General features: G+C 38.0%; 1 protein-coding gene across 2 annotated transcripts; it reads left to right on the top strand.

Moving 5' to 3' along the window:
• The first annotated feature begins 26,152 nt into the window (after nt 1–26,152).
• Nucleotides 26,153–120,330, top strand: Flrt2 (fibronectin leucine rich transmembrane protein 2). Of its 2 annotated transcripts, none has more exons than XM_076921471.1 (2): nt 26,153–26,589; nt 113,540–120,330. In XM_076921471.1, the coding sequence occupies exon 2, from the start codon at nt 113,988–113,990 to the stop codon at nt 115,968–115,970; it is 1,983 nt and encodes a 660-aa protein (XP_076777586.1). In that variant the 5' UTR covers nt 26,153–26,589; nt 113,540–113,987; the 3' UTR covers nt 115,971–120,330. The 2 variants fall into 2 exon arrangements, with proteins under 2 accessions (XP_076777586.1, XP_076777585.1); XM_076921470.1 differs by lacking the exon at nt 26,153–26,589 and adding an exon at nt 29,698–30,367.
• Nucleotides 120,331–144,179: the final 23,849 nt, after the last annotated feature.

The following is a 144,179-nucleotide window of genomic DNA, read 5'->3' as shown; positions in this document are numbered from 1 at the left end:
ATAAATTTGAAAAGGAAAAATCTTATTCCATAGCTAGTTGGCATTAGTGTTGGCTAGTTTTCCTTCTGTAACTAGCTCCAACACTACTTGATATTTAATGGCATGGTTATGATGAAGAGAAAAAAAACTTACATCCTAGAATACTTTTTACTCCCCATGCTTAAGTCTTAAGGCTTCCCCAACTGCAAAACATATTAGTGAAATATTACCTATAATTTACAGTATTTCATCAGTATTTGTTCATAATGTAATACCCAATAAGTATATTCAAATAGCTTTTCATAGTATGTGCCTGTGCTAACTTTACTTGTCAGAACAGGACAATTTTATCTTTATGGTGTTTTATGTTAATATCAAATTTGGGTATATAAGCATTGCTTGCTTTATAAAATGTATAAATGCAGCAACAGTCATATCATGTTAGTTAATTTCTTGTGAATATTATGAAACATATTTTGGATCCTAGTAGATTCTTTAAGATACCACACACTATCACCTTTTCAAGATCCATGCATTTCCCCATCCATGCGTTTGTTTCCACACAGCCTTAAAAGCCGAGTTCTTTGCTGAGAGCAGATCTAAATTGACTCTGCCATACCACTAAGTTGCTTTCTGAACTTCAACAAACCACATACAATTTGAGGATTTCCTTTTATTGTTGTAATCATAGAAAAATAGCATGAATTAAACATAGAAATAGGATAATTCCTAAGAAAATAAGCTAGGATATACTGTATGTATGGAAATAAAAAATCTAAGCTGGGCAGTGGTGGCACACGCCTTTAATCCCAACACTTGGGAGGCAGAGGCAGGCGGATTTCTGAGATGGAGGCCAGCCTGGTCTACAGAGTGAGTTCCAGGACGGCCAGGACTACACAGAGAAACTCTGTCAAACAAAACAAAACAAAAACAAAACAAGAAAACCAAAGCAAAACAAACAAACAAACAAACAAACAAACAAATCTAAAAGATGTAATGCATTGGAAGAAATGAGAAATGCAAAAAACCTGGGTATTACCATCCTACTTATGGAAATTTAACACCTGAATGCACACTTGCAAGCACACATGCAAGCATGCATACACACTACTGAAATACCACATTCACTTTTTCTCCACCTGAAAACATGTGTAAAGGCATTCATGTGTATGGTGGTAAATGACCATAGAAAGAAAATAATGATCATGAAGTTCTGAGAAAACAAAAAGAAAAATTCAGAGAGGTGACTTGAAGATGATTCACAATGCTCATTTTACACAAATAGAAAACAATGTTTTATAAGCACTCTGCACCTAAAATTCAAACAGAAAGGGAAAATGTAGTTAAATTTAGGTAGAGATATTTGGCCATCGGCTCTAACAATTATATCTGTAAAAAGGGGGCCTTGGAAATGCAATGGTCTTGTCAGAAGGGAGGAGAAAAATGCCAGAGGCCCTGGTCTACTCATTATGACTGTGGTGTGTGGTTCTGTCATTTTCATGAAATCCTGATTTGAGCAGAAAGCAGTTTCTTTCTCACCGCTGTAGAAACTGAATGAAGAAAATCTGAAAATGTGTCATGAACAATCCCCTTTGCTCAAAGGACAGCTCTGCTTGGCTCTTTATGGGCTGCAGGGCTTTCAGGAAACTATTTATTCCTGTTGTATAAGCCTTGGTTTCCTTATCTGTTAGTGGAGATAACAAAGCTTTGCAGGGTTGTTACAATGAGATACTTTATCCATTTAATTCAATAAATATTTATTGAGTATCATATCTTACCATTCCTTAGGGCTGGAATACAGTAGTAAAGAAATTGAATTAAAACTTAAGAAGTGTCCAGTTCTTACGGCGTTACAGCTGGAAGAAGAAACAACATAAAATAAGGAAAGGGTGCAGAATGATAGGTGGGAAGAGTGTAATATAGACAAAGAAAATTTGGATGTCCCCAGTAGTAAGACAATTTCATTTTAAGGACATTAAGTTGTTTAGAAAAATTCCTACTAGGGTTTTAACAAAGTTTTTTTTCCAAGTTTAAAGGTCCTGCTAAGGGTTTTAAACAAAAACTTATAAAAGTAAATAGGTAGTCTGGACAAATAAAGGTAGACAGACATCTGGGGAGTGGGGGGGGGGGGGGACTCAGAATCTTGACAGCCAGAGATAGGAGCTAGCCTGCCATGTAGATGAAGAAAACTGACCAATGAGAAAATAGGGAACACTGGGTGTGTAGTGGTAGAAGCCCATGGTTCTCAATGCAAGGGTCGCATGGGACCTTGCAATGATGTTGTCCTCTACTCTGAGCAAGAAGCTGCTGAAGGAAATGTGCAGATTGCATTTTAATTCTAGGACATAGAAAATGGACATCAAATACTATGATGTCTAAAGGTAGCAAGTGTGGAGGTGCCTGGGAAGTAGTAAAGGCAGGTCTTCTTCCAGTGAAAGTAAAATCTGGCGTGACTGAGTATGTCTGTAAAGCTACATTTGATAAATTTATGCATAGAATTAGTTTGAAATATAACAGTAATAGAAACATAAGTTGAATTCTGGGGGAAAAACCAAATCCATGCCAACTCTTCTGTGAGTATTTTTTGCTTAGGCTAGTATTGTGTTTGTACATCAGGGAAGACTAAAACAAATATCTCAAAAATAAAGTGAAAAGTGTCTGCCATTGATTGCCTCTCAGCTTGTTTTAAAAACTAATAATCTGAACTTGAGGAGTTAATGAAGAAGGGAAGAAATGACTTGGGCGTTTTTCTATCATGTTGACTTTTTCCTTTCAAACAGCAAATGTATTAACATACTTGACTAGAGTTTCTAATGTTGTTAAATTAATGGATCCTAGATTGCAGCCAATATTGTATATTTTTACCAAATAATGACAATTAAGAATGTTCCTGTTGTACTTTTAATTCCTTACCAATCATCGATATATACATATTTTCCATGACATAAAGAAATTCCTCCAAAATTAGCTGCTTTTCACAAAATCCAGGAGCTAAGGAGAAAGGTGCTTCTTAAGTTTTAAGCTCAGTGTTGGGGATGTGAAATTTAAAAACCTGGCTATTCAGATAAGGTCTGACCCTGAGAGTAAAGCACAGTGGTCACCAATGCAGATGGAATTACTCGGTGAATTTGAAGAACAATGGAAATTGTTATCTTTAGTAGTTTTTAAGAACAGACATATAAAATAATGATCATTTGTCTTGGGGTCAGGTAAATCATTATGAACAACCCTGTTATTTATCCAGAAAAATTAAAGGGTGCCAAATGTATTTGCAGTCTGTAAAAAGTAATTTGATTAGTTAGTAAGAAATAGGTAAACACAATAAAGTTGTCTAACAGCTGAATGTGCACAAACAAAATGAAGTTTATGACTTGGAAGAGACTTCATCCATGGGACATCACTTTTTAAGAAAGAAAATGTGAGATTCTCTTCTTTCTAAAGGGATAACAAATGTTTTTGGTGACAAATTGCTATACGTCATTAATGAAAGAGAAACAAAACTATGTGTGAGCAGGAACCGATCAATACAGTTAACAAGTTTTAACATCTCAGTTGTGTGTTCAGATCAAAAATCTTGAACATTTGAGAAAGTCAAAACCAAAAAAAAAAATGACTTTTGAATAAAAACGCATAGAGAAATACCATGAACTGCTGACAGATACTTAAACCCAACTAATGAACTGAAGTTGGAGACCACTATGGTAGAATTACAGAAAGGCTGGAAGAAGTTGGGGAGTAGGGCAAACTCATAGGAAGACCAGCAGTCTTCTCAACAAACCTGGACTCCAAGATCTCTCAGTCACTGAGTCACCAACCAGACAGCATACACTAGCTGTTTCAAGGCCCACACACATACAGCAGAGGACTGCCTGGTCTGACTTCAGTGAAAAGAGTGCCCTTGAGACCCCAGGGAGTGGGAGGCCTGGAGAAACGTGGAGGATGAGGACATCCTCTTGGAGACTGGGGTGGAAGTGGGAGGAGGAATGGGATGGGGAAATGTAGGAGGGCAGACCTGGAGGCTGTTAATGATTGGATTGTAAAAAATAAAATAGTAAACACACAGGAGAATAAGGGGAAAAAAAAAGAAAACAAAAGCCTTGTAAGGTCTGGCTAGGGTATGGATGGGGAAGATTTATCTTGAATCATCTCAGGCTTGCTTTTAATAAATCTGAATACAGAAAATGAGGCTTCCAAAATTTACCAAAAGAAAGCATTTTAAAATACGTAATTTATTTTCTTTCTTTTTCTTTGTTTTTTTTTTTTTTTTGGATTTTTTTTGGTTTTTTTTTGTGGTTTTGTTTTGTTTGTTTGTTTGTTTGTTTTGAGACAGGGTTTCTCTGTGTAGCCCAGTCTGTCCTGGAACTCACTCTGTAGACCAGGCTGGCCTGGAACCCAGAAATCCTCCTGCCTCTGCCTCCCAAGTGTTGGGATTAAAGGCGTGCTCCACCACTGACCTGCCTTTCTTTCTTTTTCTTTACTTACCTTGTCATCTACACTTAAACCTTTAAGAAGGCAACTGAGAACAATTCACAGATGCTCAATTCAGGTAATATTTGCTAGCCATGAGATATAAAAAAGAAGCAAGCATTTGACTGAAAAAACTGGTTCTTGACTTCCATATAGCTTCTTTCTAACCCCATAAAAATCCCACAAAGCCAAAAATTCCTTAATGATATCTAAAAATAAGGAGTAATCTTTTCAAAATGATTGAAACAACTGATAGAAGTGTTACTGCTATCTTATAAGAAGAGACTAGGGCTGGTTCTAAAGAGGCTACAGTGTTAAGGGGAAAGTTCATTATTGCCATCATCTCACCAAAACTTTCAGTGGAAATGAGTCTGTCAAAGTTCAAAAGAAATTATCAAGCTATAATCATGTAGTGGCTAAGTGGAAGGGCTACTAAGAAGTTAATGGGAATATATCTGAGAATTAGTTTTTTTTAAGAGTTTGAAGGTGTTATGAGAAGTAATTTAGAACTATAGAAATTTATGGGGTTCACCTAGATTAAATATATTGGGTCACAGAAGTAGAAATAGCAATTCAAAATAGTAAGACACAGAAGTGAATGAGAAACTCAAGAAATAGCTCAGTGATTAAGAACACACACTTACTGCTCTAGTAGGGTTTGGTTCTCAGAATCAATGTGGCAGTTCATGACTAACTGTAACCCTGTTTTCAGATGATACATTGCTATCTTCTGGCTTCTTTCTTCACTTGCACATATATGATGCAGATAAACACACATGGGCATAATTGAATAAAGCCTGCTAGAGTATTCTAAGTTTGATCTTCTACTTTTGAAAGCATTTATTTTTATGCAATGCATTCTATTCACGTTTTCCTTCCCCAATTCCTCTCAGATCCTCTCAACTTTCCTACCACCCACTTTATACCCTTTCTTCCCCTCCTTATTAAAAATAATAAGCAAACAAGACAATATAACAAACAGAAAACAACAACAAAACAAAAACAAAACAAGAAATGCACACACAAGAAGCTCTCACAAACAAAACAAAACAAAACAAAACAAAACAAAAAAACCAGAAAACAAAATCCAGAAGGAAATGACCAATAATAGAAACAAACCAAAGCAAACAAACAAAACCTCAAATAGAGCTACACTAGACAAACTGTGTCTACAAAAATACTATTGAGTTTGTTTTGTGTTGACCATCTACTATGGAACATAAGACCAACCCTGAAGTATAGTTAATATACCCAGTGAAACTCCCTTGGAGAAGACTATTTATTTTTTGCTTTGCAAACAAGTACCTACTGCTGATAACTTCTTGGTTAGGGGTGGGAAGCCATGTTCATCCCCTCTCTTCAGGACTAGAACCCCTTCTGTCTTGAGTCTGTGAAGGGGCTCTACTTGCTCTGTCAGTTCATATGTGTATCCTTCCTGTTGTATCTGGAGGACATTAACTGGAGGTATCCATCACCTCTGACTCTTACAATCTGGTTCTTTGCATATGACTTCAGACACTGCATTTTAAAAATGTATTCACATAAGGAAAGTATTTACAACTTATGCTACAGAATCTCTTAAGATATATTTTTAAAAAACATTACAACAGTTGATTAATCTAAGATCGTTTCAGAGAATTAACACTTAGACTTGGACCTGACATTAATGAGCCTAACCCCATGCCTAGGGAAACCGATGGGAAGAGAGAATGTTTCTGTGCCAATCTCAGGATGTTGTCTACAGGTTTTCAGGAAGAAGAAAGTGAGAAACTTTAAGAAACTTCCAGAAGTAGGATAATACAACCAGACTGCAGTTGTCTAAAGTCATGTGCTTTGATGGGAATCTATTGAGAAACAGCAAACAGTTACTTGAGTCTAGGAAATGCTTTCATGCAAGCAAACAAATATTTTTTGCTAAGTGCCCATGTCATATACTCGTGCACATATACTAGAAGAATATAGATGAAGAGAGCATATTTAGTAGTTTCAAATTTTTCATCAAAAGAAATATCACTTGTTAATATAAGCATACACCAAAAATAAAAGAGACCTATCATGACTACTCTCCAAAAGACCCAACAAGCAGCTGAAAGGCTCAGATGCAGATATTTGCACCCATCCAAATGGAGAGAAGCTGCTGATCCCTGCAGTTGAATTAGGGAAACGCTGGAAGAAGCTAAGGAGGAGAGTGACCCTGTAGGAGGACCAGGAGTCTCAATTAAGCTTGACTCCTGAGATCTCTCAGACACTGGATCACCAACCAGGCAGCATACACCAGCTGATACAAGGCCCCCAACACATATACAGCCGAGGACTGCTGGGTCTGGATTCAGTCAGAGAAGATACACCTAACACTCAAGAGACTGGAGGCTTCAGGGAGTTTTGGGGTCTGGTGGAGTGGGGGTTAGGGGATAGGGACATCCTCCTGGAAACAGGGGTCAGGGAGGAGATATGGGATTTGGAATAGTCAGAGGTCAGAGTGAGGACCAGGAGGAGAATAAAATTCGGAGTGTAAAAAAGACAAAAGAATAATAAAAAATACATAAGAAATGAGTAACCAAGAAATCAAACCATTTTATTCTTCTGACATATCTTCTTTCCCATGGCTACTTATAATAAGGTCTGGAGTCAATTAGCCAGTTGAATAAGATAAAACTCAAAGATGCAATGGGAATCTAGGTTTGATGAATACCAACATTTCTACTTTATCATAGAAAATGCATTTCTGTTTTGTTATCTACATTTGGTTCTCATTTGTTCTTTATTAATATTCAGTAAATATTTAAGGAATTTCAAGAGAAAGTGAGTTTTATCATTAGGCCATCAAGTTGAGGGATATTTGGTTCATACAAATGGGTTGCTACAGAATATTGCTGAGGTCTGCAATGATTGCTCAGTGGTTAAGAGTGCTGGCTGCTCTATCAGAAGCCCCTGGTTCAATTCTCAGTACCCATATGATTGCTCACAACTATATATATAAAACTCCTGTTCTAAGCGATCTAAGGCCCTTTGCTACCCTCTGTATGCATAAGGAGTACACGTAGTACACAGATATGTAAGTTAAATAGCTATATTCATAAAAACATAAATCGCAAAAGAAAACAAAATATTGTTTACCCTTGTAGAGACTCATTGGCAGCTTGTTGTTGGACTGGCAGAAATCACTGAATGTGGTGAAAACCCCAGGAGCAATATGTATTGGTGACAACATCAGTAAACATTTCCCTGCTTGGTAATTGCTCTTGTTCCATCTTACATTTATAATTTACTTAATTAGCAAGGACTGAATCCTTTGCATCCTCAGAATTTAACAAAGTAAAGGAACAATATACTTAAGATTTTGACTTGGTATCAACTGGAAAGTTCTGCAAGAATTATTTATCACTCTGCCAAACTTCAGATTGCTAATAAAATTGCCAAGTTCTCTTTGTAAATGCTGGCAATTTTTTTAGTTGACAATAATTGATGGGCTTATCTGTCATATGTGTGCGTCATGAGAATTAACTAAAACAACATTCTAGCTGCTCATTACAAAGGAACAAATGCCAAAGAAACATGGCTATGAGTGCATCTTAGACAGCTTTCTGCTTTTACGACCTGGAGGTGTGTAGGGAGTTCTCCATATCTGAAGAAGTCATGATTTCCCAAGTGTCTTAACCATATGCAATAGTAACCTTTATATTTCTACTGAGAAACCTGAAATGTGAGGAGGTTCAAAGACTGTACTCCCCATTTGGGTTACCTGGTACAGAGCTTTGGAAATATAAAGCTGAAGCGCAGATAGAACATAAACAAAATGTGTGTTCTGAGAGGAGTTTTCATTTGGTTTTGCTTTTGGTTTGGGATTTTTTTCATTTCCTTTAAGTTTTTTTGTGTTTTTAATTTTTAAAAATATATTCTTTGGTCGAAATGGATATATAGACTAAAATTATCTTCTCTTTCCCTCCTTACTTTGTTATAATTGTGGGTGTGTGTGTTTCTCTCTCTCTCTCTCTCTCTCTCTCTCTCTCTCTCTCTCTCTCTGTGTATGTGTGTGTGTGTGTGTGTGTGTGTGTGTGTGTGTATGTGTGTGTGTGTGTGTGTGTGTGTGTGTGTGTGTGTGTGTGTGTGTGTGTGTGTGTGTTTACAAGGGCTTTTGCCAGGTAGGCTAGCCTAAAACTCAAGGTATAAAACAAGCTGTCCTTGAATTTTTTATTCTCCTTTTTTTCCCTCCCACTAATTGGGATTACTTGTGTCCTAACTTACCAACCCAACAACTTTTCTAAGAGGTTTTAAATATTGAAGATAGAGTCACTAGCAATGCACATCTCTCCGCTGATTGATGAAATTTATACAATTGATGGGCATGAGTAGCTTTTGGGCTGTCTCTCAACTACCAGCCTGGCATAACACAGACTAAGTAGTGAATATCTGAATGTTCTCCAAATGAGTTAAGTAGTTATTGAGCAAGATAAAACTTCCTTTGTAAAGTGAGGCTTAATTTTGTGTTTTAAATTGTTTGAAGTGCATTTGATGATCTGCAGCTATAAAATTTTAAGTTACAATCTTGTTTACTCTGGATTTGTTTCAAACAAAGCAAGAGTGTTTTTACAACTAATGGTAAATACCGCGTTTCACTACATTTAATGAAGCCCATAAGAGATATGGAAATGTACTTGGAGAAATAAAATTAGAATTAAGGCATATTAAGACAATAAAAGCATGTTAAATATGAATGTTTAGAACATTAGAAATACACACATACAGTCTTGTTTGCTATCTTTGAGTAATGGCATTATCTCTCACATTAAAACAGGCATATGTAAGTATGAGAAATATATATATATGTATATATACATATATATATATGTATACATCATACATACATATATATATATATATATATATATATATATATATATATTATATGAGCATGTGTGTATGGAAACTAAAGAAAAGCCTCATGTACCCTCATCTACTACTCTTTATTTTACCAAGAGCTTTATGATATATGGGTAGGTTGGCAGGCAGCAACCTACCTGCCTCTTTTCTGCTGGGTGCTGAGGATACAGGCATGTGTGAGACTTTGCACCCCTTGTGACACGGGTTTGGAAATTTCAATGCAATTTGCTAAGCAAGTGTTCTTAACCAATGGGCAATCTCTCCGGTCTCTAGTTTACATTTTTAACATAGTGACCCACCTACAAATATATTTAGCAACATACTCTGCAGAAAGCTGGTACTTATCCTGGATACTTTTTCATTGTTGCCCAAATGTGTTAAAGTGAACCATGACATTAAGAGTACTTAAGCATATGCTGTTATGCCTATGTACTCTTTACCATATAAAAGGCAGTGTAACTAGAAAGCGCTTTTGAGGTCCATAGAAATAAAAATAATAATGACAACAAGAAATTGACCTAGGAAGTACAGTTTGAAACACAAACTGATAAACTGAATTTACTTTTTGGATTTTATACCTTTTCTGAAAATATAAATCACACACACACATACACACAAACACGCACACGTACAGATACATAGTCTCTGAGTACATAATCTTCATCTGTTTGTCTGAATATTCATTTTGGCAAGCTACATGAAACCTTGCCCGCGTACATCTGGACATACTCAGGGCTCATCATGGCAGAGCTGAGAGATGGGGATAGAATCTGTTCTGCTGTTATTGGCTTTTGACATTTGTATCTGTGCCATTGCTTTAAACGGAGAGCATTTGCAAACAGTTTGCAGAGTGGCACTTGAGATCTAAAGCACACTGACACAGCTCGGTGTACATGAGAAGGAAACGATTCGTTGTTTGCTGGTGGTTTCCATGCCAAAAGTTTTAGACATTAAAGATAATGATGCCAAGTGTTCAGAGAACAGAGATTGGTGGAGTTATAGTAAGCGTTGGTATAGTCGGGGCATTTGGACTTTAGATGCTTAAAAACAAAGAAAGCTTGACATTCCAAATTATGTTCTCTGAGAATTACAAAGTAATCTCTCTCTCTCTCTCTCTCTCTCTCTCTCTCTCTCTCTCTCTCTCTCTCTCTCTCTTTCTCTCTCTCTCTCTCTGTCTCTCTCTGATGGTTCATCAAGGCTCAAGAAAAAAGTTTGCCAGGAGATGGGGAGGCATTTTCTTTACAGTGTAGGAAAAAATCGGCCAGTTTCTTGCAGAAACACTAGTTGGGATTTGTCACACAATCTTACATTAATTCTGACACCATCGTCCTTTTCCCACCTTCATCTATAAAGCTCGAATGATGGGAGCAAGTGGTGGGAAGAGAGAAGAAGCTGGGGAAGCGGGAGAGAACGGCTTGAGAAATCTCTGTCTTTGAGGTGATAGCAGTATGGGTTTTTTTGTTTTTTGTTTTTTTTTTTTTTTTTTAAATGATGAAATCCAAATCTTGAATAAAGACAAATTACAGGCAGAACCATTCTTCAGAGAAAAGAAATGGAACAGAAAGCACGTAACATTTTCAGGATAAAATGCTGATCCCTCTCTCATCTTATCTCTTCAAATGAGATAGTACACCATCTGCTCTCCAAGCCGTTATTTCCTATCAAGCTGGATTTCTGCATGGTCTCCTCCCTTAGTTTCTCTGAGTTTTCAGATTGGCTCTCTTCCGGTGAGTCACATCCTTTCTTTAAATGTTTCCATATTTCCCCTCGTTCTCTTCAGCTGATGTGTAACTCTTGGTTAAGCATTTCAAAATACTACATGTACCATAACAGTTTCCTGGTACCTAACACTTCTATTTATTTTTAGGAATTAGTGGTGTTCAAACAAATACCATCTTCCTCAGTATGTACAGCATTGAAAGTGGTTATTTGCTAATCGACATGTCAAGCTGCTAGACTGGGTGCCTCAGTCTCTGATTCTGCAATGCTTATTCTAACTCAGAGTCTTGTCAGTATCGTTTCAAGGCCTCCCTCCATGGATAATCACATATTATCTCATTGTCTTTCCCAGACCGTTCTGTGTATTATCATGTGAGCTTTAGGATAACTCATTGGTAATTATCATTACATGCAGACTACATCACAATCTGGACCTCTTTCTCTTTCTTAATGTTTACTCACCCCTTCCCTTGTAGTTTTATCTCATCAGTAGTTTGGTAATTCTTGCAAAGTTTGACCTGTGAGTCAAAACCCAACAGCCCCTTTTTGTAAATTTCATTGGCCTACACCCAGCTCATTTACTTTCACACTGGGTATGTCGGAAGGTTTTTTTTTTTTTTTTTTTTTTTTTTTTTTTAATCACTGTATTTGTTTACATTTCAAATGTTATCCTCCTCCCAGGTCTGCCTTCCATGATATGGCAGAATTTTTTTAACAAATGCACAAGTTGGAATTTATTGCTATCCTATTTCAAACAGCCAGGGACTTCCTCCTTCTGCCAGTAAAATGCTCACATTCCTAACCTTAGTTTGAATGCATTTTTTACAACTTACGGTGTCTTTCCCCCCTAATTCCTACACAACAGAGATTCTAGGCATGAACAACTTCAAATATGTTTCTGTACTATCACACACCATATAAGAAAAGGCTCCTAATTCTAATAATGTGTGTTAGATGCCCAGCCACTGGTATGTCATAAAATATTAAATTTCTGGAACTTACTAGAGTTTCTCTATTGCTTTGTTCATTGTCCCATTTACAAGTGCCACATACAGTTCCACATACAGGAAGGATTGAGAAACATACATGGATGCAAATAATAAATTGTACCTACTGCTCACATGCTCAGAAAAAAAAAGGACTGATAGAAAATCCAATAACTACAGAGATGGTTTGGTAGTTGCTAAACTTACTGAAGATTTCAGTTTGACTCAATATTCATATGAAGAAGAAACAATGGCATAGCTATATTTCTTATGCTAATTATTAACATAGTACATAACTGCACATATATTGGCATTTCCATATTCAGGTCATGTTTCTGGTAATGATCATGAAATATCCACTCGTTTTATTTAGATATGTATTTTGAATGGCATTACTTTTATGAATGCTTACCTAGATCTATTTTTTTGTAATATATGAAATGTATTAATTAGTGTAAATTTTACATGACTGAAAGCTTTGTGTTATTAAACCAGACTCTAAACTACTGTAGCTATAACTGAAACTAGGTAACATGTTCAAAGAGAAGGACTGCTACCAGGACTTTGTGTTTGATTTCATTCAGTAGTGCCTAACGTTTGAAACTCCCCAAACCACTTAGAGATTGGGAATAGGATTGTAATATGTATTTATATGTTCTACTCAAATTCTGTTCAAAAAATCATTGTAAATGCTCTTGCTGGCATTAATTTGTTGAGATACTTCCTGTTGCAGCTCTAAAAATGTACTCTTTATTACAACTGCTATATGTATTTTCTGACAATTCCAACAAGGAAAAGATCAGTATTTGTACATTAGTAAAGATGAAACATTTTCAAAAGAGAAGATTTTGGACTGTTGGCAGAAGAGTCCTAGTGAATTTCAAATGCAGTCTAACCACCAAGCGTAACCTGAACTCTTCAGTTGTGTTACTATCTCATTCTTTGAGAAGAAGCTTTACCATGCAGCAATTGGATAAAAATAATGCTTTACATTTAATCTTACCCAGCATATGCACGGGAATGACTGGCAGCACCTTCTTCATACCATAACTTTATAGCATTAGCTCTCCAAAAGCAAATAAATGTGGGATATTATGTTATTCACATAAACAACTTGACTGATCCTGGGAAAGGAAAGGCCCCCTACAGTTCTCAATGGTTATGTGATAGGACAGGCCTTGTTTGAACTGTTTGAATGCATATCTCCTTACTTCTGCCTGGTGGGATTCAGAGTCACCCACTAGGCAGGGTTAACTAATGACTGAAATGAAATCCAATCATTTAAGGAAATCTCAAAGGCTTCCTGTGGTTCGGTTGGAAAGATGTTATACTAAGTGTAGGGTTGTACTTGCTGCTGCTGCAGTGTTTACAGAACCTGTAACACGATGGAGCATGATGAATGAGGCTCTTCCAACTCTAACCCCAGCCTAAGACCATAGTTGTCTACATGATCTACAGATCTCCATGTCTACAGATCAACCTTTATCACCCCAATAATGACAGAAATGTAAACCAGAACCTCGTCATTTCCAGAGTGCGATGCCTGGCTTTCATCCTCTACTGAATTACAGGGTTAAAGAGGAAGCGTTCTCATTTTCTAAGTGAGATCAACGCTTTTTCATTGTGAAATGTTCTCTCCTCAAACATGTTTACATCAGTCACGTTATTCTGTACTTACAGAGTGGTGTAAAGTGAACTTGCAAAAATCATTGTCATCCCATGATGGCTGAGATATCTGTGGCACAAGGTCATCCAGTAACTACAGAAAATATAACAGTTGGGAACTTGTTTATTACTAGAATTCAGTCAGGTTCTATTACTTTTATTGTTATCGTTATCATCATCAGCATCATCAGCATCATATTTGATTTTGCTTTTTGAGACAAGGTTACTCGTGTAGCCCTCCTGAAACTTGCACCGTAGATCAGGCTGGCCTTGAATGCAGAGATCCACCTGCCTCTGCCTCCGAAGTGCTAAGAATAAAGACGTGAGCCATCACCACCCGAACTTATTATTACCATTGTTAGTTAGGCTTCAAAATAATAGTTTCAGTATGACAATTGTACCTCTATATCCTTGCATTTGTTGAGATTCATTTCTCTTTTCCTTATGTTTTACCTCTCCCATTCACTTTTGCTAGTTCCCTGTTTAATGCACAGTATACATAAACATATATACTTTAGACTTAAAATATACTGACAAACTTTTATACCTAAACTCATTCTATAAAGCATTAGCCAAAGAACCTGGATAATGAGCAGTATTTCCTAGCATCTCCAAATCTATTTTCTTTCATTTTCCCTAAAATACTATGCAAAACAAAGGCAATATGATTTATATCTATAGGGAAACATTTTTCATTGTTTTGGTCAAAAAAGCATTTTCAGAACAGTCCTGATTGCGTTTTCTTCGTTCAGCTCAAGATCTCACTTACTAAATATGCTTCCCACTTCTCTGTCACTGGGGCTGCTTCCAGAAGCACAGCTGATAGATGACTCCCAGGGCCAGTAGGTCTAGTCTTAACCCCCTTCATCCTAGAAAGTTTTTTGAGGTCTGAAAATCAAAGTCGTCTTGGCTGTAAAAAGCCATTAAAGAGCATGCCACATTGATTTTACTGCATTTGGTTGGAGATATACAAAAACCAAAGAGGGCCTATCCTCACTGATAGGCTCTGTGTCTAGTATCTTGATGCTCCTGGTGTGCAGACCACGATCTGTGTTTTGCATCATTTTGTAACATTCAAGTTAGATGAGAATTACTCTTCCAGCAGATTTTTCCGGAACAGCTCCCAAAAAGAGCATGGTGACAGCTACACAAATGTAACAGGCACGACCTGCACTTGTCAGATTTTCTTCTTTTGTTGTACTTAATTTCTTCAGGTCATTTTCCCAGTAAAATGACAGATTTATCTTTCCCAGACACTGCAGTGGAAAACATAAAGAAGCAGTACCTTTGGTGGCTTTGGTTTGTTTATTTTATGGTTACTCAGAGTTCTGGACCTGTCACTGCTTAAGTAAAGAGAGGTTCTTCATCCAAGTTCCTTGATGGACAAGATGTTGTCCTTATTTCCCCGCTTGTCAATTGATACTATGTCTGATTTTCTTTTTCAGCCATCTGTCTTATGTTTCTTATTTTGCTAGAAGTAAAAAAAGAAAACTTTGACATTATCCAAAATTAATATTTACATTGCTGTAGCTGGACAGAGGCAAAAACCAAAGGATGCTCAATGCTTGAATATCTAGAAGAATTAAATTTTTTCATGTGTAAGCAATTCATAATTCTGTGATCAAAAATAGAGTTTTATGAAAAAGAAACCATTCGTTTTACCGAGTACTTAGTAAACAGATATCCCTAAAGCTGTGCTGACAGAAAAATTTTTGGCATTGGAGCCTGGGTGCAAATAGCCACACAAAAAGGAAATGTCCCTTTGCATGTGGATTTACAGAACTTTTAAAATGTTAATGTCTTTTTAAAGAAAATATAGTGAGAAGAATAATTTATTTGAATTTTTTTATTTTTTCTCTAAATTTAACCAATCACATGGATGAATTTACTTACAATTCTGGTCACCTCTTGATGTAAAGTACTCTAGAGCCACAGACAATACTACTTAGACTTGCACATTTGTTTGCTATTTCTCTTATACCTCCAATACCTCATCTCCCACCCTTAAGATTCATGTCTTATACATCAGTGGTAAAAGACAATGTTCTAAGATTAAATAATCATAGCTATTGACATTGTTCTTGTTTTTGAGAAAATACTTCCACTTAGGCAAATATTGTATTACACAACTCATTGATATTGAAAGTACATCTCAACATTTTTAACAAGCTTAACAAGTGATGTATCTTTCATGATTATTACCACAATATTGTGACACCCATATATTTTATATTACTTTTATTTATTTTTTGAGGACTTCACACACATTAATCATTTGGTCCTATAACCCCTCTTCCTAGCTTCCCTCTCCTAGAATCCCCTCCAACACATTCACCCTTCCACATTTAGGCCGTCTTTTTTATTGTTTGATTTAATTTGGTCTGGTTTTCCATTGAGTGTGATAAGTGCTGCCCATGTGTGCGTGGGCATGGAGTCACCCAGTGGAGCACAACCCCCAAAGAAAAATGTTTCTCCATCATCCTCAGTCAGTCATGACCTGTCAATAGCTTCTCAGCTAAGAATATGGCCTCACAAACCCTCCTCTATCCATTTAGTAATTTCTACTCTTTTCCTTTTGTTCAGATCTTGTGCACTGCAGAGTTCATGAGAACAGCAGCCAGCTCATGCAGCGAGATAGCTTTTAATAGCATGCCTTTCCTTCTTAATCTCTTATTCTCCTCATCTTCTTTTCAATGCTGTTTCCTACGCCATGTTGGTTCAGGGAGGCCCAGGAAGGGAATTGATATAGATGCACCATTTAGATCTGAGGACTCAACAGGCATTTATTCTGAGCTTTATTATAAGTCTCTGTATTGACTGCTGCCTACTGCAAGAAGAAGAGGAAGAAGAAGAAGAAGAAGAAGAAGAAGAAGAAGAAGAAGAAGAAGAAGAAGAAGAAGAAGAAGAAGAAGAAGAAGAAGAAGAAGAAGGGAGAATGAGGAGAAGAAGAAGAAGAAGGAAGGAGGTGGAGGAGGAGGAGGAGGAGGAAGAGGAGGAGGAGGAGGAGGAGGAGGAGGAGGAGGAGGAGGAGGAGGAGGAGGAAGAGGAGGTGGTTCTCAGATCAAAGGTGAGAAAAGTTATGGGTATGAGTATAAATACTGGAAGACAATATGAAAATCTGACTATTTCACAAAGGAGAAAAGAAGGTTCTTTATTAGGTTTTATGACTTGCCCAACTATAGGTTTTGGAGAAATTTAGTTTCAGTTATGAATTGCATCCTATAGATTAGACCTCAAATATAATAATAATACTAATAATACTAATACTACTAATAATAATAATAACAAATGAATATCTTCATAAGAGAAGGGCTACCACTGTATCAGTTAGTACAACTTGCTTTGTACTGTAGCACACAGAGTCTAGGAAAGGAGAAAGGAAACACTAGGGTGAGGGATGTGTGGACAGAGGAGGAGGAGTAGAATAAAGATCAAAGAAAAGTAGATATAGGTTCTATTGGGGGTAGAAAAGTTTAAGCAAGGAAGGAGTTAAGGAGATGGGAGAAATGAGAGTACAAAAGGAGAATTTAAACAAATTAAAGGGTGTATGAAAAGTCACTTGAAAACTTTCTAGCTTGCAACTCAATTTAAAAATATAATTGGCCAGATGATAGTAAAACTAATAAAATATAAAAGAAAGGCATTTAATGGGGTTCATTGTTTTTTTTTTTTTTTTAATCTGGGATGGAGGATGTGAGGGGGAGGGTAGGAGTGGGTTAAATAAACTAATGATGTATGAGAAGCCTTATGGAAGCCTACTAGTTTGTGAGCTAATTACAATTGTTTAAGAGAAGTTTGAATGGAGATGCCCTGAATGTGTGGACAATGCTGCTCCCAGAAAATGGGGAATTAAATGATGAAAATCTCAGTGTTAGTCATAAAATGCCTTCTGATGAGTTACTGTTTAGGAAGCCATGAAGCTCTCCAAAACAACCTAGGCTAGTACCATTGTTCATAGATGCCCACCATAAATAGTTGCTAAGACTTTATTATAGACAACAGCACATGTTTTGGATTGTAGGACAGAGAGAAATTCTTCCCTGCAGGCTCGCTTTCATAGTGCTCCTGCTCCTGGAGTTACTACTTTGGTTGATGGGGAAAAAAAGACATCATCGTAGTCTTCCTCAGAACTATCTCTATATGCTACAACCTCATATTCTTTTACTGTTGATCTACATCACTTCTTCTTTGCCCAGCTCACCTTTCCATAGAAGCCACGAATTAATATGCTCTCAGTCTTCATAGCTTTAACTTTTACAAATTTCCATAAATTAGATCACATAATTTTCCTCTTCTGTTCTCTTTCACTGAATCTAACATTCATAAATTTCAAACATGTTGTAGAATGTATCCATAGTCTTACTCTTCATAGTCTAATAACATATCACTATGTAGATATGCCACAGTTCATCTGTCTATGCCCTCACTACAATGGGTACTTAATTAGTGTATCATTTGGTCTGGGTTGGCAGTTTCTTCATGACGTTGAGGTCTCCTTAGCTTTCATAGATTCAGTCCTGTAGTATAAAAAGCTATCTGTTAGATACTGACACACAAGACAACTATGACATCTTTTGGGGTATACATCTTTTAATTCAGGGATAATTAGAAACAACTGTGTCTACAGTGAGTTTCATCAATAATCAGAAAACTAATATTCATGACTCTATAAAAGTGAAAGTAATATTCTTTAGGAAGGAGGCCAAACTCTTTACAGTCTTCTGAGTCTTCCTGCTACATGTTATTTATTTATATCTATTTCACTTACAAAAAAATCTAACACTACATCATTTATAAATAACTAAAAGAAAAGTAAGGAGGCATGAAATGAATGAGAGACACAACACAACTAAAATTAATTAATTAATTAATTAATTAATAAGTGGCTCTTCCTTCAGCAGTCAAAATTAACTGCGAAGAAAGTTTGGTACTCTCTTGACCCAGCACACCCAACAAAATCATGCATATTACGAGACTCAAATCTTTGTGTTCCCTTTAAGAACACCCAGGAAAATACCCAGGCAGTCAAAGGTTTGCATATCAGCAAAACCACCAAGTCTCTGAAGGATGTCTCTTTAAAGAAGCAATGTGTGCCTTTCCAGCTGTATAATGGTGGAGTTGGTAGATGCATGCAGGTTAAACAGTGGGGCTGGGGAGAGGGATGGTGACCAAGAAAGAGTGCTGAATTTTTGCTACATATGCTTAAAAATGCAGAGAGTAATGCTGAACTAGCCACCTAAGGTGTGCTGATGATGTCACAGAGCTTATGGCTGGGTTAACACATACATGAGCTCCCCCTGCCACATTGAGATGATCCTCACTGAGAAGGAACAGATTGTTTCAAAGCCAGAAAAGGGAGGTTGCACAGAAGGAAAAGGTATCCCAGAAGAAACTGAAGAAACAAAACCTCATGGCATGGGAATTAATTCAGCATGAAACAACTGCAGATAAAAATTTTTTAAAAAATGTATAGTTCAGAAGCAGAATAATCTCAGACTTTCTATAGTGTGTGTTGCCAGTAGATGAACAAAACATTCCTTATTTTCTGTCATGTAAGTTAAATTAATAAACCCATTTTTATAACACATTGGTCCTGTTCCTTAGATACCTGACTTCTCTTCTTTTTCCTTTTATTGAAAATAGATTTCCCCACTCACACAAAGTATCTTGATAATAGTTTCCCCTCCATCTACTCCCAGTCCTTCCCCCATGTCACCTCCTATTTATATTCACTTATTTCCTTTCTCCCATTAGAAACAGGTTTCTATGGGATAATAACAAAATAAAATATAATAAGATAAAACTGCCACAGGCTGTCTGATTGACAGTAGAGTCCTGCCTGCAAGATATGCTAGTGCAATGGAAGCCCACAGTTAGTGGGAAAACTGAAGCTATTGCTGTCATGAACTTGGTGATGTGCTTCATTGGCCTAGTTATTGGGGTTTTAGGGTATACCATGGACTCTATTGGCAACTGGGTAAGAGGTCTCTCATGTGATATCCTGACAAATAACCTGGCTTCATCTCTCGTGTTCTGAGAATGTGTACGAACTCAACAGAATGCAGGTCATATACTGAGTGGACAGTGCAACTTGATAGTGCTGTCTAATTAACTCTGGTTTGGCAAGCCTGAGAGATGCAAGAACAAGTGGATGGTGGTGACCTGCACCACGGTTTCCAGAAAGCTACAAAGGCCAGCCAATGTGTAGCAGTGTCAGATTCCCCTTAGGGAAGTTTTAAGGGAAGAGCATAAAGCTGTCAAAATAAGGTTTAAATGACAATGAATACCCTAGGATAATAGACATTACAACTATGAGAGATTTACCTTGTAAAATTCTAGGATGTAATGGAGCCTGCTCAGGACATAGTGTATGTGTACTGAAGGCACCGGAGCTGGAGTAGCAGAACTGCTCAGAGATGCAACCAGAGCTCCATTTGCAGTATATGAAGGGGCAGGTTTGCTGTTTGCTTTTATCTATTTCAGTCTTTGATTGAGTCTTTATTTCCTATTCTGGGAATGTTTATTATATCATATATAGGATGCATATAGCTTAATTATGTTTTAGCTACTTCCAGTCTTAAAAGACTTTGGGCGTAAGAACAATGTTGGGAATATTAATGGATAAGAAAATTTCCAGAGATAATCTTTGAATCATAGTGTGAAAATGAAGAATTAAGGATCAGAGGCAGAAGTCTATATTATAAAATTGATGTGTTTGGGTGTCAAGTTGACAAGGTGCGGAGGTGTGATGATTGCTCCTTGTCAACCTGGGAAGGTTTAGAATCACCATGGAAATACACGTCAACCTCTTAGACTGTGTTTCCAGAAAGGTTTAACTAAGGATGGAAGACCTACCCAGAGTGTAGCTTCTAATGAATCTGTGGGATGGGGTCGCAGACTGAATGAAAAAATAGTGAGTTCATTATTTCAAGATTCAGTCTTTCTCTGCTTTCTTAGTTTAGATTCCTGTGAGTTGCCTCCTGCTCCTGCCTCCACGACTTCTCTACCATGATAACTATACTTTCAGATAATGGAGCCAAATAATTTGTGTTTCTCTGGTACTTTGTTTCAACGGAAAATCAACTAACACAACTTTTCAAAGCAAATGTCTTTGTGAGTCTAAAATAATGAGGCTAGTATTCTAGTGTCTCCTTAGTGAATAGTGGCAAGTTTCAAATTGAAGTTATACAGGTAGAGAAACACTGAAAGAAAGTGTTTAACTTTTAAAGCACCAAGTTCTAGTGTTTCTAACAGAAAATAGAGGAAACATGAGACCCAGGAAGTTCCAACTAAGTAAATAAGATAGCTAAGTGGTGGAAATTCAAGTCCTAAAATAATGCAAGAATATAATAAAGATGACAAGTGACAAACCTACGTGAAACACTTTACTTCTGCTAGTCAGAAGAGGAAGTGTAATAACGACTCCTCAGAAAATAATATGACAGTTTTAAATGACACACTGACAGATTAAAGTCTCTGAGGTCAGGTGCTTTTCCTTCCATGAGTAAAATTTGGTACCAAAGCGTGACTGCTGAAAGTATTGTACAAAGTAACTTTGCAAGAGCTCTATGGTTCTATGCATTGGAAGTTAAGAGAGGCTGGGTAAAACCTAGTGATGAGCAACTGGAGAACTAAGACATATGTAAAATCCCATGAGGCAGCACTGAACAGTCTAGAGTGGAATATGCCAACTGGTGAAGTATGCTTTGCAGAACACCTTAACAATGCAACAACAATTCCTTCCTGTGTTGAGATTTGAGCTAGCTCAGTGGAGTTGATTTTTACACATGCATCTGGATGGTAGTCTTGGTTTAACATTTATTTGATAGCAAGGAGACTGGGGCTGGGAGCCATTTAATGATTTCCTGATAAACTGATGGAGACTTGAAATAAGATCTTCTAAGTCCAAGTTTGGAATATCTGTAATCGAACAAGCCAGAGTGAAGATGTGTTTGTTTCCCTAATAAAAGTCAGTCTTGCAAACGGTCCCTGCCTTCCTAAGAAATTATGTTTATTTTTTTAATATGTCAATACACAGAAACTGAGAGAACGTATATCAGTTTTAATTCAGAATCTAACATAGACACATTCAATTAAATGTGCTTTCTCAGATTATAAGATGCAGCCTCTGCTCATCAGAATCACAGCTAGATATAAGAAGCTCTATTACTTTTACTATAATGGAAACATCTAAGATTAAATAAGTCCCTGGGTAGATCTTGCATTTCTTTTTATACCCCCCTTTTAAAAAGGTGTGTCTCCAAGTTATTCCCCCTAGTGCAGTTGAAGAATATACATCAAGTTTTTGCTTGCCTTTCTTTGGAACAGAGCAACTGCAGAACAAACAGCAGGTTTATGTAAGAGGAAATCTCCATGGTTTAATGTGCTTTTGTTTCCTGTCAGTGTGTACCTTCTGTTTTTGTTCACGCATAATCATCTTGTAACCTACACAGAAATGGGAAAAAAAATAACAGGGCTAAGAAAATGGATGTTCCAGCAATTACTTATAGGCTGGCTTTCCAATCTTGGTTTAAAGGGCTTTTCCTGAGACCAGAGACTACAGTAGCTGGGGCTGTAACATGCAGAAGGCTGGATATAAAATAATGCCATAGAGGTCCCTGTAAAATCAGTATACTGTCAAGAGATCTTCACCATCACTTAAATGAGGCCTTCTCTCTAGAGAAACGTCTTTCAAAGCACTAAAGCACTTTACACATACTAAAATTGTTTTATTTCTGTAATGAGCATGTAATTATGTGTCTCTGGGACTTCACTAGACTGAGTATTTGACAGGGTAGACACAAAATCTATTCATCAAAGGCCTGCTACAAGTTATACGTTTTCTACAGATGTTTGTGAGGTGTACCCTACACTTTGCAGTGTAATGTTTTCAAATCAGAAGGGAATGTATCCCAGAGCTGCAGATGGCAGGACAACAGCCCCGCTGACAAAATAATTTCAAAAATTAGTAGTATTTTCTACTTCTGAAAGAGAAGAAAAGCAATCTGTGCACTGCATGCTAGCCATGGATTTCTTTACAATTGTCCCCACCTTAGAAGAAAGATGCATTCCTATGTCTGGCAAAGAAGGCTTATTTGTGAAATCAAACCATCTTTGATCATCTGCTGGAGGGAACAATGGTAGACTGTGCACAACTGAAATAGAAACATAAAACCAAAGTAATTCTTTGAGATACTAAGGTCTAGTTGAGAGACCAAAAAAAAAAATGCAGATAGTTAAACATCACTTTATGGAAAACTGAAACTCTCATAGAAAATTTGAAAGGGAGAGACAGACAGCCGTGGGTATAATGACTATTGTCTTTGCATAGGTAAATTGAGGTTTTGAACCAATGAAGAATGTGATGTGGGGATAGAAGGAAAGCACAAAGAAGATCAAAGAAAGACTACTTTTGATACAGATTTTTATGAAAACTGTTTCAAAGTGAGTAGACAAGAGAGATTGTGCAACAGTCTTTCCAAGAAATACTGGAGGCTCTCAGTATCAGTACCAGAAGATGCTCTGCACACTGCTGAGGGGAGAGAAGCAATAGGTAAGTCCTATCAGCTATAATTTCATGTCAGCCACAAAAAAGTCTGCATTGAGAAGATTATCACCAGTGGGGAAATTGGCCTAAAGGCCTACTTAATAGGAAGAACGTAATGCCTGGTCCTGTAAACCTGGAGATGCTGGAAAGGTTATAAACCAGAAGGAAGAACCTAGTACTGCCATTTTCCAAAGCTTGTATAGTCCTAAGCATATTATAAGTACTGTTCTTTAAACATACAGGTAACTGTAGCTCTTACCATCATCAAAGAAGCTTCTTTTGCAACAGATGAAGACTATTATAGAGATCTGCAACGTGTCAAAATGCAGAGAATAAAGGAATGCAGGTGTCCAGTCACACCCAAAACATCTGCACTGCAACCTCTACACCCAGACAGCTCAAAGAACACCATGGAAAAGGAGTCAGAAAAGTTGTAGGTTTGAAAATCTCAGGATGCCTGATGTTAGATAGTACTGGCTAAGCATAACAGGAGAAATGTACCCATGGCCTCTCATGATGTGTTTGTTTGGGCAAGATCTGTGTAATGACAATGCCTGTTCACATGCCAGTGTCTACAGCAGAAATTTCACATAATCCCACACTTTTAGGTAGAGTTACAAGTGGTCACTCAATGGCTGATGAGAAGAGAATCAGTCTTTCCCAAGGTCCAGGTTCCTCACAGGATGTTCTCTCTGTCTCTCTCTCTGTGTCTCTCTGTCTCTCTGTCTCTCTGTCTCTCTCTCTCTCTCACTCTCTCTCGTGTGTGTGTGTGTGTGTGTGTGTGTGTGTGTGTGTGTGTGTGCATGTGTACCCATGTGCACAGGCTACCTGTTGATGGAGAATTATTTGAGAATTGGAGATATTAGAAGAGAAGTAAACTGAGAAGGCAATCAAATCTTAGTTGCAATAAAACATCCATTGAGGACTGAAGCCTTAAAGGTGATTAGTAATCCAGCAGCTTTCTGCTTTGTTCCTTTCTCCTCTTCCCTCTTTAGACTCCCACTAACATTCTAACGTATTCCTGGTTGTTTCTCAGTACAAAGTAAATCATTGTATCCATCGCAGATTGCCAGTGTGTAAAACCATCAGGCTTTGGAGCCCCTGGAACACCGTTTACTCTTGTTCTGTCTGACCTCACCTCCATGCATTTCTAAAGTTGATGAGCTCTCATCAAGCTTATGACTTATCACATTGCTTCTCTTGGTACATTTGCTGTAGTATTTTCTTTATTTACATTTGTAAAAATCATGATCATAATAATCGCACTCATAGCTTGTAGAAGGAAGAGCTTGCTCAGTGCACTACTTTATTATACCGTTGAATCACCATTACTGTAAAATAAAATTCTACTTATTAATAACTGCCCCCCCTTTCTTTTCTGGATTAATTCTGTTTCCAGCTGCTTAAATCACAAAGTAAAGCCCGTTTAGGGTTCCTTCCTGTCAGTTAACTGATACATGTTCGTAAGGATGTACTTAATAAACTGTCCTCTCAGAAGAAAGATGCAGAGGACAGTCAGTTCTGTGGACACATATGCATACTTGCTCAGAAGACTGGATATTTAAAGGACGGTGGAAATGCATTTGTCCTAAAGTGCGATCTTTGCTGATTCAAGAACCAAAGCGGCTATTCCTATGCTCTGCTGCCACCTTGGCAAATCAGAAGGATTTACAACGGAATTCTTCAAGCTGAAGTCTGAAGCAGCTCCAGAGGCCTCTCAGGATTGCTGGGCTCAGGCGGGCATTTGAAGTGGAGGCAATTCACATCAGGTTGGGTTTGTTGGGTCAGGAGGAGGACATTGATTCAGAGGAAAAGTGCGCCTTCCTCACCCTTTAAAAATAATCCCTTTCAGCAATGCCTCCCTGTAACTCTTAGAGCTTTCTAACATTTAGAGCCTGAGAAAAGCAGGCTCAGATCACAATCCTGGCTCATTTGACAGAGAAAGCTACAGCAGAGGCACCAGGAGAACAGTTTTCTCAGGCCTAAGTTTCCTTTCTGAAACCATCGAGATGGTTCTTTGTTTATTCAGTTAACTTTCTGAACGTTCTGAATGTATAGACAAAGTTGTTCACTAAACCCAAGTAGGAGTTTATTATACAATTAACCTGTTTCAAGGGAGGTGAGGAAACAATGTAGGTCAAATCACCCTTAAAACTGACCTGCTAAATCAAGCCCCGCTCCCTTTATTATTTTTCTTCCTTGTTTTTAATTTTTGCATTTTTATTCTTCCCTCCCCCTCTCTTTCCCTGTTTATTCCACTCAAGCCTTTCCCTTTAAGCTCCTTTCCCCAACCATGCATGTATCAATTTCGTTCTTTTTTTCTTTTTCCATCGGGTCTTCAGGTGTCTTACTCTTTCTTACTTGACTGATGTCATTTAGTTGACACCGAGGCTTCTGATGGGTAGGTGGGAGGAAGCTGTCTTTGCGGTTTCATTTAAATTTGCCAGGAGTGGGTGGGTACCCTTCTCCATTCCTCTCCCGTTGCACTCGAAATTCTGTTAAGAGTTAGAGCTAGATCAGAGATTTTTAAGTCTTCAAAGCGCAGCTGGCAAAGGAAATTATATGAGAGGCGGGGGACACAAAAGTAAAGGAATAAAAACCAACTTTGCTGGCAACTTCAATAAATCCGGTAACTGGAGGTAAAAAAATATATATATATAGATTGTGAGGGTTGGGTCTGGTCCGGATGAAACGCTAGGTTCTTTCCCATCCCTGAGTCTGGCTCGGAAAGCGCGCCACTGGCATCTTGCCACGCAAGTGCCCCTAGACAGCCACACGCCCACTGGAACTGCACGTGAACAAAGCTTTTGCCTGGAAAGCCACCGCCTGCGGTTTCTCAGCGCAATCTACCTTCTATCCAGAGTGTAGGGTGAACACAGGGTTAAGTTAGTTCCCTCCTCGAAGGGAGGGAAAGGAGTGGGAGGTGAACGAAGCTTTCTGTCTTGCCGGGTACCTTGCAGATAGTTGTACATTTGAAAGCAGTCGCCATCACTTGTGAGTTTGGCGTCATCCATTGTCACCACCGAGGAATGTGCGCTGGGAGATAGCCGCAAGTGCAGGGCTTTCTCAAACACTCAGAGCTCTCTCTGCTTCCAGGTGCGCTCCTATCTGGTCCTCGGTCCGGAGTTTCCAGCACCTGGAGGCAGCACCGCAGAACCGATCGCCGCGTCCACTGAGCCTCAGGACCAGGCTGGCAGTTCTCAACGATGGGCAGGAGGGACCTCGGCGGCGACCCCTAAAACAATACCATGCCCGGGGAGTCCCTCTACTGCCGTTCCAGCTTCTTCCCTTTCCACCTCCCCGACCCCGTCGGATTCGGATGAGCTAAGGAGACAAGGCTGTCAGGTAAAGGGATTTCTATGCCAGTTGAAGTTTGTAGTGACTACCTTAGCTTTCTTTAAGTGGCCACCACATTATTTGGAGCCCCCCCCCCCTTTGAGCAAGTGGTGGGTGGTCACCGGGTGAGTGTTCTAGGTTTTGTCTTTTTATCTGCAAGGAAAATGGGCTTTTTTTTCCTCTACCCCAATACTTGGGGGGCAGGGCCAACGGCTTCTATATTCAAGTCGATTCCAAATCCTCTAGGGAGTTTTGTAACTGAGTTGTGGATAAAATCGCTCATTTGCTACCTGCCAAAATCATCGATCCTAAATGGAGTTTCCCAAATCCCCTATGCTTAGAACAGCCTTTCATTTCCCTAGAATGCTTCTCTTAAGTCCGGTAAGTAGCAACCTCCCATACCCATCTGGGTTGAATGCAAGAAGTGGTATTATCAAGCCTCAGCATCTCAAGCTGCTACCTTCCCTGTGCCCGAAATGAAATCCGGGTTCAATTAGCCACTAAACTTCCCAATCGCGTATGATTTTTTTTTTTTTTTTTCAAGCCAAGGACCTTTCCTGACCCGCTGTTGCACCTGGGACTGGCAGTTCCAGAGCTGGTGTAATTGTGCTTTCCTAACTCTTGGTCCGGGGATGGAGAAGTCCCCAGGAGCTCCCAATGCTGGGGAGCCCACTTTTCATTCGTCCGGTGCCTGGGATGGGGAGATAGTTCCTTTTCTGCCCTAGGGCACTGAATGCAGGTACTCAGATTAGGAAGGGGGAAGGACCTATCCAGCTGCCCTAGAATTTCCACCAGACTCTGGGCCTCCTGGAAAAAGAGTCCTCAATAGTCCAGGGCTCTTCCTGGATCCCTGTAGTTTTCAACGATGGTGAGGTCACCGGTCCCCCCCCACCCCCTCCTCCTCCTCCTCCTCCTCCTCCTCCTCCTTCTCCTCCTCCTCCTTCTGCTCCTCCTCCTCCACCTTCTTCTTCTTCTTCTTCTTCTTCTTCTTCTTCTTCTTCTTCTTCTTCTTCTTCTCCTTCTCCTTCTCCTTCTCCTTCTCCTTCTCCTTCTCCTTCTCCTTCTCCTTCTCCTTCTCCTTCTCCTTCTCCTTCTCCTTCTCCTTCTCCTCCTCCTCCTCCTCCTCCTCCTCCTCCTCCTCCTCCTCCTCCTCCTCCTCCTCCTCCCTTCTTCTTCTTCTCCTTCTCCTTCTCCTTCTCCTTCTCCTTCTCCTTCTCCTTCTCCTCCTCCTCCTCCTCCTCCTCCTCCTCCTCCTCCTCCTCCTCCTCCTCCTCCTCCTCCTCCTCCTCCTCCTTCTTCTCTCCTCCATGATCAGGAAGCCCAGCTAGCTAATTGTGTCTTGGAAGGGCTGGTCCCATACTTGCCATTTGCCATTTGGATAAATCATGTGGCCTAAAAGGCGCCTTGAGTGAGCAGGGGCAGTAGCTCCTGAAGGCTACCGCCATCAGCACTATTATCTTAGCACTTTACTTCAGAAGCTCACAAGATGACTCTCACTATCTGTTCTCAGATTAGAGTGTCTGCATTCAAGTCCCATTCTCTCCAGGTTATTTGTCAGTTCCACTTTAAGTTCGGAGAGAAGACCGACAAGGATATGCCTATGTTTTTTCTAGTCTCCTTTGTATATATTAAAGCACAGGGAAGGGTGACAAGCTCTCTTGAACCCCAGTGGTGTGTGCCAATGTGAGTGAATGCCTGAGTCGCGGCCGGTTTGGGTGGATCCCTGTGTGGCTTGGAAAGACAAATCGGGCGTTTCTCCAAGTTGCCTTACCAGGGTTTAAGAGCTCAAATCCGTGAAGGTAGCAGACACAACAGCATTGCAAGGAAATAAAAACAATTGGGGAAGTGCTGCCAAGTGACTCAGACTTTGAACTGGGGACAAGGAGTGCGGTCGCGCCGGGGGTTCGTCCGGAAATCATCTCCAAGGCGTTAGAGGCAACGCCCCTGCCAAAGTCCTCAGCTCCGGGAGCTGAGAAGGTCCCTAGGGAGTTGGTCCAGGCCAGCTTTCAAGTTGCAAATCGCTTTGGGGGGCGGGGGTGCTACCCACGGTGCGCCTCCTTTCAGCCTAACGCTCGTAGGCGACTTGTTCTCCCTCTTCTGTTAGTATTCCGCCCGGTCTCCAGACTAGTTAAAACAGGACCGCAACTTGCTGGAGACAGACAGACAGCAATGAATGGAGGAGCGAACCAGGCCACTATCCCTTTGCCAAAAAAGGGGGGTGGGGTGGGGAGGATCAAATAAAGAGTCGTGTCTCCGATTTCTTAGATTACTCTTTAACCTCTGTAAAGAGAATTCCAAGTGAGAAAGGTTTATCGATTGGACATCTTAACTATACAACCGATTCTCGTAGTCTTTGAGGCTGGACGTTGTCAGTTGTCTATTGTAATTTATGGAGCCAACTCATCTACTGAACATCATTCTTTCCAGGAGCAGCCAGGGTGACAGGGGAAAGTGAATGTGTCTAAATATGATGCCAAACTAATTTCTCCAATTAAAGTTCATGGAAGAGAGCTTGGTGAGCGGACCTTTGATGGGCTGGGGGTGCAGTACATCCCTAGTGTTACCGGCGAGTGAAATCACGCCATTTTGGTTTGAGAGATATGTGCTATATTTTTACCCTCTAATGTTACGTTTCGATCATTTCTGAGTCTAAGTACTAGCTCCTCTGGTGTAGACATACATCCGGAGGACTACAGAGAAAGGGTCTTTCACCTTTCAGAGAAGCTCCGTGTGGGTACAGAAGACGCCTGAGGAAGCTAAGAGAGAGGGAGAGGAGCAGCTCAGGGTCAAGTTGGCATCCCTGGGAAAGCGGGGTGCAGTTAACTTTCTCCAGGGAGGACAGGGTTAAAAGCCCCATCTGACTTCTCTTGGAAAGCTAAGAGTTGCTGCGGCTCCTCCCAAGCATTCTTTAAACCAGAGAAGTGGGAGGGACTCCGCAAGAGTGGGAGGAGAGGAGGGAAGCAGAGAAAGAGGGCTCCAAGAGGGGAGCGCGCCAGAGCACGAGGGACCGAGGGAGAGGAGGGGCGCGCGAGCAGCAAAGCCGACCCAGCGAATTCATTACAGTAAACATCTCCCGAAAGGGAGGGGGGGTACCAAGAGGGGTGGGGGTGGGGACCTCGTTCCGAGCCTACATTAGCTGACCCGGTCCAATCAAGGCTGCAGTGTGGCTGGAGCTTCCTCTAGCCCCGCGCCCCGCAGACGCTGCACTTGGAGCCAGCCCCGCGCCCGCCCCCGCGCAGCCCGAACTGCACGCCCCGCTGCGCGTGGTCCGCGCACACTCTGCGACCGAGCTCCCGCCTGCTTCCCCAGCCGACCCGCGTAGCCCTCGGTCTCTCAGCAATCCCGGACTCACTCGGACGCTCTCCGCCTCCCTCCTAGATCGCCCTACTTTATTTTTCGGGGTTCTAGGGGGAGAGGGTGAGATTGAGGAGGGAAGAGAGGAGCTGCGGCGGCAGACCGAGCCTAGAGAAAGTGGCATGCCCGACCCCTGGAGGCGGAGGTGTCGGAGGACGGGGGAAGACGATGCCGCGGCTCCGTAGGGGACGTAGGCGACAGCAAGTGAGGCGAGCAGGGTGCTGGGGCGCCGGCAGGCTGCCGCGGGGCGCGCACCGCTCTGAAGCTCCAGCCTTTGCCTCCCGGAGCTCCGACGCAGAGGGAGACCGAGCTCGGTTCCAGCAGCCGCCGCCGCCACCTGGAGGACCTAGCAAAAGTTTGGATCTTGGGGAGGGCGCTGTGCTGAGAGGAATTTACCAGCGGGGCTGGAAGGAGACCTGAAAATCCTTAGCAGGTAAACGCGCACCCTTAACGGTGCCCCCACCCCCCACCCCGACTCTGGGCTTCGTTTCCTTTGGGAGCAGAGTTAGCTAGGTTTGACTCAAAGTAAGACGGAGGCCAAGTTCAAGGTCCCTGGGATGGGTATCCAGCGCAGGCAGTTCGACAGTCGTGTTAGCTGGGTGTGGGAGTTGTGAGTGTGTGGCGGCGGCTGGGGGAGGGGGTGTCTTGGTGTTTCTTCTTGCCAGATAGGCAGCTGTGCGAGAGTCGACCCCCTCTCCCCCAGGAGTTCAGGAGAACCCTGGGCCCCAGCTGGTGTCTGATATTTGTATAGTTTGGAAATTTGGAACGCGTAGCCAAGGACTTTTAAGTGTGCTTGAATCCAGAGAAGAGATTGATGGATTTCACTTTTCTCTCTCTCTCTCTCTCTCTCTCTCTCTCTCTCTCTCTCTCCCCCCCCCACCCCCACCGATTTCATATCAACAGAAAGGAAGCCTCTACCTTGCCCGCCTCTCTGAGCTCTCCTGGATCTTAGATTTGAATATTGAAAGCAAAGTGGAAAATTGTATCTTTTTCCCTGCTTTGACATCCTCGGAGGTCTTTCCTACTTTCATTAACCTTCTGGTGTCATAAAAGCATGAACTATAAAATTCACATTTTCACTGAAGGGCAAAATGAAACGTGCTAGCCATTGGTGGTTTAAATTTGCTGTGTGTGTGTATGGTAGGGAAAGCGGGGGGTGGGGGGGATGTGGATGTGGGTCTGGATATGGATGTGTGTACTGTTGCCTGAGGTTACTGATGTTGTAGACAACCCCCCCCTTCTCTTTTTGGCCTGATGCTCAGTGACGTGGGGGAAGTGAGAATGGCTTCATGTGTACAAGGAGACTAGGATACCAGAGGGAAGAGGCTCACAAATTCTGAACATCATCCTGATGCATTTCAGCTAATAAAATAGCTACTGGTCACTCCCAGGGCAAAGAAGATTCAGCCCCACCATCACCCCTTAAGGCCCTATAGAGTCTTGAAGCATCTCTTGGGGCCCTGCTCTCATCTTTCTTATGATGGTCACTATTAATTCTCCTGGAAACTCTTAGTACTTTCCCCGAATGGAAATCATCTCTCCGTGAGCTTCTGATTAGTTCTAATGGAGGGAGTCTCCTATAAAGCTAACAGTAAACTAATCAAGCGAGCGCAAGGCGCAAATCCCTGTAAATGCTCCTACAGGAGTGCAAAGTGCTGATCAGATTTCTTTGCATGCTGTGTCTGCTGTGCAAACCCTCTTCTAAATGGGAGCCATTGCTCCCCATTCAACTGGGAGTCTACTTAATCACACAGGGTTCCAGGAGCTTCAGAGCATGTCCATGAGCTTACAGGATTACTGCTAAATTTATTATGTCTAACTTCCCCCAGCCCAAAGCTAATATGAAGCATGGCTTCCATACCAGAGTGGGATTCTGTCTAGTTCTACCTGGCATGACCTTATTAAATCTGCCAAGAAGTATCCCCCAAACATTCTGAGGTAAATAGAATGCAGGGTTGGCATTTATACAGCACTGCGTGATTGTTGCTGAATGAATATAGAATTCTAGGTCGGGATCTGAAATGTTAGAACTGGATTGTATCTTTGAAATCAGCCAGGATATTTATCAGATGCATGTAGCAGGCTGGCCACCATATTAGAGGAGAATTAATCTTTGGGGAGTGTGCACATCAAGAAAAGTTGCTCATTTTCATGCAGTGCTGTCGCTCTGAATATGGACAACTTTTCTCTCCTCATCTGGTTTCTGGGAAGCCTGAGAAGTAATCAAAGCAGGATAGGATAAAACCCTTTAAGGGTCTTTACTAATGACTGTTGACAGCTCAGCCCCACACGCTCATGTCAAGTTGTAAATATTTGTGACAGAAGAAGGTTGAAAGATGTGATTCCAATCATTATTGATAGTCTGATAGTGGAGCCATGGAATTGTACAAAGTATTGGACCGGCTGCGCTATAGCAGAACCTATTATACTATTACAGAATACTATTAAAGACCTTGCACAGAAGGAATGCTAGCTTTCTGTTTGTTTTTAATTTTTGTTGTTGTTTTGTTTTGTAAAGGGGCCCATATCTTAACAAGGTTTCACTGTAGTTTTGCAAATTCTCTGGGGTGCTCTCAGGAAAATAAATTAGGTTTCAAAAGCTGTCACGCTGGCCTTCTCTGGAGTCCTTAGAGCACTCAGTCATGTTTCTTCCTGTGGGCAGGGTTTGAGTTGATGTGATATCTGAGTTTGAACAGATGAATCTCATTTGAACCTCCTCTGACGTCTTTTACATTTATTCTCGACTGCTGGAGAGCTTCAGTTAGGTTCTAACCCAACCTTCCTGAAGAAGCAGTGATTCAGCTTCGCAGTTTGAGGTTGGGGTTTTAAGAATGTGCACAGCCTTATTCTATAGAGGCTCAGATGGAGCATCTAATCTAGTTTGACCCTTCAGCTTTATACTTTTCTAATGAAGAATGTCTGCTCCTAGGATCAGCAATGCCTAGGGTTCTAAATAAATACATACAAGGAAAGAATGTCAGAACTCAGAGACTGTTGCTCTCTCTTAAAACATTTCAGTAAGTGAAGGTGAAGAACATCGTTTCTGTTTGGGTCTTTTTTTTTTTTTTTTTTTTTTTTTTTTTTTTTTTTTTCTTGCTAATCATCTTTTGATATCTTTAACTTTAATTCAAGTTCATTTTTTCCCCCCACTGGATTGCTTTAATAACTTTGTGGTTTTTGCCACACTGATTCAAATTCAGTCCATTAGTGACCTCTATCTGTGAGAAGTGAACACTCATTGTTTTTCTCTCTTCTCATCAGGATCTGCAGACAGATGATGTGTCTAGGGACCTACCAGCTCCGTAGATCTTTCTGAATATTTCATATTTTTTTTCTAATTCCATTTTTTTTCTAATACAGAGTTCAGGATGGTTAATGATATTTAATAACAGTAATAAAATGTTATCAGTTGAATGGAGTCAGTCCTACTAAATGGTTATTCCATAAAGTATGGACAGTATGATCAAGATAAATTAAATACAAGCAATGTAAACTGCCTGAAAGAATTGTGCACTCAAGGTGACTGTTGTCTTGAGGCTGCTGCTGAATGTCTGTGAAATTTTATTGCCTCTAAGTGCTTACATAATAAGGGAAACTTGAGACGGGCCCAGAACATAGATGTGGTAACTAGGCTTCTTAATAACTGTGTTTGTGCAACTTTAGCTTCATCTTGGCTTTTGTGAACGTAGGTTCTGATGAGGGGCTAGGTGGAGTGTGAGGAGGGCATTTATACAGAGATGGCCCTCTGAAGGAGACTCTTAAAAACCCAACTCCTTGTCCAGCTCTATCCTCAAGGCCTTTTCAAATAGAAATCTGAGTTTTAGTTGATTATTTGAAAGATCAATTGAAGCCAAAGTTTATTCCGTTTCTTAACTGTTTCTTAACTTGGGTGGATATCATTATCTGATATTTTGATGGACTGTGGTTTGAGATGTGGAGTCTTTAGGAATTTGTCTTTATTCTCCTTTGGGCAGGTTTTATACAAAAGACATTTTTAAAGACCCGACTAATTATTGTTATTGAAGTTAACCACTGTTGTATCCTCCTTGGCTTTCTTCCCTATTGTTCCGGCCCTCATCTGTTTGCTTTCATGAAATCTTTTTTTTTTTTTTTTTTTTTTTTTTCTCTCTGAAACTAGATGTTGAGGGGAGGAGCAGTATTATCAGTATGTTGTGACTCAATCTAATAAAAGAAAGCAAACTCCAATTAAATATCTGTTTATTATCAACTACACATATATGTACATCTCATGAGCAATTTTCAGACAGAGATTCTTTTCAAAGTACTAAGTATGTTCCCCTTTTTAAGGGCTATGACACAAATATTGTAATAAAAATATCCTGTATTCTGATGAATACAGAGGCTTATTTCAGTTGCACAGAACAGTAAAACACTGTATTAGCAAAATAATCAGTGGTATTTTGAGTACATGGTCAAAATCTGTTAGAACTTACATGTTTCTTTCCTCTTTTTTTTTTCTTTACCCTTTGGCGAATTTCACATCTACTGGGTCTTTTGGGTTTCTTTGATTCCTTCTAGTGTGGCTCTTTGAAGTGCTTCAAAATTAAACAGTAGCTACTTTTTAGGGAAATTCATCATGTTATGTTCAGGATTCCAGGAGAGTTAATGACGCAGAAAAAGTCCTGTAAAACATCTTTCTAAAAGAAGCCCTTCTCTCACAGGCTTCCTACTTACTGGCCCCCTGTACCATTTGCAGTGAATTGGAACTCCGTTATTTATTTATTTTTCAAATACCACCTTTAACTTAATTTAACGTGGGATGTGTTTCTGCAGAAGTGTGCAGTGCCATGTGTCTTGAGTCCCTTGGACAAAGCAGCGTCGTTGTTTCCAAACGGCAATAAGAGAAGGTAAAAGAAAATCCTCCGGTTAGTTGAGGAAGTCCGAAGGCCTCATTCACAATTCTCAAACACTGGTCAGGCACTCTCCTGATGGTTAATAAGAACATGCCCTTTCTACCTGGCAGCTTATCTGTTAAAGACTTCAGCCAGTTTTGGAAGCATTCCCAAGATAAATCTCGGGAGCGGCCAGCCATTGCCTTCTCCTCATGCTTCTCTTGTTGACTTTAGAGGAATGTCCAAGAAACTTGAAAAAAGCCTTCTGCTGACCTGAGTTCATAGGTCTTATTGTTCATTTCGGTTTTATTATTATATTTCAGTTATTTTTATCCAAGCTTTCATACAGATTAAAGGATCTCTCCAGTGAACTTTTGGAGAACCTGAAGGATTTTGGAGTTAAGACCACTGAAAAGTAGCAGGTCCTGAAGTTCACAGATAGCAAAGACCACCTTTCTTTGGGGAGCAAAACAGCAGTGGCTTCTATGAAGGTTCAGGAATCTCCTGCTCACTGGAGTTCACACAGGTCACATGGCCAAGTGGAAAGCATTAGATACTTGTTAGTCCTGAAATAGGTTCACATGTTGCTGTCACTCTTAGCCCCAGCTGGTTGTGGGTATTACTTTCATAAGACTCTAGTGTCAAGACAAACTTTGAGATAGTTTCCTCTCTTATTTTGATTCCAAGCTTGGACACAGATGCTTGGATGAAGACATTTTGAAGGGGTTCTAATACTCAACTGCATGTAGGACAAAGGGGAGCTGAGGTGAATAGCTTAGTTAGACATTGCCCTTAAGGGTCCCATCATACACTTCAGTTTTTTTTTCTCCTCTTGTGACTATCTTCTGATAAAGTGGCATCATGATGCTGAGGGCTACCTTGCTTTACACAGAGTTAATAATGAACATTCATTTTAAATTCTCCAAATACAGATAAAAGTTTTCATTCTTTTACAGTTCCAACAAAAATTATTAGAATTGGGTATTTTTATTAAAATACAAAAACTTCATGGCAGTCTTTGATACATTTATATTTAAAATAATAGCATTTTCATACTTTTCTGATATTATACAAGATTATGAGTTTTTCTCATCTGAAAAATAATTTTGTGATATAGGTATTTGGCCCCTCAACCATGATAGAGTATGAGAAATGTCATTTTTTGGAGGAAAAAAATACAATGTGCATTTTTAGGTTTGTATATTTCTTCCTATATTTGACCTTGTAGGAATTGCTTAATCTATTGGAGACTTAATTTCCTCTTTGCAGAGTTCAACAGAGTTGTTGATAGGTCTAATAAGATTAATGTGTGTGGAATGCCTTGATAACAATACAGAGTTATATTCTCATAAAGAGGCATTATTCAGGTTGATAAAATTTATCATTGCATGACTGTCTTGTTCTAGGATAGGCTTGGTTTTGTCCAATTAACTGGATACGCAAGAGGTTCCTTTGTCCTTCAGGAACCTTGGTTCTTGTGTGTTTGTGTGTGTGCACATACACACTCGGGCGCGTGTGCGCGCGTGTGCACTTGTATGCATGTGAGTGTTTTCACCTAACTTATGAAGTGTTTTGTGGACCCACAAATCATTTTTTTTCCAGATCATTTAGTGATTGGATGCCTCCTTTGATGAACTTTCTCTATTTTGATGCACTTCTTCTTTCCAAGCATGAAACGTAATTAGGACGAGATGAGTTCAAGGGCTAGACTTTCCTTCCCTTGACTGAATAGATCATGAATGGGTTCTGTTAAGGTTGTTTATTGGAAGAAAGCTTGAGATAAAGTTTCTTGAAATAAAATCAAGTCTGTTTTTGACCAGGTTTAAACTTTAAGTATGAAAGTTACCTATTGTGAAAATAACAGCATTAATAAAAAAAAGTATGATGCATTTTTTAAAAGTTTGTCTTATAAAATAAGATTATTGTTTCAGTTCTTTGGTAAAAAGAAAAAAATACTCATTTCTTATGATTAAAAAGATCAGATTTGTTATGATGGAAACATATATTACAAATTTTATGTCATTAGTGTCACTAGCACCTGGTGATACAACTCTTTATGGCTTATTTCTGTAAATTTTGTTCAGTTGTATTCCTGAATCCAAAGTTTCACAAGCACATGCATTTTGTGAAGTGTGCAAAGTTATCTTGACATCATGATTCTTGATTAGAATGAATATTTCAACCAATGACTCCAAATTCTTTTCCATTCCTAACTGTTATCTTTCCAGGTTCTTATAGTTAGTGTTACTTTCTGTTTTATTTATTTATTTATTTATTTATTTATTTATTTATTTATTTATTTATACTTTTTGAGATTACTTAAACAGGCTCTCACTGTGTAGCATTCGCTAGTCTATAACTGACTTTGTAGACCAGGTTGGCCTTGAACTCACAGAGATCTTCCTGCCTCTGCTTTCCAAGCTCTGAAGTTAAAGGCACTTACCAGTAGTGCTAAGTCTTCCTTTTTTTTTTTTTTTTTTTTGGTTTTTTGAGACAGGGTTTCTCTGTATAGCCTTGGCTGTCCTGGAACTCACTCTGTAGACCAGGCTGGCCTCGAACTCAGAAATCCGCCTGCCTCTGCCTCCCAAGTGCTGGGATTAAAGGCGTGCGCCACCACTGCCCGGCCTAAGTCTTCCTTAAATTTGGTACTTTTATAGTATCTTGTAAAGTCTATGCTCCTAGATATATATTTTAAGATGAAAAATTGCTTTCATAGTTTGGCAAAATGAATAAAAATACTTTTGGGTCTGGCCTTGTTTAATATAGTTATAATAAGATCTTAAGAAGGACGATATTTTCTAATGCTGAAAGTTTAAATGATCCAATGAAAAGAGCATATATATATATATATTACTTAGCATATTAATGTGTACCCTTGTAGTGTAGAATATATCTTAGGTCTTAGACACTGGAAAGGAAGTACTGTTTATGCTAAAATAAGCTTTTGTTAATTTAGCTGTCATCCCCTTGAGATAATAAAGTAATGAAGTCTCAACAATACTTTTCCCCTCCAATTTTTCCTTCTTTGTTTGAGTGTATAATATAATTATTCCTTTCCCTATCCTTTCTTCCCTCTGAACATGCCCTGCCCCACCCCATACACCCCATCTTTCTCAGTCTCTCTTGTAATTGTTGTTATATATATATATATATATATATATATATATATATATATATGTCTATATCTAAATGTTTATGTATATACACATGTATTGTCCAACATAACCATCTCAATCTGAACAATGCCACTCACATGCATGTCCTCAGACGTCATCATTTGGTATTGCAAAACCAATTGGTAATACTCGTCCTTGGAGAAGTCTGTTTCTCCCACTCTTACCATTCCTGAGTTACCTGTAGCTCTTCTTTAATTGGAGATTTTATTTTTTCATATAGGCTAGAAGGAAACAGTATGTGACACATGTAACCCCATGCCTTCAGAATGTCTGTCCCTTGTGAAGTCGATTATGATGCTTTAGACACAGAAGGTATATACTACAGATGGTGAAGAAAGTTTTATGGTGCTGTAGACACAGGAGGTATATACTACAGATGGTGGAGAAAGTGTATTCATTCATTCAGAAGGTGATCTTTATATCTGCCGTGAACCAGGCACACGAGTGTACAGGATTACTGGAATGTCCAGAAGTCTGTAGTGAAGGAGGCTTGTGGTGATGCTCCACGCTGGTGGCAGGAGAGGGAGATGGAAAGTCTGATTACATCATCGGGTTATGCATGACTGAAGATAGTGGTGTCAACCTGAGTGAGTGAGCCAGACATATTCAGTGAAAGGAACTCTCCATTCAGACAGTGATATCCTTAGACCTTCATGTTGTCTCTTCTACTTGTTAGTTTTGTGAAAGGTGCAAAATTTTAAAGTGTTTCTAAGTCTTTGTCTTCTTTGAGCAGAAAATGGGAGTGCTGGGCATACATCTCTGTGGCAGGGAAACTGCCTAGCATATATAAGGCTCTGGTGTCCATTTCTAGTATAGGAAGGACTGGAAAAGGAAGAAGAAAAAGGATAGGGAGATAAAGGGAAGAATGGCAAAGAACGTGAAAAATATGTTAGATTCACAAGCTGTTCCTGTGAAAAGGAAGTTAGTTATATAAGTTTCTAACTGGGTACAAATAAATACTGACCGTACCTCCTTATGTCTTCAAAATGACACACTCACCTTCTATAAAGATTTTGACCATTTCGTTAGAATCCCAAATATTTTTCGCAATTCTAGACCAGATGTAGCCTCTACCCCACAGTCATGTTTTTCAAAACACATGCTCTGGAACCTATAGAGGACAAGAAAGGACATCACATATAGTGACAAAAGGAGCCTGTAGCTAGTAGTCAAAGAAGGTTATTTGAGACAGTCATGGGGAAATATTAAGAGGACAGAATGAAGACTTTCTTTCAAATTAGGAAATCAGATAATTATGTCAACTAGTTCATTGAAAGTCTTTGATTACTGACAGTTTTGCCTGATGGTTTTTCACCCACAGAAGTATATCTGTGCACCTTTGGCCAATTTTTTTTTTTTTTTTTTTTTACAAGAAGTACAGGTTCTAGACTAGTACATTGAGTACAGTGAGCTATATTGATTATGTCTTTGCCAAGGTAGAGTGATTTTTATAAAGATGAATCTTAAGCACTTCCTTTGCCCAACTCACTTCACCCATGACTCTTGTCAGAGTCATGAAAATACTTTATTGTAGAAAATTAAAACTTAAATTATTGTTATATTTCTTAATACTGTTTAGTGTTCTTATGCAATGACTGCATCTGGAGGGTCACGGTTAGATTTGATTGTCAACTCAGTGCAAGCTAGGGGAAAGGGAACGCCAACTAAAAGAATCACCTCATTTAGATTGTCCCGTGGCCACGTCTGTGAGAGATCATCTTGACTGATAATTTATGTGGGAGGGGCCATCCCACTGTGGACCTGTACCATTTTTAGGCAAGCAGGTGAGGGCTGAATAATGAAGATAGTTGAGCTTGAGCCAGAGGGGGAACCAGTAAACAATTTCCCCAAGGTTTGTGCTTCAACTCCTGCCCTGACTTCCTGTAATGTTTGAAAGTACTCTGAAAGTATAAGTGGAAACGAATTCTTTCCTTCCCTAAGTTGTTTTGGGTTGTGGTATTTATCAAAGCAGTAGAAATCTAGCTAGAACCCTTATATATTTTGGATACGGGATGGTATCATTGGGCCATCAGTTCAATGTGGAGACATTCTTTTCAAAAGCATTTTAAAATTATTTAAAAAGGGGGTTTTGCACAGCTTCTATAACAGGCTTCTTAGCAAGTAAAGTCCTAAGACACACTGTTGAAAATCCATTTTAATTTATCATTATGTGCAGAGAATAATAATATGTATATAAATACAAAATGTAGAATGTATAATATGTATTACTGAGATGTGTTTGTTTTTAAAGTTGTAGTTCTATGAATGTCTGGATTTAGCAGGCTATTAGGCAGGCCCAGGCCACCAGGTAGGGAAACACTGTACCTTTTCCTTTTAAGATCACATAATATATAATGTAACATAAATACATGTAATTAATTAAATTGGATCAGGGGTAGCAGGCCCCAGGGTACACTTCTTAAGCTGTTACCATGTTTTTAAGTAGCTTCTGAGTAACATTCAACCCAACATAAAACAATAAGACCTTGTTTTGCTACTTTTGAAAATATAAGAGAGATTAAAATTCTTTGGAAAATGATTTTTTTAAAAAAAATATTTTCCTTTTTACCCAAATAGGTAAAGAACAAGTCCAGTAGTGCTGACAGCAGTGGAATATAAAACTGCAGTGTAATAATCTCAGGCTCCAAGGAATGCCAGACAGACATCCGTTGGAGTCAGAAGCTTGTAACTGAGGTCTGGGCAATGACTGAATACTAACCATGTGCCACACACCATGCTAAGTTTATGCAAGGGCATTTGGGATAAATGTTGAAGTAAGACTCCATCCTTGTTCACAAAATGGTGATAGTTTAAGCCTCAGTAGAATTAGGTGAAGACACTAGATAAAGATGCTAGTTTTTAGACCCTAGTATTGCAGATTTTGCCTAAGTAAATTTTTGTAGAAAATGGCATACTGGGCTCATAAAAACTCTTTGATTATAATCAAAGGTTAGGCTTTCTTTTCTCTGAGCTTGATATTCAGTAGGTATAGTAGGTATGTAATCTTCTAGTTGAGAATTTCTCTCTCTCTCTTTCTCTCTCTGTCTCTGTCTCTCTCTGTGTATGTGTGTGTGTGTGTGTGTGTGTGTGTGTGTGTGTGAGAGAGAGAGAGAGAGAGAGAGAGAGAGAGAGAGAGAGAGAGAGAGAGACCACTAATCCTGCTCCATGAACTTTTTACTTTTTATTCTTTAGATATGAAAGATTTGCTTCACTCTTGGAAGCAGCAGTGCCCTGTGCTGTCTCTCCACCATCACTATCCCCTGGAACTCTCATACTCCCTTTGCTATTCCCAGAATTAATGTACTAAAACATCTAACAGGCCAAAAGATAAAGCTGTATTTTATTCTTTATCTACTTCACTTGTTTTTTGAATTGCCTGTTCTGGACAAAGCCTATTCAAATATATTAGTCTATCTTTCAAGATCCATGATTATCCAGATCCCAAACTGGATCTAAGTTTTCAAAGACCCATTCCAGGTACTTAAGTAACTTAAGAAACTCAACCTTTCCCATAGAGTTTATTAGTTATACAGAACATTAACTAATTTAGAAATTTAGAAATTTTAGAAATTTTAACTAATTTAGAAATTTTAGAAATTTTTCGGTGCAATTTGTTGGGATATAAACTTTCCTCCTGGTCAGCATAAATCATATCTTTCTTTGGATTTCTCCAAGTACTAGATTATAATGTATTTGTACATAAGTCCGTCTTTCACTGTACTTCAGAGCTATGACTTAGTCATTTTTTCTTCCTGGTGCTAATAAAAATACCTGGTGCAGCAAATTTTGCATACATGTAATTAAGTGACTTCATGTGTAACTGCATAAGCTGATCAGGAAAGACAAGATCTTTATACTGTAGTAGAGAAAGACTGTCAGAAGCACATTTCATTCCCATACGTTGGTTGCCTAATGGAAAGAAATATAGCCCTCACCATTTGACTTTCTCTAAACAGGTTTTACAGGCAAACAGCTGCTGGTTAGCCAAACCCTGATCAGTGACATGCTCTCCAACCCACACATGAGGTAATTCAGATGCCACATAGCATAGATATGTTAAAAAATAATTTTGTTTCATGATCTGTCTTTCCTGGTGCCAAATGAAACTATTTTTTAAAATAGATGCTCATGTAGCTGTGTATTTTCACATAGAATTAAAAGAATAACTCTCTGAATAACCTTTATGTATCTGTCTTGGCAGATTTAAATAGAACAAAGCAAAGAACATGTGAGAGTTTGTGCATTTGCTCTCTCTTTATATTTCTTGTTCTTTGATTTTATTTTATTTATTTTATCTTTGGCATCGTCTTTCTTGACAGTGTTCTTTAAGAGGCAAGGGCTCTCCAGGGAAGGCCAAAGAAGACTAGAAATCACTTTTCTTCAAAAACCTGAGGTCTGCCGAGTCTATTGATTCGCATGTTGAGTGCTGCAAAGTGTATGTGAAGGTTATGATAAGTTATGACATGTATGACATAACTCGATCTAACAGTGAACCATGGCAACTACAGAAGGCAAACCTTAGGTCTCTTCTTGTTGACCACAATACAAATCTAATTGTGCTTTTCTGATTTCATGGTGGGTAATAAATTGGTGGAAAGACATGATTTGCTCTCAAGTGTTATGCCTGTGATTACACCTGTCGTTCAGAAAAGGAAAAGAAAACATAAAACAGACGTAGAAAGGAATGGGAAAAAGAATCTCTTATGATGCATACCTTTAAAGGTTTCTTTACTGTTACATATACATGTTGTCCATTCTTCCAAACTCTGAAATAGTTTTTCAGAAGATCAAGGCCATTCACACTGCAGACCAATGCCTACTCGGACTTTTAGTGATAATCTGTCCATTTCTGTGAAGCAATGACCTCTCTCCCCAGTCATGAATTTCGCAGAGTATTAGAGAGGCTACATTCTCACCCAGAGGATCAATAGTAATAACACTACCAATAAAGGTTAGTCATAATTTTATCAATCATATAGTTATTCTTTCAGAATGCTGCTTACTCAATTCATGTATGATATTATATTAAATTCTTTACAAAGCCTCTGGGAAATGCATTCTGATTACTATTGTAAAGACTCTGCCTTGTGCATCATACAACTGATATGCTTGCTTCGTTTTCCTCTTTTATTTTGTAGTTAGGAATAGTTTTGTTAATACAATGGAACTGCCTAAGACACTGTGATGTTTTCCTCGCCATTGTTTTGACTGAAGAAAAGGATTCGTGAAGTGATACAATATAATTCAGTGAAGTGGGAATACTGAAAGTGCCACTCGCTCATTTGTAAATAAAGCATGACAACTTTTAGGAGCATTTGTGACAGGAATCTGAGTCTGCAGATAAAAGCGAGAGGTGGAGGGCTATGTTAATTGTACAGAAGGCTCTCCATTATCCTCCCTCCCTTGTCCTCTTACCAGCACTGCTAATAAATAGTTAAATGGATTGATTTGAGATTCCCCTCTTTTCCCTGCGGAGGTGATAATGGGCAATGGAGTGACCGTAGGGCCGATAACAACATAAAGTGTATAGCTTGAGAGAGTGTGGAATAATGGAGAATTGACTGTGTTATAAATAGCTTTGCTCCTTTTCTCAATCTATGTAATTGCTTGGGTTGTAAGCTTTTATTGAGTGAAAAAAAAATGACCCAGAAATGGACTGGGAAAGACTTGTTCCATGTTGATGACTTGAAAATAAGGAAAGCATAAGCTTTCAAGTCTTCTGTCAACTGTTCGAATTGGAGTTTTGACTACCCTTTCCTCTTTTTTGACTTTATCTATGGAGTGGATTTCTGTTCACACAAAGGTTGTAATTTTCTATGTTCCACTATTAAAATTAAGAGCCTCCAGTTATGTGTTTATTATGTTTGCATGTAAATACTTTTAATACTGTTGGAATTAAGTGATCTGTTTATTAATCCTTCCCCTTCCCTTAAGGCAGGAAGCTGCAGTTTCTGTTATTTCTGCACACGTTTGTCACCCTACCCAATTAGCTGTGGTGAGTCATGAGGATACCGCAGATTATTTCTGACCTAGGTCAGTGCAGTAGAACTCATTTCTGGGTTTGTCTGACAGAATTCAGTATTCAGGTGTGGGAAAATTCTGGAGAGCATCTTTGAAGCCACCCAACTCCATGACTCCTTAGAATGATAGGCTCCTTTTAGGTCTCAGTAAATGATTTAGTGTTTCTTCTCTAGGACACTGCACTAGATGGAATGTAAACATTGGCTATACAATCTTATAATTAGAAATGATCAAGTCCAAGTAAAACAAAGCCATACTTGCCTGGTGTGAATCTTCCAGGAAATGGCTGGTCAGTTGGTATCTTTATACCGACAGGTAGGTCTGGGGCATGGGGTCCCTCTTCTTCCCTCCCCTTGTAGCTGTGCTTACTTGAACATTTTAGATATCAGCGTTAGTTCCTTCAAGGTTGACCTGACCATTAACAGGATAGTTATGCTCATGTTCAATTCACAGATATTTTGTGAACAAGAGGTACTGTCTACATAAGATCACAACTTTGAGCCATCTGATCTTGTCTTGTTTTCGTGAGGCTGTCCAGTCTCACTCTGTGGCTAATGTCTGCCTTAAACTCTTGATCCCACTCCTTAGTCGTCCAAGTGGTGGAAGTAGAGGTACACTGTACAATGGCTGGCCAACTTTGAGCCACCTTACCCCTTTTCTTCATTTATTTTTATCGAGCCCATCATTCTTTCCATGCATTATGAAAGGATTCCTTACTTAGTGTCCTCTATGGGTATTTACCATTGTGACCAGTGTACTGATGGCCACCCGGACCCCCCTTTCATTTCTCTTTCACTAACCTGAAGGGCGGTTACATGAATCTTTCCCATTCTTCCTGATAATCCCACTCTACACTAATTGTGGAGGTTCAGTCTGATATACAGGGTCTGCAACCAAAATTTCTCTTTCAGAAATATCCCATGGTTTTTCAAGGACACCTATCTCCCCTTTTTCTAACTAACATTTAAGATAGGCTGTTATTTAGTTTCCTCCTGCTCTCAATGTAAATATAAAGTATTTCCCAATCCTCTGTGTCTACTCTCCGACTGTAAACTCTCTCAGAGCAAAAGTCATTTGCAAAGATGTGAAGCTGAACTGAACTTGTGTCTATCTCTCCACCTCTGAAGTATGCATTACAACATGCTAAGTGCATCTTTAGAGATGCTTGCTCCCATTTGGGGTTTTAATTGCTGAATGTATTACTCTTGACAGAGTTTGTACAAATAACGTGTATGTACAAAGGTTTTAAATGATCTAATAGAAGAAGCATCCTTTGTTCTCTCTGTGGAATACGTTTCAAAGCAGTGTGGCCTCTTACTTTGAAAACAGGAAGGTAGAACATTCCAACAGCATCATGAGCACTCTGTTTATAGTTGTAAAGCCTGTACTCTTTCCAGGCCTCTAGGCAAAAGCAAATAGGAATCATCACAGGCATTAGAACTTGATTATGTTGAATTGGCTTCTGAAAACCAAAGCTTGATAGCAAAATTATTGGTGTGGTATTTTATTCTGAAAGAGAACCTTGTGATATTGCAGAACCATAGACTTGCAGCTTGCTGGAATCTTGGAAGACTTCTGGACATTTTGAAAAAAATACAATAATCCATGCTGTTCATGATATTTTGATTGTCTCTATAGTGAACCTGGAGCGCTGCATAGGACGAAGAAGGAGGATGGTCAGAGAGCTTGGTTTCACATAAACTAGATTTTATTCCTGATTTGGCCTCAGTTTGTTATCATGCTTTCTTCCCTTTATATCTACTTTCTCAGTTTTTAATTAGAGGACTAGTAATACTCATAGGGCCATTTAGACTGCCCGCTTATGTGGCACTGGTATATATCATGACTAGCAGGCATGAAAGCTTTTCTTCTCTGCTCCTCAACTTGACACAGGGAATTTTGTAGCTTATAAGGCATTGTTTTCTTCTGCATTTATAAGAAAGTTCTACAAGATAGTTACTGGTTTCCCCAAACGAACCTTCTGTCTGGCTACCATACATTTCTCTATCATTATATTTATTTCTGAGGTCCGGAGGAAGGTAAGATACTCTGGAACTAGTTATTGCTCTCTCTCAGTGAGGACCCTCTTTGCTCATAAAAACCAATTCTTCTGAAAAAAAAGAAAAAGAAAGAAAAGAAATCTCTCCAATAGGCTTATCATTTCACAAGCAGTGGATAATAGGGATTGTTATAAAGGAGTTACCCAAACAAAGTGTTCTGCAAAATAAATTCCTGTAGAGGAAGGTTGCTGATCAATGGAAGAGAGTTTTTCTACTAAATTTCATCTTGTCACTACAAATGAGACAATACAGCATTCCTGATGTACTCTATCGGGACAATGCTCTGAGTGTTTTCACTGGTTTCAATTCTCTGGTAAAAGTGTCTGAGAATGAACATGTACTCTAGAGATCCCCAGGGAGGGACTGTTAGGGAACAGAAAGATGAACAAAGAGAGAGAGAGAGAGAGAGAGAGAGAGAGAGAGAGAGAGACAGAGAGAGAGACAGAGAGAGAGACAGAGAGAGAGACAGAGAGAGAGAGAGAGAGTCCTTGCAAAGAGGAAGGCAAAAATAACAATAAATAACAAATACTCAAATCACATGACTAAATTCTAGAGCACATAGTGATATGAGGCACATTGTATTTTGCTCAGAATAAAGAATCAGTGTGATTATAGTTAATGAATATTTTTGCTTTTCTGCATGGCATTAATATCATTGAAATTTTATGATATTTTTGTGTACAAATTTCATAGTAGTGCAAGATTATTACTATTACTATTGGTGGTGGTGGTTGGGAAAAAGTAGTTTGTGTTGCTTTGTTCTTTATAAAAAGATTTGTTAATTTTTATGCTCATGAGTGCTTACCTCCTTGCATGTGTGTACATTGCATGTATGCATTTCCTGCAGAGGACAAAAGAGGACACCAGATCCCTGGGAACTGGAGTTAGGCATAGGAATGAACTCTGGTGTAGGTTCTGGGACATAATCTGAGCCCCTTGTAATAGCAAGAAGTGTCATTTAACTATTGATCTGTCTCTCTATTTGATGTTCATTTATTTATTTATTTATTTATTTATTTAACCTGGATTTAACAGTTTACTGGCAATCGGAAACTCAACTTCAAAACACATATAAAAGGCTTTATGGAATACGGTTTGTCACCTAAAGCAGAGGAATGTTAGAAAATCCTTGTGTGGGAAGACTGACCTCTTATAACTCACTTTGGAGATCTGGAAGCGATGTCACAGGAAATGTGTATCAGTTTCTGTGCCAGAGCCCTTAAGAATTCGAACACTCATCTAGTTGATTTGCAATCAGTTGCTCTAACTTTGACAAGTGTGCAAACAAGTTGGTGACCATTGTCATCTCCAGATCTATGCTTCTTACATTGCTAAATCATTAATGGAGTTTCTCTGAATACAGCATATGAATTCCTGAAATAAACTGCTATACAAATAATTCTTCCTTGTGTCCAGAAGAGAGGTCTAAATAATTAAATCTAGCGACAAATCTCTAATTTCACTGAACTGGTAGATTGGATTCAACTCTGACTACAACTGCTTATCAGATCTCCTAACAGGAAGATGAAACGGATCTAATCTTCAAACCCCATTTTTTTTTTTTTTTTTTTTTTTTTTTTTTTTGCTCTTTGAAATCGAGAACATTGTTATATTAGAAGGAAGGTGATGAATGGGAGCAGTTTGCCATAGTCAAAGTAATGTGAGAAGAAGGATTGACCAGAAACATTTCAAAATGATGGGTGGGTGAAGAGCAGAGTACCCAAAAAGATGCCCATCTATGCTATGGATAAAAAATAAAATCCTTCAATGTGTTCTTTTTGTTAAGTAGACCTTATACTTCTCCAAGGAGCATTACTTGTTAAATTGTTAAAAAATTTAAAACAGGTGAAACACTTGCTTTCATCTAGTTAACTCTTGGAAGCTCATTTGGTAACAACAGATTCCAGTGTCACCCGGATATGTCTTGTTTAATAGGGAGTGATTGAAAGAGGTGGGGAATGTTTTCCCTTGCCACATGTAAACATGACTGTACATGGGTAGAATTTTAGGCATCACATCAATATAGAGTTAAATAGGCCTGGAATCTTAAGAATATTATTAGTTTTATAAAAACCCTTCCTGCAAAACGAGAACACTGTATACAGTTCATAGAAAAGTTAACTGAAATAGGCTGAGCACCGTACTCCACATAAAAATATAATGTATTTTTGTTGGTATTCTATAGGCTTGGCTGATGAGCACTGTATTTTTGTTGTGAAATAAATTTAACAGAGGAAGGCATGTATCAGTAAATGAGTGTATCTGAGTGAGAGTTTGGGCCTCAAAGTTTGTGAAGGCTGGTTTTGTTTAAGATGGCAAGGAACCCAAATAGATAACTAAAGATTCAATTCAAGTTTTACAAAATAAAGAAAGTGTGTCCATTTGACCATGGGATGAAAAACTTACAGGGGAAACTACTTCTCCTAATCCTTTTATTTTTGTAATTTGTGTGCCTTTGATTAAAGTTTACATTGTACATCATATACATCATATACATATACATCATATACATATGCATCATATATATATACACATACATCATATACATATGCATCATATATATACACATCATATACATATACATCATATACATATACATCATATATGTATATACATATACATCATATACATATGCATCATATATGTATATACATATACATCATATACATATACATCATATGCATCATATACATATATACACATCATATATATATACATTATATACATATACATCATATATGTATATACATATACATCTTATACATATGCATCATATATGTATATACATATACATCATATACATATACATCATATGCATATGCATCATATACATATATACACTTCATATATATATACATTATATACATATACATCATATACATATACATCATATACATATACATCTATGCCAAGAGGCATTTCATCATAATTGATGCTATGAGCTGAGCCCCAACATGTTACATGGGATTCTCGACAGATCAATACTATTGTAGACAGTGATGCATTCTATTTTTTATGCTCCTTCAAAAATCCCTTTGTGTAATGTGAAATTATTTAAGCTTGGTCTTCAATTTCTTCATCTTTCAAAGTCTAACTTCCAGTTTTCAAAGTCTAGGTTGTCAACAGTGGCAGATAAAGACCTGGCCCTGCCTTAGTCTGCTTGACTTAAGAACTGCCTTCCTTGTTTCACCTTCCTGTTGTGCTGACAAGATGTTTAACCTATATATGAGCCTCATTTTTCATCTATGTACAACAGAGGAAACATTGATCAAAAATAACATAATAATTTGTCCTGAAGATTAAATGGCAGGGTCAATAAGAAGGCTTTAGCAGAGTACATGGTACAGGTAAGAGAAGAAAAAAAAAAAAACTATCACCAAATTTTACATAACACTGTTTTAAAAAAAGCACATTTAGACAAGTATCTCTGATGTTTTAAGAAAGTGTTGCCATTAATATATGCTTGTGTTGTTTGCTCAAAGCCGAGGTCATGCTCAATAAAACACTCCAAAGACTGGGCCGTCATAATGGCTAAATGTGGAATGTCTCAGAGACCTTCCCAAAGTGAAAATTAGTCTTTGTAGGCACTGGGATTGGGAATGATAGTCGTGTTGATTATGTTAGACATGAGTTTTCCAGGTAAAAGACAGATACAGCTTGGAGACCTTTGGGATATGGTAGGTCATGAGGGACAATTTGGAAGAAAGTTATTTCGAACATCTAAGACACCTAAACAGCTGACCTAATGACACTTGACAATCATCCATCTGATGTGTCTTCCACTGAATTAAGTCTCTGAAAATGTACAGTTTAATTTTTAGGGCATAGTTCTGAAGATGGTAGGAAGAATACTCTTATTATTTTTTTTTTCATGCAGTGTTTCACATGTGAATCTTTCACTGAATTTCAGTGATGGGAATTCTGTGATTAAAGATGTGGATCAGATAGTGCTGTAAAGAAAGAGCTGCTTTTTTACATATTGGCTCTTACCTTTTTGATCCAGGTGAGAGTATGAGGCCCAGTATTAGTGATGGTTATGCAATGTGCTCCCAACTATCATTTGCAATACGGACAAAGGCCAAAATGATTCAGTTTATGGTGCATCTATGATGTTTGATTTGCTAAGAAAAACGAATGAGGACAAGATATGGTGATGAGTCTTCTTAACATACAGAGTATTTACTGGTGGTTAGCTTTAACTGCCTGCCCCTCTTGACTCACAAGTTTCTTTTGTTTCAGAGCTGATGCCATTGGTATCATTGAAGGCAATCTGTCCTTGTTGAAACATTTGGGTACTAGAGATGTTAATTCCTGATCCTGATAGTAATTGAGTATTCAGTAAACATTTGTTGAAGGCAGGAGTTTGGTAATGAAAAGGAGGGGCAGAAAGGATGCAGGGCTTGTCGTAAGGAGAAAAGAGTGAAGCTTACTTCCACAAGTCACTGTAAAGTATTTTTATTTTCGTTTTGTACTTTAATTTTTGAGGACAGGGACTTTGTGAGGGCTATGAAAAAATAGAATTAAGAGGTGATTTTCAGGGTGTATTAAAATTCAACTCTGCCTAAAGAAACACAATAGAGTCTATGTTCCTTGGCTTGCAGGCTAGGGTAGATACTTGTCAAATGTGCTTTTGAGGGTTTAAATTGGAAAGAAAATCTTATCAGAAACACAAAGCAAAGCCTCCCTTTTCATTCGCCAGGAGAAGAAAGGGAAAACTTCTTATTTTATTCTCTTTTAAGAGCTTAACTTAGTAGAGGGTTTTAAGACACTCTGCAGGACACCATATATGTTTAAGCAAAAAGAAGATTCTTGTCAGAGACAGCCATCATCAAGTATTTATTGAAGTTCCAAATGCCAGAAAGTTCTAAGGGTAGTACAGTGGTCTTCCTGAGAGATTCAACAGTCATCTATTAAAAGAAACAACTGTTAAAAATGGACATTCATCAGGAGTTTTCATGGCTATGATGCCCTTACTTACAATTGCTTGTATATGCTTCATTTGGAGCACAGTAGTATATCTGTGAAGTATGGTCCAGGCTGCACAGAGATCTCATTCGTTTTTAAAGAAGATCAGTGGGTGACAGATCATTCTCAGGTCTTAGCATGTTATAGGCTAATCCTTTTTAACTTATCCTTTTATTGAAAATAGAGGGTTTTTCATATATATATATATCCTGATTACGGTTTCTACCGTATCCTCCCGGTTTCCCCTCACTTTGGGTCTCCCAGAAAACAAACATGCTTCTAAGGAACGATAATAATTAGAATAAAATAAAAGTCATTTCAGTCCTGCCTAGGAAGCTTTGAATCCTACTTATCGGATTAAAGGAGGTTGCTTCCTCTTTAAGTTGTGTGATTTCTAGTTGAAACATTTGCAAAATTCAATTCATTAACCTGAACAATTAACGCTATGAGTATTAGTATAGCCTTTAACCTGCTCCAAGGAATGTTTATCTCTGCCTAGTATTTCCTTTCTGAATGTAAACTTAAAAAGAAGAGGTCTTGCTTTGAATTTTAATGAACTTCTCCTGGTAAAATACTTCTGCTTCAATACAGGATAAAGGTGACTTTAAAGTTTCTTTCTTGTATGGCTGAAAGTGGTAGTTTCTTATCCTGCAAGGGTGGGGTCAGCCTTTACCATGTGCTTGGACCACATATCCTCACTGCTGGGTATTTATCACACCTTGAAGAATGCTATGATTTAAAAAAAAAACAAAATAAGCAAGCAAACAAACAACAACAAACTCCAGCATTATCTAATAGTGTCTGTTTACTGGAAACACCCATCACTTTGCTAATGTAGCTGTGTTCCTTAGACATTCAGTATGCACTTAGGAACTGTATTTTACTGTGCAAAAGCTCTCTTAATAGAGAGGGAAAAAGTTTAGTAGAAAACACTGTAAAAAGATGTCTTATCTGTTATTATTGTTTAGCACGGCTTGGAATTGATCCCTGGGCCCTGCCCAACGTAGTATAATGTGTTGCCATCAAAATGTCAAAATTGATCTGGTAAGGACACAGAAAAAAAAAAAAAAAAAGAGCCAGGCAAGGTAAAATCTTGATAACACTTTTAAAGATGAGAAGAAGAAATAAACATTAAAAATGTAAAAATGAGCTAAAACAACAACAACAAAATAAGTACACATGATTTGGGGAAACTGCTCAGTGCAGAAAACGCATACAAGTCATGTAAGCATGACTGGGGTATGGATCCCCTGAGCTCATGTAAAATATCAGACACAGTAGCTCATGCCCTGAATCCCAGACAAAGAAATATCTGGAAGCTCACTCACAGACAAGTTAACTTATCAGAAACAGTGGTAAACAACAAGTTACCCTGATTCAAATAAGGTGGGAGGTGAGAACTGACACCTAAAACGGTACTCTGACCTCCTCTTGGAGGCTATGGCATCCATATGTCTATACGAAACACATAGGGACAGGAATCTTTACATTCAGAGAAACAAAGAGCTTTCTGGTTTGTAGCAATATGATTTTGGGTCAGGATGATTAATGAATTAGTGGTATCCATCAGATTGACAAATCTCATCTTGCAAATCTCAAATTCTTTTCTAACTTAAAACTCTTGTTTATTTAGTGTGTGTGTATGTGAGAGTGTGTGTATGTGCATGAGATGAGAGAGAGAGAAAGAGAGAGAAAGAGAAAGAGAGAGAGAGAGAGAGAGAGAGAGAGAGAGAGAGAGAGAGAGAGAGAGAGAGAAATTGAAAGACATGGGGCACAGAGGACACATGGACAACAGAGGACAACTTAGAGGAGGTGATTTTGTTCTACGATAGGGACTTTGGGGGTCACACTGTGGTTTGGTGTGAAGTTTCATTAGCCACCGAGCCATTTTACCATAGAAACTCCTTTACCATGTACCTCCATTACATACATACCCTCACCACTTGGGTATTTGCCATACTCTGAAGAATGACCTGATGTGGATGTAAAACCCATGGCATCATCTAAGGGTATCTGTCTAGTACAAACAGGCATCACTTTGGTAGTTTAGTACTTATATAGAACTAGAAGGAATATGCCAATGATTCTTTAAAGTAAAATCAAAGCATCAATAGTAATTATTGCTGCCGGGACATTTAAAGAAAGCAGGCTTCATGCCTTAGAGATACTATATAGATTCTGTCTCTACTACTAGCCATACAGAAAGAATGCCTACTTCTGTTCCCTTGGGATGTCCTTAAGAAGCAGCTTGTGAAGGGTGGTCTGGGATACAATCTCAGCACCAGGCACTTAAAAACAAACAAACAAACCCCTTTGCCTGTTTAAACCTCCTACTTACTCCCCAAACATCCTCTTTTTATTACCTGAATTTCCATTCAAATAATTCCGATAATCTTTAAAAAAAAAACTTATCAGTAAAACTCTGTTGCTAAAAATACGGTCATTTGAAATGGAATGTAGTTTAGGTTTGGAACATATTCTTGGGGGAAAAGCATGTTCATTCTCAATATTCAATACCCTGGGAGGATACTAAAGATGTAGAAAATGTAAAACAGGTAAGGGGACCCCAGAATTCCTATTTTCAAAGTCTATCTCTTATTTGTACTGCATCTCCATGGACAAACTTCATGTCTCTGAACACTTTAAGGTGGTTCTGTTAGAACACGGGCTACTGACAGGAAGGCTATCTTATACGGTTGGAGAGGAGACTCCATCAGTTAACATACGCATGAGTCCAGAACATGTTTTTATGTGATGTATTAGTTTTTTACTGTTAGTTATAAATAGTGCTTTCTTGGCACAGAGTTCATACCACTTGCGGTTTGCCTGCTAAATGAAGTTACAGATACCTATGTAAAACACACATGCTCCCACTGGAGTAGAAACTTAAAACACTCACCTATTTCCAGTATTCTTTCTTAAAGCATTTTAAATGAGACAGCTGGTATGATAGATTTACAATATTATACAATCAAGAGTATTGCTGTAGGTATCTCATGATACCTCTGCAGCAACTGAAATTTTGGCCACATCTTCCTTAATGTTTCCTTCCCTAGATTTATATTATGAATATGATTAATATTAGTTGTGATGTCCCTGCACAAGGCAAAAAGCAGAAGGACTCTTATTAGAACTGTTTTTCTACCCCACTTGCTCATGTTAAAAGGAAAACAGTGACCATTGAATCAGTCTGCCTGGAGCGTTTTCAGGAAATAGAGCACAGAAAGGACGTCCAGAGAAACCATCTCTCAGGGCATTCTAGGGACAGATTGTTACAGTAATGAAGCCTCTGGGTAGTATTTGTTGCCTTTGGAGTATTTGCACCTATTGCATATGTGTGTGTGTGTGCATACATGCATGCATTTGTGCCTGTGAATTCAGCAGTCTGAGTGGAAATTTTATTTTCTAAGCAGCATGAGAGGTAAATTGTTCATGGTTTTTTTTTTTTTTTTTTTTTTTTTTTTTTTTTTTTTTTTTTTTACCCACAAATCATACTGAAGAATTTTTTTTTTCTCAGAGAATTTTCTTTTCCCTGTACTTTGCAAGATTTATCCTTGCTTCTGAACTTAATTTGAAAAATAAGTAGATGAGACAAAATGAAGAAAGAGGCATTGCGCGGGTGGGAGAGGGGAGAATCTGAATTTTGATAATGGGCTCATGCTTAGCTGATTAGAAATGAGAAGTAAATCTGGGGCCAGTCATCCTGGGTAAAAGTCAGTATGCATTATTAAATGAAACAGTGGTGAAGTATAGACTGTCAGAAGAAATTTTTTTTTTTCCTTATGGAGACACGGGGAGAAATGAAATATGGTTTCAAAAGAGAACTTTCTCACCGTGTTTCTTCAATCACTCTCTCTGTGAGGCTTTAATTACAGTACTTACTGCTGCCTAATGCTTGTGGTTTAATTCCCTTCACAAGAGAGACTAACTGCTCTTCTGCAGAGCAGAGTGGTTTCAGCATCAAGGTGTTCCTTCAGCCCCAGCCCGGAGTTTCTGCTAAGAGATTCTTTTCTAGATCAACATTTTGTTTCGGGGGATGCTCTTGTGTCTTGCTTATCCAACACAGTGCTTCTTTGCAGTGATTCCTCTGACAGGGAGTCATTAACAGCACTGATAGCAAAGTGTAGGAAATAACGTATTTGAAATAGAGGAGCTCATTATTTGCATAGCGTTTTCTAGAAAGGACAATGTGTCCAAGGTAGCGGCTAGAGGCTTCCCAGGGATGTAACATGCTAATCCTGAGAACTTGAATTTAGAATATATTTACATAGATGGAAATACACATGGAGGCACATGGACACACGGATACACACAAATTCACAACCACACATAGATTATCTGCATGCTTAGTGAGAGGAACAGTGGTCGAGAGGACTGTTCTCAGGTTGCTGCTTCGTGTCTATGGAGGAAAATGATGGGACTGTGGATTACAGTTGGATGGTTGAGGACATCTGCACCCAAGTGGGAGCAGAACAAAGTGAAGCTTTTTCTCCTAGGGACCCTTGGCAGTCTCCGGGAGGGAGTGACCTCTGAGTTGATTCTTGATGGGGGAAGAGGACTAAGATAAGCACATAAATAATAGGAAGTTATGTCAGGTGTGGTAAGAATTCACTTCAGGATTAAATTTACCCATGAACCAATAGTCTTTCATTTGCAAGTAATTTCAATGTTGTTTTGTTATGCTAGGCTCATGTACTGAGGAAAGGGAGACAGGGGACTGGTTTATTCCATGATGCCTTGCATGAAGACTATCTTTAATACTCAATATGTAAAATCTGTTTGCATTCATGTATGTCTTTATTTACATACATGTAGCATATATGTGTGTGTGTATGTGTTATTTATAAAATTCTTTTATATGTTTTCCTATCCCTCTGTCTGCTCCTCCTCCTTCTTATTGTTTAACCACCAACAAATCAGATTAATGGGTCCATTGTCTTTCAGTAAAAGACAGGAGAATTGAACAGTGTCACTTTTGCAAGGTCACAGGTATCTTTATTCCCAGTGAAGTTTTGGAACTCATCTCCCCTGCCATGACTCTGAGATTGAATTGCAGGTTGTAGATGACATTCCTGATCTTGGTCCCTGAGTCTTTGTCAACATCTAGTTAGTGACACTCCTGGTAGTGTCTGGCTTATTCTCCATTCAGACTATTTCAGACATCCTATCAAATCTAAGAAAATTGTTGACTTCCTGGCAACTCTGCCAAGTCTCCAGGAATTTAAATAAATCTCTTGATGCCATTTCCTCATTGCTAAACCTCAAAAATTTTCTGCCAGACACACATAGACTGAAGTACCTCTGAGTCTTTATTGAAATTCTCATTTCTTTCATACTTATAGCCATACATAATGTAAGAAAACTGCTTCACCTTACCTCATTTCTGTAGTCAGGGAGGTAAAGTGACTGAAAGGATTTTGGCCAGAATCAGAGAACACTTCTTAATCTAACAGAATTACACATGCTGTCCCAATGGTTATTCACACACTCAACACAAGTGGATCCGTGCTATAGGACCAGGAATTTCTAGCTGCGTTTTTTTTTTTTTTTTTAAACTGAAGTTCTTCACAGGAAACACTAATGGGAGGAGCTATGTATGGCACCATTAAACTGTGTCCCTGATAGTGTCTTTGAAAATGAGGGCAAAGGAATGCAGAATGTGTCCATGTGGCAAGTCATGCTTTCCTGAGCTCTTGTGATAGTTGTAGATTTTAAAAAAATTTTTAGAATTTAAAAGTAAATACAAATATCTATTTCCCTTCTCTCTTTCTAAAATTAGATAATTCTGGCTAAGTAAAACTCCAGACAGAAGAGCAACTAACTACCCAGTTATGATAATTACTCTCCTAATTATAACGATAGCCATGTCATATTATCATAATTCTCCAAATAGAAAAGGCAAGCTCCAAATCACACCAATATTGGTTATCTCCCTTTGTGAATGTCTCACTGTCAAGCCCGAGGATGATAAAATTTTTCTCCATTACATTTCTCTTACACTGCACATATTTCGTTGCCTCAGAAAATGATAATATATTCAGTCTGATGTGTTTGTGTTCCACTGCTCCATGATCTGAATATAGCTTTTTGAACATCTCCACAGTTTCTGACACCATCTCCTGAGCAGTATGTAATTCTCCCTGGCTGTTTGATGGTAATGGGTATCGTACATGTAAGTGAGAAAAGTAAACCACAGCCCGGGGTGAGCAAGGCGCTATTTATCAAGGTATCTTACAACCTTGGTTTATGTTGTTATAAAACGTTACTGTGCATGCTCTGTGAGATTACATCCCCTAGAAATTTGTCATCCATTGTCAACATACTGTAAGGAAAAAAAAGAATGTGTGTTATTCTAGTCAGCTTAATTTCATTCTGCATTCCTTTGCCCTCATTTTCAAAGACACTATCAGGGACACAGTTTAATGGTGCCATCTGTTAGATTATGAACTGTACAGAATGAGCTGAGGAAATATACCAGAACACTCCCTGAACCCTGGCAGGTGGATGACAAGGCACCCTGATGCATGGCTCCTGCCAGTGTAGAAACTCTCCCTCCATTATTATAGCAGATGATACTGTTGACAACCAATAAGGTTACAGAATGGCTGTCTCCCAAACCGTGATGAAGTAGGAATGCCATAAAATAGAATCACTTTCTACATGCAGTGGGGAATTGCCCTAATTTTAAATGGATAGTAATGGCCCCTTTAAAATCATTAGTCCTGATGCCAGAGAGATCGCTCAGTGCTTAAAGAGCACTTATTACTCTTGCAGAGGACATGGGTTCAATTCCCAGCACCTCCACAGAAGGTCACAATTGCCTGCCACTCCAGTTCTGGGGAATCTGATGCCCTTTACAGGCACTGCATGGGTGTGTCCCATGACATGTATGCAGCCGAAACACTCTTACAAGTAAAATAATAATAATAAAAAATATATTTAGCACTTTAGGCATCTGAGCCTTGGATAAATACTGTTTGTTTTTTTCTGTTACTCTTTTTTTTTTTTGGTTTTTTTTTTTTTTTTTTTTTTTTTTTTGTAATTACTGGGAGTTAGTGCTTCTAAAGTGCCCGAGAGTCTCCTTCTTGCATACTCGAGACACCTTGAACACATAGTTTATGTGTGCCCTAATGTTTTCTGACTATTGGAACTGGTTTCAGTGAAGCAGAAACTCATTCTCATTATAGTAACTCTCACTGAAACCCATGTAGTCAGGGAGCTTTTCAGAAGTATTTACCTTTTAAAATTGTGCATTAGGCTTGGACTACACGCAAGTGTCTGCTGAGATAGGTTGTTGGACAACTGATGACCTGGGTCACAAACAGAATTGGTGGACACAAAGCTAACACTGTCTTTTTAAAGATGTTCTTACAATCCTAGGTTCCAGGGTATTATCTACAGCATTTTGAGTCTGTGATCTAGGAAAAATTGTTAAAATTTTCAAATATTGAGTCTCCACTATATGTTAAATTTAATAACATGGACATGTAGACTAATTCCAGGGCTTAAATGTTTGTCTATCACCATCAAGGACAAACGGCTAGATATCAGATATCATCTGCTATATGGTGCTTGTTTCCAAAATGTCCCTTGGGTCTTGTTTCTTTAGTTTTTAAGTTTTTGAACCCATTTCACCATTTATTTTTTTTTCTAAGACTGGTGCTTATAGGCATATTTTATTTTTTTTTCTGCTGTGTAGGACATTCATCAGGATGCAACAGCTTACTTTCAGGGAACAACACCATGATTGCACTGCCAGTGCTGAGAAGGGAATCTATTGAGGGTTCAACAGGGTAAACAGCAAACAGCATAATTGGTCAGAACGACCCAGGAGAAATATGCCAATGAAGTTAGGCAAATGAAATTTTATACTGTGAGTGAAAATCAATGATTATAACAGAACCCCACATGAAAAGAACTTCTCTCATCACTTAGAAAACAGGGAGGCACTGTGAAACAGCATAGGATAGATCCTGAACTTTTATTTCCACATTTTTATGACTTTCTATAATGCTAAATATAAAGAAATAGTAGCTAAATGTGTTTCCTTTCTCACTGATTTTACCTGAGATTCAGATGGCAAAAAATTCCAAAGACTGTGCACTCCTTACTGTTCATGTAAGGGTATTACAGCCAGAAAGCTTTTGTTCATGCTTCATGGATTGATTTGGCCAACAGCTATTAATAACGTGGCTAAGCATTGGATGGGTCGGTTTGTATTGTCTGTTTAGAAGCTCTGTCACTCTTCAGGCCCTATGTCAAGTAGCACAAGTAGCAATTTAGAAATAGTAAAATAGGCACTGGTTTATCTTCTATGGGTAAAAAATGATTTTTTTTTAGAATGGTCTAGTTTAATTTAAAAACAAACAAACAGAAATAACCACTAGCAACTTGAAAGTATTATTTATGTTATTAAAAACCTAAGTCATTGTATCCTTATCAGAGCAACCAATACCATTACCAAGTGTGTTTATCGAAGTCTATTTGAAGGTATTTTGATGTCATCGAGAAAGGCTGGTTTTCAGATCTAGATAGTGCTCTGAAATAACAGTAGAAACATTAGAAAGCAAGATCCTATTATACCATTTTCAAGGTCTCTCTTAACTCTTGCTAACCTTTTTATAAGTGTATTACCATTCCTATCCTGACTGATATAAACAATATGTAATTTAATACTGTGACTCTTAAACTGTAGCTTTTCTTCTCTGGGGATCATCTGATTCATCTAGTCCAGGAGGCCAGTAGTAGTGCCCAGCGAGAGGGCTTTTTGTGAAACTGTCTACAAGTGACTTTGAAGTCAAAGAACCCTGTTCACATGTGAATCCTGTGACCGCTAATTATTGTGAGTCTCTGGGGTAGTTCAAACACTGAGCAGTTTCATGTGGCTTATCTTAATTTCATACAGTAATAATGATTTGACTTTCTTTCGTCTTAACTAATTTTTCTTCAGTTACTGTCTAGCCACAGATTAGTTCTTAAAGAACAATCCTGGGTTCCTTAAGAAGCAAATGATTTTAGGACTTAGCCTGACCTTTGAGATTTTCAAATATTATTTTTCAACCTTCAAAGGGAATTGCAACTACTGATTTGATGGGCTTTCCTAATTTCTGTGATATAAAGAAAGCTATTGAATATATACTGGGCATTTCCTATTATAGAGGAGAGTTGTCATTTACCATGCGATTACTAATTTTATCCTGGCCTCACTTACTGTCTGTGACAGCAAGAAATAAGCCCTGTGTCTCTGAACTGTGCCTTAGTCTCATGTAGAGGGACGAAGATGATGTATGGTAGAGTGTACATACAAAGCCCTAGGAACCCTAGCAATCTAATTCAAACTACAGGCTACATTTTCAGTTGTCACTGTGATTCCTTCCAAGGATCTTAGGAATATGAAATGAAATGACTGAAACAAACAAACAAAACCAAAACCAGTACTGTTTTGGTTTTTCTCTTTGCTCATGTTTTTCTATGAAAAAAAAGTGTGTGTGTGTGTGTGTGTGTGTGTGTGTATAAAATGTATGCATATTTTGCATAGATTGATGTAAAAGTCCTCTGTTCACAAACGGCAATAAAAATAACTTTTGCCATAGCATCATTAGTGTGCTATTACTTTCCTCATAAGGAATCTGTCACATTCATTTTAAGTTAAAATGTGGCTGTGAGACAAACAGAAGTTGCAGGTTTAACAAATGGTCCTTGGGTAGAAATAATGATCTTTCAGTAGCTGGTCAGGGTATTAGATGCTAACTGCAGTCCTGACAGTTTCCTCATCTTACTCTCAAGAATATTATCATCTCTAGCACATGTCAGGTTAATGGGTTTGTTTGTTTGTTTATTGGCATTCTACATAATATCAAAAGCCAAGTATAAAGATATATATTGTCAGGCATATGTGTTGGGGGCAGGGTTCTTGAACTCTGGTTTCAGGTTTTAAAATATAGGTTGTTAAGTCTTAAAATAAATGTTGCTATTTTGAGATGTCTCGCCTGAAAGACATTTGGAAATAGCATGAAAGGATTCCTAGATTGAAAGCTGCTACATGCCACGAGGGAAAATGTGCTTCGTGTGACAGTAATTTATTCACACAGGTTGAATCCACAGGGTCTTGGAATCTGCAATGAAACTTATTGTAAAATAGCACAAGGCTCAATGTTAAGGGAGAAAGGATGCTGCTTTGTTGGCATCCTAGGCAGAAAATGCCCTGCTTAAGGAGAGATTTTGATAAAACATGAATATACACCATGTATTACATTTTATAGGATTCTCCTGACAACATTTAGAATATGAAAGAAAAGTCTTCATCTTCTGCCAAATCTATACTATCCTAACAGATAAAAAAGTTAAGAAACATTTAAGAACTCAGGGAAATTTGTAAATCTTATTGTCAGTAATAGTTTTCTCATGCCTGTAATCTGACAATACAAACCCAGGACACAGCTAGAGGAATCATACCTGGAGAGAGGGTGACATTTATAATGGTATTTATCTATTCATTCTGCTTTGGGGCTTTAAGAAATATGTGAACCAAAAATACAATGACATGTAGATATATTAATGAGAGAAAGGGCATGTTGAGGTGGCCTGAAGAACCCCGATGAGCTCTCTATGCTTGGCCCAGGGATGATGGCATTCGTTAGAATCTAGTGACTTGATGAGTTTGACTGGAGAAATGTGCAGCAGGTTTCACAGGAAAAATGCAAAAATAACAAAGCATTTTTGATAATTTTTTTTCTCAAGATAAAATCTTTGTAAAAAGCTAAAAAAAAAAAAAATCCCGATATTCAGTACATGATAAAACACTGGCAGAACTTGCAAGTTTAAGTTAGGCAAGCTAGTTTCATCTATTTCTATTTTATAGCTTTCTATTTTTGTCTGTCTGTCTGTCTGTCTGTCTCTGTCTGTCTCTGTGTGTCTCTGTCTCTCTCTCTTTCTTTCTCTCGCTACCCCCCTGTGTTTGTTTGTGTGTGTGCACACAAGCACACATACACAAACAAAACAGACATTTCTGCTACTTTAGAGAAAGACTTCTAGAAAGTGCAAATGTTGTTAGCTGTTTGATAGAAATGTATGTGGTAGAGTTTACAGGTTTTATATTCCTAGTCTACTTTACAGGAAAAGGAAATATCAACTGGTTGAAAAATGATGCCAATGTTCAGTCGTATTAAATCATTACATAATAAGGGAATTTATCTGTTCATTGTATCAGCTTTTCCCCAAAATGAAGCAAGCAGAAATACTTCGTGAGGTAGTCATCTGTGTGTTAGTCATATTTACAAAGCAGCCCACTGATAGAGGAAGGGTGATATACTATGAAATTTCAAATACTATTAATGCTTGTATTGGGATTAAAGGACAATGAATCCTAGTTTAGTTGTACGAAATGTCTCATCCTACAATGTCATTAACAGTTGAGTGAAAAAAGTTTTTCTTGAAACTCACTTAAATAAATAATATGCTAATGTTTGTATTGAACACTAATTTATGTGAGAGTCTGGAAATATATATATATATATACATACATATATATGTATACAAATATATGTGTGTGTATATATATATATATATATATATATATATATATATATAAATTAGGAGCAGAATTGTAGGTTTAAAATGTGAAACAATCAAAATTTAGCTAACATTCTTGACATTGTTCTCCTTGAACCATTAGACATAGTTCTAATCACTGTTTTTTCCCCCTAATTCTGACTCTGTTACATTCCCCTAGTATATTTAAAGCCTCTAAGCTTCCTTCTGCATCTAAGATGGATATGAAGAAGAAAGAAAAGAATAAAAGAAAGAAAAAAGGAAGAAAGAAAGAAAACTAAGAAAGGCTGCTCTCTGTGTACATGGTGTCTGCTTCTGCATTGCATATTGTGTTGGTTCAAACTGCCTGGATTTCCTTAGGAGCTAAGGCATATGTCTTCTTTCTGCTTGCCTGTCTCTTTTTGCAAAGTGCACATGGGATCTCTCATGCTTCACATAAAATGATGCCAGAGTGCAAAGGTATCTGTAAATGACTTAGAGTAGGGTACTAACCAGGGAAGGTTTACATTTGTTGACTAGTCCTGTAAAACTCCATGATTTGCCCTCCCCTTAGCACAAATGTTCTAGTCAGCCTGTAACATTGTACTAGCAAGGATTTTGACAGTGGACTTGCTAATTAACCATCTCTTTCCTTGACTTGGGTTTCCCTGAGAATTTTTAACTTTCCTGCTTCATAAGTGGACTAATAAAGACTATTTAAAGTTGTTCTTCTAAAACCCTGTTGATCTACCTACAGGCATGGAACAGCTTAGGCAGAGTAGAAGGGATCTTTGAAGCAGAGAACACTTGAATGTTAGGTAGATTCTTTCTTCCTTGTATATTAGAGACATGTCGTCCAAGTCTGTACTGAAATAATAAACCAGTTGGACATCCTGAGAAAAGTATTAATAACAAAACAGCAGCCATTGGTAGACAATTCGGTTTTCATTTTAAGTGAGTTGTCCTTATGTTGCACACAGTTTATGGGGATTATCATGTGAAATATTTCATTCAAGTGACCTGGACTAGCTATTTAATAAACACAAGATACTCAATTTTCCTACAGATCCCTCCCCCACCTTCTTCTTTATTTCTATGAATTTTCTTAGGGATGTAAGTTCGAATCCTGCTCCCTTTCCATATTCAATTAGTTACTATGAAACCAAGCCCCATGTGGCTGCCTACTCTTACCTCTCCAGTGTCTGCTAAACCTTTATATTATAAGCTAAATAAAAGGGAAATCATTAATTAACTATATAACATTTAGTCCACAAATCATTAAAAGAATACCTTCCATTTACTCTATCTTTCCTATAACCTAGTCTCTGATAAAATTAAGGAATGAGAGTTAGTCCTGAATATTACATAAAGTAGCACACAAACATACACATGCACAAACACACACACACACACACACACACACACACACACACACACACACGATAGGCTTTTACTTTACTTCTAAGCCATGCCACCAGCCTTATTACTTAACAGTTTGAATTCCAGTTCCACTGTAAGTGAAGTGGACAAGCCATCACAAACTTTGGTGAGGTGACGTGAGGCACGAGCCTGACATTTTTGTGTGTCAATGCATGCACTTATTTAACTGATTATAGATTAAAATAAAATGCATGGACAGTTTTCTTGCCAGCCCCTCAAATACAATGAATAACTATTGACATATCACTTGTGTGATATTCAATATGACAAGACATCAAGAGGTGATTTAAATATAAAGATGGATGGGTGAAAATTTCATGTAAATAATATCAGTTTATAAAAGGGATTCAAGTATTGGAGATTTTGGAGCTAGAATATCTTGACATCGGTCACCTTCAGATGTTGAAACACAAGTGCATTTTATTTAGGAGTGTCTGGCTTGACTTCCCACTCATTATTCCTGATTCTCATTCACCCAATTTTCACTTTATTTTGATATTATTCTGTCTTAAATGATATGCAAGCCAATGTCTTTGCTATTTTAAAAAGAATATGATATGTTTGAGCTATAATTTCTTTCACAATTGAACAGTCTAACTGGGATTTCCTAGTAACTGCAGCCTTTCCCAAGAAGGAAGGACTTCACAGTCCTGTAGGTTCATGCTGTGGTGTTGCCCAGGCGGGCATGTGGCACACCAGAGAGGGACTCGTGGGGAGAAAAGGTAAGCACTGGAGCAGCCGCCGGTGCTCACCATTTTGCTTTTGACCACCATTCTTGGCTTTCTCTAGGAAGAAGGAAATGTGTCTGCCCAGAGCAGCACTGTGTTCCCCAACTTCTTTGGCAGCTGAACAGCTACCGTCAAGGCTACCACTGTCAATTCAGGTTTTCTTTCTACAGCCTGACCTGGAGTGAAGGGGAAATTTGATCGCCTCTGGTTCCCTTCCCTGATCAGGAAATGACAGGGCAGTGGAATCTTCTATCCTGGGACTGTGCGAGCAGGGCAGGACAAAGGCAGCAGGGACAAGGGGTCATTTCATGCTGCATGAACCCACACTGGTTGAATTCCTTTCAGCTATGCAGAATAAAATTTTGCAGTAAGGGATCATTCAGAGCCAAGACACTGTACACGTGCTGGAGGGTCCTAATCTATGTCTGCAGCCAGCCTTAGTAAGGAGTGCTTATGAGAATTTCAAGCGAAGATTACTTTGTCCATGGGCCTTTGTAACTATGGGTTGTTAGGATTTTACTAGAGACAATAAAATATACATTTATCATGCTAAACAGTGAGAAGACAATGACAGAATGCCAATCCTAGGATACTGTTAAGGCTTTATCCCACCCGTCTTATGATTTTGGAAGATATTTCCATCAGTAATAAATAGGATCACCAGAGTTTTGGTGACCAGGCTGTTTTTTTTTTTTAAACTATTTTGGCCAGATTGAATTTTGGAATCAAGTTAATTGACTGTGACAGTGAGCCTCAGTGGTATTTATAAGATGTTGCTGTGTTCATTTTGTTTACTCCAGAATTCTTTAAACAGTCTCCCTCCAAGTGGGCGTATCATCTTTCAGCCTTACGGAAAATCAAGAGCTGAATGTGACAAGCTTTGACACCAAATAAGAAGGCATTTCTACTGTTCTCTCTGGCTTCTGGTATTGACAGCCATCATCCAGGAGTGCAGAGTTGTCATTTTGATGCAGGAGTAATATTGCTGGCGTCTCAAAGATGTTTTCTGGCTTCTGTGCCAAGTTTCTATTGAGCACTAAAGATAAAGGACCTTGGTTTTTATAGATTTCAAAACCCAACTTTGGATTAGAATCTATGTGAGGATATTGTAAATAACCTGAAAATGCATATGGGAGCTGAACGAGTAATAAATTTAACTCCTTTTTTGTTATACCATTAGAATCCTTGGTTGTGTTTTCTCATCTCAGTTTGAGCATGGTATTATAAGCAGATAAATGGCTTCACATTTAGAGATTCATTGCTTATTTAAAATTTTCATTGATGTGCTTCAATTTATACAGTTAAACACAGAAGCAAAGAATGGAGTGTATTACGTATTCTTTCTTTATTGTTTTGTTTTGTAATGCCATATTTGAGTCAAGGTCTCATGTATCCTAGAATGGCTTCCAACTTCCTATATTGTCAAGGCAGGCCTTGAACTCTTGACCTTCCATCCTCTACCTACCAAATGCTGATTCATAATCCTGTACCACTATGCTGCCAGTGTGAAGGACTTTGAAACATACTTTCTATTTCTCCCTTCTACTTTCATTATTTGTGGGGAAAATATTAAAAAAAACCAAACTCATTAGACTTTCTCTGAAATCTGTGCTACAACAGGAGTTCAGACCTTGAAATTATTGCTGTCCTTAGCAACCTCCAGTCACCCTGTCTCTAGAAGATGCTTGATTAAGATTTTCAGTCTTTGTTTGAGTGATGTAAATTGATAACAGATCTTTGGTCCAGGTCCTGGTTAAAGGTTTGAAACCATGCTTTTCTTTGTATGTTTTTAGCAAGATTGAAATATTTAACAATGCAAAGCTGTACCCTGACTCAGAAGGCCTCTGTGCTTCTGTAAACAAATATGTCACTTTAAGACTACCATGATGTTAACTTGGGGTCAGCTAGCTTGTCTGTAGAATGTAAATGTTCTAATATTTCCTTCAAAATGGAACTTCTTACATTCTAGTATATAGACATTTCAGAATTGCTTAAACTTTACTAACCAAAAACTGTAGAATGGTGAGCATATTATTAGATGGCTGGGCCCTGCATATTATGATACTCCATTGCTTATACAAATTGCCAATATACAAAACATAACCCATTCTTGTTGTTAGAGCTTGGTAAAGCATAGGAAAAATGCTTATGTAATCTCTGGGGTTTTTCCTTCCATTCATTGCCATATCCCAAGGCTATATCAACAACTAGTTCCCCTCAAAAGGTAGAATTAAAGGTATTTATTATTCATCTGGAATTATTTCCATGATGTTATCCCAGTGGTAGCAAGGGGGAAATTCTAGCCAATGGAGTGGCTTGGGATGACAGAGCTATAGAGAGTTGTGTTTGTCTGACTTCTTGTGCATTTGATGTCTGAAGAACAGCGTCAGCACCTTCTTTCCTTATCAAGTGTTCTATGATAAGCTTTGTCAAAGCATCCAGTGACTCCTGTTCCCCAGAGTCATGATGTAAACCACGTGTCCAGAAACTCCTTTACTTTGCATTCCATTAAACAACAACATGAGCTTCTGCTTATATTGTTGAGGGGAAGCAATTACAATTCATTGGCTAGTTCATATATTTTGAAAATGGACACTACTCAAATCTGACTGTTATATAATATCAATTTACTGGGAAGATAACAAACTCTTGGAAACCCCTAAACAGCAGTGGCTCAATAATGGCATTAAAAAATGGACAATATTGATTAAGGGTTGCAGTGTCTCCAGTCATCCTCTGGTGCTGTATTTTCTCATTTCTGTGACTTCACTTGTGTCATACGTAAAGGATTACCTCTTCCCTGCTTATCTGAACTCTGCTTCATCTTCAAAGCTTGTCTCCAGTGGCTTATCTTCCGGAAAGAATTCCCAGACTCCTTTAAGTGAACGCGGCTCCTTTCTCCTCTGAGCTCATATATTTTTTTAAAGCAATTGCAATTTTCGCCAGTGCTCAGTGGCTACTATGTTTAGTTTTATGCAGCCATCTTGTCATTATTATTCCACTCATTGCCATTAGCTTTTCACGCCAATTACACTCCATCCATCGTCCCATCCAAGATGTGGAAGCCAAGTCGAAAAGTCTTAGGATTTTTGTACTATCTGCATGCTCACACCCCAAGTTCATGGTGAAGGGTTGTATTAAGCATGGATTGATGTCCTTAGTAATATGACATCGTCAGACAAGGAAAACCGATTTTGATGTTATTCTGTTGTTCCTTTGTCCTGTTCACAGCTATCCAGAAATTCACATTTATAGCTAGGCACAGAGTAAATTCTTGCTTGAGGTTTGGTAACATAAGGAAATTAGAAAGAAAATGCTTTGGGTGCATAGAAATGTACTCCATTGCTTTCCATTCTTCTTAAGTGGCACGTGTTTGTGTGTGTGTGTGTGTGTGTGTGTGTGTGTGTGTGTGTGCTGGATACTTAGTATATATGAATCAACTTACCCTTCATAGTTGATCAAGAGGATCAGAGAGTTCAGGTTTGTATATTCTGTGCAACTTCTGTCACTCATTTTTTCCTGTATGTATTTTTGAGTACATGGTTATCCACACTTCAGATTTCACTTTCCAATCCTTGGTTATTCTTTGCACTGATTTGCAAGGAGTTTCCTCTGAATCTGTCTCTTTCTAAGTCATCATTTTAAAAGTTTGGAGTTCCTAGAAAAAATGGAATTGTCACCTGTATCTTTCCATTAAGAAGTCCATATCAATTATAAGTGACCACACATATAATGGAGTGTATTGAAAGTCTAGTATTTTAATCATAAGATGATATGTAGCTTTCATCTCTCTTCAAAGAAGTTTTTTTTATTTCTGCATCAGAAGGAAACCATTACAGGAAGCCACAGCTGGTCCACATGTAGAGAAAAGCAATTGGTCATGAGGTGTCCAGACCCAGTAAATACATTTATATGGGAATCCCAACATGCAGAGCTTAGGGAACATATCAGAAGGTAAGCTGTGAAGTTGTATCTTCTAGATATGTCAGGAAGGTTACACCCATGTAATCTCAACAATATGGCTACCTGAACAAGACCTGCTCAGTGAAACCAGTTGACATGCCAACAGAGATGAGAGAAAATTCACGGGACTCCACCCTCAGATGAAGAGATACAGGCTAATTAGTTCCAAGAGGGAGAGAATCGGTATTCCCCAGAAATGAGCAACTTAAATGTTTATGCCATAACAAGTGGCCAGCCCTGAAAACATACACGTGCAAGCAACAGTAAAAGGATTCAGAAAGTTTTATTTGTATTATTATTCATGGTGTACACAGACATATCTTAAAAAATAATAATTAAAGATAAAGGAAGCATGGATTGGAGTCAGGGCATGGGCCATTGGACAAAGGTGAGGGAATGGGAGCGTGGCGTAATTATATTTTAATTAAAAATAAAATGAACATGGTGTAATTATATTTTAATTAAAAATAAAATAAATGTCTAAAGTTAATGATGTTAAGGGAAAAAAGAAATAAAGATATTTTTAAAAATGCACAGTGGCTATTCCCTTCTCTACTCTGCTATACCACAGCACATCAGCCACTACACATGCACACGCACAGCACATATACCTAGAAAAAAAAAGTTTTATTTTTATTCGACTTCAATTATATATCTTTGTATTTATTTTTTAACATAGTATGACCCTTTGCTGATAAAATGAAGGAATGGTTTACATCTTCTCAGGTAATTCCTGATTCATATGTGGATTTCCTTACACTGCATTATGATTTGACAGTCTCTCTGTGGGGAAGGAGTTAGTGCGTTATCTAAGCCCAGAAAAATGTCTCCACTCCTTTGGTTGGGTGTGCCAGTTCTTTCAGCTGTTGAAGTAACAGGGCTGGAGGGGGATTGTTCAGCAGTGACAGCATGGGTAAGTGCTGGCATCAGATGCCACAGCTTCTATTCTGGGCCTTCTCGCTTGCTGCTTTAGGTGACTTTCTCTGTAGTGTCCTCATCTGGTTGTGAAAGAAGCAGACTGTTATTTGGATTGGCTTAATTTCTTTGACCATTCCCAGGGTGATGTTGCCTCAGATCCTTAGACTTCTAAATGATCTCTAGAGGTCTGGTGGAGTGACATGAGCTGTCAGTGGCCTTCGGTGCATCGATCTTTCATCATTTTTCTTTTTACTAGTTTGGGTGGTTACAGTTATTCCAAGATGGGTATGCACAGGGACTGTATCATGATTGTGCTTGATTCCTAAGGAACCTGACCACAAGGGGAAAGGCCCCAAGGGTTAAAATATGTTCCAGCAAACTAGATAGTGCTCACCTTAATAAGAACCTTTGGCTTCATCATTAACCAAGAAGAGATTGTTCAATATTTGGCCCATAACTGCCAGATTTTTCTGTTAATACAACAATAGTGTTAGTAAATACATTTCAGTGTAAGAGATTACCTTGGAATTTTTTACAAACACTCAATGTATTTTGTGCACATATGCCTCATGAAAGAACTAGTTTATTTAGTATACTGCCCTTTATGAGACACAGAGTCAGGGAAAGTCCTGTTTTTCTTAAATATTAATGCAGAGGGATTGCAGAGGATGGGGGTGGGGGATGGGGTTGTAGAGGCATTGGTCCTGCCATGGGCCTGTCTTCAGATACCTTTTCTAGAATCGTTATAATAGGAATGTGGCAATGCTTTGTTTATGCTTTATTCAGTTCTCTTTATGTCTGCTGCTGCTCTGTGACAATTCAACGTTCACTTCTGTTCTTTAAATAAACTGAAGATAGGCTTGCGGAGTGCAGAGCGGCCTAGCCCCATGGCTCTTATTAAGTCATCTCTTCACATGGAAATGTGTTCCAGGTTTTCTCATTTGGATACAGTCCCTTCTCCTAAATTTCAGAACTGTATTCTGATTGGTGGTTTCTGAGGAAGCTGAGATGTCCCCATTGACTACTTTGTTCTCTTCTCAAACAGCCATTATCCCAAATGGAATATTTTTCTAGTAGTTGAATGGCACTTTTTCAGTCTCTGTTTGGGAAAAAAAAAAAAATCTTCCAGGACAATCCTAGGCAATGCAGAAAACAAAGTTTTTGGCTACCTTCCAAGAGGAAAGCAGGTCAATACCAACTACAGGCGAATTCATTTTCACTCAGATCTCTGAGTACCACCTACACGTGTTGCAAATTCACCTAGCAGAAAAGTCCTGTGGCCTGGATAAGCAAATACTTTCTTTATGGCTTTTAGTAAGTTATCACATGTGGTTTTCTGTGCGCATCCTAGGCATACACATCTTGTTCCTGTTACAGATTCTAATACAGAACTTAAAATGGCTAATTAGGATGGCCAGGGAAACAGTTGAGCTGGCCAGATTCACACTTACCATAGTCTACATAGACAAACATAGTCATAGACAAACATAGTCTTTGTTTGTCTCTAATGCTTATCTTTAGACATTTACAGTCTAAACTTGAGAAACTCAAAACCAGATGAACCTCCACAATAAATGTATGTCTAAAGCGTGAATAGTGTTACTTTACACAAAACTATTGTGGGTGTGTTTGTGCTATATCTGGAACATCAGGATGGAATATGTAGGCTATACAAGAGGGAATTCTGTAAAACCCAGGCCTCTTTCCCAAGACTAATAGTTTAATCGTTCCTTATTGAAATATTTCTTTCAACTCTAATGTATCATTGTCACCTTAAAAGTAGTGCTTTTCAAAGAAAAACTAAGATATATTTTTATGTATTACCAGCATTCTAGAATTTATCCTTTCAGTAATTGTATGTTAGATTGAAAGTAATATATACATATATATATATATATGTATATATATATATATATATATATATATATATATATATATATATATGTTTTTGCACTGGCATATCAACTCAGGTTTAGCAGATGTACATGGAGTAGTAGAAGACGAATAGTTAGGATCTCGAAGGCCCCAAAGCTAGCATGTTTTATGGTCTGTGTAGAAAAATGCTTTGCTATGTGTTGCTTTCCATGGGCACAATATAGTAGTGAATAAAGACCATTTCTCACACTCCTAAGGCTCCATGTATGAACTGCACACTGAGAATGTTTAGAAGCAAAGAAAAAGGGGTTTTTAGATTTTTTTTCCAACTAGAGGACCACAGCTCTAGAAAATTACCACTTCTGTTAGGCGTTCATAACAAGAGAAGTGGTGCCTTCACTCACTGCACTGAGCTATAGGGAAGCATTACAGCAAATAATAGCTCAGAGCCTAGAACATTGCCAGGCAGGAGGACAGCCTTTAAAGTAAATCTTAATACTTCCTTGCCACTTGGGAGATCACATTCTAGAGTTGAAATAAAGGCTTGTCGCATGAACCCATGAGCCTGTTCACTTATTTGCCATGTTTCCTATAATTAATGGTCTCGTGTGGGACTCACAAAAATACCATTAGAGGGAAACAAAACAGATAATCTGTGGTATGCTTAAAAATTTGACGGACAGGAACCTTAGAAACTCATGGCCATATCCTCAATTTTATTTGTATACAGTGTGTCTTTTAAAACTACACATATTTTCTTATTTTTTCACAACAAATACTATGTAATTTTATTATGACAGTTACCTCTGAATACCTGAACTATTTGACCATTTTCTTCTGTTTGAGAATAGAAGTAAAGGCATCCTGATTTGCTGGAAAGCATTTGCTGTCTCCAAACAGTAGACAGAGTGACTTACATTCATAATGTGATAAAACACTACCATTGTTTGCCGTTTGTGGCTTGCAAACTTGGGATTTTACATGTTATTAAAAGCTTTCAACACCCTTTGTTCTTTGAAGAAGAATCAGCATATGACTTGCCTCTAGTTTTCTTCCAAGGAAAAGTAAAAACAGTGTTTTTCTTGTTTGCGAAAACTCCAATTCTAAATGTAGAGGCAGTGCACACTGGTCATGTTGTTTAGGACTAGGTTAACATGCTATTTGTCCTTTTAAATTTTTGTTTTGAAACTCGTTTTCAGCTTCAAAACCCTCCTTGGGTAAAACTAATTGCCGGCTCAGTGGTGAAAATTTCTTAGTTCATAGGGGAAAAGACATCATAGATGGAATTTAGAAGCATTTCTGACATACCTGCGAGAGCATTTACTACAGAGATCAGAGTGGAATGGATAATTCTGCCACAAGATGCACACCAGGGACATGGGTTTCTTACTGCGTGCATTTGCTTTGTCTTTCTGTAGGGAAAAAGTAGAAAGCCAGCTTTGTCAGTGTGTGCTCCTGATCTTAAATATTATTATTCCTCTAAATATAGTGCAGGACATTTGTCAGCGGACTGTAAAGCCCTTGTTAAAAATAAAATGGAAATTCAAATCTCAAAATAAATCAAGAGCAATCTGCAATGCTTAGGCACTTGTACTTTTCTTTGTGAGCTGGTTGAGTCTGTGGCCCATGGAATTCCATTGTGGGTCACCCCACTTAGGTATTTCTTCACAGGCTGTCAAATCTTTTAATTCTCAGGACTCCTCTTGATGCTTCAGGAGAATACTACAAAACAAAATTGATTTTTTTTTCTAAAGAATGTATTTTTATATCCTGTCAATATATATATAAAAATGCAGGAGAGGAAGCAAAATGAATCATGGCAAATGACGTATGAATCCATTTCCCACTGCAGTGCTGTAACAGAACTCCTGTTGACATTGGAAGAGAGCGCATTTATAGATAGGATTGTAGTTGCAGGCTCACTGCTGCTGTGACTAAAAAGAGATGCATGGATTTTTACTAATTCCCCACAGCCACTCTATTTATCCAAGTCTACTTCCCAGGCAGCGTACTGTCTTGTAGCGTGTTTATTAGTCTCTAAGGACCATGCCCAGCCTCCAGAAATGTGTTTTCCTTCCTTGACTGTCAGAAGGACATGCAGAAGAAGGCTGACAGACTTGGGCCTTCATTCAGCAGATGGTCATCAGCATCTGTAGAGAGATTCTCAGAAGTGAATTGAGAATGAATGGTCCAGCCTTTTCTTTTTTCCTGTTGGGATCTGTATCACTTTCTCTTGCGATCTCTACATGAAAAGACACTCAACCCATTGTTTCAAAAGATGCTATCAACTTGTTTCCTCTCCCTCCCTCAGCTCTACCGGAAGCCATCCCAGAAGCTGTCAGACACTTTGTTGCTGTGGCTTTTGTGGCAGAGCATCAATTAAATGTATGCTGTGTTAACTGGGCAGTGAGAAAGCAGATTACAAACATTATTATTGGAGGCTCATCTTTATAATCCGCAATAATTTTGAATGACGATGAAGCAGACCCAATGATGATGGATAGATGATGAAGTAAGAATAAGTGACCAAATGGGTGTTTCAAAGACATCAGCTTGTAAATCAGTGACAGACCAGAGGGAGGGAGGCATCCACAGGACTTCTAAGCAGACTCCAATCCCCGACCCAGCAGAGGAAACAGATACCCTAGCAAAGTAGAGAGGCTGGGAGTTGGTCACACAAGAGACCTCTACTTATATTGCAAAGTTTTTTTTTTTATGTATTGTTTCTATCTAATGTCATTTTTCTCTTACAAAAGAAAATGTAGTTCTTGAAGTTACAGAAGTGCACAAATACAGACAGATTAGCTCTGTGCAAAAGACAGTACTCATTGTTGTGTCCTGGTAGGGCTTTCCCCGCTCATCACACTCAGATGGGCACACAGAAACCTGGAACCATCTTAGAAACCTGGGAACTAGCTGTGCAGTAGAAACACATCCCTCCCAGATGGAAACTCTTACTCCCTGAGCCACACCAGATCCCTGATAGAAATCAGCATTGGGAGGATTCTTTGAACACATGATTTAAGATGACTGGCATCTGCAGTGACTCTCTGTTTCATCCTGCCTCTCCTGTGGATCACGACCTCCTCCTACTGGCCCTTTTAAACCTCATTGCTCTTGTTTGTGCAGGAGCTAGTTTTGAAGTCAGTGGGAGTTGTTCAGTGGGCTGCGGGAAGTGGGACACCAGGAAGAAAATAAGAGCCAGCAGAAGTCCATGTAGCTCCATAAAATTATAGCGTTCTCCTCTCCCTCCCTTCTCTTTCATTTATTTTTCTTTTGAAATGGGTATGTTCTCTTTGGTAGAATTAAAAAAAAAATCATCATGATTTCAGAAACCCTTGAAAATCAGTTTCTTTGTCCCAAGTGGGGTACGATGAACCTCTGCATGCAAATCACTGGAGCCAGGATTTGGAAGTTGGGCAGATACACAATTCTGCAGATTGGACCATTCATGGCAGTCATCCTCCATACACAGTGCTGAGGTTTCCTGGACCAGAAGAATGTGTCTGCATCTCTTGTGATTTGCCCTTGAGTATGCGCTAATCTGTTGTGAGCCGTCTTAGTTTTGTCTCTCCCGTTTGCATCTTGTCTTTGAATTTCCCCCAAAGCATTTGTGGCTGAGAATCCTTTTGGGGCTCTGAGCTTTCCCCCACCCCTTTAACATAAGCTTTGGACTAGAATCAATAGAATGTCAAGATGCCAGGCGCATTCAGCCTTATCGCAGGTGAGTGGCTGTTGCACAGTGTGTCTGCTTTCTTCACAGTAGCAAGTTGGGGCCAGAATTAGTGATCCAGGGAAGGTGCTGTGGGTGTTGCAGGGCTTGTGCAGACTTTTCAGAAGAAATGTGCTTTTTTTTGTTTTGCTCCTGATAGGTATATTTACACAAGAAATATTTGTTCGTGCATATGTGTACCATGATCAGTGCAACTTCACTATGGATTTGGTCAAGCTAAGTACATCCAACCTCACTATGGTTTAAAGTCATAGTTTTATGCTAGTTGATGTTCAAGGGAGCAAACTCCCGGAAGGCTGAGGGGGGTACTTAAGTTCTCAGTTGCATGTATGAGCCCCATCATCACAGGAAAGGACTCTTAGACTGAGAGTTAAGGAAGTCAATGCGTCCGATCCAGGTGTGACTGCATTTGTATCTTCTTTCTGCTCTTACAGTATTTTGAATGTCCTCATAATTCTAGAATCCTTTGTATATTAAATGCAGATATGCAAATAAACTACTGGGATACCTCACAGGCACCCCATAAATGCTGGCATTCTAGTTAATCCATGGATATAGGACACCATAGTGGTGTGTCTAGTTGCTTTCATGTTGACATTTTTCACTGTCACTCTGGCCCTTTCCCTTCCTCTCTTCCTCCCTTCCTTCCTCTCTCCCTCCCTCCCCCTCTCCCTCTCTCTCCCTTTACCTTCTTCTCTCTCTCCCTCCCTCCCTCCCTCCCTCTTTCTCCCCCTCCTTCCTTTCCTTTTCCTCTTCTTTCCTTCCACTCCTTCTCCCTTCCTCCTCTCTCTCTCTCTCTCTCTCTCTCTCTCTCTCTCTCTCTCTCTCTCTCTCTCTCTGTCCCTCTCTCTCTCTCCTTGCAACAAGCTTTCTCAGACTTCACCTATTAACTTTAAATATAAACCGAGTTGTGGAGCATGCGCCATTTCATTACTGACCACGTATACACCCTTCAATGTTAGTGAGTTCCCACATTTGGATATTTCCAAACCATGCTGATCTAGATTTAGGCCTAAGATGAATGAAGTAGAATTCAAACTTACGCAAATTGGTTTCTCCTCTGTCCAACCATGGTCTGGAGGCAGTAGAGAGGTCAACGGGTGTTCCAAATTTCAGATGAGAACAAACAGTGCTCTGAATGAGATGCTTGTGGTTGCAGTGGCTCATTGAAGAAAGCCACTGGGCTCAGAAAAGGCAGGATTTAGTGGTAAAGAAAGGAAAACAACGACTAGGAAGAGCCAGAGTTCTGGCTGTAATAGTTCAGGAAACTCTACCACATCTCAATTTCTTGGAAGCGTGTTCTGGTGTCTGTGGTGCCTGATTCCTTCTTCAAAGTTCACAACCCCAGTCTCCTTAGGTATGCATGCTCACCATTACAGTAGCGGTAGAATTAAAGCTTTATTTCAGAAGGCACATACCCATTGTCTGTTGGAATGAGAGATTAAATTCCATTTATACAATACAGGCATTACAAATATTTGTATAGGTATATTTTTTTGTAGAATCTTTTATGTTTTAATTTTTGGAATGAATTTTAAATGAAATTGTTTTTCTCTGACTTAAGCAAAGAGAAGACATATTTACAAAGATTATGAGAATTGTAACCCAATATTCTTTCCCCATATTTCATTTAAATAAAGATGTGATATAATTTTTAAAGATTTTTTTTTGCACTGTTGTTTTCTCATTTTATTCTGTTCACAGATTGGAAGTTTCATAAACAAAATTGTGTGTCATTTTAATTCAACTAAGATTATGGTCTTTGAAAGGATGCAGTTTTGGCTATAATTGGCAGATATACATACAAATAAAAATGATCTCTGGTATAAACATACTATGAGAGACATGTAATGGTTCACCTAGTAATGGGAAATCTTTCCTTAATGATGACTGGTAAATTATAGCTTGTAGGATATATGGACCAAAATTTATGTGCAGGTCTTGCTATTAGATCCTAGGGTCTGTGGTAAGGTAGAATAAGTAGAATTTGGATGTAATTCTGTTCAGTAGTCATGTGAGCATTATTTTGGTACACAAGAAATATTAGTTATGATTGATTGATGTGCATGGGTGTGTTGTTTTCCAAATGAACTGTAGCTGTGGTTTATTTTGACTTAAGACTAAAGGAAACAGTCATAACGTTTGAACATTTGGACTTGGATGGCTGGGCAGTTTTTTGCTCAATAACTTTAGATATCCTTTTGAATTCCAGTCACTGATTTTCGTTTGTCCCTAGCATTTGTTTGAAGTATATTTACACAGGGACTATGAAGTTTAGGACCTAAGCATTTTGAGTTAAGCTTCTGGCACTTATTTAGAGAGGCACTAAGTCGCCGGCCTTCTGTGGTATCAGTTTCTGACTCTTTGTATTGGAAATCACTGAAGAAACAGCTTCAGTACTGTTAAAAGAGCTAAATGAAGGCATCTTAATTATTGTGCCTGGCGGGTACAGTTAGTTTCTTTTAAATCTTACTGGTATAATCACTATGGTGAATGTATAAGCATAATAGCGATGATAATTAGTCCTTTCTTAAGTGGCCATTTAGGGAATAACATGAGATATTCCTGTATAGATTCTTTCACCTCAAAGAGTAAATTCTTGCTTTCCATTATCAACTCAGTATGAAACTTCCTCATTTTGAGAACTTAAGTACTGGCACAATACAAAAGATAAGAGTAGTAGTAGTAATAATAATAATAATAATAATAATAATAATAATAATAATAATTTTAAAACTGGAGAGAACCTGGGAAAAATTCTTAAACTCTCCCAGATGCTTGCTACTGGGAAACTGGAACATCATTTTCAGAGTGGTAGTGATGAAGGGATGAATCCATTGAGCAGTGAATGGGCACTCTGCCATGAGAAGAATTCAAATGCGGGTTAGTACAAAGAATTTTAGGAGTGTAGCTCTATTGTGGCAGCAGGTGCTTAAAGCCCCAAGAACTTCCAGAATCAGGCCCTGAACCCTGAGTTATCAAGAACATATTCCGAAACTCTTCTTACAGGGTCAAGGCAGAGTCTCGCTCCTAGCCCCATTCAGGAAGGTTGTTTCAAGGTATTGTTAAAGAGAGAAATATTGTTCCCTTTATAGTCAGCAAGTGCATAAAGTTGACTGTCGTAGTTTAGAGAGAAGGGAGCTGTCTGTGGATCAGCTAGGAGAACAAGGACCTTCTGACGCTACTGGGAGTCTGGCCATGAGTGTATGGATGGTGTGAGGACAGCGCATGATTGCATTTGTTTCTTGTTTTTGACTGGTCCCTATGTGTGAACTCTCATTAGCGTTGCACTCAGATTTATTTGTGTTCTAGGGCATGTGAGCTCCAGCACTCCTTTGCTATGGAGTTTGAAGGCTCTGGAAGGCCCTCCAATTAAAATACTCTGTTGTCCTAACCTCCCTAAGCACGGCTGAACTAGGTCTTCTTAGCTACTTACCTCATAACATCAACGGGTGAGATGATTAATGTTTGCATAAGACTTGAGATGCCTGTTCCTCGTAGAATGTGCACGTACCAGGTTGTCGAATGTTGACTCAGGACATGATACTTATTTCCTTGTTTAAACAGTTAGGAAAGATATTTCGCGACCAATCCATTGAAAAGTATAAGTGAGAAAAATATAGAAGCCAATAAAAGCTGCACAAAGCTTTTTTTTTTTTTTTTTTAATTTTTTTTCTAACTCTGTATCTTCATTCTGCATATCTGTAAAGCATCAGATATTTGTCACCTAGGCTGGAGAACCTAGTGGGACTGAGGTTCTTCCGTTGACAGTGTTTGGCTGGCTTTCCTCTTCCTGTCTTTCAGCATGTGACAATACACCCTCCAAAGCCACAGAGGATGGACATTCTTCGCTGGCTCCCAGACCCCTTTCTCTGCTCACACGCAGGCCTGCCTGAGTTCAGCAGAGAATCGCTCACTGTGCAGTGGCTGGCTTCTGCTGCAGATGCTCGCTCACACAGGGTTCTAAGTGCTGCTGAAAGCTGCTTTATGAGCCTTGCAGAGTCGGTGGGCATGTCTGCAGCTGCACTCCTGTGAGAACGCTACTGGGCTTGGGCATTGCTGTACCTTTGACAGACTTTTTGTATGGGAGCTAGGGGAGGGTTTTGTACCTGTCCTTACTTTTCACTGAAATGGGGGGGACAACATCCAAAAGATGCCAGTGGGACAAGCTAGAAAAATGGCAAAGGAATAAATAAAGATATAGATGGGCCAAGGAAAAGTGAGAGGCAGCCTGGTCTCTGTAACATAGTTGAAAGGTTTGACTCAGTTCCAAGAAGTATGTAGACGTTTCAAAGTCCTCTTCTGACCTGCTGTGTGGCTTTAAACTCTGATTACTTTTTTTTTAAAGCTACTCTAGTATGCATAGCTATTGTATCTAGTGATACCTCCAAAGGAGGCTGAGAGTAAGGGAAATAAAGCCTGCCACATTATTTGTCCTCAGCACTCAGTAAGCCCTGACCAGTCAGTATAAGCCATCTCTGATTAGGATTTACCCAGCCAACTGTCTATCCTCTTGGTTGAGAAGAGAAAGTTGTTCACTAAAGCATTCTGTTTCCCCTACTAATCTCTATCAGGTTTGTGTGATCCCAGACTGTCTTTTTTTTCAGGACAGTTTTTGCATTATACTAGAATGATCTCACCTTCCCCTTCCAAAGGGGAAGTTAGTAACTTTGGTGATGATGGTAACTCCAAAACCAGGCACATGTTAAAAACAGAAATCTTCTTTATTTCAGATGATAAACGAAACTGTATTATTGATGGTTTCTGAAAATCCAAAGCTTCAGAGTACACTCCTGAATAACTGTAAGCTCAGCACACAGAGGGATCACTGTTTGTGCACTTAGGTGTGCACACATGTATGCATTTTTATACCTGCATGTCAGAGTTTCTAGTATGTGCTGTATTTCTTATTGTGTTATTTAGCTTTCAGAGAATGGGGATAAATTCCCCCCCCCATATTTATCTAAGTCTAAACAATATGACGTTTGTCACACAGACTTGCAAAGGGTTCCTTGGATTTCTTCCTGAAGTTTTCTGTAATGGCGAGGAGAAGATGTCAAACCAGAGACAAGTGGCTGTACCTTTCCTAATGCTGTGGAAGAGAAATAGGGCTTCAGTTTTGCTGACAATTAGAGTAAATATTGTGATATATTTTCCTCCTTGGCATCGGCTCTATATTCCTTAAGTGAGTAAGTGAAAGTATTTCATTAAAACACTTTTCAGTTCTAATGTGTCATTAATGTAATCAATGCTTATCTAACATATAAGCATAAACACATATGTGTTAATCATGTACTTACGTGAGTATTATATATTAAAATACTATTGGTATTGTGCATCCTAGGCCGCTGTTTTGCCATTAAGCTGTATCCCTAGCTCAGATGATTAATTTGGAAAAAAAAACCCACTATGATAAAGTAATTATTTCATCTCCATTTGAAAAATGAGGGAAATGAAACACCATCCACTTAAGTGATTACCCCTAATCACACAGTCAGTGTGAGGAACTAGGTTTGTATCCTATGGGTTGAGCCTGAGATTTTTCTCTAATTTGGGTTGACCAAGCAGGGCAAACTCATCCTCAGTCAGCAGTCAGAAAATTTCAAGTAGGAAAGAGCAAGCTATGGAGGTATGGAATACATCATTGCTCTGTGGTTAACATGCCATATTCAACAGTTAACAATTTGATTAATGGGTAAGTAGCATGTTTGATGTGATTGCCATAGAGTGGTAAAATTTCTAAAACAAGGGATGGTGTAAAATTGGTGTTTAAAGCCCTTCTATGAGTACCAATGTTTATGTAGTAATTTAAGTCATGTAATTTTTTTTAATTATGGTACTTATGGGGCTACAGAGAGTGCCAAGTGGTTAAGAGCACTTGTTGCCCTTGCAGAGGATCCTGGTCCAATTCCCAACACTGATGAGGGTGTTCATAACCATCTGAAACCTACACACAGAAAATAAAACGACCTTACACATAAATTTAAAAATAAAATAAATCTGCAAACAATGGTGTACATATACATGTATAGTACATAAAACATGAAAATACATGAATAATTTTATGCACAAAAGGCACATTTTCGTGGAATATTTTAACATAGAATCCACTTGGAAATGAACTTGATCTCAAACTAATAAGAAAGAAATCTACATGGAAAAGGGGATAAAATCTGAAATGTAAAAATGTAAATATAATATTCAATAAAAAAGGTTATAATAGGAAAAAAAGAAAGAAAGAAAAGGTTAACACACAGGAAAGACTTATTCCAAGGCTCTTTGTTGGAACAAGGAGATTCTCAGAGAGCTCAAAAATGGTAGAAATGTTTTTGTATTTATTTTCCTATTTTTTTTCCTTGCCAGACCAATAGTCTCTATTCTGACTGTAGCAAAATCTAAGTGGTTTTATACAACCCACGCCTAGCAACCAGGGTCTAGCTTGGTATTTGCTACTTGACTGTATCTGAGACAAGCATACTGTGATTGCATCTTATCGTCAAAGGCGGAAGCTCACTTTAGCCTTGTTTCCAAAAGTGACACTTAATGTGTATGCACAGTGACTCACACATGGAGGAGTCTTTCTGCATTTAAGGAAGTGGGCACAAGTTATTTTTTTCTTTTTCTTTTTTTTTTTTCCTACACTGAAACTGCTTTGTCATCTAGTTTGTAGCTGGCTAAGGAATGAAAGAAAATTAAAAAGCAGAGGTCATCCTGATCCCTCTAATTGGCATTGACAGCAAGTGCCAATGTGCTAACAGTTGCAGTGCATTTTTGCTGAAGAGCTCCTTCTGCTGTCGGGATCCTCCCGAGTTGTTTTGTTTGTTCATTGGCTGTATAATCTTGTGGCTTCTGGCTCTGCTCACCTCTTAACACAGAGAAACATATTGGATTTTTAGGTCGTTTTAATAAGAACTCGCTTTTCAAGTGCCAACTGTTTCAACAAATTAAACGACCTGACCGAAGAGGAAATCCACCCTCCCTGCCCAAGTGAAGACATCCCTGTTATTCAAAACTCACCACAAAATTAGCAGACCCATGCAAACTGCCTCTTCAGATGTGGTCGCAGTTGACAGTTCAAACAAACCATATCAGATCCCTTAAAACTAAATAAAAAAAAAAATTGGCCTTGGCATAGGAACTCCTGTTTTAAAGATAATACAAATGTAAGTGTGATTTTAATATCCTTTTAGGTGTAAATTCTTTCTGCTTAAATGCTGACTGTAATTTTTAATTGCCCTTCTTCTTCAGCAAAATAGCCAGATTTGTAGGATGGCAAAGGGAGAGACTGTTCTGGAATTGTTTATTTTAGCATTCTGTCTTCTTGGTGGTGGTAGGATTAGACCAAGTTCCTCTAAAGAGTACCAAGTATTGTTTTTTTTTCAATAATGGACCTTCTTAGTGGTATTTTAAATTTAAACTAGGGGTTTCAATCATCCTTACCACTTCCTCAAGTTGTTAATGTACATTTCAAATGTCTGTTCCCCCATAAAAACATATTTCAAATATAAATAACAAAACAAACAAACAATAAAACCCCAAAACAAAGCCAAAACAAAACAAAACAAAAACCTACTATTTTTTTTCAGAGCTAGATTTTCTTCATTATTCATGTGTGTTCTAAAGCCTTCTGGGTAACATTAATGCTGAAATTTCAGGAGTCTTTCAGTAATTGAATAAAATATTTTAGTTGAATTATTTCTTGCCACACCCAGATGTAGATTTCAAGGTAGAATCTGTTTTATTAGTAATATTATATAGCGGGGATAAAAAGGCTTTCAGAAAATCAGTAACCTAGACAAGTTCCTCTCACCAGTTCAGTATTCCTTTGAGGTGACACTAGAGAACACTGAAGACTTTGTTACAGAAGGTCGTTCTGTGCTACGCATTGTAGGAGACTTAGACATCCCTGTCCTCTCTGTCTTTGCCCACCAAATGCCAATAGCACCTCATTCTGGGACTTTAAAAAGTGCCTGCATCAGGTTCTTCATTTAGAGTAGAGACAGAGAACTAAAAATCTTATAATGGAGAGCTATGATGTAGCAGATCCTGAGAATATTTTAGACTAAGTTCTCTCGTCCTAAGTGTATCATTATTTCTCTGTTTAGCTTCTAAGTAGTGATAGTTGCTACTTTTTGTTCCTTCTGTCTTCCTGGACATATTCAATTAAAAATAGTATAGAAATTTGAATATCTGAAGGCCATACATAGCATCTACATATTATCATATAGAGAGGCATACGTGAAGTGTCACATGGTCATTCCCACTGAGTATGTGCTAGGAAAGTGAAATAGTCATATGCTCACTGAGTCAGATGCTTAATCACTGTTTCCTCTGAATGCTGAGTGCCCTTGAGTAAGTCACTGATTTGTTGTGTTTCCCCTTTCTTCCTCCTACTATCTTTTCCTTCTCTTTCTCTTCCCCCTCTTCTTCTTTCTCCTCCTCCTCTTCCTCCTCCTCCTCCTCTTCCTCCTCCTCCTCCTCTTCCTCCTCCTCCTCCTCTTCCTCCTCTTTCCCTTGTAGAGTGAGTAATATTCTTTTTTTTTTTTTTTTTTTTTTTTGGTATTCCTTTTGCCCTTTATTTTTGGTAACTGGCAAAAGGCTAATTGCAAGGCACTATAAAAGAAAATCCAAGTTAATTAATTCAATGACAATGAAATGCCATGCTTCAGAAAGAAAGCACTTATTCAAAAGGCTTTGCTATTTGATGTGAACTAGCCATCATTTTTTTAAAAAAAAATGCATAATTAAGTCAGGAAGATTTCAAAGACCTGCAAGTTACTGGTTGGTTTCCGTTTTCTCAGTGTAGATATTTCCCGAGGCTTTGAATTTCTAATCTATCTCAGGTGGCACTTTCTTTGTGCTGCTTCAGTCTGATAAGTACCTTGGACTCTCGCTCCTTTACTCCATCCCCAAAGTCCAAGCATAGCATCTCTGTGATCATCAGTCTGGTGAGGCTGTCTGATTCTAGCCTAACACGAACACCTCAAATCTCTAGGTTTAGACTGGGGCTCACATTTGTGCACTCTCCTAGCCTGTTAAGTGTCTGGAAGCTTCCCTGCATGTATCTTCCTCACCGCTCATGCCCAACCTCTATGACAGCCTTTACACTGTCCTCCCCAGCAAGGGCTTAAGGCCCAGGCCCACACACATACTCCTCACACTACCTCAGGAAGCCCAGAAGATACATAGCCCACACAGCCCAAATTTATCCAGCTATTTATCTTCAGTCCATGAGATTTTTTTTTTTCCTGGAATCATATCCTTTCCTTAAATGTACTTTCAACACTGCATGTCTGAAACACTGTGTACTTCTTATACCTGAATTGCAGTCAATCCATCTCAGATAACAAGTACCCAGGCCTTAGGAAAATGGAATGAAGGTGCTGACTTGGTGTTAAAGACATTCTAAGAGTAACGGAAGTTAATAAGACCATGTGATGTAGGTTCATTGGAAGGGCATTGAGTTGTAGTGAAGACTTCTATTGATTAGAAAGTCTGCAGTGTGAAGGGATTTGGATTCTGAACCTCTGAAGATATACAGGATGAGCATCTTGTCCAACCTCTCCTTATGCTTAAAGCCAGTAAAACAAGTTGGTATTATGCCGTTGAAACTTAGCTGACCACTTAGGAGACTGAGAGACCCATTACTTCAAGTCTGAAAAATAACTGGCAAGTTGTTTCTGCCAATTACTACTTAAAACTTTCTGAGAATAATACAGATCTTTATGTATTCATGGCTACAGGCAGCTGCATGTTTCTCTTCAATTACTTTTGATTTATTGAGTGACAGGTGAGTGTGATTCCTAATTTATCATTGAGCCATTACTTTAAGTGGTGAATACACGCCAGTTTTATTGTGCAATAAATATTTTGACGCTAAGACTTTAACACAGTTGTGGAAGATAAAGGGACATTATTTGCACCCAGAATGGTATGTAACTTTAGTGCACATTTATCTTTTTGTTTCAAACATACATAAGAGTGAAGAAATGAATAAATTACTACACTAATTGAAAAATCACAAAGTAAATGACAGCATGATTCAGGGATTGTCAAATGGACAACTTCTTTACTTCATAGTAATAGATTTGGCCCTACTTGAAATTGGTTATTAAAATAGATGTTTTTGAAATGACTAATAGGATTTATTTGACATAATATATTTTAAATATCATCATTGTAAGACTGCAGTTGCTAATAAGGTTATCTTCCACTGTTTAAAATAATTCTTGTATTTTAAAAATTATAATTATATCACTCCCACCATCCATTTGCTCCCTCCAAATTCTCTCATATATTTTCTCCTTGTTTTTTTCATATTCATGGCTTCTTTTTAAGTTAAATGTTATAATATACATATATATATTATATATATATATTTCTAAACTCATAAGTTAAAGTTGCTTAGTCTGCATAATGCTTCATTTTATGTACGTTTTCAAGACTGAGGGATCATTGTAGAAGATGGTAACAGAATACTGTGAGAGCCAGAAGTACAGGCCTTTCCTGTAAGGTTGTATCTCCTAAGAACATCAGAAGCGACACCCGTAACGCCTCACCAACCTGACTGCCTAATCATGAGCTAAACAAGGGCAACAACAGTAAACCTGCTAATGTTGCTGGAGGAAATCCCAGGAGACCTCAGTCAAACCCAAAGAACTACAGGCAACTAAGGAAGGCTGAGAGTAGGAGAAATTGTCTTTCCCAGGGTAGAACGCACCAACTGATTATCCAACATTTTTAAGACGATTCTTGCTGTTTGGGGCTGAGGAAGGAAGCAAGCAGATAAAAGTGGCATTCTTGTATCTTAATATATGTGTATATACATATACACACATATTATTAATATTAATATTAATAATATTAATATTAATATTAATATTAACACATATTATTAATATATACATACATATACACATATATTAAAATCAGTGTATATTGTAAGAATAAAGTGTAAAAATATGAACGTGAATCCAGAAAAGGACAAATATTTCCCTTTAGTGCCACACATCTTGTTGAGCACACTCTGGGTTTTCCTCCAAGTCTAGAAGAAGTCCATCTGCAAACAGTGGAGAAGCCTGTGTAGGAAACGGTCCATCTCTCTTCCTGTCATATTGTAAATAATAGGGCTTTCTGTAAGAACAGAAGTTCTCAGCTTGGGAAAATATCTGCTCCATCAAAAAGGATAACTTGTGAATTCTGCCTTTCTTTATGTACATGGTGTTCTGGGGACTTCATACGTGGAAAGTAAGCTATCCTTTTAGTTCCATGAATCTGAGGCTTTTTAAAACAATCATTCTAATGTATGCTCAAATTATATAAGTGATTTATTCCTGATTTTCAGATCAGTGGATGGATGTGAAATACAGAAAATATTTGTTCCAGTACTTATATATTGTTTTATTTCAGATATAGATGTAAGTAATATTTACTTCTTTTCTTATAAAATGGGTTATTATGCTTCTTTAAGAATGTTGTGTTAAACTGCCTAAGACACGCAATAGTGTTCTATATAATGTTAATAGTTTATTTCTGTTTCTTTTTAGCACTAATGACTTTCTGTGATTAATCAGTTTGCCTTTGAACCTTTAGGTTTTTACATTTGGTATATATTGCATGCATTCCCAGTTAAGATGCAGTCCTGTGTTGCTTTTGAAATTGCAGGAAGCTAACCATATCTCTTGCATCTAATCTTGAAACTTTTTCATTTTATATCCTTTGATTGCATGGATATTCATCTAAGTCTTGTCCGATTTTTTGTGAGGTCCCTCTTTAACCTAAAGCTTGGGTGCTATGATGAGATGGAAAATGTGTTGAGCAGAAATCAGGCAGTGATAGTAAATGTTACATGTATTTGTATTTTTTCTGAGAGACAGAGAATAACATTTGGTGTTTCCCCCAACAACTGTACATCATTATCAGCCCTCAGTTATTTCTTTCAGTTGTTTGGGAATGTTTAAATGCTGCTTAGTTGTCTATGGGTTTCTTTTTTTTCTTGAAATAACTTTGCATCTGGCTCTGAATATTAAATATATTTAACACCTGTTTTTTAATCATATATTTTAAGCCTCTAGTCACCTTAGACTACAGATCTTGTCAATTATCTGTCTTTCTGAGAGCATTCAGGTATTTATTAATAAAAGAGTTTAAAATATTAAAGTTACTAATGAGTGGAATATACGATGTGCATAAGTATTTAGAAAGATTGCTTAAGTAATTTTAAGAAAATCAACTAATGAGACTTTTTTTTACCATAAATATTTAGCTTTAACTTAAGCTAAAACTCATATTTCTAACAATAATGAGTTTCCTAAGTCCACTCATACTTTGGTATTTGAAGGAGCTGATTTCTGAGTCTAAATCACGTTTCTACAAGGAATTCAAATAAAGGTTGGGTTCATAGACACACCCAATTCACCAATAGTGAGAATGAAGCCTGGCTCTGTCTTGACAGGACCAAAAAGTGTGTCTTCGTTGATTGAGGGTGTGATATAGCTGGTGTGGGAGCGTACTCTAACACCATGCTGTACTCTGAGTTACATGAGGCTAGCTAGCTGGTCCTAACTTTTGCCCCACTGTAACTTACTCATCAGCAAGGTGACCTTCCTTGAGAATTCTCTGGAGCTTTCCCGCACTGAAAATAGATTGAAAGTAATTCAGGAGGATTGTAGGGAGTCTTTAAACTTTATAAGTCCTTGCACTGGGATATCTTGAGTGGTGTAGTTATTAATATTGATTTTCAATTGTTATTGTCTCTAGAATCAGCTAGGATATAAACCTGGCCATGCCTGTAAGGCATTATCTAGATGAGACTGATTTGAGTGTACCTGTCTAGACTATTGGCAGCTTCAGTCAGTGAGCTAGGGTCCTGAACTGAATAAAATGAGAAAGTGAACCAAGTAGAAGGATTCGTGTCTCAGTGTCCTGCCTACAGATGCAATAGTGCCAACTGTCACCAGCTCCTGCTGTTGAGACTTCTTTGCCACAACAGACTGCAGTTTGGCTTTCTGAGCAATAATTCCTTCCTTAAGTTACTTCCCGTCCAGTAGGCTTTCACTACACCTGGACAAGTAAGTAATGTAGCTATTAATGTAGAACAAGAATGTAGCTGTGAAACATGTTTGCAGGAAAGAAAAGTGAGATACAAAAAGTCAGCCGAGGCAAGATGGCTCCACAAAGCAAGAACAGATGAAATCGTACAGACACCTGTGCATGTCAGGAATCATATTTTATGGGAATTAAAAGCTTGTCAATGGGCCAGAAAGTTAGAAATGAAGGACTGACCAGCAGACTCCAAGGGTCTTTCTTGGGTTCTGCCTGTGTTTCAAGTTTGCTCTCAGTGAAGGGCAAGGAGAAGAATTGTGGACCATGATGCTGAGAACCACAAAGTCTGCCATGTCTGTAATGTAAAATGGACATTCACATGTGTCTTTGCCTGTAGGTCTGGGTGAGCCGGCCGAGATTCCCAAGATGTCTTTGTGCCTAGATCCCTTATGGGTATAGCTCTTATTTAAACATTGTGGTGAGGTCTCCTTTGACCATGGCTGTGTAAAATTGCTCCCACATAGCCCTTCACATCTAAGCTTCTCTATCTTAAGTTTGAGAATCCCAGGTTAACCTAGAAAACACTTGGCAAATATCTTCCTGAACTCGGCAGGAAGCCAAGCCTTTGGGATTATCTCTGTCTTGCTCATTTGAAGTTGACTCACATATAAAACTATGTTTTAAAACCTTCGAATCTCAGTCTTTCCATTGCGAGCCTTACAATCCTGTTACGAGCTAAGATTTTCTTAGCAGTTCCTTGCATATTCCTATTAATTAGCTAATAGGAGATGAGTGTTATAAATCGTTGACCCTGGGTTGGGGGAATTTCATAATCTTAGGATCAAGTGCTGATTCTTAAAATAATTCCATCATGTTGAGTGATTTTTTTTTTAATTTTCCTTCATCTTAAAAGTCTTGTAAGTGTGTTAGTAATCAGATTCTCCAGAGATTATTCTTAAGATTATTAAGAGAATATTATAATTATGAAAAAATGCCTGAAAAATTTCTGATATAGGTGATGTTCTCAGAAATTGATACATACACATTTTAATGCCTCTTTTCATGTTGATTTGTTTATATGTATGTATATGCACATGGCTATAAGAAATTATAGATTTCTCTCAGTGACCTAAAATATAGAACCTTTTGAAGTTTTTGAAAGAGCTCAGGACTTAATGTTCTGGTTTTATCCAGGTTCTAAATTCCTGCCGTGTTCAAAGGATACAGATAAGATTAATATGAACTTTTTCTTTGAAGTTCTAATACAGAAGAGCCTAGGAGTAAAATCTATAGTTATTCCTATAAGGGAATACATAAAGGAACATGCACAGTGGGAAAACTCAGCATTCTTTGTTGGTTATGTTTTCTTGACTTTTATCTGTTTTTCTAGTTCCATGGAGAGTTGAGCTGGTCACTAAATTGGCAGGTGATGATGATCCTATTGTTTGGTGTACTGTTCAGTGTCTATAGGAGTCCTTGGGAGAAGGTCTCCAATGATGAGGATTCTGTAGTTCACATTACATTACCATAAATATTAGGTGAATGTGTAACATCACACAGGAAGTTACTGTTCATTTTTTTGTTGTTTCTTTTCTATTATTTCCTTCCTTCTTTTCTTTCTTCCTTCCTTCCTTCCTTCCTTCCTTCCTTCCTTCCTTCCTTCCTTTCTTTCTTTCTTTTTTTTGCATGGCCAGGAAGAGTCTTTTAAAATTCACCTGCCTCCTGCCCCAGCAAGCAGCACCTCTTTGCCCAAGGTAGGGAGGCTGCCTCTTCCCCAGGGTGCAGGAAACAGGTGCCTCTGAAGTGTTGTCTCTGTTTTCACTCGTTATCATCACTTGTAGATCTGGGAACAGATACAGAAATAGTCCTCACAAGTTTGGGTGGAGTCAATACAATGACTACCTGCTCTTATCTGCACACACACACACACACACACACACACACACACACACACAAACATGCATCATTTATAACTGTAACAAAATTGAACATATACTTTCGATGTATTTCTCTTCCTTCTTTGTTTTTGTTACTTTTATCTTTTTTCTTTTTCTTTTTTTTTGGGGGGGGGTGGGGGAATCTGGAAGCATAACTTTCGGCGCTTTGTCATCTTTCTTATTGAAATTGTCAACCAAGCCAGAATTAGACAGTAGCACACACAAATGAGCCTGTGCTGAATGCAGGTGTGTGCACATTATGTGTGTGGGTGTAACTGTTTCTATGTGTGGAGACCTGACTGATAGCAGGTGCATTCTTAAAACAAGTCTACAATTTAGTTGTTGAGGAAGGGTCTCTCACTGAACTAGCTGATAAATTTGGATAGATTGGCTGGAGAAGAAATCTACCTGTTTATTTTCCAGGACTCATGTTACAGGCACTGCTGCAGTGTCCAGGTTTTTATATGGGCACTTGGCATAAGATCTCATTTTCTCCTGGTTTTTACTGGAGGCACTATTACTACTAAATGATTTCTTCATTTAGTAATAAAGTAGGTTTTAGTGTGAAAGTACTAAGGGAAATATACACTTTCTAGATGTGTCCGACTTGCAAGTAGAGAAAAAAAAATCAAGTTTAGGAATTTTAGCATAACACTACCCATCCTTTTTCCTGAGGCTTGATTATGTTTTGGAACATTTCCTTCATTTAAGCTCTTTCTGCCTGTCAGCATCGTCCCTGGGAGAATTCAGGTGTTTCCTTGCACAGATCCAACCCTGCTTGCTATGTTTTATTATATGATGTGGTGACTTTCAGTTGGTTTTGATCACATGTTAAGTGGTATGCCTGTTTTAAATGTGAATGGTGAGCAGGGAGATAGCCAACAGCTTTAAAGATATGGTTCTCAGAGTACAAGCAAATATTTAAAATGACAGTTTTGTGACAGTGAAAATCGAGGTGAAATCCGGATGTCTGAATGGCAGAAACAATTTTCTTCTTCCTTATTTTTAGCTATGGCTCATTCTGTTGTTTTGAGCATATATGTGGAAAAGCAGAACTAGCTATCTAAGTTCAGATAAAATTAGATATGACATGAAAGTCCACTATGCTATCTTGACTACTTCAGGTTTTTGAACTAAAAAATCATTTTAATAAAATGTAATATGTAAATGTGTAAGAATATGTAAATGTGTAAAATTTAATATGTAAATGTGTAAGAAGGAATGTACTGTAAGCAAATTACACATATCACTCAATACATTCTTTTACTAGTCTAGAGAAATTTCTGGCTGAATATGATGAGACTGTAAGAACTTAATTTGAAAGAACAGGAGACATCTTAGTCATAGCCATTATCTTGCTTGACAAATGACACCAGTCCACATCCCAATCCTTGTGGGAGAAGCAAAGTTACTAAAGCACTCATCCAAGAATTATATACCATCTCTGATGGCCAGACTATTTTCTCACTAACATTAGAACATGTAAATCATATGAGAGAAAGTCCAGGTACATTCTAGCTAGCCGTGATCCATGTGTACTGTATTTCTACATAATCTTCCTTAACATGCCTTGAGCAGCTAAATTCTCCCTATGTTGATCCTGAGTTCTAGGCAAGATGAAGTTTAACCCTTATGTCTGTCATAAATTTTAGAATTCTGAAGCCAGCTATGTCTTAAGTCTCAAGGTATTTGTTCACAGACACCAAGACTGAACTTCTTTGAAAAGCAGTCAATTGCAGCTTTTGATTAAATTGTTCAGGGAAATATATGTATTTCACATTTAATTTACAAATTTGTTTTGTAAGTTGTGCCAGTAATAAAATAGCAGAAAATTTAGCAAAAGAAGATTGCAATAAAATAGCAAATAATTTAAGCTAATTTTAAAACTGATACTGTTTTCTCATTTTGAAAGACAAATACTGGAAATATCAACACACAGTTGTCTTTAAGATATTTTAATGGGTGTGAACAAGCCAGAGAATCACAGTATTTTCAGGGAGACTGTACATTTCTCCTCTCAGTGGTTTCTACTTCTGCAAATAAATATAATGGCATTTAGTTTTAAAAATAATATTTGGCTGAAAATTGTATACCACAAGATTTTATAGCTGAATGGAGCTGCAAAGAAGGTAGAGTCTGATAGTATTGTTTTTATATCAGCAGAATCTCTGTATTTACAGTCATGACACACATCTCCGTTTGGAAACTCAGTTAGGTTGATTGCCCTGGTGCCAAACAGTCTCTGATGGCTCGTGTACATTTACCACTGTTTGACTAATGTGGTGAAAACTGTTAAGCTGTTCATGTCATAGAGAGACAGCCTATGTGTAATGCTGAAGATTGTGAGTACTTTTTCTTCAGCACTTACTCCATTTAGGCTGCTTCCCAAGTAAAAGCTTTGCCCAATTAGTCTCTTTTAATCTCTGCAACTATGCTGCAATGAAATGTTGCATTAGAGAAGTTAAACAACTTGTTAAATATTTACCCACAGCACATTAATGGCAGAGCAGTGTTTGGATCGACAATCTGACTATGTTCCATTCATCCTGGTATTAAGCAGACCCCTTAGCTCAGGAAACAAGTTATTCCAGAATCCTAAACTCCTTTAGATTTTCAAATTAATTCTTGGGCCACAATTCATAAGTAATGTCAGAAATTCAAACTATGATCAAGGAATTATCTTTTTTACTATCTTCATGAACGCTTCAGGTCTAGTGGATTTACCATAAGTTTTGGCTTCTGATGGTGAAATTCAAATGCTCTGAGACATCTCTAGGTTGTAGGACTTTTTCTGGACTTTTTCTCAGTTGGACTTAGTAGTGTAAATCCATTTGAATCTCAGCATCTCAGGTTGATTGAGACATTGCTTATTATGAATACTCTCTCCTATTTCAGTTTCAAAAGACTCATTCTCAGATAATGAAGATGTCTAGGCAATGACAGAATGAAGACAACATTATAAAGTTTGGAATGCAAGGTCTCCCTTTTCTACGATACATGTTACATGATTGACTTAATAGTGTACAATCTGTTTGGTACAGTCATGCATTGGGGTGGAATAATAGGAATAAACTTACTCTTCATATTAAGGTGGCAGATGAAATTAAGGTGACATTTTTGTGGCAACAGGCTAAACATATTGCCAAATGTCAAGATCGCCATTTTGGTTGCTAGTCTAGATCATGTTTGTTGGACAAGTCTCAATAAGAGTTTCAATAAGACTAGGTAAAAGGCTTTGTGGTTAAGAGTGTTTTTTGTCCAAGTATGTGGAATGAAGCTGAGAAGCCCCAATATGTGTGTAAAAGGCTGGGTATGACCATGAGTGTCTGTAACCCCAGTAGTAAAGGAAGCAAAAAAGAAAGATCTCTGGAGGCTTGATGAACACTCGCTGATCCCCCCAAAGGTAAGTCTCAGGGTCCAGTTCAATGAGAGATCTTGTCTCAAGGGAATGTGAAGATTTGTAGACCAGTATATCTCATGGTATCTTCTGACCTTTGAACAGAAGATATGGGCACATGCACTCTGAAACCTGCATATCTATCACACATAACACACTCACATATAACATGTACACGTGCTCATTATCATCTCTCTCTCTTACACACACACACACACACACACACACACACACACACACACACACACACACTAAAGACAGTGGAGTAGGTGGTGATCAAAGGTAAAATACATTGCTAGTCTCAGTTCTCAACTCTTTTTTCAAAAGATTTATTTATTTATTTACTTATTTATTTTGTATATAATGTTCTGCCTGCATGTGTACCTGCATGCCTGAAGGGGGCACCAGATCTCTTTATAGATGGTTATGAGCAAAAATGTAGATGCTAGGAATTGAACTCAGGACCTCTAGAAGAACAGCCAGTGATTTTAACCTCTGAGCCATCTCTCCAGCCCCATCAAAATAACTCTGAAAGTTAAGCCTTGTTATTGCCTTATATAGAGTGTTTTTTTTTTTAAACTAAGTAACATAGTGGATTTCAATGTCTTCTCCATAGCACACACATATTAAAAATGTTTACAAATTGAATATCATTTCCTTTATGTTTAAATGTACTTATTTGCTTATATAACATATTGGACTGGTTGGATACATATTATCTTGATCAAATAGTGCAGTGCACAAGTGAAGAAATTGGTATATTATATGTTAGTCATGTATTCTTAGCTGTTCTTTTTCTCTCCTTGTCTTCACCCTGGCTTCCTTCCTTTATCATCTCTCCATGCTTGACTATCTCTCCTCCTTTCCCTTCTTTCTTTATACATGGCTCTCAGTAGTCCATAGGCTTAGAAATATAGAGTTAAACTTCTGATCAAATGCTATATCATTCTCAAACATTGAGGGTTCTGTTTTCTTAGTATTGAGGCCATAGTATATGCAATCAGTTTCAGCCTTAGAGGTTTCTTTCAGGCTGGTTCAGGCATTGGAAAGTAAACAGGTGAACTTAAGATGAAAAGGTAAAACATGGAAGAATATTGTAGGTGGGTGAGGATAGGGAAAGGAGAGCTGGCCACCTCCCCTTTGAACCCAGGAAAAAGGCAAAGACCATGAGACCTCAGGTAATTCCATAGCTAATTCAGTAGGTTTAAGTTAAATTCTATGGAACTAGAAAGTAGAAGACATCATAATCTACATAAATCCAAAGACAAAATTGGGTGGTAAGTTGGTGAACTTCTAGTGCTACGAAGAGACTTGGAACAGTGAAAACATGACCATCTTTATCCTTCAGGTTGACTTTGCCTGAAGCCCCATCTTTGGCTTATGCTCCATGTTGGTGTATCTTGCCTGGTACAAGTTCTTAGTGGATGTGTTTCTGATGAAAAATTTAGCTCATTTTTATTCAAAAGTGAATGGTACATATTCATCATACTTTATATTCTTATACTGTTATTGAGTCATGAATCCAAATGCACAGAGGGCATTGGGATAGAGATGCAGACAGGGAGGTGAGAACTAATGCTCTGAGAGAGGTGCTGCCTGCTGCCAGAATTTCTCTTATGTCACACTCAATATTAAATTTGGCCAGAACTTCATAAAAGGGTTCTGAGATATAGTCAACCTGTATGCCTAAAATAATTCCCAGTATCACCCATCACCCGTGGAAACAAGGGAATCTCTCATTAATGAGAGACAACACATCCATTTGTGGTTAGTGGCCAGGTCCCACAGATTAAATGGTCCAGAGAATAAACCTTGAATATCTTGCCAGACCAAAAGAAAGAACAAACACTGTGGCTTGACTCCAAGCTCTACTGCCTGCTGCCTAAACCAGCTTATGCAAATCCTTGGTCAGGCTGATTTGTCATTTAAAAAGGGAGACCCGTGATGATATTTGCTCCCAAGATACTGTGATGCATCCAATGAAGTGTATCAGAATAGTGTTTAATGGATGAGTTGTATACAACTATTAGATCTCTACTAATCATCCTTATTGGTAAAGCTTCCGTTGTTGGGATTTCTTTGAAAGAATACTCTAACAGAGGCTTTGCCTTGCCCTAGGCACAGAATACTTATGAATGGGAAGCTTTTCATTTAATGACATGGAAGATTTTAATTCCAAGATCTACCATAGTCCTTGCACATTAAATGATGGGTTTAATGTCTCAGGCAACAATAATTCTTGGACATTATAGATGCTTTATTTTAATCATATATAAAGGTGAAAAAATTTAACAATGAATAGTTATTAATGATATTTGGTAGGATTTTATCTATACTGACATATTGTGGGAATAAACACAGAAAATGCAAATATAAGTATGTGTACATTTGTCTCAGATTACATATATTTGATAATTTTCTGTGCTATGTTGGTCTGTTGGTCTAGTTTTTCAGAGTCACAATATTGCTATGTAACCTTTGGACAATCCTTTTCCTGTGATTAGATTTTTCATTGTGGAAGGAGTCCCACTATAACCCTGGATCTTTTTTCTTCCCTGATATTTTAAGGGAAGAAAGATGACCCTTCTGATGTCATAGATGCACCCTGCAGCTCAAAGAACAAATTGAAGAAAACAGGACTTATTCTCTGCTACCTTTTTCTGCATCAGGGTTTGTTCAAAACTTTGGAGTTTTCAAAGTGAGAGTCACCAAATGATATCCTGCACTCAGGGCAGAGAAGTATAATGTGAACAAAATTCTGATTATTTTTTTATGAATGAACTATAAAGAGATTTCTTTTACTTTAGCAACTGGGCTTTAAAATTAGCAACTTTTGTTATATCAACTGTATTGGTCTGTCAACCTATTGGAGAACAAGTTGCTTATAATGTCACACATAAAGGGTGCATCATTCCAGGCATGGGATTCTGTGCAGAAATCTTTGCTGCTGTGGAGAATTATAATAATGATCTCCCATAATTCTAGATTAATGGCATCAATGTTCTTGGGTTATGTTTCAGGAGAGAGGGTATCTGCAGTTAATTTATTCCAACTCACTGTAGATAATAACTGTCAAACACAACTCATCTCTCATGCAACTTTTCCTCCTGCCTTTCATGTCTCACTAATCAAATAGTATCCCCTTCTTTTGAACAGGGTACAATTTTGTACCTTTATTTATGATGCTCTGCCTACTGAGCATCTTTGTCTTTATACCAAATAATACGTAGGTGGGATGTTGAAGTGTTTTATTGTTAAGTTCCCTACAGCTACTTAATATATGTTGTCCACTTACAATCTCACTTATAAACTAATGCAGTTATTCTTCTGGCATAAATTGCAGAGAAGAGGACATAGAGATCCTTTATTGCTATAGGAAAGAGTGAAGTTGAAGTCCTGGGCACTGATATTTAGATAGACCCGAGTATGCTTTCTGGAACAAGAGGATCTGAGTATTTCTGTGGTATTGCTCACTGCTAATGGGAGCTTTCTCATGAGCCCCTGATAAGAATAGATAAGAAATTTTGGATTCCCTTTTTAATTATATAGTCTCTCTGTCTCTCTCTCTCTCTCTCTCTCTCTCTCTCTCTTCTCTCTTTCTCTGTGTGTATGTGTGTTTGTGTGTATGTGTGTGTTATTCTCTGTGTGTGCTATTCTGGCAAAGATTTAACTTCTGCCCTAAAAATGGAACAAAAGTTCAACAATTAAAATTGTACAAATTTTCAAGTAACAAAATATTTTTCTTGTGTTGTAAATGGGGCTGTCTTGATTGTATTATTATATTTCTTTTATAAAAGTTCATGTCTTTTGCTTTCCACATTATTTTGATGAGTTTAAATGTCTTAAGAAGCCCTTCTACTTGTCTTGTACATTTAAAAATTGTTGTTGTGGAGTGTTGTGTTGTTTGTTATAGATGGGTGTTGGGAACGTGTCACATATTTTACAGGTGGAAAGCAGATTACTTCATAATTCCCAGTAACTGTGAGTTGTGCCCATGACACATCTGTGTTTGTGTAACATTCAGAATTCAAAGTAGAAGTTTCTAACTTTTCTTCAGACCTTGATTTCTTTTTCCTAAGTTTTCTACATGTTTGGATCTTCTCTGTTGTATTAATTCTGCTTATTAAGCTAGACTATATTTCCCAAAGATTTTGTAAATATTTCAAAAGTATTATCTTTGACATTTTTTGACTTTTTTTTTTTTTTTACCACCTACCTCATATGTTGGCCATTATTATTCTTGGTTAGTCACATTTTAAGGAAGGATGATTACTATCTTGTCCATGTCTTCCACATTGTGATTTTTGGTAGGTCATACTTCAAGGATGAATTGTGACTGTGGGTTGCATTTATTTTTACAAGTTGATGTCAGTGGATAAATTGAGAAACAATTGGAAAATTGCACCCAAAAAGTTTTAAATGGAAACTCAAGTTAGGGATTTCTCAAATAATGTGATTTTTTCTGTTTTTTTTTTTTTTTAAATTGGATGAATTATAGAATCAATAAGTAAGTACAAATAAATGAAGTTGTTTTAAATAGCTGTGGTTCAGTGCTGTGCTAAAGAAGTATTTTCAAAAAATGCTTCTAACAGAGCATGGTGGGTGACTGGTTTTCCCTTACTGGGTGTGTGTCTGCAAAGAGCTGAGGTGCAGGGATTAGGAAACAAAACAGGAAACTGGGAGATAAGTTTTTGATGTCTTTGGCTATCAGTGCAGTCAGCAAAGACAATGGGACTCCTCTGTGCAGAGTCCAGGGTTCTTCCAGGACTCAGAAAAAGTGTCACTAACTAGTCATAGCCTTTTGGGGGCCTGAAGACAGTGAACCTGGTACACAATACAGATATAGAAATTTATGTGTGCCTGGAAGCCAACATTTCCCTATTCTCCTTTAATGTCATCTGACTCAGTTAATACTCACATCCTTTTGCATACATGCTTTGGTCTAAGACTTGTCATGGAGCCAGGGGTTTAGCTTGAACTCAGGTGATTTTCTTACAGTAACCACAAACACAGGTGAAAACTGACCCTAATCTCTTTTGGTAATAGTAAGTCTCTCCATTGTAGGATAATGTGCATGGAGTTTTACCTCAATGGCTCTAATGTTTAGGGCTCATAAAAGCATCTTATGCGTTTGGAAATTGCTACTGTATTCAGGTTACCTAATATCAGACCAAGTTGGTAGTTACTTCAGTAAAATGAAGACATAAATATAAAATGCCAGTTTAAACATAAAACGTGCATAGTTTGCCAGGTACTTGTCAGTCAGTGGAGGCCAGGTTTCACTTTGCCCTTGGAGGTACTGAGGAGGCAGCATTGCTTTTGCCTCTCATAGAGCCTCCTCACCTTCCCATTTTCTGTCTTATATTGGAAGAAAGCCTTTAAGATTCTCCCTATCTTGTCTCCTCACAACCTCAATTCATCAGTATTTTGATTTAGTGTTATTTTTAAACATTGCTGGTGTTTATTATTTTCTTTCTATTATTTACTTTGAAAGCTTCATTCAGGTACTACTGTATTATTTTGAGTTTCTCACATTCCTGCCCAAGCTTCCAGACCTCCCTTTTATCCTTCCATCCAACAACTGAAGACTGGGATCAGATAATGTAGGAGTTATTGCTTTCTTCCTTTTTTCTTCCTTTTACTTAATCAACTACAAGTTCCTTTATGTGTAACTCCTTTGCATATCCATATTTAGTTTAATTACAAAAATTTTATTGCATTACATGACTACAATAAAAGAAACTATATGGACAGTATTATATGGCCTTGAACTCTTGATTTTCAGAGTGCTCATCGATCAAAAGTAGGCATAGTTACTGTTATAGGCCACTGTTATACTGTATAACTGCAATCCCCACACGAAGAAAGCTGATGCATGGCGATTGCATGTTTAAGGTTAGCCTGTGCTGCAAAATGGGTCTCGGAGATTAAAAAACAAACATGGAAACCGATAGAGACACAAGAATATATATTCTTGGTATCTTGTACTTGTGTGTGTTTTTGATATATATTTTACTGAGGGCATGAGAAGAGAGTGTTGGCATGGAAACCTCCAGTCCATAGATCTTAGCAGGGAGCTCTCAATTATATTACCTTAGAACAGTGACCTAAATATTTGACTCTTCAGTGTATACATCACAAAGGTGATAACTTAGTAATGCTTATTTCATAGTCCTGTCAGGAAGATGAATTCAGTTGACATGTTTCACACAGACATGTGATATACTTCCTTTCCCATGATGCTGGGCTCTTAGTAATATTAGATTACTTCCATGCTTGGTGGTCTATGACACTGTACATTTTTATTTCTCTTCTCCGATGAGGCACCTCATATACATTTATTCTCTTTACTTCATGTCTTTGGAGGGACACAAACAATGTCACATGGCTAGGTTTATTTTTTCTCTTCTCATTGAAAGCAGATTTTCATTCTTCAGTGCTTACTGCCCTCATCGAGGATGTAGAGTCTGTTCCCAGTATTGCGTTCTCTGTAGTACAGGCATGGAGGAACCACATTAAAATGGGAATGGCATTAATCGGGGATTGATCAAATGTCCACTTGGAAGTTCCCCTGTACTCCCATCTCTCTGGCATATGTCCCTTCTGAGATAGACACTTAGGTTTAGAAGCCATTGGTACAGAGGGTCAGTAAAATATTGAAGTACATCAGTGATTTTCATGGTCTGAGAAAGCAATTAGAGTTAGATGATATCACTTATCTTAATGAACACTTAGCAGCAGTCTTCATTTTTGTTAATGGCTTGTCATTGAAGATATGAAGTCATAACTCACTGTCCTGGACAGGAGGGAGTTGGTACATTCTTAGAACTACCAAGAACACAGCACCTGAGAAATGACTGTTTTCATCTCCTGGAATAAAGAATGCTCTAGGGGGATGCCTGGCAGCTGAAATTAGGTGCAACATGGGCATCAAGTAGAAAAACTTGTGCTCAGATAGAACATATGGATGCTTTGCAAGACCTATTACAGGAATTGGGTGAAAATGGGTTGTTTCGTTCTCTCTATGGTAGCACAGGGGGTTAATGTTATTAATGAATAATGAACCTATGGTCCTGTGCATGTTAGAACTCTGCTATTAAGCTATGTCCCTGGCTAAATCTCCCTGCTTTTTTTAAATCATTCTCTGTGATGATGACTTTTACTTTCTTATATGTCATGTGTTTCTGCACATGTTGCTGTATTCTGAAGTTACATATCTGCATTAGCTACCATGCCACGACAAAAAGCACTACCCATTAGGTGACTGTGGCGTAGGTAGCTTATTTTCTCTCATTCCGAGGGCTGAAATTCCTGAGTAGAGATATGGACAGAATTAGATTCTTCTGACTGCCCTTTCCTGGGATTGCATAATACTCTACTTTCTTCCTGTGTGCCTGTACATGGTCTGTCTTCTGTATAAATCTATGTCTTATTCTTCTATTTTTTATAACAACACCAGAGATATTATCCTCTATCTCTAAATATAGCCCCATTTTAAAATATTAGATATTAAGACTTCAGTAAATGAATTTGCATGCATGAGTGGGTAATGGAGTTTTATTTAATTTTAGTATGCATTAGAAGTTAGAAATTCTAGCAGTTAACTAATGTACCATTTTCTAAAGTTTCTGTGCTTTGTTCACCCAGGCAATATGCTTAGGAAGCAAAATTCCTTAGTGACGTTTCTACTGATCCAATAACTGTGCCCATTTTTCCTTTATGTAAGGAGGTAAAGAACCATTATATCTAGCATCAGAACCACCATAACCCTACCATCAGAAAGAAAAGCTGAGAGGTTTGTGAAGCTCTTGTGAAAGATATTTAGGAAAGTATTCTGCTGATGGAATTATTAATAAGTTACAAATCTTATTAATCATTTTTTTAAAAATTCATGTGTGGTTTGTGTACTATGGCTGACCCATGTCTCAGAACATTCTGGAAGGCCAGGCAAGTTATACATTAGGATTTTCAAAGTCCAGCAAGTTCTGACTGGAAAACTGGCAGTGTACTAATGAGTGGCCTTTTATTCTTCCAGCTGTCTGTGCTCATACTCTAATCCCCAGCTGGGCCCTCTGTTCCTCCTCTATCAACAAGCCTGGAAACATCATAACTCGAGCCACCCAGGCCCAGAAAGGTTTAGCACAGGATATTATGGGATCTCTGTACCTAAGATGTTGTCTAGGTAGGGCATTAATGGCTTTAGTCAAGTATGCTGCTTTATACAATTCAGGCCCTGTATACAGGGACACCATTTGTCTATGGGGTGGTATTCTGGTCAGTCTGAACTTCTTCTGCAACTGTTATTAGCTTTGAGATTATTTCTATACTTTGAACTGTTTGACAAATGGTCAAGAAAGCAAGGAGGAAACAGTAACAACAAAACAACCTGAATACTCAGCAAACACCAGAAGAAAACTTATTTCATCCACTGGTAGTTAATAGAAAATTTATTCATTAGGGAAATAATACTGTGCCTTGGCTGTCTAGTCTCTTACTTGCTTATGCAGCCCTGGTAGTCTCTGTATCCACAGCTTTTCTCCAAGACCAACTCATCACTAGTAAGGAGACAGGATTCTAGAAGCACATACAATTCCAGAATGAGGTAAAGCCTGAATGGAATCCTGTCCTTAAAGGGATCTATGCTGACCCTCTGTTTCTTTTTGCTCAGGTAAGGAAACACAGATTCTCACTGTGGCAACTGCCAAGAAACCTCTCTAACTCTGGATTAATAATTAGGGTCACCAGAGCTAATTTTCAAATGATCCATGGTGTTTATCAGCCTGTGCATAGACCCTAAGTAGAAGAAAGTTCACCTAAGAATTTCATCACCATATCATATAATTCTTGATAGAGAAGAGCAGGTGGTCTGTGACTTTCCCTGTGGAAGAGACACTATGGTAAGCGGAGAGGAAGGCTTCCATGATTGTGAAAGTATGACGAAGTCCCTTCTAGTTAATGACTGCCTTCACACAGCACCAGTAGATCACTTTGTCATCAAATTCCTTGTTGACTCAAAGCCACATTTCTCTTATTTATGTTTGATTGTTTGCTTGCTCACTTGTCTGTCTATCTATCTATCTATCTATCTATCTATCTATCTATCTATCTATCTATCTATTATGCTTTGTCTAGTTCCAAAGAGAATTTGAGACAGTTGGACAAAATATGTAAAGTGTTTCACAGACAAGTAGTCACTGGACGAACTCTGACAGTGGTTGAGGGATTCTTTTCCTCTTCAATTTTTTTCTCTTGAAAACATTTCTCCATCTAGTTCATTATGACATTCTCTTGGTTCTTCACTGCACTCAGTGACAGTTGTTGAATTCTTACATTCTCGTCATAACAACTTCTTGCTCAAGGGCATTAAGATGCAGCTTTCCCCTTACCCCAAGAATATAATCTCAAGGCTCACCAAAGCTACATGGTTTGCACACCTTAACTTCATAGAACTCTTGACTGTCTTCTTTTCAATTACAGCCTAATTGTTCTTAGTTTCTTAAGGTAGTTGGTAGGTTTCCCCTATTAGCATTGCACCTGCCTTGGGAATGGACTATGAACTCAAGCATGTTCTCTGATAACTGCTCTTCCTCATCTTCCGTCCTGGTGCTTAACAGCAGTTGTCACATCTCATTTTTTTTCACATCTACCTTTCCTGTCTACCCAATCTTAATTCACTCCAGTGTGTCCTTCTGTTTATTCTACATCACATTTTATTTTCTTCATGACATTGCTGGTAATTTTATCATTCCAAGACTCTTTTGTTCTTATTTTTTTATTTGCATGCTTTATTTCTATCCATATCACTGTGCTGGCTGTAGGGAGTTCATCTCTGTTGCCTTATGCTACACAGGAGCCACTAAATAACTGATGAGTGAATAAGAAAGGTCAGCTTTAAGCAAAGATCTAGGACTAGGAGCTTGACTCAGCCAGTCAAGTGCTGGCATCACCAGTGTGGAGTTTGGAACATCAGAATCTCTATAAAAAACTGGGCAAAGTGCCCTGTGCCCATAATCCCAGGGATGACAAAATGGAAGGTAGAGACAGAATACGATTCCACGTTCACTGGCAAGCTATCCTAGCCTACTTGGCAAAGTTCCATCACAATAAGAGATACACTGTCTCAATTCAAAATATGAAAGACACCTGACATGATACCTAATGGTTGTTGTCTAAACTAGTTGGGTAGTAATAAAACATATGTGAATGCTTTGAGCTGACATGAACAGTGCTTAAGGACGTGGAGGAAGTCCATTGGGAAAGGACAATCCTGGGTCATCTGCTCACAGATCCTCTCCCTCACACGTGTGTCATTCTCCTTGACATGTGCTTTGTCATATTGTTTTGAGTAATGATACACTTTTGAATGTAGTTCTCTACAAGTTTATAATGGAATCCCATTCTCTAAAATGCCACCCATGGTGACCACATCTCAATTCATTTTTTTTTTAGAACTCTCTATCAAATAGCTCTCATGGTTGGATGAGATGGAGAGAAATTGAATGTATCAGCAGAAGCAGTTTCACATGAGGGACCTAGTATTGGGGCTTCTGTTGCTTAGGTTACTCAAATCTAGTGATAAACAGGCCCAGCATGCTGAACATTCATTTTGTGGATTTTATGTGTTTGGAAAAGATTGATACGTCCTGGATGTAACATGAGCAATAAGAGTATACTGTGGTGCTGTCTTGTTCCCAAGTTAACTCACTAAAGGATCTTTTCTGGATTACTTCCAGTACTCCTCAGAACCGGGGGCCTGCACTGCAGCCAAGCTAAAGAAGGCATCAGTAGCCCAGTCTCATGCAAGCATGTAACGATCTCTTCATAACTGTCTGTGGTTCAAACCTATTTTATTACCACCCACTTCCTATTGTTCTCTGATGTGTGCGTGTCATTTACATTTAGCAATGAAGACTGTGGTGTTCTGCCCAAGCATCATCTGGTTAAAACTCTGTCTGTCTGTCTGTCTGTCTCTGTCTGTCTGTCTCTGTCTGTCTGTCTCTGTCTGTCTGTCTCTGTCTGTCTGTCTCTGTCTGTCTGTCTGTCTGTCTGTCTGTCTCTGTCTCTCTCTGTCTCTGTCTCTCTATGTCTCTCTGTCTCTCTGTCTCTGTCTCTGTCTCTGTCTCTCTCTGTCTCTCTCTCTCTCTCACACACACACACACACACACACACACACACACACGGGGGGGGGGTGTTTGGGTCATTTTGACTGATGTAATTTTTGCACACAGGCCTGGGAGATATCTACCAAACCAAACTGTGTCCTGAGTTCTAAGCAGAAAAGTAAAGATATGGTTTTTCCATTTGGGTGTATATGATCTCCTCTCTTCTTTTTCCTTCTTCATCCTCTCCTCTCCTCCTTTCCTTTCTTCTCCTCTAGAAGTAAATAGCTGAGGCCCGTTGGCAGTATATACATATGAGTGAAGATATACATATCTTTTTCATTTGGAATAAAATATAAGAGCAGAGTTCTGATACTGTATAACCTAGACAAGGTTTTCTTTGCATGTTTGAATATCTATGTGGCTTCTCAAACAAATACCAATATCTTTCCTCTTTCCTCCTCCTTCTTTCTGCTTTCTATATGTATGGAGGCCTTTGTAATCTGTTTTGTGCTTTTAAAATATAGTTTTCTTTGAGTAATTTCTTCTGTGCCTTGCATAGTCACTCTGGGTATGATGCTGATTACTCTTATTGGGGGTTTTATTTTAAGCATTAGGAATCTATGAGGTTAACCTATATCTTCTCTTGTTCTGGGAATAGAACATGCTTGAGAGAATGAGAGAGGGTCACGGATATGAAAAATAATCTTTCTTCTGTTTCTTCCCTTATGTATTCCCAAAATCCATAAATAGTCCCCAGAATGTAGCCTTGACACCTCAACATGACAGGCTTCTGAGGATGCTAATGTTCAGTGCTAAAACTACTTATTCAGAAAAAAACTCTTACGGCATTTACATTCAGGGCCATGACTAGTACCAAAATGAACTTAGGTGATGAATTTTTCATTTTATTTTTAGATGCAAATGCAGATAAGTCACCTGGAAATACACACTATGTAACTTTATGTCATGTGCATAATCCTTATTGCCCACTGAAATTTGCATTCTCCTTCTGAAGGATGCATAAGATTTTCTGTTCTGATATGTATATTAAGTGTGGTGAAATATTTTGAGAAGTAGGCCATGTTTATATTTTTGGATTCAGTTTTTCTTTTCTTTTTTTGCCCCCTCATTGGCTTTTTTTTTTCTATAGCTCTCAAAGATACTGGCCTATTTTTTAATTTTTTTTATGGACACTGACTATGTAGAATGACAAAATGCTATACAACTAAAGCTCACTTGAACAATGAGCTTCTGTAAATATTTAAAATTTCTGTAAATATTTAGAAATTCAGTGAAGTTCTGTAAATATGTAGAAGCTAATGGCATCATGGAAGCAGAAATACACACACACACACACACACACACACACACACACACACACACACATATATATATATATATATATATATATATATATATATATATATACCACAAAAGAGTTTCCTGATTTTCAGTGCACAGCCCTCATAGAACTGAAGCATTAGGTAAGGCTATGCCTCTTTTGAAACCTAGTTTTCAATAATGCTTTACCCTGACAACTATTTCTAGGTTAGTAAGACCAAATAATTTGGTGTTATTTTGTAAACCAAGCTCAGTGCTGCAGCAACGTGAAGTTCTTGTCTATATTCATGGTCTATACCTTGTTCTCGGGTCATCTATTTTCTCAGTATTCAGGTACTATTTAACCATCTCTGTCACTCAGTCTTTCTGCATAAGTTAGGGTAGCTTAAAACTCTTAGACGTGAGTTTGAAATATTATCTTTTTGATTTCTTAATGGAACATCAGATGGATGATGTTACAAATGTTTGCAGATTACCTCTTCAAATGGAGCAATACCTGAAGGTCATTGTTTGACTTGTTCATTTTTTTTTTTGTAAACAGTTCTTAACTGCTTGCCACATACAGGTATAGATTCTGGGGCAATAGACAAGATACAATCTGACCAGCCTGCACGGAGCCTACATGGAGGAACAAGGCCTTGTAGCTCGTAGCTGTACTCATACTCTTTCCAAGTCTCCTATTCACTGATCAGCCATTACATATGCCCATACTCCTGCATTACTGGTGGCTGGGAATAGGTATGTGTTTAACACCAATGGGAACACCTGTAATAATTGAATGGAAGAAGTAAAGTGAGATCGTCTGGATTTGAGAGAAGCACCCTTGTCAAATGAGAAACAGATGTTCTGTGGTGGGGGAAGTATTGTTGGCTAAACTAATAGTTGGAAATACCGACATAGTGAACCTCATTTTCTGTGTGCTGATGATAAGAGATGGCGGTGCGGTGCTCTTTCCTACAGATTTACTTAGATCATTTGGGTTACAGAGCTGAAAGCACCTGCTCAAGTTAACACATGGAGAAAATGGAAATGCTGGCTGAGTTCATATATCCTCATAGCTCACACCTCGCTCGGTACATTGTCCCTCTACGTCTCTCTTAAACCAGCATACGTTTTGATTAATTGCTGCTGTCCCCAGATTGTCCTTTCTATATCTAATCTTCCACAGTGTTCTGTAAACACAGCTGATTGTTACCTCTCCATGATAAGCAGAGGCCTATCCAAAGTGAAATCTGGGATCATCTCCCTGCTCCTAGTGCGTGGAGGACCTGAGATGAAAACCGATTTGAGATTGACTCCAAACCCATTGAACTTTCAAACTGCCAAACGAGCTCCATCTTTACCGTTGCAGAAGAGAGAAGGGCATAATGTGTAGATGCTATGAATGCGGTTCTTGAAGAGAATATCTGGATAAATACATTCTAATGTCGTTAAATATGTTAGTTAACTGAGGAAAGTCTGTACAATATGCATATCTAGATACCTTAAAATGGACTAAAACGTTCATAGATATAAGCTATAGGGGAGCTGTGCCCAATGCACCATGCTCTTTCATGGTCTATTTGTTCTTTCTTTCTTCAATTTCTCCTTCTGCAATTTGTTTTACACGACTACTAATCAACAGTTCTGACAGTGATCATCAGAAATTGTTTTATGAGCATCTATTAAAACAGCTGGTCATTCTAATTGCTGGCGCCAATTAACTTGGATGGTTAATGTGCAAAGTGGTCAATGCCTGGCAGCCCCCAATATTACATGTATTACAAGAAGATCGCTTGAACCTCCCAGTGAAATGAGACAGGCAGGTGGCAGTAGTGAATGAGTATTCAGATGTTCTGTATCCGACTCTATCACGGGGGCTGTTCGTTCTAAGTTTATTTTTACCACTCGAACTAATTGGAAACCACAGGAGAAAAACCTTTGAAGCCACCCAGTGGCCCCATCCCTGAATCTGTGCTTGGCTAGAGTGGGTTTTATTTTTTAAGTTTACCAGAAACTGTTCTTATTCTGTGCTTAAACTCTATTCTTTCCCCCATCATTGTTCTCTCCTCTCTGGAATTTTTTTATTTTCCTTTTCTGTTTCAGAAAAGAATATTCACCTGATGGTATATTTCAAGAGAGCAAAAGGTGATTTCCAGATGAGGGAGAGGGTGTTCTTCTATCCTTTCAAATTCCCTTCCTAATTGTGCATTTTGGTCAGTGCCACCGAGACACCTCTATTGTTACATCACAGTACCTATATCTTATGCTTAAGAATAAAGAGCTGTGTGCAGTATCCCTAAATCGCCCTGGTGATCCCAGATTGCAATGAGATCATTTATAGGCTGTGTGTCTATCTGGATGCTACTACACCTGCAAGGGTCTGACTTTAAGTTCAAATTGCTTCACTCCAAAAATTACCTGAGTGGAACATAAACCTGGAAACCTTTTCTAAGACAGTCCCTATTCAGATCAGCATCCTCGGCCCCTGGCAAATGTTTCGTGTAAGCTAGGTTGGCATGCATTCAAGGGGGACCTTGAACTTCTGATTTGGTTGCTAGAATTATAGGTGTGTATCAGCACATCAGTTAATATGGGGATGGGTATTGAACTTAGACCATTGTACACGCTAGGCAAGTCCTTACCAACTGATCGACATCCCCGACCTACTTTCTCATTTGTACCACATTAGACCCAGTGCTGTCTTATCACAATCAAGCCAGTATAACTAGCTCTGGAACCATTAAGGCTTTATTAGGTTTGTCCTGGTATCATGCAATGCAATTGGCAGTGCTTATTGACAATTCTTATTTTCTGTTCTATGATTTTTGTAGTCTGAGTTTATTAAGTGCTCCTGGAATCCAGCCTTCTGGAATTAATTTAAAAAGCCCTCTTCTTAGGCGCCATTCTGGTAGAAATGTGCAGAAAGCTTTTTGCGGGATTTATATGCTTTGAATCTCAGTTCCTGTGAAAAGAGCTAAATTAACATACAGTAGCCTAGAATATCTGCTGTTGTCACTGTCTTCTTTAAGAGATTGGCTGGACCATGCTCTCCTTGCCTCCAATCAGCCACTGTACGTTTCACCTTTTGATGCTGTGCTGCTATTGACAGTCCATGCAACTTTCTGTTTGTACCTTTAAAGATCTACATAGCCATTATTTGTAATGTGATTTTCTGGGATGGGGGAGAGTCATATTCCAAACAGGATTCATATGAGTAAGGAAAAAAAAGCTTGCTTTCTATACTTTGAGTTCATTTTATAAAGCATTTTTATCACTGACTTTAAAACACTTGTAAATGGACTGTGGGATGAATTTTGAAATGTTTACTACTTTCTAAAAGGACAATAAACAGTTGGAGAAAGTATTCTGCTGTAGAAACTTTAGTCACTCTCTGGGTTGAGCTGGGTTTTATGCCTTGGCTCAAGCCGCAGGCAGTCTGCACTCATAGCACGGACTTTTCAGATGATCTCTTGCCATGAGTCTTCTGCCCTTCAGATGCAGACCTACCTCTCGAGTGTTGTTGGTTGTTCAGTTTTTGTTGTTTGTTTTTCCAGATATGCCATAGATTAGGTTAGAGACCAGTGCATAGTGCTAAATCTGTGGGTATTATAACCTCATAGCTCTTGACATATTTTGCTAATTCCCTGCTTATACATTCTTTCCCCTCGCTAAACTTGAAACTCAATTTGGTCAAAAATCACACATTCCCTTTTATGTGAATTAAGCACATTAGTAATTAACTCCGAGTAACCAAAAATGCATATGTGTTACATTAAGGAAGTAAATAAAACCAATTTCTTTTGGAGTTATTTAGCCAAGAATGAATCCATATTTGAATTTTTTTTACCTCACATTCCGTGCCTGTGTCTTCTGTCTGTCTATCTGTTCATCTGTTGTATGAATCAGAATCTGTGCCTGCCTGAAGGCTGTCTTGTGCATCTGTTTCCTGTGTCTGTCTGTATCTGTCTCTGTGTGTGTGTCTGTTGTATGACCTTGTGTCTACGTGTGTCTGCTCCAAACAAAGGGCTTTGCTTTGACTTTATTGAGCAGAACAGAAAGCATCGCATGTGGAAAGAATGAGATACATTAATAAATATCTTTAACAGAGTTTTACAAGAAATTAAGTCATTGGCATTAAATGATCTCAACTAACCCAGGCAACAGTACTATGAATGTCATTGTTTATCAACCAATATCCATAAATGTTGTTTTCAACATTTATGGAAGATATTCACTTTAGAAGATTGCTTTCAACATCTGAATTTGTTGCTTTCAGCAAAAGATATATGTGCATTGTTCTACATTGGGAGCTTGCAAGAGTATGTGACTTCAGATTAAAACTATGCATTAGCTTAGGCTGTAAAAGCTGACCATATGGAAAATTCAAAATCAGTAAGGTTGGTTGTTATATTGATTTGCTGTTGTTTAAGGCAGGTTAAGCAAATAGGCTGAATATCCCGTAGGATAGCAGTCTCAAGTCTTAAGTGACCTCAAGCTATATTATTAACTCTTGTTATCAAGTCCAAACAAAGTTTTACCACACCCTCACACAGCTGGGTTCTCATTCTATTTGACAAATATTGGTTGGATAAGAGAAGGAAACTTACACTTGGGTTGGAAGGATAGCTCAGTAGGTAACACACTTGTCAGTTAATTGGGACAATTTGATTTTGAATCCAGAACACCCATATAACTGTGGCAGCCCATATATAATACCATTGCACAAGAGGCACTGCCGAGAGATCCCCAAAGCAAGCTGGCAAGTTAGCAAGTATCAAGCTCTAGATTCAAGTGACTTTAATTTGGGCCTTTACACGAATATATGTGTGTCCACTAAATCTGCATAGATGTTTAGAACACACATCCAAATGCAGATATATGCACACACATCATTCATGCATATGCAAACAATAACTCAGATGTTAAGGCTTTCTAAAGTTATATAACAAATAATGTAAATTACAAAAACTGTAAATTCCTACTGGACGTTCGTGCTAGTCACTGAAGTCAAAGACTTCTATTGAAAACAGAATGGCAATGTATCCACTGAACTTTCATGCCCTTTACATGTAAAATTTCAATTGAGGTTATTTTCTGAAGTCAGAGTGATTACTATGTTTTCGGCCTTTCTTCTCAGAAGAGATATATGCATGCTTTCTCATTTTTTAATATTTTATATATTAAAATAATTAAAACATCTTTGTGCTTAGGGGACTGTTTGCCCAACTTCAATGCATATACCCAAAGGTTTTGGTCACCTGAACATTTTGTTCGCTGTGATTCTTTTGTTTCCTCCTAACAAGGCATGTCAGGTTCATGAGAAAACCACCACACTAGAGTAAAAAGGTGATAAGGAAATACTAAGACTGTTTTCAAGATAAGCTAAGTGTGTGTGTGTGTGTGTGTGTGTGTGTGTGTGTGTAAGCTTATAGAGAGATTTCTTCTGAAAGGAAGGTCTCAGGTTCAGTGACAAAACATACTTGTGAATAGTTATAATTTTTATGTGTATGTATTTACTTGATTATGTGTACATTTGTGTTTGTCTGTGTGTACATATAGTGTGTGTGTGTGTGTGTGTGTGTGTGTGAAGCCAAAAGTTGACATCTTGAATCTTTCTGAAGCATTCTTCTTGTTCTTTTGAGACAAGTGGTCTCTCACTGAGCTTGTTTAGTCATCCATTGCCAGTGACTGGCCAGCAAGCTCCAGGGTTCCACCAGTCTCTGCCGCAGCAGTGTTGGGATTAGAGATGTTTAATGATGTACTCACTTTTTACATAGGTTCTGGTGATCCAAACTCAAGTTCTTGGGCATGTACTTTGAGGACCTTACAATACTAGCCATTTGTACAACCTCCTCAACTACTTGCTATTTAATTAAGATTGGTTTTTGTTTGGAAAGGGGATCATACCACTTCTGAGAACATCTTCCTTGCTTCAAAGTTTCCAAGAAGTTCTAGGTTCTAATAATTAATTATTATATTATGAAGTTCTAATAAGTTTGTGTTCCAAGACTATTTTGATGGCTTTTATTTGTTTGTTTTGCTTGTTTTCATTTTTTTCTGCCTTTAAATTTTTGACACTTAGATAACATTGACAGTACTTTTTATTTTCAAATTGAAAATTTTAGGTCTAAAGATAGCTAAGGAAGTAGTTTCAAGCAGAGCCCCTTTGCTGTGGATACAAGTTGTTCCAATCTCCCTGTTGGTGAGAATTGAGGACCTTGCAGCCAGCCATGTCCTGTCATGTTAGCTTACTTTGCAAGGAAATCAAATCTGGCACCTTTCAATTAACTTCTTTCCCTCTCTATCTAAAAACAGATGGAACACATTGTGAAGCAAAGAAGGCATGAATCCTATCTTGGAATTACATTGACTGCCTTAATTGCAGCTTCTCTCCTTCCAAAACTTGGTAGAAGTCCTTTTGTAAAGGCAAGAAACTGCTCTCCCACTGGAAGGTGGTCACATTGAAGCAGAATTCATTTTCAGTTTTGAGTTTGGCAGTACACAGGAAAATCACAAAGGCCTATTTCTTTTATACCTAGAGATCCCAAGGGAAGGACTATCTACGTTGAAATTTGCCTGATTCTTTTGTTTGGTCAGTCTCTTGGACAACAAGTTTAAGTGATTCTGCAGCGAGAAAATGGGATATTGCAGCTAGAAAAGAGATTTTTTTTTGCCTTTCTTATTAAGTTATATTTTTCCCGGTAACAGAGAAAAAATATGTGGGATATTTTTAGTGATATTGGTTGTCTGTAGTCATGACATTAAGTATCACAAAGGAGGATAATTATTCCACTTTTGGGGATATGCTTGTGTGTGTGTGTGTGTGTGCGTGTGTGTGCTCATAGGAAAAAATGGAAGCAAGTATTTGACTCAGGGTGCCTTTATTCTCTTCTTACCTTCTGCCTGAATTTAATTTTGCATCATCTGGAATTCCTCATTAAGCACAAACACTATGTTGTATCAGAATTTGAAAATATATTTTGCAGAAGATAGTAACTAACAGATTTTCAGTTCTCTTACTATATCTAAAATATTTCATGGTAACTATATTCAGGAGTACAATGGATTTGGGAGAATTTCTTAAGAAGGATGCATTTTCAAATGGCTTAGTACCCACTTCACATTTGTACAATCGATAATTCTGTAGGGCTTCCTGTCGGTTCCAGATTGCAATCTAAAACAATAGAGCTTTCTCTCTTCTTCATTGACAGACACCATGTATCAACAGTGTGTCACTTGCATTTGTCTGTCAGTATATGCAGGTAGATATCTGAAAATACTGATTGAGGTATAAAATTTCCCTAGGATGTTTGTCAATAAACTATATAGTCCCATCTCCTTTGGAAAAAAAGGATTTTACAATAATCATTTATTTCTTAAATATTTTTCACACTAAACCATTGTCACTTAAAATGCTACATCATGCCAACCTGGCTCCCATTAGTTAGTCCCAGTCAGAGTTTAGCTCCTGGACTTAGATGTAGCAAACACTTTTTCCATTACTACACTTCCTGACTCTTATGCTTTCTTTTCTACCACAGATTACAGACTCTGCTTAACCAAGAAATTCCTGGGCTGATCTATACTGGCCTGACTTACTATAGAAGAAGGAAGATTTACCTGCCTGGCTGGACTTCTCTTGACAGTACTTGGCATCACACTTTGCTTGTGTCAAAAAATCTTCCTGTTGAATTGTTTTGCACATGGAGGACCACTGCACGAGGGCAACCTAGGCAGATCAGACTAAAAGCCTCAGAAAGATTGTTTTATTATCTTTCCTTGGATCATTTCCTCTAACAGAAGTTCTAGACTTTGACAGAACCTGGTCGGATCCTTTTGATTTTGCTTTCTCGTTTTTGTTATTATTTGTTGTGCTTTTGGTTTTTTTTTTTTTTTTTTGGTTTTTTTTTTTTTTTTTTTTTTTTTTTTTTTTTTTTTTTTTTTTTATTTTTCCCCCATCACATTGCATTTGATTTCTGTCCTTCAGAAATGGGCCTACAGACTACAAAGTGGCCCAGCCATGGGGCTTTTTCCCTAAAATTTTGGCTCATCATTTCCCTGGGACTCTACTTACAAGCGTCAAAACTCCTGGCCTGCCCTAGTGTATGCCGCTGTGACAGGAACTTTGTCTACTGTAATGAGAGAAGCTTGACCTCAGTGCCTCTTGGGATCCCGGAGGGCGTAACCGTACTCTACCTCCACAACAACCAAATTAATAATGCTGGATTTCCTGCAGAGCTGCACAATGTACAGTCAGTGCACACGGTCTACCTTTATGGCAACCAACTGGATGAATTCCCCATGAACCTTCCCAAGAATGTCAGAGTTCTCCATCTGCAGGAAAACAACATTCAGACCATCTCGCGGGCTGCTCTTGCTCAGCTCCTCAAGCTGGAAGAACTACACCTAGATGACAACTCCATATCTACAGTGGGAGTGGAAGACGGAGCATTCCGGGAGGCAATTAGCCTCAAACTGTTGTTTTTATCAAAGAATCACCTGAGTAGCGTGCCTGTTGGGCTTCCTGTAGACTTGCAAGAGCTGAGAGTGGATGAAAACCGAATTGCAGTCATATCAGACATGGCATTTCAGAACCTCACAAGCTTGGAGCGTCTGATCGTGGATGGGAATCTCCTGACCAACAAGGGCATTGCTGAGGGTACCTTCAGCCATCTCACCAAGCTCAAGGAATTTTCCATAGTCCGGAACTCACTCTCCCACCCACCTCCTGACCTCCCAGGTACGCATCTGATCAGGCTCTACTTGCAGGATAACCAGATAAACCATATCCCTTTGACAGCCTTCGCAAACCTCCGTAAGCTGGAAAGGCTAGATATATCCAACAACCAGCTACGAATGTTAACTCAAGGAGTCTTCGATCATCTCTCCAACCTGAAACAACTCACTGCTCGGAATAACCCTTGGTTTTGTGACTGCAGCATTAAATGGGTTACAGAATGGCTCAAATATATCCCTTCTTCTCTCAATGTGCGTGGTTTCATGTGCCAAGGTCCTGAGCAAGTTCGGGGGATGGCTGTCAGGGAGTTGAATATGAATCTTTTGTCTTGTCCCACCACGACTCCTGGCCTACCTGTCTTTACTCCAGCTCCAAGTACAGTTTCTCCAACAACTCAGTCTCCTACTCTCTCTGTTCCAAGCCCCAGCAGAGGCTCTGTGCCTCCAGCTCCTACCCCATCGAAACTTCCCACCATCCCTGACTGGGATGGCAGAGAAAGAGTGACCCCGCCTATTTCTGAAAGGATCCAACTTTCCATCCACTTTGTTAACGATACTTCAATTCAAGTCAGCTGGCTGTCTCTCTTTACTGTGATGGCATACAAACTGACATGGGTGAAAATGGGCCACAGTCTCGTAGGGGGCATTGTTCAGGAACGGATTGTCAGTGGTGAGAAACAACACCTGAGCTTGGTCAATTTAGAGCCCAGATCCACATATAGGATTTGTTTAGTGCCACTGGATGCGTTCAACTACCGAACCGTGGAAGACACCATCTGTTCTGAGGCTACCACCCATGCCTCTTATTTGAACAATGGCAGCAACACTGCTTCAAGCCATGAGCAGACAACTTCCCACAGCATGGGCTCCCCTTTTCTGCTCGCGGGCTTGATTGGGGGTGCAGTGATTTTTGTGCTCGTGGTCCTGCTCAGTGTCTTTTGCTGGCACATGCACAAAAAGGGACGCTACACCTCGCAGAAGTGGAAATACAACCGGGGCCGACGGAAAGATGACTATTGTGAGGCGGGTACCAAAAAAGACAACTCCATCTTGGAGATGACAGAAACAAGTTTTCAGATTGTCTCCTTAAATAATGATCAGCTCCTTAAAGGAGATTTCAGACTGCAGCCCATTTATACCCCAAACGGGGGCATTAATTACACAGACTGCCACATCCCCAACAACATGAGATACTGCAACAGCAGTGTGCCAGATCTGGAGCATTGCCATACGTAACAACCTAGAGGTCCAGCATTAGGAAAGTGGACAAACCAAACTCTCAAGAACACACATGTGTGTGCACATAAGAGACACGCAAATTACATTTGATAAATGTTACCCAGATGCATTTGTGCATTTGAATACTCTGTAATTTATACGGTGTACTATATAATGGGATTTAAAAAAAGAAGTGCTATCTTTTCTATTTCAAGTTAATTACAAACAGTTTTGTAACTCTTTGCTTTTTAAAATTAAAAAAAAATGTTGCTGAAGTACTGTACGGGGTTGAACAATGAGAACCCAATGCCAAGGCAGAAGAATGAGTGAATCATCCTTAAGATGCATATTAACCACTTCGCTGTTGAGGCTGTCAGAAGAAATTCCTTTTCTAGAGATGACAGTCATAAGAAAGGATAATGTCAGATGTGCTCATCAGAATAAGAGGGATAGTTTGAGTAAAGAAAGAACGGCCTAGTTATTTCTATGTTTTCTATACCTCCTGGAGGAAAAACTTTGTGAAAAAAAAATCCTATAATATAATACTCGAGGTAGTAGCTCCAGTTTGAATGAGTGCAGGAAATAGAAAGAACATCATGAGGAAGCCAGTTCCCATGAAATAAGTTAGGCCTACTTGACCAAATCAAGGAAACTGAGAGATTTGAAATGTCCTTAAAGCCCCAAGGTTGGCTTTCTGACTGTGAGCTTGAAAAATCACTTTTCAGGCTTCCCTGGCCTTATGTGATAACAGATTGGAAACCTGGGTCTCCTTCTAGTTCTCTTCAGGGACCAGTATGATCAGTTCTAGCAAGAAAATTCCCCTCAAAACTGTCACTGTTCAAATCACATGTCAGGTTGAATCCTATCCAACAGAGTTATATTCTAGAATAATTTTTTAGAAGAGGCTAATACAAAAAAATAATGGGAAGAATTATATTGAATGGAATTATTTTTGATAATGAAAATTATTTGGGTATATTCACTGAGGCTATATCAACATGATATTTAGACCAACAAAGGAGCAGTGTTTAGAATCTATTATGGTAATGTGTTGATTCAAAAAGTACAAATGACATTTAGACAAAAATATTGGTGATTCTCTTACACTGTGTCAATGGACTTTGTTAGTATCGTGTTGAAATAGCTTGAATTAATACCTATATTCTCCCTCTAATTCTTGTCTTCCAATCATCTTGCATATATTTTTTTTGTAATTAAGTTGTATATGCCACTTTTGCCCCTTCTCCCTGCTGGGTATTTTAAAGAAAAATATGGATGCAAATTTTGGTTACACAAAATATTCCTGGTGTATTTTTGCATATTAATGTCCATATTACCATTCCTTGCCAATGATTCTTTGAAGGCACCCAAGCTGTCCAAAACAATGCGTATTGTTAAAGGCAATACTACGTTTTCAGTTTGAATCAACTTTGTTCCTGTTCCACAGGGAAATTCTATTTGTTCCTTTTATATTGTGGATGCTTCTCTAAATTGGTACTTACAGAAGGATAATTAACCCTAGGGTAAAAAACTACCAGTAAAAACAAGTAAGTTGCAGAATGAAAGTTTCTCCAAATCATGGCAGACAAAGGCTCAAAGCAGAGGGCACAGTAGGAGAGAGGTATATTCATGGTTGATGTTAGATATTTTTGAAGCAAGTCCATTTTCAGGAAACAGGCATAATTTACCCTAATTCTTACCATTGTATAGGTGTAGAAGGGCTATAGACCACATGTACTGTCTAAAGGAATTCATCCTTGGGGATTTTTTTTTCAAACCCACTTTTAGGCATTTCACTCTCTGCTTTACAATCATCTTCCACTTTAGGGACTCATGAAATCAATGCCATACTCTTCTCTCTCTCTCTCTCTCTCTCTCTCTCTCTCTCTCTCTTCTCTCTCTCTAAGCAAAATAAAACTGTGATGTGTCTTCTTGTAAAATTTAGGTATACAATGCTATGCAAGCTTTTCTTTATAGTGAGAGCTTTATTTTCTTTAATAATATACCCCAACTTATATGTTTTAATCCCCCTCATCCCTCAGAATAGGAAGAAAATATAACTGCAGCGGTAATGTTGTAGATACAAGCATTGAAACTGTGCAGTCAGTAGAGCTGAACATAGTTATGAATTAATTTAATTAATTCTAAAATGACTCGGGTTTCCACTTTAGTCTATTAGCTCAAGGGTTTGGGCTGTTGGTTTCTGTAAAAGTAGGTTCACACAGTAAAGAATAAGACCATCTGGAACAGTGATCAGTGTTGCATTACATCAGCTAAAACCAGGACAGTAACATGGGGCTCTGCGTGTTAGCTGGATGTGTCCCCTTCAATGTCCTCTTGCCTCTCACTATGTAGGTAAAACTGTGTGCTGAGAAATATAATGGTACTTTGATTATTTTGAGGATTTTTATTTTGTTATATAACAAGAAAATCATTCTTGTCTCTTGGTATTGTATATTTAACTCCCAGTGGCATTTGGGACGGTGGAAATGTCTTTTCTTTGTCTTAATAGGAACGAGAGTGGAGAGATCGCCACAGTATTGCATCCACAACACTATTGGGAGTCGAAGTGATACAGTGGAGGGCCAGTTATGTGAAACCATTAGGGCACTCTCAAAATTGCTCTGGTGGAAGGTATTTCTGAAAAGAGAGTCTTTATTTTGATCTCATGAACAACACAGGAATTACATGAACCATAGTATTGTGCCTAAGAAACTTACCTACATCAGAATAGAAATCACCTCATGGAACCTATACTAGCATATACAAATTTGAAAAACAAATGGCCAGTAATCTTTACTGGATGACGTTTTGGCTGTCATCTTTAATCAGGAGACTGCATTCTTTAATTACAGCTCCTCTGATTTTGGTCCTCTCTCAGCCTCATTATTATTTATTTTGAGGTGATTAGTCAAGAGTCAAAGTTGAGTTGACCCTATATTGTCTACCCCTTGTCTGCACAGTAACTTTACTTGCACAGAGGACATTGCAAAAGGCAAAGCAAAGCATGGTCATACAAATGTTATTGTTAGTTAAACAGAAGGTGGTCACCAATACTTCTTCCTTGTAGAGATGCATTTGACCCTGGAGAGGTCCTGGGTTTCACTTAAACACTGCCATATGCATTGGACAGGTAGTGCAAAACATGGGTCAATCACAAGCAAATATGATGAGTGTTCCCTGCTTCATTATGATATAAGTGGAAAAATCCACCCTTGTGAGAATAAATGCTATTTGTAATTTTCCAGATGTTTGTTAATACAATATTAGACATTTTCTCTCAAGAGTAAAAACAAAATCTGTAATATCAACTCTTTGATAAAAATGTATTAATGGCATAGCTAATATTACACCTTTGTTTCTTAATAATGGAGGTCGTAATGGTCTTAGGCATGGCACACAGACAGAACTTCCTTCTCTCCTTGAGAAAACTTAGCTCTTCATGTGAGGGGAGCATCTATTCCAAACACAAGGCACCATTGTTTCGTTCAGAGGCAGGTGCCACACTGGACCAGCATACTTAGGCTGCAACATCCCATGCAGCTTTGAACAGTGAAGTGGTTAATTCCCATTGATGTCTTTGTTTATAGCATTTATCTCTGACCTATCAAAAGAGGATATTAGATGTTACTTTAGAACTTGAGGATAACATATCACCTCACAACTTGCTTTTTCCAACTGAATAAGAAAGCAGAACAAAAGGATGCCCAACACAAAACACAAAATATCTCCACAAAACAACTCTCAATTCTTAGTCTTGTCAAGCTTTGCTTTTTGAAAAGTTAAAGTAAGAAACGATAGGAAGCTCTATCTATACCCTTTTTCCAGTTTCATCAGCGGGATTGAAGGAATTGTTGGCAACAGGGATGCTTTTCACTGATTGTGGGGAAAACGTTTTGTACACAATAGAATACTGTTTTAGCAAACCAGGTTGTTTTGTGATAGTATTTGGTTTTTCTAGCTTCACATCCACCAGAAGAGCACAAACCAAGGCCATTGCATCAGGCATTTTAAAATTAATATAAAACATGCAAATCCATGCATACACAAATATGGGGGTGTGTTTAAAGGTGTCTGTGGGATGTGAGATTTGTAACCAGTTATGTTAAAATGAGGCACCACTACTGTATACCCTCCTAGGATGATATTTACTGAACCAGTCACTTCAATGATCTGTTACTGTTTGAATCCTATGTTGATTTAATTCTGGTTTGTGTTTAGTGTGTTTCTCTGACAAGGGACTGCAAGGGGCTGGAAGATTCTGTGTCATGCATCCTCAGAGACCTACCATGTTGCACACTTTGTTAACTACAAACTTCACTCTACACTATACAGTACCTTGTTGATATATTCAGTAAAGGCTTATTTTAAAAGAAAACCTATTGTGTTTATCTGAGTAAGTTCATCGGAATATAACTTGTACTTGTGCTTCATTCATTGTAAATGGAAAATGAAAAAGTTTTCATACAAAAACATGCCAGAGGGGATGCAGTTTGTAGAACGATCATATCTCCTACTATTAACCTCTATTTTCATATCATAGTCCTTTTTGTGTAAGAGGATAATGTGGCTGTTTAATGTTTTTTACTTTTCCCCCTACTGATATAGTTACAGAAAATGGTATTATATACACATCACCACAGAAAGCACAGGATTCTGTATTTGAGAAATACAAATACACACATGTAACTAATATGTATACAATCACAGAGTTAATCTCTCTTTCACAATATACACTATTCGTTTTGAACTTTAATTTTGAGAATTCTTGTTCCTTCCTATTTAATTATTCCTCACTGCATATTTGTCTGAACTATTTGATGGATACTCCAGATAGGGCATCTACTCATATATAACTCACATTTTAGTTAGACTTCCAAAAATCTTCCAGAATTCCTTTCTCTAACACTTGGCCGTTTCACCACTGATGTATTTGACATGAGACAAATTAATCGGGAAATAAAATTATAGCATTTAAGTCAACCATTATCACTCTCCTGGACCTCAACTGGATAGAGTTAACTCTGAAAACCAGTGTTAACCATCAATTTATATTAGTGTGAGACTTTACATAAAATACTGAAATTGCTAATTTTGGTTAATTTTAACAAGAATTAACTTTACAAAACATAGGCTGTCAGCCAATAAGAACCATTCATTTGTTAGAATTTATTACGGTCGTCATTCACTGTTCTAGGCTCTAGGGGGACTTCAGAGCCTTTGTAAAAATAAAATGCAATCTTAGATAAATCAACCTTAATTTCTAGCCCACTGGTAATCTGTGTACCTAACCTATTTACTCCTGACCTACTTTCTACAGGACTAGGTTATGTTTTACTCTTTTAGATCCAGAGAAGAATGATCTTGCAATTTAGGAAACTTTTTAAAGACACTATAATAACAGTATGTCCACAGTAATAAAAGAGTTACATCTATCTATGGGGCAGTTAATACATTTGTCATAAAGTGTTATTAATTGTTGCAAAGTGATAGCACATTGGCAAGTGGAGAATGATAAGTGGAGGCTCATTTGAAATTGAGACTTTAAATTCAAAGCAAAATTTCAAGCTTTATTTACAAATTACACAAAACTGGAATCCATCATATTTAATAAACATACCTGAGAAATGTATAGAACACATGGACATAAGCTCTCTGTCTCAGTCTCTCTCTCTCTCTCTCTCTCTCTCTCTCTCTCTCTCTCTCTCTCACTCTCTCTCTCTCTCTTTCTCTCTCTCTTTCATTTCCTAGTCTACACTGTTGTGCCTTTAAGATGTCCATCCATGTAAGGCCCATTCTCAGTAATTTCTCAGAATTTAGAACTGTATCTCATGAGAAGCTCAGTGTTTTGTCCATAATCCCAAGTGCTGTGGATAGTGGAGTCAGAACTTAGCTTCCAGAAAGACTACGTAGAATCATCAGTACACTGACTAGCCTTAAATTTGACCTTCAGGATAAATATAAGTCTTAAAGAGGTTTGATGACACAGCTTTTGCAGTGTTTCAGTGCATGCCAATATTAATTCCTGTGTCTAGATGGGCACATTGATATTTCCCTAGGAAAGGTGTTTCTTATAATTTCGGTGATTTATAATCCTCCACACAGGGATAATATTTTTCTAATGATATAAAACATAGTCTTTGAGTTTGTTAACATCCATGGACTGACATTACCAGCCATTTTTGCTTTCTTTTTATTATCATCATCATTTGCTTTTAAGTTTGGGTGCTGAATTGTACAATGTTATAATGAAGTTGATAGGTCGCCATTGAAATCTTTCCCAGAAACTGCAGATACTTGACAAGTGACCCAGATTCTCTGTTTCTACATCCTTCAAGAATTTAAACATACATAGGTGTTTAAATTATCATTCATGGTGCGGCTCATTCAAGTAGCATTTGAGCTTCTCAAATTAGCTTTTTCCTCTCTTGTCCTCTGTCTGTCTTCAGATTTTTTTCCAGGTTTTCCTATGTACCGTAGAAAAACAGTCAGACAGTGCTTAATTAGGACATACACTTGCTTTTAAATTCTATTGCCTTCACTTTGTGAAATGGAGGTCAAAGTTAGAACCTGCTGAAGTTAGATCTCTTCAACATGTGGGTCTCAGCATCAAACTCAGGTCATCAGGTTTGGCAGCAAAAGCTTTTACACACAGATCCATCTTTCTAGCCATTGCCATGTTGACTTTTGATGAAATTCTTTCACTCTTATAGTCTAGAGACCCTGGAAAACTTTAACATATTCTATCAATTCTTTCAGTCTCTCCATCGTTGAGTAAAATTTTGGACCCCTGATATGTACCATTCACTTCAAAAGACTTAAATCTAAAATGCCTCCTATAAGTGGAAGCTTGAAACATGTGAGGTAGCCCTGCTCAAACAGCTGAAAATGTCCTTGACATAATGAAGGAAAACAGTTCCCCTTTCTCAAAAGATTCTTTGGTTACTCATTAGTATGTATTTTATAGAAAAATTTTGTATATAAAATCATATATTTGATTTGAAAATTTTGTACAGAATCTTGATATGACCAAGGGATGAACTGAGTGAACAGGTTACATGAATTGAAATATTTCATTTTATTCAAATACTTTCTGAGCCAATTTTGAACAGAGAAGCATATAATGGAATTGTTATTTTTAATTATCTTGCAATACAATGACATGATCATGAAAAGCCCACATAGCACCAGTCCAATTAAGTCAAGCATTCTGACAGTTTGGGAGATAAAATCAATTTTCTCCATTTGAAAAGCAGAAGTACATATTCCTTTTATTTCAAGCAGTAAATTCAGACCAGGTCATCATTATTCACTGTCATAGCCCAGATGAAAATACAAAATATCAAGTATAGGTTCATATTGTATCATCTTACTTTCAGCTATGGAGACTCTATAATCTTTTCTAGAAACAATTTCTCCCTACAGAAAGATACATTAGTGGTAATTAAAAACTCAGACTTGAAATTAGTCTGATTAGTTTTAGAAATTCGACCATACTATTAACTAGCCAACTATCCTAAGTAATAGATTGCATTTGAAGCTATCCGTTTCCTCTTACATAAGTAGGATAATACTCTGTAAATATCAACCTCTGGAGCAGTATGGCAGAGAATTTGATCCTAAAAATCACCCAAACATTAAGACTTATATAGTCTGGTTTTTGTTTGTTGATTTCATCAATACAAGGTGACATACATCCATTATTTTTGACGAAAGTTAAACTTTAGAGTAATTGGCAATTCGATATAGATGATATCTATGTAAACGTAGCTGACTTCCAAGTCCAACTTAATTGTGCACAGCTAACAGAATCACAGAGAGGTTTTTATTGCCCCAATATTTTTATTTTTTTGAAAGTGAAAGAGGAAGTGAGTTGTGTCATAATAGCATACAGAACAGCAGGTCCTTTGCTTCTTGTTGAGGCAAGAACCATTGAACAACTGTTGAGTGAAGAAAGAACACACTGCTTTGAACATGTAACCTATTCCCTCTAGTAGGCAGAATGCTAATAAGTGTTCTTGTGATTGAAAGTCAGCTCAAGCTCTGTAAGCATCATACATCCCTAAAAGGAAGTATTCAGAAGATTCTAAAACACAAAAGCCTGGGTTTTAAAGGAAATAAATTTGCCTTAAATCTGTAAGTAATTTGTTTACTTGCCATGCTCAGGGTCAAATCTATTGCCTTCATTAAGCTGTACTCTGAATTCCACACAAGTCTAGTTTACATGGCTTCATGATAATTTATGCTACCATGCCAGCATCATAACTTTTAAATCTATTCTTGGATTACAGCGATTATGCAGACAGTAACCCAAAGGAATCAAGAGTTGTAAGCTGCCACTTCAGTGCTAGGAATCAAATTTTTGCCCTCTATAACCAATAAGCCATCTTTCCAGACCCTGTCATGTTATTCTTATATTTTCTTATGATTTTATTTTTGTCAACGTAAGCAAATAGACTCAGTTCAGCTTTCTCACTGTAGTTTATACCCGCATCCTTTTCCCTAATATTTTCTCTTTTCTTAAAGAAAGAGAAAGCCATGCATTTCATTCATTCATGAAAAAATAGTTTTTCTTCCCATCCTTAATTTCATTGTACAATTGGTTTCAAGGAAATTATTTGCCAAGTATGCCAAGTATCCAAGGAAACCATTGTTGTGTGATTCAATAGAACCAATCTCTTTTCTCTTTGGACAAGTATTGACTGGCTGGCCCTCAGTTCTTTGTATTAGATTACCTTCCTTACTGGCCCTCACTAGCAAGAAAACAGTCAATTGCATTAGTCTTTCTGAGCAAGGAGAACCTGGAGGAAAAAAATGTAATGGAGTTCAATTTCATAAGAACAAAAGCACCAGTCTATAGAACCTTAGACTACTTCATAAAGAGATAACCTATTCAAACATGACAAATATCTTTAATTCTGAGGGGAAAACTATCTACAACTAGGTTCAGATCTCTGCCATGGCTTGAAATAACGTGAATCAGGAGCACATTTTTACTCTGGAATTCTCATCTAGGTCAGAGGAATTACTCACCTCCACAATAACAGCACACAACACTGGCTGACACATACCAAATGCACAATGACGTCACCTATTTTGAAAAATATGTGGAATTGGGATTCAGAACACTATTTTCTATACACCAGTTATCTGTTGGACCATGGGTATGGCCACTTATTTTAGTCATTGTCAAAAGGAGAAGAGCTTGTTGCAGTCTCAGATGTCCTGTTGGGTTTAAAGTCTGCTTCACTCTTGTTATTGTCTGTGAAGTTTAGCTTCTGTTACTTTGTTTTTCTTTTGTGTGCTGTCTTGAGAAAACAAACAAGCAAACAAACAAAACAACTGAAGAAGATGCATAGAGAAAATATACAGAGAATAGTCAAAGAGTTAATTCTATGGATTTTATTCTAAAGCCTGGCATGTTGAGCATTAAACGGAAGTGGTTGCTAAGCAATTAAGAGTATTTACTGCTACAGAGAACCTAGGATCACTTCCCAGCACCCACATCAGGAAGTTCACAACCACCTGAAAGTGTAGTTCCAGGGCATTTGTCTTGCTCTTCTGCCCCTCACGGGTACCTGCACACATGTGGTAAATGTAAACTAATTGAGGCATACACATACATAAAATTTAAAAAAGCAGTAATAATAATTTAAACAGGTTAGGGAAGAAACATGCATACTCATGGACAACAGGAGCGATTTGCACCACAAATAACTGTGAGTGTGATTTCATGTGTGATTTTTCAATGCTCCCAAGCCTCAGTTGCCTCAACATGAGATATGGTAGTCGTACTTCTGAGGGTTTAATAGAGTACATGGTATGGAGAGGTCAGCGGTAAGCATTATAGCTAAATCCTGAAAATGCATGAAGAGAAAACCAACTGTGAACATTATCATTACTTCGGATAAAAATAATATAATGAAGAAGAAATATTTATAAAACACAAAGGAAAAACTTCATTTTTTTAAATGCTGAGTTTGTCTTCTATTTCTGCAAGTCTCTGATGTTGGAAGCTAGCAATCATTTCATATTTAGAGAAATGAAATTATGAGAATAATATGAAGGATAATATTAAATCATAAGCAGCGTGTAATTTAGAATAAACAGGACAGCTTTCAACACCAACGCCCACAGTCCATCCTCTAAATCTGGGAACAATACATTTTGTTTTTATACATCAGAGAATGAATTCTCAGAATAATTAGGTTATTCTTCTGTAACATCTTCAATAACATTGATAAAACTACTCTTGAACAGATGACAATGAGATGCTAATTATCAAATTTTAGACTTAAAATAGTTATCTTTAAACAGCCTTCTTATGGTCATATTACACACCTGGATAAATAATGAAACACTATTTTAGTAAGAATGTTTATATAGTGTAGAACTTCTAATAATTTATAATTGTCTAACGACTAAGATTTTAAATGGATTGCTTTTAAATATGCAATTGGAAAGGGATCTTTAGGACTAAAACTGAACGATTACCTATTCTTTCACATGCAGTTATTTATAGTTCTAATTTACTAGCTCTTGTTATGAAAATTTAAAACTTCAGTTCTTCAGCAAAATTTGATAAAAGATAGCCAAATTATTAAGATAATATTTTTAAACATGTATAAATATTATGTTTCCTCTAAGTAGAGCTAATACAGGAATTTAACAAAGAAAATTTAATGAAAGTATTTAGTGACACTTTTATTGCAAACACTAAAATTGCAATAAGAAGTTTAGGAACATGAATATTTCTACCTAATGGGAAGAAATCAAAGGTGGCATCACCGAGGTGAAAAGGTGCCACATCCTACTAATCTCAACTGATTCTTCACAGTGATAGAAAATTAAATTTTAAAGAGATGTGTCTTTTTAATCATTTACTTTATTAAATATAGTTACTATCAGTGAACTCATTACTATAAACTCTGTTTTCAAATGCAAATGTTCCCCCCAAATATACACCAAATTAATATAAAGAAAAAGTTTACTGAACAATAAAGTGTCTATGTAAAATTGGTCAGATTCTGACATTCAAAGATAAAGAACAAAATTTGTCAAAATAAATGGTAACACTACATACATTTGAAGAACAAGACCAATGTGTTTATGGATTAATAAATGCTTATTAACCATAAAACATTTGTTACTTGCATATACATTTAAATCACTACAATTTAGAAGCAATGAAAAATTACACTTAGACTAACAGCTTAGTAAAAGCACTAACAATCAGTTTAAAGTAGTAAGCTTCCAATATTGGAAAGCTGACTGCTATTATTATCATCTCACAGTCTTTCATCCTCTCACATGAACAGTAGTGATGTAGTCCCTAAATGGGTCCATTACTCATTTCTGCCATACCGTCATAGCTATTTATTATTGGACTTGAGATAAAATTTAAAAGATGATCACTTCTTATTGTATTTATATATGAATGTGTGTAGAAAAGTCTGCAGACTTTCCTTATTCTAATTTCATAGTGTCAGAGAAGAGCTAAGTATATGAACCTATATAACATGTCATTAAAAGATAGCTTGAATTTCTGTTCTTTTTTGCTCTAGAATTCTCCACTTGGCTTAATAACCCATCATAATCTTTATACTTTTGAGTATAAAGCATCATCACCCAGATATGTACACTTAACATGAGCTCTTTCTCAGCCTTTAATAGAGGACTTCTAGCTAAGTAATTTGACCTCAGAACTATCGGGATGAGTGGAAATTTTTTGATAAGAATATATTCTGAGATGTACGGGGCATGCCAGCTCATTCATAGACAGCTAGTAAATAAATCAGGATAGAGTTGTCACTCAGAGGTCAGAGCCACTGACTATGACATCAACCCAATGCTCATGGCCCAGGGTTCCTGACAAATTTTCTGGCTGGCTCATACCCTTTGCCTGTTCATGTGATACGTAGATTCACACCAGGAAGAGAAGCAAGACACCATTGGAAGACACTGACCAAAGCCAGTGGCTGAATGAGAAACTTATACTGGGTCTGGCACTTTCACAAATGGCCCTATTAATTACTGGGTTCCATAAGTGACTGAGAACAATATCCTGCTTTACTTTGCCTGCAAGCATAACTTTTGTAATGAGAAAGAAAAAGAGAGAATTTGTGACCACTTCAGAGAACGAGGCTCTGATCATCTTGTAGCATTTGGCCAGAATCCTACTACACTCAAAACATTAAGAAAATGAAGCCAGAATGTGAAATCATTCCACAGAATAATGATCTTCTCAGAAATCTTTGGAAAGCAGGCGTAATTAGTAGAAGAGGTCACACATCTGTGGATTACTTGCTTATGATATCTAAGACCTGAAATGTATATTTGAGTCAAAGTGTCTGGAAGCACTATTTTCAACCATCTTTATGGCTTACTAGAGTGACTAAAGAGGTTCTCTGCTTACAAGAAAATGAACCAAATACTCCTAATATCTGCATATACAAGAGTGGCTACAGGGAGTGATAAATAGCTCCTTGAAAGGGCAGGGAGATGGGGAAAATGAGACAATGTTTGTATTGCTTGAGTCTTTGAAGGAATGGCTGAAGTATCCATGAAGACACCTTCCTCTCTTCTCATTTTCTTTCGTACATAGCCTAATTTTGTCATGGGTCCTCTTTTCTTTTATCCAATCCTTGGCCGTCCAGGCCATTTGAAGCCTAGGCTCCTAGTTTTCTCTTGACAATGTTCCCTTTTAGTGTGACCATGTTCTGCACTGACACCCACATTACAGGCTTGCTGGTCAATTGCTGTAGTGCTTTGAAGAGCCAATTATTTGGGCTCTCCTTCAGAACTCGTCCTCATGCTGCAGCCTGAGATGCTGGTCTGTCACCCTGGTTCCCAGTGTGGTTCTTATCCTACCCCATTCTATCCCTTATAACACTTGAGCTGCACTTGCCCTGGCTATTGCACTCACCACATTTCAGTGTAACCTGGAATCAGTGACTTCCTGGAGATCCTGGTTCACAGGCATTTGGGTGCAATAGACATGGGTTTGAGGCTTCTGGTTCCATGGCTCTTTAAATCTCAGAGGAAAAATTCTGGAGCCAGGACACTTCCTGATTTTAACAGCAATGAAGCTTACAATATAACCCCCAGCTATGAGCCTGGGTTCTCACTGTCTCCTCGTATTGTTAGGTTGTAGGATAGCACCCGCTAGGTCTCTGAAGTCTTCAATGTTTTCTGTCCTCACTGACTGCTGCACACCTGTCATTGGGACCATCCTTCCAAATTAACCGTTCTACTTGAATTCATGTCAAGAAAGTTTCTTTATGCTTTTATTTATAAACAATAGCAACAACAGCAGAAGTAGCAAAAAAAAAAAAAAAAAAAAAAAACCAGAAAACAAAAAAATAAAAAAATATATAACACTTAACTGACACAGAATGAGATAATGACAACTGAATTGTTGAAAGAAAAAAATGAAAGAAATTTGAATGCAAGTCATTTGAATGCACAAACGCCAGGGAACCTATCAATTTAGGGGCACTGAGGAACGCAAGCTTTACCTGTGTGCTTGCTTTTTCCTATAAGATCTACTGAATAATTAATAGAAAACTTACTGCTGTCTCCTCTCTTTGATGTCACCCAGGGTGAACCGAGATTTCACAGAGGTTAGATCCTCTTTACAGAAAAAAAACCAGGGAAGGTGCACTCATGTTGCCTGAAATATTAAATAATTTTCTCGCCAGCATGGCACCAGGGACAGGCTGGCCTCTTCTCAGCCCAGCAGACTCTCTGACCCATGGTAATAGTTATACTCAGTTTATATTTGAAAGAAAAGATTTTTCTTTTAATTGAACAGGAAAGGTGAGACGTGGCAGAACCTTTCCCTAATGAATAATGATTTCAAGAAACCAATCACTGGGCATGAAGGAAGCAGGACTTCCCGGTCGGAGAGAGAAAGAGAGTAGGCAGGAGAAAGATACTTCCTTTTGAATGGGAGAGAACATGGAGGTACAATGTAGGTAGACAGAGGTGGTTGATTTAAGTGGCAGATCAGGATTTCCCCAACCCCAGGATTTAACATAGAATAGCTTACAAAATTAACATGCTAGTTTCTGTGCCCAGAGATACTATTACCTGTTGTTTCTAAACTAAGATTGTGTGATGTTTTTCTTCATGTGGCAACTCAACTAGGTTCCAGAGAAAGTTACACTGGCAGAGCACCCCAGAAAGCGTGGGACACTCATGGCAACAGCCTGCCATGGGAAATTAGTGAGCCAGGTGGAGAGATTTGGAGCTCTGACTCAGAGAGTCTTCTGAGATGAGAACAAGTCAGCTTGCCATGCCGGGCTGAGAGCAGACCTGCCATGCAGGGCAGAAAACAGACTAGCATGTCCACTAGTGCCACGACTGCAGTACTGTGGATTACCATTTAATATTTCACACAACACACCCAGACATCTTCCTCTACTCAGAGTAGCCCAGAAGTGTCATGCATTTTGAATGGGATGCAGGCTTATTTCCAGCTTCCATTTAAATCTCATCATGACCACTTCTTCCTCCAACCAATCTCATCTCTTTACCATGCCTTTTACTGGTGTCTATCTCAAAAGACCAGCCTAGTGGGCTAATGGGACCATGTCTACTTATCTCTGCTTGAGTCCGCTTACCTGCAATTGCAAACTGTCAAACCTGTTTATTAATTTTGAAAAAAAAAAGAACTCTTCTAAATGTAATTAGAAATATAAGCATTAGTTATTTAAAGTTGAAAACCTGAACTCTAAGGACTGCTTGTCTTACTGAGAAAAGTGAAAGAAAATTTTGCTTTGTTTTATAATTTCCCATGATTCTTCTCATTCTGTGAATTTGAATGATACCTGTGAACACTGGAGGCCTACGTATTGCAACAAATGTGTATCTAGTCAAACCTGCTTTGATTTGTCAGTGCATCCTTCTCTGATGATGGTAATTTCAAGGATACTACCACAAAATGCTATCAACAAACAGGTGAGCGAAAGCAGATAAAACTTACCTACCCCTTTGAATGAAGCAAAAAGAAACTATCACTTTACATGAAGTCTAAAGGCAAGTGTCAGTCAACTTTACTGGTGTGGTAGGGTAAGTGCCTGCTCTGGCTAGAAAAAAGAAAACGAACTAAATTCAACGCAATTTTAGGAGCTAGAGCCTATGTTCTGCAGCCATTTTTAGCCAATTGCTTTAACAGTACCTGCAGGATCCAGTGGATTGTCCTAGCTGCTGGCTAGAAGCTGAGAAAGTAGATATTCTTTGTTTCCTTTTTACTGACAATAGCTCTCAACAAATTCAGTTAATGCCATGGCATGTTGTTTATGAGCACACCTTCCTGTTAAGTTGACAGAGTCTTGACAGGAGTAAAAGAGAACTGAATTCTCCCTCTGAAGTGGTTTTAAAGTGGTTTTAAAATAAGCAGCTTTTCTTGAAAGTGGTTTATCTGTATGAAAAAAAAATGAAGATGGACATTAAAGACATTCAAACATTTAAGGACCAAATTTACTCTCTTCCTTGCAAGCAACATAAAGGACTAGGAATCCAGTGACCTCTGTTTCTACTTTCTGATGCTTGCTTTTCAGGAGTCTGTATGACTGACAGTTGCTGAGTTTTCTCTTTTGTGTAGGCATTTTAACCTCCATTAAACACATCATCCATTTTAAAGATGGAAAAAGTGCAGCTTGGGGTGGTGGTGGCTCCATCCAAGTAAAGGACTTGCAAGTGCAGAATGTAAGTAGGATTCATAGCAATTATGAAAGCCAGAGGTAATAAACTACTTCCCTATGTCTCCGCCACTTTCAAAATGCAACTGGATTTATTCTCTTGACAACACAGAGAATAGCACATTCTAACAAACACATCTTTAAAAGAGACTCACTAGCCCCTGCTACCCATGTTTGACCCTAAGTGGTGTGAAACAGCATTTGCAATTTACAGCTTTCCTGTAAGCTTTTATTCATGACTATGTGGCCTCTCTACTGGCCAACAATGTTGAAGCTGTTTGTTTGCACTGTAGCAATGGTTTAAAGTGCACACAAATCCAGTACCACATCCAGTAAACATCTTTATAATGTAGGTGGCAATTTTTCTATTACCACACACTACATATTTAGCCTATATATTATGGTGATAAAACCCACTGAAAGTGATATCTAACAACAAAGAAAGCATTTACAACCTATAACAATGTCCAGAAAACACAGAAGAAAATCTGATATTGAAGGATGAGGTGGCAAGCTGTGAAGAAAAATTCTTTTAGCAAAGTCCCAAATAAGATAGATGTGAGTTGTTCCCAATTCTTTCTATGCACTTGGATTTCTAGAATATTTTCCTTTTGTATTTTATGAATGAACAAAGCTTTGCAAAATATATGTGCATGTATCAAGTATAAAGGCAGAGTTGGAAAGAAATCATCTTCACAAGATTTGGACTTAGACACAACGGCAATCAAGCAGAGAAAGTGTAATCAATGCTCTTTTCTCCAGGGTCTGGTAGAGTCAGGAAAGAACTGATTCCTTGAGATGGACTCCTTCAGCATGTCTTTGGGTGCATGTTTGTGAGTTCCTATAACCTTTCTCCACAAATGCAAGACTTGCATTAAGCATTTTCTTTCTTTCTTTCTTTCTTTCTTTCTTTCTTTCTTTCTTTCTTTCTTTCTTTCTTTCTTTCTTTCTTTCCGAAAAGCAAGTGGAATAGTTTCTGTTTCCTGCATTTTACTGGTACTAACACTATAGGAGATTTGTTTGCTCAAGGATGTAATGTAATATTGGTTCCCTAACCAGGTTAAATTTGAAAGAAGAGAGACACTTCTAGTGAATAGTTAAACTGTGGAAAACTCTCTTGCAGTGAAAAAGGAAAATAAACTAAAACTTGTTTGTGACTAAAGTTATCACCTGAGGTCACATGTAATACCGGGCTGATTAAAACCAAGGTTTTCAAGGTTCTATGTGATTGCTTCTATAGAATTTCATGATGAGAAGAAACATTCAGCAATTATCATATAGGCTGTCTTTCCTCTAGGACAAAAACTATACAGCAAATCCTTTTAAATATTGATTCTAGAAAACTCTATAAGCCCTGCAGCATCCATGACAACTATCTTACCATCTCATAATCAAGTACTGCTATTGATAATAATACAGAGTGTCTGCTCATACTTAGAGTTGAATTAAAATGAGGTTGATTCCCAGTATACTTATATTTCCGTGAAAATTAAGGCACTGATTGAAAGCGACCAGAAACCTGATGAGTTCAGATGTACTGAATTCAGAAACTTCATGTGTTTTCTTGGTAATAGAAGTAACCCATCCATTTTTTGTACATTCTTTCATTCTTGAGTTACAGCATTGACCACTATGCTGTGTTCAAAGTACCTAATGGATCTTTCAAGGCAAAAGTTCTAAATTCTTCCATGATATTCCTACAGACCAGTTCCAAAGGTCTATAAACCATGTAGTCAGGTTTATCTCAAAACTGACACAACTTCTGGTACCAGTTTTCTGTATTATTTACGTGTTTTGTTGCTATGGCCAAAACACAAACAAAAAGAGTAAGAAATAAAATAAAACCAATCAAATGGACTTAAGGAAGGCACAGTTTATTTCATACACAGGTCTAGGCGGCAATCTATCATAGCATCAAGAATTCAAGAGCTTGAGGCAGATGGCCATATTTTATCTACAGTCAGGTAGCAAAGGAAGTGAATGACCATGCTCAGCTCACTTATTTTTCATTCATTCCAGTCAACATCCACAGTTAAAACAAATCCTTCCAATGCAAACTATTCTAGATAATCCTTCAGAAGCATGCCCAGCACCAAGATGCTTGTCTCTTACATAATTTTAGATCTCATAAAGATTAACAATCAATATTAATCATCACGTGAATCTTTTTTATCTAAGATAAAAATAAAGGTATGAATGTGGCCTTTGAAATAAACTCTGGGTTTGAATTGTGATGATGTAATACTGGTATGATACAGGACAAATAATAATGCAAGGCACAAGGTAGAGATGCCGTCTATATTAAGTAATAAGGATATAAGAGACGGAAAGTGATTCAATATATTTATGAGTAGGAAAAATTTCAGTATAACATCATGGATACAATTAATCAGTAAATTTAATTTGTACCTGAGTTTTACAATTAAAAAAAAAGCCAGGCTTAGCAAAAAGAATTCTAATTGATTGTCACAATGTAGACTAATAGCCATTCACTCAATATTTGAATGGAAGGTACTCCTTGAGGTATGTCTATGATCTCCATGTGAATGAAACACCAGTGAAAAAGGTGGATATGTTATAAAATTGGCAGAATAGGAGGAGCTTACTGTAATGGTAATTTCAATCATTAATTTCATTCAGGGATGAAGTCAACTGAATTATGCCATCTCAGATGCAGCTATTTATTAATAGAGACACTATAACCAATGACCAATGAATGTCATAGGTTAGTTTTAACTTCATTAACATTATAAATCTAAATCTCATCTCAGTTTTGTTTTTTTTTTTTTTTTTTTTTTTTTTTTTTTTTTTTGTCTGTTGCTATAACCAAACACTCAAGACTGGATAATTCATAAAAAATAGATGTTTTCTGGTTTGGTACTGAAAACCGGAAAGTGCATCTATATGAAACACTCATCTGCTTAGCAACTGGTGAGGGCCAACTTGTTTCTTCTTAACATGACACAGAACATCACATGTCAAGACACAGGAAGTATGATAACTTAAATCATCATCTTCTTCCTCTTCCTTTTCCCCTTCCCTTCCTCCTTCTCCTCTTCCTCCTCCTCCTCCCCCTTCTCTTCCTTCTTTTTCTAAATTCAATAATGGCACCAGAGAGATCCAAGTTGTTGACTGTATCTAAAACTAGTTACCATAAAGAAGTGCATCTTTAAGAGTCATTAACTGAGTTTGAGACTGTGATTTAGAAATATCAATTTTGTGAACACATAGTGGTCCTGTAACATATGAGGATATCACTCATTACTCCAAGGGTACATGACATTCTTACACCAGATCTTATTTAATACTTCACATGATTAAAGATGGAGAACTGAGAACACAAAATCATCCTTGGAAATTCAAATGCATTCAATTAGGTAGGAAAAATAATCATGAAAATGCCCACATCTGCCATATTTTACAAATTTCTTTGTGTTCATTAGGAGACATCTGAATAATTTCTCTAAAGAAATAGAAATAGAGTTACCTATTCTTGCATTCTAAATATTTGAAAGCAACTTACTTGACTTGTAGATATGCTATTTAGGTAATTGAATCTAATCTCTAGGACTGTGTGTTGATAGCTCATCCAAAAGAAGACTCTACCATTCACAGGCTGGGCTCAAGTAGCTATATTTGTAATCAGTTATTGAGATTCAGAAAATTCATTAGTGTTTGAAACATATGGCCATAAAGTTTTGAAAACAGCGCACACCTGAAAAAAAAAACACTAATATTTTAGAATACTAGGGCTTTAAAATAAAATAATGTCTGTTTAAATTATTAATATTCTCTTCATACCCATATTCTGAATCTTGAATAGGTTTTGGGGGAGACCAAAGCCATGGATATTAGACCCTGGAGACTGAGTCAATAGCTATCATTACTGTTATGTGCCACCAGCTGCTTGAAGCAGCTAGCTATTTAAAACATGATAATGGACTATTGAATACTCAGTTACAGCACCATTTCATTGAAAGTACTATTGGATATTGAGAGTGCTGCCATTAAGAATATGTGGTCTAGAGTAATGAGAATTAAATAGGGCTTCCCCCAACTCCTGTAGTAAGTGTAATGTGGACACATTAACAGGAAAGGGATGAAGTACATTCACACATTCCTAAGAAGAAATTGAAAATGATCTAGTCAACTGCATCTGAATACAGAGCTGAGAAAACTAGCAAGTTCTAGCAGAAGGCTGTGTCATCTTTTTCTGCTGATGGCATAGTTATGAAGACAAAATATGAGAAATAAGGAAATATCCTAAGTGGTAGAAGTTTTCACAGCTCACATACTCTATCAAGAAAGCACACTGGCCAAACGTTAAAATTTCACGTGTTAGATATATAGTATAGACTAGTATTCTCTTAGATACTAGACATGTTCCTTTAATACGTGTGTGGCAGATGAATAGCTGACCTATATTTTAGACATTTCTGAATATGTAATATGCCTTTTGTATATTTAGTTTATGTAGAATACCAGAGTCAAAAGTATTGAAAGTATTCATTCTATGAATAATATAAATATCTTGGTCTTTAAAAATCTTATCTATGTTCAATGTAAAACATACTTGTTTTAGTTATGTTTTATATCATAGTTTATTAGTTTATTTAACATTCTGAGAAATGTTAAATGTTCAAATATACAGAAATTTTCTAAGTTTGACTTTTCCATTAGACATTTTTTTCCATAAATCCTTAACACAGTTATTCTGAGTAACAGTTTATCAGAGTGGAAATCACTTGACCCAAATTTTGATGATTTAATCACTTGTTGTAAGGGATTGACTCAAGCACATAACAAAAACTCCCATTTGCATCCATTAGATTTTTGGTTTATGGGATTGGATAATTAGAAAAACAAGAGAGTGATTAGGAACTAAGATAAATGTGTGCATCTTGAAGCAGAATATAAAGCAGTACAAAATATCTTGTAAGATGAACACTTGAAACCCATTCTCAGAAACATGCATAGATTATAATGGATTAAAGTTTGGAATGCTATGCAGAATTGTGCTTGATTGAGTCTAACAAGTAAAAAGTTTATAATTAGGGCCACTGCATTTGCATGTAAGCAAGAGATGAGAAAATTAATGCTTCCACAATAAAAAATATAGATGCTATAATATTCATACCTCATGCTCATTATGGAATATAATGTTCTTTGTATTATTAATACTTTCATATTAACTCTGATTTCTTCAATTATTTTTGCTTGATTTGGATCATTAACTTCAACAAAAAATGTTTCATGCAAACAATATAGGTACTTTATTTTCATAATGTATGTGTATTTTATATACATATGCAAAGCATATAGACTGAACACATATAGTCTCACTTCTAGGCTAATGGAGAGTTTGTTCTATTTTTTTTTTAATTTCTTACTTCTTTGTAGGCAAAATATCTTAATCATGCTGCAGTTAAAGAGGGAGAAAGATAAAATTTACTCTTCAAGAAGTTGTATCTGAATTAATACTTTTGTAAATGTGCTTCAGAATTTCATTCATGAAAAACTGGAAAGTGTGTCTTCTCTCACTGAGGCCAGACCAGGCAGTCCTCTGCTGTATATGTGTTGGAGGCCTCATATCAGCTGTTGTATGCTGACTGGTTGGTGGCTCAAAGTACAACTGATCCCAGGGGTCCAGATTAGTTGAAGCCACACCTAACCCATGAGAGACTTGAGGTCCCAGGGAGTGGGGAGGTCTAGTCAAGTGGGGGTGGTATGGGTTAGGACATCCTCTTGGAGACAGAGGAGAATGTATGTGATGAGGAACAATCAATGGGTAGACCAGAAACAGGATAATGACTGGACTGTAAAAAAAATTAAAGATTTTTTTAAAAAAAATGAATGCCCTTCTTCCTTTTATTTATTACATTGTTGATTTTAATTCTCAGGTATAATCCATACTTGTATGAATTGAAAAGCAATATGATATTAATTTACAATTTCATACTTATAAAAAATAGTTTCAAATACCATACTTTTTCCTCAATATCTTGTTTTTTAAAATATTCTCTTGTTGCTTCGATTCACTTCTTTTAAATATAATGTAGTATTAGATGTATTAATATATATTACCTATGCCTATAATCTCAGTCACAGGACGACTGCTGTGAATACAAAGTATTCTATTATATTACTTTATAGATATAAATTAATTCTAATTTTTCTATGGTATAAGGGTATATATTGTATTTTCAGCATTATAAAAAATCCTAAAGTAACCATTATTTTTATGTATATTTTGCATATGTAAAGTTTCTTTGGCATGGATGTCTAACAATTAAATTGCAAGATTGAAAATTCAGTTGCCATATTTTGTCCTAAAGTCTTCAATTTTTTCTATCAGTAATACATCAAAATTTTCTTTTCCCCAGCCTTGATATACCATTTGTAAAATATTTAGATGTTTATACTACCCACTGATAGATCCATCAATCATCAGGGTGACATTAAATTATTTTACATCTCAATTTCTGTTAATTGTGTCTTATATTGATTATGTATCATTAATTGGCTCATTTTTAATGCATTTTTGATGTTACCTCATTTTAAATTAAATCATGACTCATTCTTAGAAGGATATTTTGATATTTTATACTTTGAATATTGTTATGTGTATATATGCAACTTTATTGTTATTCACTCCTATTCTTTATACCATGTCTTAATATTTTTAAAATAATTATTTTCTTTGATATTACAATATAGTTATATCATTTCTCTATTCCTTTACTTCCCCCGAAGCCCTCCCAGGTTCTCCTTGCTCTCTTTCAAATGTATAGGGTTTTAAAAATTGTTACATATTTGCAATATGCATAAGTGTGTGCATATTTATAAATATGTAGGTGCAACAGATCCAGTCTGTATAAAATTACTTGTCTGAATATGTTTTCAGGCTTACAATTTGGTATTCAACAATTGAAGAAGATCCTGTAGCTACCATTTTAAGAAATCGGAATTGATCTGTAAACACCTTCTCAACATGTGGCATTTCTAAATGTTTAAGTTGTGTCTCTTCTAAGTATACTTTCCTATGAATACTTTTGAAGGCACATATTCTTTTTCTTATATTGCTAATGTTTTTCTCAGACTCTCAGCATGCATACTTGATTTAAAGTTTACATTAATCACCACTTTCTCACATTCTCATTTTTTTTGAACAATAAAAGGAACTTCATAGTATTAATGGTCACCACCTGCTTACTTACATATGCTTTCTCACCAGGGCTTTGAGTAAATGAATATCATATTAAAATTTTTTCAGTATTAACCATGGCAGTAAAAACAAAACCGAGAGAATGATGTTCATCAGATAGGGCACATTGGATCAGCTTCAGTTTACAAAAGGAAAGTAATGAGTGAAGAGCAATAGTATCTCATAAACAGGAGACAAAAAAAATACTTTTGCTTTTACTGATTCTTTGTGAGTTTCACATCATGCAATCCTATCCCACTCATCTTTGTCATTTCTTAATCCTCCCTCTGCCATTGCCACCTCCCCTCAAAAGAAAACAAAAATAAAAATAAAACAAATTTAAAAAATAAAACAAAGCAAAGCATAGAAAATGTCTTGTGGAAGCTGTAAGGTGACACAGTGTCACCTTTTTTGTTCATTGTAACGAGTCATTGGTCTGGTTCAAAGCCTTTGTTTTCTGCTGCACCATCATTACTAGATTCTCACTGTGACTCCCCTTCGTTATTCTGTAGTTGCCTTGTGTCATGGAGACCCTGCAGCTTTGGAAAAGCAGGACCAGCACCTTAATACTTTAATATGCTCCAGCAGTTCATAGATGATGTAGACTCATCTATGTGTTCTTGATCTGGGCCTGGTTTGTAGCTGTGTTGGTCAACCTGTCAGCTCTCCTGTAACTACAGCATAGAGATGAGTTCTCCAACATGGCCTTGGATAGCTCACCCAATGCTGTAGCCCACAATAGGTTCGGGTCAGCTCTCAAGCTTTCATGCTTTCAGGACTAACTAACAAACACTCACACCAACACAGTCAACTCCAGTGTGCTCTCCAGTCAGTAACCTACACTCCCAAATTCAGCAGACAAAGAGGGGAATGGGCCAGCTCTGTGCTCATACATTCACCTGACTGGCTCACTGGTGCCTTTGCCATTAGGGCCAGGTCCACTGTATTGTCCAGGCAAGGTGCCGGGCCTGATTTCTTGACTGTTGCAACCCATGAGAGGCAGGACCAGGTTTCCCCCTCTCTTGATCCCAGGGCTAACTCCTGATCGCTATATTGGTCGTGGGTAAGGAAGGGAGAGCAACACTGCCATACCCATGCCACTTCACAGTAGACCAGTAGCAAGGCCAACTCTCCTGTACTCACATGTGGCTCACTCATGGCCCCTCCACCAGTGCCAGCTCTACTGTGCTGCCCAAGCAAGGTGTAGGAACTGCTCTCCCAAGAGCTGTAGCTAGTGATAGGTAAGACCATCTCTCTGGCACTCATGAGAGTCAGCTACTTCTGTACAACCCTTGGACATCTATGTAGTTCAGGCAATTGGCCAGACCAAAAAGGTCTTATATGGTCTTTAGTGGTAATCTTATCCATGGACACAGACCCTTGTTGCATGGCCATGAAGCAAGACATGGCCTCAGTGGCAGCATGGGCTGACACTTCACCATAGCCTCAGGTGCCAGGACTCATAACAGACCTTTTCTCTCCATGTTCATGTCTCTAGTTTCACCTATCATAAAACTGCTCAAGCTGTTTTGCTTCTCTTTCTCTCCTATCTGCATACCACATACTTGTACACTGTAGTGGCTCCTGCTGTGGGTGAGTAACTCACTCAGCTATTGAGTCTCTGGATGTCTTCCTCCTCTTGTGCCACATGGCAAGCTGAAAGGTAGGTCTCTGTTTGTCCTCTGCCAGCCTATGCTACATGTGTTTGGTGGCTAATGGGTCTCTAGGTATCTCTAGAAACAAACCAAAATATTTAACAGCATTCTTGATTTGAACTATCTTATATAAACAGCCAAATTTTATTTGACTTCTCTTTTGGATGACTTTGTTGATTTAGGTGATATCTTAAGTATTTGAAATGGTATATTAATTAAGTATTTGAAATGGGTAAACACCTTCATAGAGGCAGGAGGAGGGGGGATGGGATAAGGGGTTCCTGGGTGGTGGGGGAAATATGTTAAGGGGATAAAATTTGAAATGTAAATATTATATCCAATAAAAGAGGGGAAAAATAGAAAAGCGGTTAGAACCAACATTCTTAATAAAATGTCAGCCCTCTTTAAAAAAAAAAAAACTATCTTGATACTAAAATTTGTTTTGAGAATTGTATATTGCAGAATGATCAGCCTTGGTGTATCTACTCAACAAGCAAGCTGGGCAGACCTGCTCAAACCTCTGAGGTCCGTGAATTCCATCTGGAGGCAGCGAAGACACAGCATCAGAGGATTGTCAACTTGCTCTCCCCCCCCACTCCTCTTCTAATATCTCAACGCCCATAATCAGCTTGAAGAAGCTAATGATGAGTCAGTGCCCCTATTCCCTGGGCATGGGGACTAAGGTGGTAAATGTTGGGCTGTCTCCCTAGGGAAAAGTAGTGGTTTTGTCGGAATAGAGAGGATTAGCTAGGGTTTATTGCATAGCCATAACCTATTAGTAGAAATCTGTATAATTAATATCAAGATGAAGATATAAATTCTTAAATGGCACCAATTTACTTTGTTTACAAATTTTAAGGTTTTCATTGGCATGAGCTTCTTAGTGATATAAGAGTGAGATGAATATTGTTACTCTCATAGGCATTGTATCAGTATAACACACTTAGGGATACAAAGCTTAGACCCAGTCCTTCTTTAACTTTTTTAACTGATTTGAGATTGTCAGCCTGTGAGTTAAGGGACTATAGCAAATTCATGACTTGGAGTTTATTATAAGGGTGTTCTCTATGTTTTATTTAGAAATAGCTGAGTGGAGTTAATAGGCAACAGTCCAGATTACCTTACATGGATAGCTGGTTTTCAAAACATCAGAAATCCTTAGAATTGACATGACAAACATTTCAGTATTAATGTTCATTTTCATTAGAGACCTGTCTGCTCCGGACAGCTTCCTATGTTAAATTCTAAGAAGAAATTGAGCATCTTTGGAGTTACTCCAGTTGTGGTGAGACAGCCACTAGACAAGAATTGCCTCTTTCCATCTACAGACAAATTACTGTCCAGAAAAGGACACACTTGCAGAATAGTCGACTGATTATATCTGCCTAGACAGAGTAATCAGCCCTTAATAATTCTGCAGCACTAAGGTCTGTCAGATGATCCTGGGCCAGAAGGCAGAAGAACAGATGCTCCAACGTTTTGAAGTAGAGCGAGTGTCCAGGTGTTCAGAGGTCTCTATAAATTGGCTAAGTTTTAGAAGCTATGCTTTGTGCTTCCCACAATTATAGTCAACTCAGTCATTCTGGATTTCTGATGGGGTTGAAAACTTATAGCTATTTACTTTGAGAGAAAAGATCTGAGTGTATGGTCATCAGCTGACATTCATCCTAAAGCCAAGGAAAAAGCCAGGTTCAGAACTAAGTGTTTTAGTTAGGATAGATGACAGAGGTGCTGGTTAGTCAACAAAAGGATGGACTGGGTATTAGGACTATCTTGTACCTCACTGGTACAAATAGGCATAATTATGCTCTAATTGTATTTTGAGAGAAAAGTTTCCTTTTAACAGGAAGGGTGATGTGTAGGAGGAGCTAAGGTAGGAGGAGTACTGAGAGGAAGAAAAAGAGTAAGAAGAGGAGAAGAAGAAGGAGAGGAGAAGCTAGGTGATGAAAGAGAGATAGAGGGGGGAGACAGGGAAGCAGATGTTCATGTATCTCCACCAGTCAAAGATAGATGATATATCTAGGTTGGGTAGTGGGTTACACCTCTGATTGAACAATACCAAACTTATAAAGCCTATGATTAACATTTCTTAAAAAAATGTATAAATGCAAAAAGGAAAAGGGGGCATGGGATAGGGGTTTTCTAAGGGGGGGGAATGGGGAAACGGGATGGTATCTGAAGTGTAAATGAAAGATCTAATAAAAAACAAAACAAAACAAAAAAGAAATGATATATTATTTAGAAATCATGAGATGTAACTGTGAAATAATTGACATAGATTTTGATATGTGTGTGTGCACTTGTCCATATGTATGCATTTGTGCATTTTATAGATGCCAAAGTTTAAACTCAAGTTCATTCCTCAAGGCCATCCATTTTAGTTTTGAGAAAATAAATATCACTGGCCTATAGCTCACCAAGTAAGCTAGGCTTGCTGTTGAGACAGGAATATAGATCCTTGTGTTTTCATCTACCAAGCTATGAGATTTCAAGTATACATCACCAAGGCTGGATTATTTACTTATTGACAAGAGATAAAGCACAGGTCATCATTGTTATATTACAGAGAATATTCAGAGTTTCCTTCTGTGAATTCTTAATAAGGTTAATAAAAAATAGAAATCACAATGAAAATTTTACAACATAAATTTGAAAATAAAACAACAAGGTAAAGAAACTCTAAATTGCTGTTAGAAGAAGGAATATGGAGGAGTGTAGAAGGAAGAGGACATGAATGAAGAGAAAGGTAGAGGAAGAGGAGAAGGAACATGACAACAAGAAAAGGAAAAAGAACAACAACAAAAAAACAAGAAAAAGGAGAAAAGGAGGAGGAAGAGGAGAAAAAGAAGAAGAAGGAGGAGGAGGAGGAGGAGGAGGAGGAGGAGAAGGAGGAGGAGGAGGAGGAGGAGAAGGAGAAGGAGAAGGAGGAGGAGGAGGAGGAGAAGGAGAAGGAGGAGAAGGAGAAGGAAAAAAGAAGGAGAAGGAGATGGAGAAGGAGAGGTGGAGGGGGAGGGGGAGGGGGAAGGGAAGGGGAAAGGGAAGGGGAGGAGGAGGAATAGGAGGAGGAAGAACAGGAAGAGGAGGAGGAACAGGAGGAGAAGGAAGAGGAGGAGGAGGAAGAGGAAGAGGAGGAGGAGGAGGAGGAGGAGGAGGAGGAGGAGGAGGAGGAGGAGGAGGAGAAAGAAGCAGAAGGAGAAGAAAAGAAGAAAAAGAAGGGGAAGGAGAAGGAGAAGGGGAAGAGGAAGAAGGGGAAGGGGAAGAAGAAGAAGAAGAAGAAGAAGAAGAAGAAGAAGAAGAAGAAGAAGAAGAAGAAGAAGAAGAAGAAGAAGAAGAAGAAGAAGAAGAAGAACCACAACCACAACCACAACCACAACCACAACCACAACCACAACCACAACCACAACCACAACCACAATAGCACCAACAGCAACAGCAGGAGCAGGAACAGGAACAGGAATTGCCATTGGTGCTAGAGTATAGTGATACAGCCATATTCAACTATGGGACTTGGCAACCAGCTACTTGATGGAAAAGGTCATAACTTCAGTAAAAGGGTGAGAAAGTACCAGGAAAGCATACTTAGGCTTCTTGGACACACACACACACACACACACACACACACACACACACACACACAGAGTAAAAAGAAGATGAAGGAAAAGAA

The sequence above is a fragment of the Arvicanthis niloticus genome, chromosome 23, assembly GCF_011762505.2.
Source record: "Arvicanthis niloticus isolate mArvNil1 chromosome 23, mArvNil1.pat.X, whole genome shotgun sequence".
Classification (NCBI taxonomy): domain Eukaryota; kingdom Metazoa; phylum Chordata; class Mammalia; order Rodentia; family Muridae; genus Arvicanthis; species Arvicanthis niloticus.
This window is presented reverse-complemented; position numbering and strand designations above follow the sequence as displayed.

Coding starts and splice junctions, on each gene's coding strand:
- Flrt2 (XM_076921471.1), top strand. CDS start 113,988: ATGGGCCTACAGACTACAAAGTGGCCCAGCCATGGGGCTTTTTCCCTA.